The 144,179-nt window shown below is 38.6% G+C and overlaps 3 protein-coding genes across 4 annotated transcripts; 2 read left to right on the top strand and 1 right to left on the bottom strand.

The window, feature by feature from the left end:
• Positions 1–28,867: 28,867 nt before the first annotated feature.
• LOC149250466 (mitogen-activated protein kinase 3-like) lies at positions 28,868–129,782 on the bottom strand. 2 transcript variants are annotated; one of them, XM_089459101.1, is made up of 2 exons: positions 129,061–129,782; positions 28,868–29,774 (listed from the first exon to the last, which is right to left on the bottom strand). In XM_089459101.1, the coding sequence occupies exons 1-2, from the start codon at positions 129,481–129,483 to the stop codon at positions 29,088–29,090; spliced, it is 1,110 nt and encodes a 369-aa protein (XP_089315227.1). In that variant the 5' UTR covers positions 129,484–129,782; the 3' UTR covers positions 28,868–29,087. The 2 variants fall into 2 exon arrangements, with proteins under 2 accessions (XP_089315227.1, XP_089315228.1); XM_089459102.1 differs by having other exon boundaries at positions 28,868–29,771; positions 129,061–129,777.
• LOC149250467 (uncharacterized) lies at positions 76,753–114,913 on the top strand. The gene is made up of 4 exons (XM_089457557.1): positions 76,753–77,261; positions 77,418–77,633; positions 77,753–77,817; positions 114,851–114,913. The coding sequence occupies exons 1-4, from the start codon at positions 76,883–76,885 to the stop codon at positions 114,911–114,913; spliced, it is 723 nt and encodes a 240-aa protein (XP_089313683.1). The 5' UTR covers positions 76,753–76,882.
• A 7,320-nt stretch (positions 129,783–137,102) lies between the features above and the next one.
• On the top strand, positions 137,103–137,600 carry LOC149250465 (uncharacterized). Its single transcript, XM_089453659.1, has one exon. The coding sequence runs from the start codon at positions 137,103–137,105 to the stop codon at positions 137,598–137,600; it is 498 nt and encodes a 165-aa protein (XP_089309785.1).
• The last annotated feature ends 6,579 nt before the right edge of the window (positions 137,601–144,179 follow it).

The raw sequence follows: 144,179 nt of genomic DNA, 5'->3' as shown, positions 1-144,179 counted from the left end.
AGAAAATTTCTTGCCATTTCTACATGGTATTATAGCTCCAGAAGACTACATAGAAACCTTGTTCCAGATATTCTCTCAAATAAATTCTGACTTGCAAAATTTTTGGTTTAGATTCTATTTAGTGCCGGACAAAAGTATTTCAATGGATTGAGGCTTGAGTATGAATTGGAGGGCACCTCGAATTTTTGTGCTTAGAAATACAGAATGGAAGTTGTCCTGGATGACAATGGAGTATGGGAATATACACAAACTGATATTCCAAAACCAGCAACATCAGATGCACAAGCACTTTCTCAATGGAAGAAAGATAGAAAAATCCAGGAGAATTATTTTGGAGGGTGTCATAGATCATGTGGTTTCGAACTTGCATGGAAAGGAGACTCCTTTTGCAATGTGGAAAACTATCACATATTTATTCTAGAGCAGCAATGATGCTAGGAAATTGGCATTAAGAGATAAACTTAGGAGCATTTGAATACAGAAAAATGAAACCATTCCTCAATACTTTTCCATATTCACTCAAGTTCGAGATGAAATTGGAGTAGGAGAAAATGTGCCATGATTTGAACTTGTGAGTTTAGCACTTGGCCTTCCAAAATCCTGAAAAAACTATCAGGATTTTGTTAATGGAAGAGATAAGATTTTGGTCTAATTTGGTTCGGGAGGAGATCAAAAGAAACACTAGAGATGGTGTCACATCCATTGTAGATGAGGAATAATATAGTTCTATAGTTGGTAAAGCAAATATGGCCAAAGGCATGAAGGTCCAAGGCGAGGAAGAATCCAGCCAGAACCATGGCAAGAAGAAAGACCTCAATAAAATTAAATGCTTTCACTGCCGTGATTATGGACACTATGCAACCAAGTGTCCGTACAGGAAATCTAGTAATGAGTCTGCATCAAGAGTAGGAGGATATGCTCTTGCATCACAATTAGAGTTGGATTCCACCCTCATTGCTTGCATGGTAAGCACATTAAGAGGGAGTGAATGGTACCTAGACTCTGGTGCTTCGTATCATATGACAGGAAGTAAGGAGTTCTTCAGAAATTTGGAGAAGGACCTACAATTACACATAGAACTTGGAGATGATGGTAGGTATAATACCAAAGGGATTGGCACTATCACCTTTAAGAGGGAGTTGGGCTCCCATATTCACCTAAAGAATGTAATGTATGTGCCTGGTGTGAAGAAAATTTTGATTTTTGTAGTTGTACTTGAAGACAGAGGATATGATGTGATGTTCGTAGAGAGGAGGCATATCTGAAGCACGTTACTACTAGATAAGAAAAACAATTTAGTGTTAAGAGTTAAAATATCTACAAGCTAGAGGTAGATTTCGCCATACATGCAACTATACCTCCAGGAGTCAGGTGGGGCGATGTAGAGCCTTAGTCCTAGAGTTGCAAATATTTTGGCAGTGTCAATAGGAGAGTAGTAGCAGTTGCAGTATAGTCCTCACGGACCATTACCCTTGCTACAAGGGCCCACAGTATTCAGCAACAAAAGGATCAGTGTCAGTTGATGCAATCAGATCTTGAGTGAAAGTTGCAGGCTAGTAGCAATCAGAGACTTAGGAGATAGTTGAAAATCAAATACACAGATGCTTAAAAATTTTGGATGCTTCTCAGTTTCATGGTAGCAACAACAATAGTGAGAGGGATTGTTAATTGTGTTACAATACATTCCATTGGAGAAGGATTGGGGTTGTGCAAAATCATTTTCTTTCCTATAGGGAGTGTTAAAATTGTAGCAATCAAATTATCCATTTGACTTGTGCCTTAGACAAATGGAGAAATACGAATTTTCCACATTAGCGAGATGACTTGGATTGCAGTTAGCTAGAGTGACATGGCCTTATCTCCTAGTTAAATCAATAAATTCAAGTTTGTAGGCTAGAAGTAGAGTTGTGCATGGGTTGATTGCTAAAATATAGCAATCTAGTGGAGTTATTATTAGTTAAACTCAGTTATCTGAGCTCTAGTCATTAATAGAGTCAATGGGAGTTCAGTTGAGTAGTTATAATAGTTGTTAACTCACTGATGTCTCAGTTAACTGATCAATTTACTAAAAAATAGTCTTAGTCATGCATGGAATTTGAATTGCCTAGTTGAGCGGAGGAAAAAGGAATCAATGTATTTACTATTGTATACTAGAGAGTGTATACAGTTTGTATGCAGTGAGTGAGACTTTTCTCTTGGGAATTGTGCAAGCAAATAGAGACTTATCCTATTCTTTAGGAGCCAATTCCTTAGGAATTGTGCAAGGAAATAGGAATAGGAGGCCAAGATTTGGCTAAGTCTTTTGCAGAGCAATCTCGGGAAGAGGAGATCAGAATTGTAGTGCATTGTTTGCTTCATGTGTGAAGTAGTCATTGTAATTGATCAATTTTTTCCCATTTGATATAATACAAACAGAGGAGTGAGTTTTCCCAATTGGATTCCGCTGTAAAATCAATATGTTACTTGTGTTTTGATGGTTTCGTGTTATTGCATGTGTTTCTATCATGTATTTTCCTTTCCGCAGAACAGTAGAAGAAATTCTTGTCCCTTGATTTCAGTTTAATTTCATTAGCAGTAGAAAATTTCTTGCAATTTCTACATGATATCGGAGCTCTGGAAGACTACATACAAACCTTGTTCCAAATATTCTCTCAAAGAAATTTCGATTTGTAGAGTTTTGGCTGCAAATTCTCTTTAGTGCAAGAAAAATGTCTTTCAATGGATTGAGACTTGAGTACGGATTGGAGGATTGAGACTTGAATATTGTGTTATATATATATTCAAAAAAAATGTTTTAATGTTTTTTAATTCTTTTTTAATGTTTTTTTATTAATTTTTTGTGTTTTTTCAAATGTTTTTTAATTATCTTTTGTGTTTTTTCAAATGTTTTTAATTATTTTTTGTGTTTTTTTAATGTTTTTAATTTTATTTTAATATTTTATTTATTTATTTATTTATTTTAGGTTTTTTATTTTGTTTATTTTTTTATTTATTCAATCGGTATTATTTATCGAGTTGTCTTTAATGAGACTTTTTGGAAGCTTTTCGGGTGAGTTTTTCCAGTCTAATTTCTCTAAAATCCGACAGGAATTTATTGAAATCACAATCTTGATGGGTAACCCTTGCACATTGGAAGTGCCTTATGGGTTTTTCAGGGTGTTGAATCCATATATACAGTCAAAAAACTAGTTTAGATAACATAATTCAAGATTTCACCTCAAATATTTCTTCCTGATTCCAGCACCGGAAAGTCCAAAAGGTCGCACTAAAGACAACTCCATTATTTATGTGTTTTTCATTTTGTTTTTTTTTGGTTATTTTTTTTTTTATTTCTTAAATTATGATTTTTTAGAAATATTTTCTTTTTTTTAATTTATTTTTTTATATTTTTTAATTTTTTGTTGGTTTTTTTTATCTTTTATAATTATTATTTTTTTTCATTTTTTATGTTTACTTATTTTTATTTTTTTATGTATATTGTTTATATTTGATTTTTTTTGTTATGTTTTCTTATTTTTTATGTTTTAATATATTTTTTTATTTACTTATTATTTTTTGTGTTTTTTTAGTTGTTTTTTTTTCAATGTTTAAATTTTTGTTTTCTTTCGTATTTTTCATTTTTATTTATTTATTATGTTGTTCTATTTTATTTTTCTCTGCAGAGTTTGTGTTGATGATCGACTAGTAACATGATCTCATTATGTGCCAATTTGATAATTGATTTTAAAGTTTTCGTTATAATGGATTGAATCCACCCCCATAATGTGTCAATTTCATGGTTGGTCTTTATGTTTTCATTACAATGGGTCGAGTTCGCCTACACTATGTGTCAATTTGATGGTTGATTTTTAAATTTTTTTTGGAATGTATCAAATTGTCCTAGGCTAAGATTTTAAAAACGTTATACTTTTAGCATTTAAAAAAGAATTACTTTGTGTAATAACTCTTTCATTTACGTGTTCATTTTTAAAGTTTTTTTAGTCATAAAATTTTTCCATAATGCCATGGTTGAAATATGTTGAAAACTTAAGGTTTTTTATAGTCATGATCTTTGATTTTAATTCCATGGTTGAAAATTTGTCAAAATTTTAAGGTTTTTTTAAGTAATGATATTTTATCTTTAATTCCATGCCTGAAAATCATTGGATTTTTAAGGTTTTTCAAAGTCATGATATTTTATCTTTAACATTGCTGTGAAAAAATGTTGAAATTTTACCCAAGAAAATATAAATAAAAACAACAACAACATTATTCTAGCATCAATACTTATCATTTTCAGCATGTTTTTTGCACACAAAAAAATAAATAAATAATTGGTTTTCACTGTCATTTTTTTAAAATGTTGGTGCAGCATCAACACTTTTCGTTTTTTTGGTTGTTTTTCATGTTTTTTTTAGGTTTTTTGCTAGAGTTCTTGTTTTGAGGTAATAGTTCTCGTTTGATTGGTAACTTTGTTCCAGTTATTCAATATATACTTATTCATTAATGGTTATATTTAGAAAGGTTGTTTTGACTTCCATTTGATGGATATTACATCCCATAGAAGCTACTAACAAAACCAAAGACCTAATAGTAGTGTACCTGGTAGTAGAAGCAAAATTTTATTCAGAGTCTATCCCTTCCTTTTGAGAGAACCCCTTGCAACAAATCTTGCTTTATATTTGTCTATACTTCCATCAATGGCATGTTTAATCTTGTAAATCCATTTTGAGGTTACAACAAATTTGTCACTAGGTCTAGGAACAATTTCCCAATCCCATTCTTCATGACAGATTGATATTATTCTTACATTGATTTCTTCTATTCTTCTTGATGAGCGGCTACTTCAAAAGTAGTGGGTTCTACTTCAATTAACTTTTTCATGTATGTTACATATCTTGGGTATTTTTTTGGTCTTTTGCTTTCTCTAAAAGTTCATTTTGTTGCTCCATGCCCTTCGGCATCTTCAAGTGTAGCTTTTAACCAATTTGGCATCTTCTTTGTTTCGGGAATGATTATAGGTTGAATAGCAGCATTTGGTCCTTCTTCTTCTTGATTTGTAGGAGACTTGTCATGTTGCTCTGCTTCATCAAATAGTGGTACATCTTCTTCATCAGATTCAATAGGTATATCCTTGGATCTTTTGTAGGCATGATTTTTATCAAATATAACATCTCTGCTAACTTCAATTTGTCTTTCTTCTTTGATGTAGATTCTATAAGCCTTTGATGAAAGGTTATAACCAACGAATATATGTTTTATACTTGTAGAGTCTAACTTCTTTCGCTTGTCTTTTGGAACATGAATGTATGCTAGACATCCAAAGATTCGGAGATGGTCTACACATGGCTTATTCCCTGGAAATGCTTCTTCTAGTGTCATATTATCAAGGATTCTATGAGGACTTTTATTTTTTATGTATACTATTTTCATGGTTGTTGCTCCCCATAGAAATTTTGATAGGTCTTGATCAAATACCATAGTCCTTATGCATTCCTCAATGGTTATACTTTTCCTTTCTGCTACTCCATTGTGTTTGGGGTTGTAGGGAACAATGAGCTCCCTCTTAATGCATCCTTCCTTTCAATAAGCTACAAGTTCCTTTGAATTATATTCACCCCCATTGTCATATCTAAGAGTATTTATCTTTCTTTCAATGGGGTCTCAAAATTGGATCTATATTCCTTGAATTTTTCAAATACTTCATCCTTTGTCTTGAGAATATAGAGCCATGTCTTTCTGGAGTTATCATCAATGAAGGTTGCATAGTATTGGTGGCCTCCAAGAGATTTACTAAAAATGGGCCCACATACATCATAATGAATGAGGTTTAATATTCCTTAGACCTTGTGTCACTGCTTGTAAAGGGTTTCCTAGTATTCTTTCCCAGAGCACATCCCTTGCACACTCCTTAATTGTACTCCTTAATGTTGGGGATGCCCTTCACCATTTGAATTAAAGAGGATATTATCTTGTAGTGAATGTGTCCATATATTCTATGCCAAATTTCGATGGGACTAATCTCCATGTGAATGAGGGCTTGAGGATATGGTGTTATAACTCTATATAATCTTCCTTCATGAATCTCAATAACCCTAGCTTTTTCAAAACTTCCCCAAATCAAAACTTTACAATCTACAAAAGCAACTCTATCTCCTTTGTCTTCTAAACGAGAATGGAAAGTAAATTCTTTTTCAAACTTGGGAGATAGAGAATATTGTTGAGATATAGATTTCTTCCACTTTCTAGCTCCAATGATGTAGATCCAAGGCCCTTGATTGCATAGTTGTTGTTGTCTCGAAGCTCCACTACATGTGATGATGATCCCTTTGATAAAGTATGAAGTTCTCCACTTTCTCCTTCTATGTGTATTGAGGCTCCATTATCAATAATCCATGCATTTTCATCATCAAGTGTATTATAGGTGCAGCCAAGAATCCTTCACTCTTGACTCTCCTAGATAAATTGTAGATGATCTTTCCAATAAAGCTTCCTACAATTTTCAAGAGATTGAGTCCCATATTCAAATAGCTTGTCATTGAGAAAGTGATATTTTCTTCCAAGAGTTATTTTTTTCTTCAAATGATAGCCAACAAAAAGATCTTCAAATAGTCCTTCTTTCACCTTAGCTTTGATACCATGTTGAGAAATCAATGCATGTAGATATTAGGATTTGATTCTTTTTTTCTTAATAATTACATGTGTTGTGTGTTGGATTCTTTTACTTCTTAATTATATTATCTTTCATCAATAAATTACCAAATTACAAATGTATGAATATCACAAGAATAAGGGACACCATATATAGGCACTCAGCGAGGGCAAAACCCCTATATAGGGGAAAACCCAATCCAACTCTTCCACTAGTATATTCAAATCAAAATGAGATAATTCAAGACCTTTTCACCTAGACAAAGACCTCCAATCACCAAGTCAAACATTCCTTCATGTAAACAAACTCTACCAAATCCTCCAAGTGTTAGCTCCTCAAAAACTGCTTCAATCCAGAATTTTGAACCCCCAACTACAATATTTCGGACTTGCAATTACTACAGATATTTCAGCCCCTGTAACTTGCCCAAAAACCCTACAAAACTCGCATGTGTGAAAGAGAGAGATGCTCCAAACTTTGATTTTTCTTATTTCTTGAATTAGGTCTTCTTCTCCTATAGTTGACTCTCTTTTTCCATCCTCTTTCTCTTGTAGATCGAACTTGAGAGTGTGTGGTTCAAAATGAGTCGAGTTGCCTTTATTTATACCACTTCTACTGGGTCGAACAGCCCTAATCTGGGTTGAATTCATCAGTATAGGGTCGACTTTGTGAGGATGTGAGAAACGACACTTTTGACTCAAGAATAATTTTCTTTACATGATACAAATGCCCAATAAGGGTCTAATAAATGTGACAAAGACTCATTTGATTCTTGACAAAACCTAGAAGCCTTCAATGGAGGCTATGACCTAGAAAATAAATAAATAAAGCATGAAACCCATGCTTCAAAAATATTTTTCTTTTACAAAAAAAAAATTAAAAAATTAAAAAATTGACAAATTTATTTTTCTTTCTTTAAGTACACTTCCTCATAGAAAGGAAGGTACTTCTCAAATATACACCTAGAATCAGCTTCCCCTCTGATCCTGGCACAATGTCCCATGCATCATATTTTACTATGACTTGCTTCCAAACCTCCTAGTACATTATCTCTTCAATGACACTACGCATCACTACCATATCGTTCAAAAAAAACTTCAAAGGCCTACTCTCCTTAAATGTGCTCCTAGGATCCTCCACATGCTCCTAAACATCCCTCAATGTTTTTTCAAACCACCTAGGTCTCCTAAAATAATTGGAAGGAGCTCTCGGCTCTTCCCCACCTTAATATTGAGGTCATGTCCATTTTGAAACATGACTACAAATCCTCTTCCCTCCACAACTAAGATAGAGTAAGTTCTTTAGTACTAGTACATACAACATATCCTTGGCTTCCAACATTCCTCTTGACTCAAGCTAGAACGTAACAGTTCCCCCTCCCTTCACTGCAGCATACTTGGCATCATCACCAAGCTCAACATGAACCCCTAATTCTCTCTGTTATACTACTAAACTACTCATGCACTTCTATATATGGCATGATGCACCATAATCCAAGTACCAAGCACTCCTAGTGATGGTGTTGGTAGAAAGACATGAGACTGTTGAGAAGTCCTTCTCGAAATTCATTGCAAACTCGTCAAGTTATGTCTATTGATGTTGTTGTTTGTTGTGAATTCCACTTTCCATTCTTCTTCTCCAAACACTATGATGCATAGTGCCCATTCTTGTGGAAATCAACACACTTGAACTTGCTCAATTGCTTCTTTTTCCCTAGTTGTGATCATTCCTTGTTACCCTTGGAACCCTTCCCTTTTACTTTATTGGCCACACTAACCAGGGCTAGGTTATCCTCTCCATCTCCTTGCCTATTGACCTTAGACTCTTCTCGAGCCTCTTCTAGGATGCAATCATCCCAAAGCCTCTCCCAATTGGAAATTTTGTCTCGAGCGCAAACACCCTTGACAAATGGTTCCCATGGCTTGGTGAACCCATTCAGTGCCACATTGACAAGTTTTGTCTCATCTAGATTCTCCCCATTGCCTACAAGTTGATCTTGTATCTGTGTGATCCTCATGAAGTAATTATGATATCAAACATTGATATTTGGATGGTTTTGAGCCTGTTTCTCAAGATCATCTTATTATTCATGTTATCACTCCATAACAGGTCCACTAGAGCCTTAAAGATATCTTTAAATGATTGCATCTTTTCCAAGTGCACGATCCAATGATCCTTTATAGCATCCATAATCACTCTCTTGCCTCTGATGTTCTTCTTTTCATGAGTTTCCTTAAGTTTTGCATCTTTCAATATATGAACAACCTTTTTTGTAATCTCCCAAAGGTCATGCTCGTCTAAAAGCAAGGTCACCCTCCCCTTCCATGACAATAAGTTAGATGCTCCATCCAATAGGTCTTCAATCTAAGACTAGTTATTGGTATTGCTAGATCTCATAAAATTTGTCATGTGCTAAGTCCTTCTATCACCCACAAGAATAAAAAATGGCGTTGGTCTATAGAATTGCTAAGATCTCCTTATGGATCTATGTTTTGATCCTTTAGAACGCCCACAAAAAATTTATCTCCACCAAACCCTTTACTAGTACAGCCTCCCTCTCCCCCTCTAAAGAATGACCTCCACCATTTCAATGTTGATTGATCTATGCAGATCCCAAAAATTAGCCTCCCTCTTAAAGTGCAACCTCTAATACCATGTTAATTTTAATAACTCCAACTACTGGCAATTTATTACCTAGCAAATCACTTGTAAATTTATTAATTGCATATTTATTAAGTAAAAGAATTATTGGACAAAAATAAAATATAAAGATAGTGGAAACAAAACTGACTAATCTCATACACATGCATACAAAAATTATGCCCTTCAAATTATTGTCCATTAACATTAGTTTTTAGCATATAAGGGCTTCCCTTCCTGAAAATTAAATGCCCATTGAGGAAAATTACGACTAGCAAAACCTGAAATTTGTCCACCTAATAAAACCCTCAAAACCTATCATTCAATCTTGCTAGTTGATGAATCATTCTCCCTTGTTTCCCCTTGTTTTTTTTTTATAATTTACACACCTCGATGATTTCCCTTCTCCACCCAATGATTGAGATCTCACTATATCTTGTGTTCTCTAAATTTGTCTTTTCCCTTAGCCTAGCCTTCCTTTATAAGTTTGAATTATTGACCGAATCCACAACATTAATCTCACATTGAAAATAGATCTCAACTTCAATTGAAATCAACAATTGAAATTCATCTAATTCACTAATGCAAATAACCTTTGCACTTCATAATATTAACTCATTGTTTCTTATAAAAGTCAATTACTTCAATAATTCTCTTATTTATTACCAAGATTAGATGTCCCTTTGGAGAACTTATATATGTCTAGACACTTAGATATGTGTGTAAAACAACCACTAGTCATATACACAATGAAATATTAAAATATTTCGTAGACAAATACATCCATTGTAGGATAGTAAGTGTAAAGTGTATATTGTATTAAAGAATTGATGTATGATGATTACAAATGAAAATGAGGGTCCTGTAAATATAGCCAAGTAAGTACCCTTTCACTCACGGTTATGCCCTTAGGGACATATTTTTTCATTAATTGCTAACTAATTAATCATTAATATTATTTGTTTTCTTTTACACTATTTTTGTTTATTTTCATATAAATTTAGTTGGTTACATTGTCTTCCCCTTCAAAAAGTTTTGTCCTCAAAGCTTATTGATGATGGATCGGATCTCTTCTGTCGTTCAGAATATTTTTTCATTTCTGAACTTTCATCTTTGTTGATACAAGACAATATGATGTTCTGAGCGATAGACATAATTGTCATATTGAAAACGGATCAGACCATCCTAGATTAATCTTCTGGGAAATCTTTTGACCCTTGGATATGTGTGGTGAATAGTTATCGTATCACTAGATTGAGCTTATTTCAATATTCTTCGAAACATAAGTTTATTTATGTTCTGTGCGATATATATTTGTAGATATGTTAAGGTGTCTACTCTTGTAATTCAGATGTAGATAAGGAATTTCTCTTGTTTGAACTTCCTTAAACGTTTTTTGTGGCAGTTTCCTTATTTCCATCAGGCATTGTTGTTGTTGACTTAACCACTGAATCTTTGTTTGGGGTGTCCTTTGTTTGAACGACAACCTCTGAGTATGTTTTTACTTCAATAGGGTTTGGATTTGCCTGAACTGCAAGATTAGTCGTATTGATGTTTGTTTCTTTAGTTTGGACTGCTACATCTAGAAATTTTTATGCTTCCTTTGTGTTAAGTTTAGGTATGTTCTATGCTTAGAGCAATTTATTTCAATTTTCACAGTTAGCTCAATATTTTTTCCTATTAGCAATCACATTAGCATTAAAGTAAACTACAGATAGAATATAAACATAAATCGCAGATGACAAGCCAGACAAGAGGACACAAAATGTGGCGCTAGCCAAGGATAAACCCCAATGTGAGGAAACCCTTGATCAATTCTTCTTATATGTTCTTCAATAGTTCAAGGGAGAGAGAGAGAGAGAGAGAGATAGTACATTTACAACAGAGGTCAACACTTTGACTTATCTAGATAAGAGCATAGATCATCTCTAAGAAGATGATACATGAGATTAATTGAAGACATGTTGCTTAAACTGATTCTCCAAGGTGACTCCTTCACCTATCATTGTGTTGTATCTCTTCATCATGATGCACCTCACCGTGCTACACCATGTTGCACCCATCATCACAATGTTGGACCTTATGACCATGTTGTACACATCACACTGTTGCTGTTATGTACCTAGGGGGGTAATATGGGGTACCAAGGGAGGTACCCAAGGTAATAATGTAATAATGGAATGGGCCATAATAATAAATAAGGTGGTTAACCCATGTCATGTAAGGGACCACAAGTAGTTAATAATAATGTAATGGGCCCATGGTATTAGTTGATGGTATGAGGGAACCATGGTAATGATGCATGGTATTGTATGTATGAGGCCTATATAGAGGCTAGAGACTCCACATGGAGAGATATGAAGATGAAGTGAAGTATTCTTGTATGAACGAGCATATGGCTTGTGGAGTGTTCTCCTTCCTTAAGGAGTGAATGTATGGTGTTGCCCTACCTTAAGGGTTTGATCAATAAAGTATCATTTCATATTATTTCTGGGTTTATTTGCATTCTCTTATACTTTTATATCAGATCTATAATATTCTGGGTTAGATCTACAACAATTGGTATCAGAGCTACAACAATTGGTATCAAAGCTATAACAAGTGGTATCAGAGCTATAACAAGTGGTATCGCTGATTTAAAAATCAGTGGGGTTGCAAACAATTTTCAGGACAGCGAGTTTGTGGCGCAGATCTAGAAGTCCTGGTACAAGATCTGTAAAATCTAATTGCAGATCTGGATTCTTTGGGAAAAAATACCCAATTTCAAAAAAAAAAAATCAGTCGAATCGGAGTCCGGATGAGGGAGATATCGCTGAATTAAAATCAGCTCTTTTTGCAGAAATTTTGGGTGACGGCGGGAGAGTAGCAGCGCAGATCTGAAATTTCAAGCACCTGGATCAAGATTTCTACCACATGGGCAGATGCAGAGTGGTTGTTCCATTTCTAAAAATAGGTTATAATAGAGATTCTGAGCAATATTGACGGATCTGTGACCATTTCAATTTTTCACCAATATTTTTGTGATGGCGGGCCTAGATCGGAATTCGAGGGACTTATATAAATTTGACGGTTCTCACACATCAACATGGCTAGCACAAATGGAGCAGTCTTTCAGATTGAATCATATCCTAGATGATTGGACTAAGCTTATGGTGGGGACCAAGTACCTAGACAATCAACGATGGATATGGGCGGAATGGCATCAGCGTTGCAATGGACCTTTTCAGAATTGGGATGCCTTCAAAAAAGCTCTTATAGAGCGCTTTGACCGTAAATCAAATTTTGTGGATAAGCACACACAGACAGACACACAGCCTAGCAAAGATTTTATTTTTACAGGAAAGAAGGAAACCAAGGAACCAAAAGGGTTATTTTTGGCTGGTATCTCTGTATTGCAGGTTCATGGATTGATTCAGAAGGAGAAAATCATTGTGTCTATCAATCCGAGTTGCAAACAAAATCTTATAAATGTCAACTTGGCAAAGAAATTGCAAGTCCTAGCGAAACAAATTGAACATACACAGGTTGATCATGAGGATGTTCAAGTGTACAAGGATTTGAAGCTTTCTATGGATAAGTATGTGTTTCATGGTGATTTTTACGCTTCAGATATGGATAACATGGATGTTGTTTTGGGATACCCTTGGATGGAATCCGTGGGTACTATCAATATTAATGTGCAGAAGAAATTCCTGAAGCTATGGTATAAAAAGAAGAAAATTACATTACAGGATATTTCTATCCATAAACAGGTAGAGCACATGGAGGCTGAAGCAGAAGATGTTCAAGGGACTGACATATCAGATGATGAGCAGTTGATGGTTGACAATCAAACACAAACAGAGGCTGAAGCTGAACAGGTAACAGGTGCTGACACATCTAATGAGGGTTCAGTGGTTGAAGTCATATTGGAAAAGAAGACACCACAACAGGCACCACAGCAGGGTGAATTAAAGAAAAAGACACCATGGGTTAAAACTTCAACATATCATCACCCACATCACCCCGCAAGAAAACAACCAACAAGATGGCAACCAACTAGCCACAAGGACAACAACCCCAGCAAGGCACCTAGATCCACCTACTACACATCAACACAGAAGAGCTGCCACGGTCAACTTCCATCTCAAGCAAGCGAGGCACCAGCGAGATCAAGGGTTCACCTTTTTCTTGGATGGCTAGATGCACGTGCATGGTACCAGTGGACTACTCTTTTGAGTAGATCTTATTATTTATGTTCTTCCCATGTTTCGGGGACGAAACATGCTTAGGGAGGTGAATGTTATGTACCTAGGGGGGTAATATGGGGTACCAAGGGAGGTACCCAAGGTAATAATGTAATAATGGAATGGGCCATAATAATAAATAAGGTGGTTAACCCATGTCATGTAAGGGACCACAAGTAGTTAATAATAATGTAATGGGCCCATGGTATTAGTTGATGGTATGAGGGAACCATGGTAATGATGCATGGTATTGTATGTATGAGGCCTATATAGAGGCTAGAGACTCCACATGGAGAGATATGAAGATGAAGTGAAGTATTCTTGTATGAACGAGCATATGGCTTGTGGAGTGTTCTCCTTCCTTAAGGAGTGAATATATGGTGTTGCCCTACCTTAAGGGTTTGATCAATAAAGTATCATTTCATATTATTTTTGGGTTTATTTGCATTCTCTTATACTTTTATATCAGATCTATAATATTCTGGGTTAGATCTACAACAATTGCACTGTTGTCCCAGTGTTTAGCACTGTTGTACCTTGTGCCACTGTTGCACCATGTTATCACCCATGTGCTTGTTGTACCATTGTTGCTTTGTGTACTTGTTGCACCAAGTACCATATTGTTGTCCCAATGCGCTTGCAGCACTATGCTTGATGCACCTTGTTTTTGTTGTTGTCCCATGTACCATACTATTGTAGCACCATGAACTTGCTGCACTAAATACAATTGTCCCATGTACCACACCACTATGTACAGCCACCATGTACTTGATGTTGTTGTTGTCCTATTGTGCCACTGATGCACAATGTCATAGTTGTCCTAATCATTGTGTTGTCCCCACATGTTGTTGTCCTAACATGATGTTGTCCTAACATGTTGCTATCCCAACATGTTGTTGTCCCATCATTTTGATGTCCAATGAATTTGCAGCACCATGTACCCTATTGTCACATTGTTGTACCATTGTACCATTGATGTCCCATTGTGCACTATATGCCATTGACCATTGTTGTCCCATTGTTGTACCATACGCTACACCATGTTCCATTGTTGTCACATTGTTGTACCATTGTACCATTGTTGTCCCATTGTGCACTATGCTGCACTATACAACTAGATGTCATATTCAAGGTGGCTAGCTATAGTTTTATGGCCTGCGGCCTAGCACATAGAAATACCAATGTCTTCTCCTCTCAGCATTTAGGTGACAGCAATAGGCTTCCATTAAGACAACAATATATGACAATCAAAACAGCAGTTAGAGAACAACGTTAAGGATAGTTGGAGGTGGCTTCTTTACCTCAGCATTTAAGTGTGAGAGCTTTATGACAGCGATGGCATTACTTGTGTAGAACTTCTCTTCTAAGACAGTGTTTAGGTACCATTTCCATTAGGCAGCGTAGCAACTAAGATTAGGGCATCTCTCCTCCTTAGACCTGCGGCTAGGGTTTCTGCCTTCATTTCCATGGTTGCATATTTAGGGTATCTCCATAACTGCGGTTAGGGTCACCCTTGGGACAGCGTAGTAGATGAGGCCTTTCTTCCTTGACAGCGTAGTAAATGAGGGCTTTCTTCCTTGATCTAGGTCATGCGTAGAGTTGCTAGGGCATCATCTAGGACTGTGTTTAGGGCATCCTTTTAGGACAGGGTTTATCCTTTGGAGATTCTTCTTTCCACTAAAACCTAAAACAAATGGAGAAGAAGAAATCTCAAGAGAGTTGTGTGTACAAATGACTTGCAAGGCACTTGTATTTATACCAAAACGTGGAGCACAAGAGGGGGCAGTTTAGTTGCTGTCCGACCTTGACGAATTGTCCCATAACACAAATAAATTCATATCTCCATGAATACTTATCAGAATCGGATGATCTTTAGATCAATCCTACACCTCTCGATGAGAGGGATCCAAGAAAAATATCAGCTTCCATAAATAAGATGACCCACATGGAGTTTGGCCCTAGTTTCCAATTTTAACACTCCCTCTCAACTAGCGAGAGATCCACCTGCCAGACTGTACTATCTCTGCCATCAGTGCCTTGCACTGCTCTGCTCTGCTCTGCAGAGCTCTGCTCTACTAAGATTTGTTCTGCTCTACTCTGCTCTATTGAGCTCTACTCTGCTCTGCTCTGTTGAACCATGAAGAAGAAGAATTGATTGAGAATGTCTCATTCTAGATTTAAGACATCTGTGGTATATATCTTTAGACATAGTTACCAGAGAATCCACAGTAAAACTTATTTTTCGTCAACGTTTCAAATCCAAACTAGGATACATCATCAGGACTTTCTTGAATGTTGATAGAAGAAGAGCTTAATTGAGGGATTTAAATAGTTGTGAGGAGAGTGGATTTTAGGATGAGATGAATGTCGGCTTTGTTTTTAAGAATTTTAATTGCAGATTTTTAATTTTTTTTTTTAATTAAACCTTAATGATGAACTCAATAAGTATTAATAATATCAAACCTTAATAATGAACTTAATAAATAATATTAATAATTATTAAATATTGTTAATAATTTTAATAATGTGAAATAAATATTTATTTATTTATTTATTTATTATTATTATTATTATTATTATTATTATTATATATATTAGTATCTAATGAATAGTAATATTGTATTAAAATTTTAAAATTTTTCATTAATATTAATAATAGTTGATGTATTAAAATTAATTAGTAAATTGTATTAATATTAAATTTTTAATCTATTAATGTCTCATTCCATTCTCTACTGACCCGAAGTTAGTTTTATTGATCCCAGATCAATATCACAAAAGAGTGTCTCAAACCACTCATATTGATTCCAGATCAATGGATGTCATCCTAGCATAAGGAGTACGGTAGATACAACGATGCGTCCATCGATAGTACTACTATGGTCCCTAACCCCATTTCCCTTCTCAATGGCCAAATGAGAGGTACTTCCCATGAGTCCCAGACTGCATGGGTAGGATGCCTCGACAGGAGAACCATTCATCTTGTCCCTAAGTCGCCTCGGGTTATCACAGGGGAAGGTTGAGCCATTCACCCTATACACAGTGCACCATTAGGGGAGGGTGAGTCGCCCTATGGTCCCCGTGTTGCTCCAGTAGTACCCCAAGCCCCCCGTAGCTCCCAGAGCTCAATGCATGCAACATGCAGGACCCTCATAAGAAGGTCTCTCAAATACTCTAAGTCGTTCAGGAAAGTCACAGGTTTGACCTTTCCCCGAGGCTTTGACAGAATGTCTGCAACCTGTACATCAGTCTTAACGTGATAGAGCATCCTTTCTCATCGACGTACAATATCCCATATAAGGTAGTATATGATGTCTATATACTGGAGCAATCATAGAATACGGGATTCCTCAACAATCGAATCCCCCCCTTGTTGACACACAACATCACGGTGGTATCCATCATGTGTACAAACAGCTCACTGAAGAGCTCCCGCAACCAGGCAGCTTCACACGAGGTCATACTTGTATTTATGTATTCAGTCTCAGTGGTGCTCAAAGCAACCATCTTCTGCTTCCTTCTCATCCAGGATATTGCGCAGAACCCAAAGACAATCATCACTCAGAAGTGCTCTTGAGATCCTCCACACTGCGTGCCTAGTCAGCATTCTAATCATCATGCAGTTTCACATTTCTGGCAGTGTATCTCAATTCATGAGATTGTTCCCTGAAGATATCTCAGAAGATTCTTGGCACCAATCCAGTGAGGCTCAACCATATATGAGCTCATCATGCTAACCGCAAAACATATGTCCGAATGGAAGTTCACCAAGAACACCAACGCGAATGACTTTATGAAACTCAAAGGCATTTCCCAAATCTGCTCTGACATCACTACCATATAGCTTCTAAAATTTAAGATCCTCGAGGTAGTCATGGGCTTGCAGTTTACCATTGCACATCCAGAACCCAACTCCCTCTTACTTCTGCAAATGAGAGGGTCTGCACCTGTCAGAAATAGGTCATCCTCAGAAGGTGCCAGTATGAGAGGTCTATCATCCACAACCTTCGAGCAATGGTTTGGATTGGTTTCACTCCTAGTGAATCTCAGCTTCATCAGATAGCTATCAATCCTCTCATACTACGCCCGGGGCTTTTGCTTCAAGCCATAGAGGGATTTCTTCCACCTATATACATGAGATTCCCGATCATGAATCTCAAACTCCTCGGGTTGTTCCAAACTTGTGGACCTGCTACATGAGGGGAATGGTCCCCTTGTAAGATTTTCCTTCGGCACATCTCAGACATGTACCTTCATGCTCTTCTTGAATTCAGGCATCCCTGTCACCATCTCACTCACATCGGGTAGGGCCCCATAAGTAGACCATCTTGCAACTTGATACGAATTTCCAACCCTAAACCCATGAGTAAAAGCATCTTTGGAAATTTTATTTTCAAACACGTACCTTTCCATCAATGAATGCCACCCTGAAACCTTTGACTTCCATTGCTGAAATGGAAACTGGGTTCTTCTTGCAATCATGTACACAAAAGAGATCTTTGTAAATGAATCGAGTTACCCTCATTCAATTGAGGGGTAACATTCCCTACACTCTTTCCGAGATAGGTGGTATCGGCTCCAAGTATAATCCCACAATTGTTTCCATCTCTACCAAATTAGAGAGATCACCCTTCTATCCGATGAAGTGCCTTGAAGCACTACAATCAATAAGCCAGATTCCCACAGAATCTGAAGGACAGGGCCAATACAAGATATTGATTCTTTATCTTATCAGAAACAACATTTGATTCTTCATACCTGGGGTTCCTTGCTTTCTTTGAAGAGTCAGTGATTTCCTTGATGACCTGCATTACCTTTCATTCCTCCAATCATTGAAGATGTCCTTGGAATGATTGTTATCTTCATCATGATATTTGTCCCTACCATTCGGACACTCCTTTGCATAATGGCCGAACTTATTACAAACAAGCCAGCTGTATTTCTTTCCACAAATAGAACATAAACATAAATCGCAGATGACAAGCCAAGACAAGAGGACACAAGATGTGGTACTAGCCAGGGACAAACCCTTGATCAATTCTTTTTATATGTTCTTCAATAGTTCAGCAGAGAGAGAGAGATAGTACATTTACAACAGAGGTCAACACTTTGACTTATCTAGATAAGAGCATAGATCATCTCTAAGAAGATGATACATGAGATCAATTGAATACATGTTGCTTAAACTGATTCTCCAAGATGACTCCTTCACCAATCATTGTGTTGCATCTCGTCATCATGTTGCACCTCACCATGTTGCACCATGCTACACCCATCATCACAATGTTGGGCCTTATGACCATGTTGTACACATCATATTGTTGCATTGTTGTCCCAATGTCTAGCACTGTTTTACCTTGTGCCACTGCTGCACCATGTTGTCACCCATGTGCTTGTTGTGCCATTGCTGCTTTGTGTACTTGTTGCACCAAGTACCATACTTTTGTCCCAATGTGCTTGTAGCACTATGCTTGTTGCACCTTGTTGTTGTTATTGTCCCATGTACCATACTATTGCAGCTCCATGAACTTGTTGCACTAAATACAGTTGTCCCATGTACCATACCACTATGTACAGCGACCATGTACTTCTTCTTGTTGTTGTTGTCCTATTGTGCCACTGCTGCACAATGTCATAGCTATCCTAATCATTGTGTTGTCCTAACATGTTGTTGTCCCATCATTATGTTGTCCAATGAGTTTGCAGCACCATGTACCTTGTTGTCACATTGTTGTACCATTGTACCATTGTTGTCCCATTGTTGTACCATTATTGTCCCATTGATGTACCATATGTTGCACCATGTTCCATTGTTCTCACATTGTTGTACCATTGTTGTCCCATTGTGCACTATGTTGCACTATACATCCAGCTGTCATATTCAAGGTGGCTAGCTATAGTGCTATGGCCTGCGGCCTAGCACATAGCAATGCCAATGTCTTCTCCTCTCAGCATTTAGGTGACAACAATAGGCTTCCATTAAGACAACAATCTATGACAATCAAAACAGCAGTTAGAGAACAGCGTTAAGGATAGTTGGAGGTGGCTTCTTTACCTCAGCATTTAAGTGTGAGAGCTCCATGACAGCGAGGGCATTACTTGTGTAGAACTTCTCTTCTAAGACAGCATTTAGGTACCATCTCCATTAGGCAACGTAGAAATTAATATTAGGGCATCTCTCCTCCTTAGACATGCAGCTAGGGTTTCTACCTTCATTTCCATGGCTGTGTATTTAGGGCATCTCCATAACTGTGGTTAGGGTCACCCTTGGGACAGCATAGTAGATAAGGGCTTTCTTCCTTGACAGCGTAATAGATGAGGGCTTTCTTCCTTGATCTAGGTCATGCGTAGAGTTGCTAGGGCATCATCTAGGACTGTATTTAGGGAATCCTTTTAGGACAAGGTTTATCCCTTAGAGATTATTCTTTCCACTAAAACCCAAAACAAATGGAGAAGAAGAAATCTCAAGAGAGTTGTGTGTACAAATGACTTGCAAGGCACTTGTATTTATACCAAAACGTGGAGCACAAGAGGGGGCAATTTAGTTGTTGGCCGACCTTGACGAATTGTCCATAACACAAATAAATTCATATCTCCATGAATATTTATCGAAATCGGATGATCTTTAGATCAATCCTACACCTTTTGATGAAAGGGATCCAAGAAAAATATCAGCTTCCATAAATAAGATGACCCACATGGAGTTTGGCCCTAGTTTCCAATTTTAACACTTTGTGACAAGTTCTTTGAACCTATTCATCAATGACTTATTTTTGTCCTTGCATTTTTTAATCTGTTTGAGCAGAGTTTGATTATGATTTTTAAGACGTAAGCATTCCTCATTCTCTAAGTCAACTTTATTTTGGCCTTCTCACTTCTCATCTTTTAAACACTTGATTTGTTCTACTAATGTTGGGTTAAGGCTCTTTAAACGTAAATTTTCTTCTTCTTATTCTAATAAATGCTCCTTGAGTTCCTTCTTTGATGCTTTAGCTTTCTTGACTTGTTCGGGTAGTTTTTCTTGGTGATCTCTGAGACGCAAAATTTCTTTGTCTTTGCTGCAGATGACTTCTTCAAGCTCTTTTTGCTTCTTTGATATTGTTTTTCGTTATCTTGAAACATCAAGCCTGAGATATCCTTAAGGTCTTCTAATGAAGATTTTATTGATTTTGATTTACTTGTTATGTCTCGAAACATGACGATCTTCCCTTTATATGGAAACGTGAAAACTTGTTTCTCTATGTTTAACATGAATGTACCCAAATCCTTAAACTAAGGTTGATCGAGTATGATGTCAATCTTTTTATCTGTCCTTACAACATGAAATTGAGATATGTACTCATAATGACCTATTGTCACTTGTAAATCACTAATTTTATACTATTTTTGGTCAAAAATATTTTTCTTTACACCAATGCTTAGCTCTGGAATTAAAGTTGATTTGCCAAATTGATGTTGATATGTTTTTTTATCGTTGCTTGGGCTGATGGCGACATTAACTTATTTTCCTTGGATACTTCCTTTTAATGTAATTAGTCTGTGATCTGTAACTGAAAGACCATTATAGGAAAACCTTTCTTCCTTCGTCATTTTAGAATTGAGCTCCATCATTTTTTTTTCAATGATTGATCTCATTTGTTTTGTCGAGATGCCTTAGGGTATTATGTAATCGCCACCTCCTTTTTCTTCTTCTTAATATAACCCCTTCTTTTTTAAATTATATATATATATAAATTTGTTTTTTTCTGTGTTTTTTTAATTAATTGATTAAATAATAATAACAAATATTATTATTATTATTATTACTCTTTTAAATAATTAAATTAATTTAATTGTAAAAATTAAATTAATTTAGTAAAGCTTGATGGACCGATACATATGAATTTACACCGTTTGACCGGAATTAACCCGATTGACCGCACTGTTATATGCTTAGATGACGGGGTTCTATCGGGGGACGTCGGCGTGAAAACTATCTGGATTGTGTGGTGAGCATGGACAATGAAGGCTCCGGAAGGCGGTAAGCGTGGACAATGGAGACTCTGGATGGCAGTGTGATAGGAATGCGGCTGGAACAGTAATGACGACGAACAATGGTTGCCCACATGACGACGAACAATGGTTGCAGCGTGGGCAGCAACGAAATGAACAGTGAGGAATCGCACTGTGTTGTGCGACGGTGGGCCAAACAAGTTGCGGTGGTGTAGAACACGGTAGACAAAGGCAGGAAACAGTGTGGCGGTGGAGAAGCTTTGACAGCGGTGGGGCCAAAGCCTATCAGTGACTTTTGTCTAGTAATTTAGTCGTGGCGCGACCTGAGGTGGCAGGGCGGAAGCTACATAAAGGTAACACCGCAGGATGTGATTAATATTTGGAATGTTCTAAAGAGTTTGATAAACAAACGCAGAACCCAAGAATAGCCGCACAAATTCATGCACAATTCGAAGAGTGGTGATGTGCAGGAGGTAAATTCGAGGGCGACAGGGTATGAGTAGTGAGCGGTGTGATGGCAGCAGCGTCGAACGGTCCGAGCCTTGGCTGGAGAAGGTGGTAGAAAAATGATCTTGCGATGTGTGGAAATTGCGGCAACCAGGTGTTGGGGACCCAACAAGGGTCGATGCTTGTTATTGGACGCGTTACCTATGGCGGCAACGATATTTGACGACGTCGTGGTTGCAGCGACAACATAGGTAAGTTGTCTTTTTTTTTAAATAAATATATATTGTTAATTTTTTATTTTTATTTCTATAGTTTTTTTTTTCAATTTTTTTTTTCATAATAGTATTTTTTCCCTTCAAAAAAAAATTGAAGTTTTTTTCACCTTTTTTTTTTTAATATTTATTTATTTATTTCAATAATCTTTTTTTTTTTTATGGTTGATAAGTCTTTTTTTTTACTTTCGAATTATTATTTTTTTTAATGGCCAAAAGCCTAACAGCAAGTACGGGGACTTCGCTGGGGAATAATATCATACCACGTGGGTTCATATTGGGGGATATATATTGAAGGAAAAAATCACATAATATATTGGAAGATATATAGGGGATAAAGGGTTTTTATATTGGTAGGTATAAAAAATGGAGTTCAAAGTTAATGAACAAATATAAAGGGGCATAAAAATGTTAATGAAAAAATGGATACCTACAATATCTAGTGAAAGTGGGGGTTTTTTAAATCGGGAAAGTGTATTGGGTTTGTATTGGTAGAGGGTTAAATAATATTTTTCATTACGTAGTCAAATTAGGGGTATTGTTTAGTGTGCCATGAATGCACGTGATATGACAGAGGTTCATTTCGTGAAGCCCCCGTGACAGCAAGCTGGAGAAACTCCAAAACTGGTAGTGAAATGCTAGAATCACGACGGCAACATAGTTGACGACTAGGTTGATGGCCCGAGGTTGGATCAGGGGAAGCTCTGATACCAATGTAACGACCACTAGTCGTATATGCAGCGGAAATATTAAAATACTTCGTAGACAAATACATCCATCATAGGATGGCAAGTGTAAAGTGTATATTGTATTAAAGAATTGATGTATGATGATTACACATGAAAATGAGGGTCCTGTATATATAACCAGGTAAGTATCATTTCACTAACGGTTATGCCCTTAGGGACATACCTTTTCATTAATTGCTAACTAATTAATCATTAATCTTATTTGTTGTCTTTTACATTACTTTTGTTTATTTTTATATAAATTTAGTTTGTTACAACGTGGAAGTACCTATCTGATGCTACTATCATCAACATAATTGAACGAAGTTTGTGTAAGGAATTACATTCGATAAATCTCTACTGCAATCTTAAAAGATTAATCTAGAAATGTAGTGATTACAAACATGAAATAGTTTGTATATCATTAAGGACGACCTATCTTTTTGAAGAATCAAAACTTTATTTGTACGAAGAGTTTTTTATATGATTTCTCGTTAGGATTAACATGGACATCCCAATTCAGGGAGAAGTTTCTATTACAAATGTTATGGGTGTAAATTGTTTTCCAAGAATGGAGATTGATTTAGTCAATTGTCTTGGATGATCAGAGGAACCTTAATATAAAAAGCTAAACTATAGCAAGGGATAGTCCTAATCAAGAGAACTGATAGACCTATTGCCTATCACCGAAGAGGCCCAGGGTCAAGTTGGAGGGTCCGCCCATATATTTTTGAGCCTAACGCAACCGCCCACGAGTATGCTAGGTGGATTAACCAAGTTTCGAACCTAGGTGGGGCCCCAATATTGGCCAACTAATGCTTTCTATTTCAAGACATCAACCATTCACCTAGCTCGATGGGCTGATTATGTCCCTCCATAAAGATGAAAAGAAAAGAAAAAAGGCTTGGTCAAGGGACCCCTTCATGAAAGAGATGGCTATACTCCTAGAGGAAGAGAATTTTCTCCCAAGAGGAAAAGGAAAGGTTTGAGGATCCTATCATAAAGATGGAGAGGTTACAAGTTAGTGAGGGACTTGAGATACAAACTTCAAGGAATTCCAAAATCCTCAATGTCATAGGAGTAATCATTGGCTAATTAATTTGACCAAATTAGATTCTATTAACATAGGTCCAACTCTCGTTAAGTTGAGGAGTGGACTAGATGAATATCCGGTGGTAAAAGAAACCTATGTAAGGATCTGCTCTGCTCAAATTCGCTAAGGAAAATTTAAAAAAATACTTGACTAACTTGAAAGATCAATTAAATGACAATTAAGTCCCGAATAAAATGGCCAAGGAAATGTTTTCCAAAGGACTAGAAGCAAGAAGGGATGGTATACTAATGAATGCACTGCCAAACTCACTTTTAGTAAAAGAGAATGGTTTGAAGGAATGGGAAATAGTCTATGCAATAAAGGATCAGGATGGAGATTAATCTAGGATAATTTTATTTAGGAGAGAAAAACTAAATTCTTCCAGTAAGGACAATGGGAAGAAGGCAGGATTTTGCTAGATGCAGAAGACTCATTTTGGAAAAGGTTTGGGTGTTTAATCACTTTTTAGTTGATTGAGAATGCAAGCTTCAAGGATCGATAAATAGTTTGTGGAAAAGAAGATCAGGAAAATGAAAATTGAGACCAACAGACTAAATTATTCCAATAAAGTATTAGAGCGAAAATGCAAAGATGGAGAAGACTCACTTCAGAAAAGGCTAGTGTTTAATCGCTTCTTAGGTGTTCTTCCGAAAACCTTCAAGGAAGTAAAAAGAGATAATGTTGACTCGTTGGAAAACATTCTATTCCCAATCAATAATAAAATGCATAATTCCAATCCTTGTATAAATTCTGGAAGAATTTGAAAACAATTACCTTTCAATAGCGAAAGATAAAGCTCCAGCTCTGAAAGAATCCACATCAATTTCTACAACTTCGGCATTCAAGTTAAAAGGATCCTCCAGGAGCAATTAAAAACCCAATGGACATATTAACGAGAGCAGAAGCTCTACTTTATTAGCTTTCATTCTGACAAAAACCGACCCCACCAACTTGGATGGGTTCAAGCCCATTTCTTTATGGAACGTGGTTCACAAGGTTATTACTAAAGTACTTACCAACAGGCTCAAAACCCCTTGTTCTATCTCTGATCACAAAGAAGGAAGAGGACTTTGTAAAAGCTAAGTAACCCCTTGATAAAGTTATTTTGGCCCAAGCATCTTTAATTTCTCCGAGAGAATGGAAATTGTTATGTAAAAAATTAGTTAAATTAGGTTATTATTTAATTTTCAGTTAAATTAGATCAAAGGGCACGATCATATGATCATGCCCTTTCCCCAAAGGGTGTCCATGGTGATATATAAGCCAGGCACCCGCAATTGTAATATCATCATCTGTAATTTTCATCTTTTAATAAAATATTTATACATATTTTCTGCGTATCAGAAGTTTTTTTACTTCATTGGTATCAGAGCAAGTTCGTTCCTCGGGTTTTGTTGATCCGACTGTCTGTTCAAACCCGCTGACCCCCCTGCTGTCATCTCCCTCTCCAAAGAACATATCAACTAGCCGCCAATCCTGAAAAAAACTCACGCAGTTCGCACCGGCCAAACGTCAATCATCCATCGAAACCTCTGGCCATCAATCCCTATTCAAAAGTCAAACCCTCTGCAGTGATATCTGTGGGTTCCATTGTGTTGAGTCGACGGTGTAACCGTGTATTTGCTCGAAGGTGTTTTTGTGATAGGTCAAACCCTCGGTTCATTCAGCCGTGCCTGTAATTGCTGCTGTCCAGTTTTTACTGTCGTCCGACCACGTCTGCGGTAATCCGTCACAAAAAAAAAAAAAAAATCAAACTTTCAATTAACATGACGGTCCACAATAAATATAATATAATATACTTATAACATCAAATATATAACGTTTGTTTATATATAACATCAAAAATATATATATATATATATATAATACATAATTTAATTTAGTTATAAGTTTTATATATATATATAAAGTTAATTTAATTAATTAAAATCATTTTAATTAATTAAAAAGTTATATATATATATATATATATATATATATATATATATATATATATATGTGTGTGTAAATTAATTAATTAAATTTATTTTATAAATTAAAATTTATATGTATAAAATTTATTTTAGCTGTTTAAAAAAAAAAAAAAGAGGAAAAATATTTTCGCTGGAAAATAAATACACGCCCCCGCAAACCCGCTCAATGTCGACAATGACAATGGCGGATTTCCAAAAAAAATTGTTGGATGCAGAGCATAAGATAAATAGCAACCACAATGAGGTCAATAAAAGACTAAATGAATTCGAGATCAAGCTTGGGGAGCAAGCCGACAAAATCAAAAATCTTCAAGATACGACAAATCAAATAGAGATAAAGATGGAAAGTCAACATGTCCAAACAGAAGTAAACCTCAGAGATGCCTTAACAATGCTGAGACTTCTGTGTAAAAAGTCGAATTGTACACCCGAAGAGCTATTAAAAGAAAGTGAAGAGAATCAAAAACACCTCTCATCAGATTCAACAAGGTTAACAGATTCTCATGAAAAGGTTGAATCCCCAAGAAAATCAGCAACACCCCACCAAGAAGCAAGTAACACAGCCTTTACAAACAAGCAACTTTGGGATACCCTTACTAATCAACACCCCTTTCTTGCTCAACCATTAGCCACATACCAGAACAGGGCAAAGGTTGAGATGCCTAAATTCGATGGAAACGAAAAAACAATGTTGCATGGATAAATAAAGCAGAAGAATACTTTGAGATATATGACATCGCTGACGATGACGAAAAGCTCAGACATGCATCCATGAAAATGGAGGGAGAAGCATATAACTGGTATATGTGGTGGAAAAAGACAACACATGTCATTAGCTAGAGGAAATTTAAAGATGCATTCTTCAAAATATTCCAAGGTGTAAAGGAAGAAGAGTTCTTTTCAAAACTCATCAAACTACGACAAAAAGGAAGTGTGGACGAATACACTCAAGAATGGGAGACCTTAGTAACACGAGTACCTGGATTATCAGAGTCTCGTCTAATTCAGTGATACATCTCGGGACTCAAAACCCATTTACAAGCAGAACTTGAGATGCATGACATTACATCTATAGAAGTAGCAAGATGAAAAGCAAAAACAGCCGAAAAGAAATCCGAACCAATATTTTGGTCAAAAGCGGAAAAAACTTATGCAAGACGAAGGATACCCCAGTATGTGGACTCAAATAATACAAGATATGTTCCACCACACCGTCGTGAAGATGAAAAATCTAATGTGGAAATGCAAAGGATAAAAGAGGGTAAATGTAAACGTTGTGGTGAGAAATGGGACCCCAAACATAGATGTGCTAAAGGAAAAGAACCAAAGAACCTATATAATTGTGAAGCAACCAATGATTCAAACAGTGAAGATTATGACATAAAAGACACAGAAGACGCCCCAGAATTCTCACCAGAATTAGATGACAGAAGTATTCCACAAGTGTCATTATCAGCTATGACAGGTATATCACAACCTCAGACTTTAAAGTTAAAAGGACACATAAAGAAGAACAACGTAGTGGTTCTCATCGACTCTGGAAGCACACACAATTTTTTAGATGCAACCGTGGCAAAGAGACTCAATATCTTTTCATTTCCCTTACCAAACATGAAAGTGATGGTAGCTAATGGTAAGAAGATTGAAAATGTATGGAAATGCCTTAAGGTCAATTTGCAGATTCAAGACTTTAATCTAGATTCTCCATTCTTCACAGTACCGTTAGGAGGAGTAGATGTAGTCTTAGGTATCTAATGGTTACGAACTTTAGGTACTTATGCCGCCAACCATCAAGTACAATTTATAAAATTCAAATGGGGAGGTCAGAAGTACAAGCTACACGGATTCCAAGCACCAGAAAATCAAGTTGTATCATCATCTCAGATGATGAAGCTGAGTCGAAGAAGAGCACCTGCTTATGCAATACAATGTCACCAATTAGAAATGTTATCTGCAAATATGACCAGAGAAGAGTCACCAGAGATACAAGATCTGATTCGGAAGCATGAAAAAGTATTTCAAGACCTACCTATGAAGATGCCACCTAATAGAGAAATTGAGCATACAATAGAAGTCAAGGCAAGATCAGACCCCGTCAACGTCAAGCCATACCGATATTCACATCACCAAAAAACGGAAATTGAGAGATTAATCCAAGACCTTTTAAAGTGTGGGACCTTGATCATCTTGGAATATATAATCAAGTGGAAGGACTTACCGAAGAAGACGCTTCTTGGGAGAATGAAGCATTTTGTCAACAACATCCGTCATTGCGTATGCTTTGAGGACAAAGCATTCTTTCGAGAGGAAGGCAATGTTATGTAAAAAATTAGTTAAATTAGGTTATTATTTAATTTTCAGTTAAATTAGATGAAAGGGCACGATCATAAAATCATGCCCTTTCCCCAAAAGGTGTCCATGGCGATATATAAGCCAGGCACCCGCAATTGTAATATCATCATCTGTAATTTCATCTTTTAATAAAATATTTATACATATTTTCTGCGTATCAGAAGTTTTTTTACTTCAGAAATGGACTAATCTATCATCTCCAATACTTTTCTTAGCATAGATAGACTCTGTAATTTGATAAGTAAGATCGTACCTCTTTTGATAAAGTTGAGCATTTAAATATAAAACCGTTTCAGCAAGATTTGAAAATACTAAAGCATTCGTAGAAAATTGATTGCTGACTTCTTAAATTTGCAAGGAAATTTGAAATTCAGGTCTGAATTTTGCGTATCAAAGAGTATATTATTGATTTAGACAACTAGCAGTCCATCTTATTTACAATGGGAATATGATGAATAAATTACACATAAATAAGTGTGCTTTCTTACAATGAAATAACCTGTTATAAAAGACTCACTCTCTCTTCATACTTTCAGAGCATTGAAAATAAAAGTCCGCAATTCTCAGAAAATTTCCAGAGAGAAAACACAAATTGAAATTGTATACATGTACAATATTGAACAAAACTTCTCGCCCCACTTCAAGATATAATTCAAAGCCAGGCCATCTTTCTGTCTCATCTTCTCCTCCATGAAGTCATCCAACACAAGACAATGGACATTTTTACACCTATCTATGATGTATTTGCAGCTTCTGGATGATAATGTAGCATTTCGTTCCAGAACATCTCCTTCAATTCTTCTTCTTTCAGTTCTTCCTCAGGCATGTCCAAATCAAAGGGTGCTGTTGCAGAAAGCTCTAGGCTTGGATCATGAAGTCCAGAAAAGTAATGGTGCTCAAGAGCCTCTGTAACAGTGATTCTTTTGCGAGGATCAAAAGCTAGCATCTTGTCTAGTAGGCTGATGGCAGAAGGATTTGCTCGAGGATATAAACGTTGTAGAGAAGCATGGGAAGTAACAGGAAGTGATTTTATGTAGGAGCGGGCCTTCTGGCTCTCGATAAATTCTAGATCATCTTCATCTGGGCTGCCAAGTACATTGACAATCAGTTTAAGTTGGTTGATATAATCCTTACCAGGGAATATGGGCTTTCGTCCCAATAACTCTGCAAATATACAGCCTACAGACCAAATATCGATAGATGTACCATATTCCTCACAGGACAGAAGCAATTCAGGAGCCCTGTACCATCGTGTGACAACATATTCAGTCATGAACTGTCCTTTCTCACAGTTTGTTCGAGCTAAGCCAAAATCACATATCTTAAGGTCACAATTGGCATTCAATAATAGATTACTTGGCTTCAAATCTCTATGCAACACATTGGCAGAATGCAGATACTTTAGTCCTCGCAGCAACTGCTAAGAGAGTAATACAAACAGTTAGTGCAAATAGCCTCTTAAGATATAAAAACACATCACTTCCAAAACAAATTTAAGAATAAAGTAAAAACACAATATTGAAGATGCAAATCAAATCATGAAATAATGACTTACTAACAAAGTCAGATAAACAATTGCTTTGCACTTCAAAACAAATTAGAATGTGATATGATACAGTTACACCTATAACAATATGGTTAGTGATTTAATATGAATATGGTAGAGCAGACGTCTAAATGTATTTGACAGACGTCAGCATGTATTGCTACAGCCCAATCAAGTGCAACTAGACTCCATAACATACACAGCCCAAAAAAACAGAAAAAAAAGGTCTCTAAAATCTTTTCAATCTACTTCAACATTCTGTGACAATGCATGCAAGCACTTTGCAATGGGTGCAATCTCTTGCAGAACCCATCCTTACTTACCAGTATAAAAATGAAACTTCAAAAAAATCATGTTGCATCCAGCAATATGACTATTGTTGATCATCCAATGACTTTTACATGAATCTGGAGGGGTAGATACAAGAGACATCTCCTCGCAACATAGCAGTAAACAAGCTTTACGAATGGAAGGCTTGCATTAAGCCAAAAGCAACCCACAAGACTTCAGGCAAAACAAAAGAGAGATGAATTGAGGATAAAGAAAAGACAATCAGAGACGGGCATAACATTTAGGAGCAAAAAGCTACTTCCAGCAGGGAAAAACACAAGAATGCAGAAAAGTCCAATGGCAGAAACTCCAGAGTTCACCATTTCCATGGTGGCAATCGGATATTGATGTCTCTCACCTGTCTGTCAGATCATTTTTTAACAAAAGATGTAAATTCAGAGGCACTCTCAAAGTTGACAATCTTGCTATCTAGTACTAGAAGAATCAAAGACTTAACTAGCTATGTTTTTACTTTTATTGTTCAAATGCACAATGTATCAGCATAAAGAAAAATGCACCACTGATGCCCTCCCAGAAGATACACTGCACCAAAAAAAAAAAAATACAAGAAACAGCATCATAGCTATTTCTGGCTTTTTCAAACTTCACGTTCATGGTAATGACAGTAAAATCAACGACTTGACTAGAAGAATCAAAAACTTAACTAGCTATGTTTTTCCTTTTATTGTTCAAATGCACAAACTATCAGCATAAAGAAAAATGCACCACTGATGCCCTCCCAGAAGGTACACTTCAAAATTTCAGGAAAAGTAGCGTAGCTATTTCTGGCTTTTCAAAATTCACTTTTACTATAAAGACAATAAAACAATTTCATTTTTGTTACTTTGCATCCTATAGTACCCAAATTAAGCTGCTTATAGAATAGCAATGCAAATGTAAATATAAGTAAGATGAACCAAGATGCTCTCCATCTTCACTCTTTTCAGTAGACTCCAGAGATCACCAACTACATGCACATATCCACCACATCTTCAATACTGCCAAAACAAGGTGAAATCTTCCAAACCAAATTAACGTCCCAATCTTAACATTACCGTAAGTGCTGCAATGGCCTTCTTCGCCTCAGTATGAAGACAGTCATAACAGAATGATTATAATTGATCCACTTCCTAAACTATCAGCAGAGCACAGATTTCTCTTGGATTCCTCTCAAATCTCCTCATACTAAATAGCATGTGATGATAACAGAAAGTGTAGGAAGATCACATATAATGGATTTTCTCTAGTTATGTATCTTCAATGCTTAGGTAGCTCCTGTGAAACTGAATTTTTGTGTTTACTCCCAAATTTGCATCACCAGGAGAAACCATATTGTGTCACGTTTCGACATTAGCACCTGTTCAATCACTCACATGAACCAACATCTGTCGCAAAAGACTGTCTCAATGAACCAGGCTGAACGGGCAAACCATACAAGATACATACACTGAAGCATAGCTAGTAAACAAATCTATGAAACTCGTCCATTGCCTTTACTTGCTTTCATAGAATATTATATCAGTTTCTTTGTTTTTTGAACACACTTTCTATCCAAACAATGGTTAGGGGAGGAGTAACATTTATTGAAGTGGTCCATTAGAGTATTATTGATAATTGTTAAGAGATAATAGTTATCTCCATCTCAACTGGGAAGGACCAATTACAGTGCATTGTATATGGATAAAATTTCTATAATTCTGATATTTTTATTTATCTATGTTAAGAGATTTGCACGGAACTGTGATGCAATTGAGGGCATGGTGTCCCAGTGCTCACCTTTGTCATGTAAAGAGTTGCAATTTACGGTCATACAAAGAGCACTGACACCATAAAAGGTGCACTCCATCACATTGACAGAATTCATGGAGAAATGATTTAACCTTGTATTAATGGTCAGAAAACATATTTAGTATTTACAAATACAATCAGAGCTTTTAACTCGCTCCTCCCTACATGGCTTTTGGCTGACTCAATAATTCTTCCTCTCTATTCTGACATAGCTATGAATCGCTAACTCAGTTGGCTAACTCCCAGACTAGATTAGTTAACCTGCCTATCCTCCCATTACTCTCATTGTTGACTCCTCAAGATCTCTTTGGCTCTCCATATGCCTCTCTTACTCTTCAACTTCATCTTCTATTGTGACCTTTCATCTTCCTTTAGTAAATTGTTTTTCTCTATCGCATTGTCTTCTTGTTGCACTCATAAATGATAATATACAGTCATAGTCATGCTGTTCCAAGCATGCTTTCAACTCACTCCTGTTGTAAAATGTAACTAGGTTCAGTCTTCATAATGACATTGTAATTGTTATTTTGTAAATGATGAAAAGAAGAAATATGAATTTATTATTATGGTTGCTTCATAGGTTTCATGAGCAAGAGTTTTATATAGATGGCTCCCATTGAGAGCCTTAGGATTTGTCTTTAAAGTCAAAGAGTCAATGTCATGTATGAAGAGCTCTTCTTGAGCATAGGTCAAATGTATAGAAGTCTATAAAGCCCTCCAACGTCAAGCACAAGTCCTTCTCTTCATGTCGGCCTGCAAGATGAAGTAATGGCTCATGTCGGCTCACTCAAGGAGACACCCATTTGGATGCTAACATCGGCTTATTATATAGGACGAATCACTATATATATGTGGGTAGGCACTTCGCATTAGTGTATAGTACAGAATTTCGCATGTCTGAGATTTCAGTGAAGAAGTGACGGAAAAGGAGGTTCAGATCACCTCCAATTCGAATAGATATCTTGGTGAAGTCTTCAGTTTAAAGGCTACAGTTCGAAGGCTACAATTCTGTGGGAGAAAAAGGGAATTCAGATCCTTCTAAGATTCAGATCACATGGACAGTGATAATGTGACAAGTTTGGATGTCTAGTTATGAATACAAAGGGACAGCAAGTAAAATGATAAGGGAGCAACGAAGTGTAAGGGTTGAAGAGAATCTCGGATCTCTCTCATAACTCAGATCACAGAATAGAGGATGTATCCCTGAATTCGGATCACAGTGACTAGTTTAGATCAAGTCATTACATGAAGTTCGGATCTCTGCTAGGAAGAAGTCACAAGGATTCGGAGCTATCTTTGATCACATGACAGTTCATTGTCATGAGAAGAGATGATCTCAGTTTATGCTATGAAGAAGGTCGAAGTGGAAAAGAAGAATGACTGTCAAGAGGTCTTGTGTCTTGGGCTTGGAGTGGATATTAGGTCAAGGGTCTTGATCTTGGTATTCGTCAATTGGAATCTCTATAAGAAAAATTTGTGCGGGTTTTCCTCTCAAAGAGTGAGAGGTTTTGGCCTTGGCTCGTAGCCTACATGTTGTGTCTCTTGTCTATTTATGTTTATGCATTGGTTACTGTTTGATGAAGAAGCACACTAATAATCTAACAAGAAGATCATAATCTAAAGAAGTAAAAAGTATTCACAAACAGTCACTAATGAAAGAGAAATCACCTAATGCTAATGCCCTAGATTTCTCAACATGGTATCAGAGCTAAGGTGTCAAAGTCAAGAAAAGGGCAGGCAATCAAGAGACACTCAAGGATCGAATTTCAAGAAAGGCATCAAAGCAAGATTGAAGAATATCAAAGTAAAGTCGAGATCTACTTTGGAGAATCAAACCCTAGATCATAGAAGAAGGTTTACTTCAGAAGAAGTCTTGGGATTATCAATCAAGGCCAAAGCCTTATTCCTACTCAAGGCAAATAGATCTACACATCAAAGCAGCTAGAAGTATACTCCAGCAAAAGTGTTGGATCCTATAGTCATCATCAAAAGACCACAAAGACCCTCATCAAGTTATCTACAAAGCAAGGTAGCTCGAAGTACTTTAAAGTCGAAGATCACATCATCTTGGAGAAACTCAAAATCCTAGAAGCATTTCTGATCTGCACTACAAAAGAAGTCGAAGTATCTTGGAGGCAAAAATGCATTATCATCATCTTAAAAACCTATAACGCAATCTCCTTTGTTGAAGAAAGGTTTTTCAGTTGGAAGAAGATCATCCAAAAGGAGCATTAATACATCTTCTTCAACCACTATCAAAGAGATCAAGTTGAAGATTTCATCTTCACTTGTCAAGTAAGTATCTTTCATTCTATAATCAAATTTGGTAAAATGACTTCGTTTCGCAAGGAAATCAATAATCTGATTGGGTCTTCAAAAGTCCTTGCATGGAAAAGGAGGATAGACATAGTCCTCGAAGAAAGTGAAGTCATTGAACATATCTATGAAAAGGTCTCCTATGAATACATGGAAAGGGATCAAAGGGCTCAAGTGGTTCTTATGAAATCAGTAAAAGGTCCCCTCATCCCTGTTATCACTCCGTAATTTTAGAGGTTGCGGAAAAAATCACAGAGGTAACCACAGAACCACTTTGGAAACTGGGAGTTTAGCCCTTCCAGTTTCAGAGAGGGATCTCTCTTTATGATTTAGCTTTGTTTCACTGAAGGTATTAGGCTAGCTATTAAATTCAAGTTTGGGTTTTTTGTGTTGTTGTGTTGAAACTGGGAAGAAAGGGCATTGGGCAAATGGAGTCACAGGTTTGAGGTGACCAAGTACAGAGTTTACAGGTTTGGGACTGCTGGCCCTATTGTTGGGGATGATTGTTGATGACTAAGCCTCCAAATTTGTTGCGTTGTTTGCCTTGTTGTCGAAGATAAAAACAATTACTCAAGTAATTCACACAGCTTGTCCCATCTGTCTTCACTTGGGATAGAAAATTTAACTAATTTTCTATAGGTCTCATCCACATCTGTGTACTTCTAGAAAGTTGGTTTGATGATGAACAAATGTCTAAGCTCATGACTGATGAACAAGTCGAAATCTAAGGCCTCCAGGAATGCTTTCTCTGTTATATCCCCCTTTACACCTGTAAATCTTGACTTGTTTTGGGCAATATTGCATAGTTTCTCCTGGTACTTTGTCAAGCTCATGAGTTTATCTCCCATACCAATCAGTCCTGGTAGACCTTTCCTGTTCAGTACCTGCATCTTCTTATGAAATCTTTGTATGTTGGTTTCTAGATTTTGACATTTATTGTCCAGCTGTAGCATAAGGTTTCTTTTGGTGTGCATCCTCTTCACTTCTAGAATAGTCTCTGTCCTATCTTGAATTCCCAGCTGCTCTAATTCTTCTCTGTTTTTGGAATTCAAGATTTTGATAATTGTTGTTGCTTCCCCAGGTTTTTGTCCTAAGTCTATTTTGATTTGCCTTATTACCTCTTTGGACCTCTGTATTAATTCTTGTTGCTCGAAAATAATCTGTATGGAAGGCCATATTTCTGTGATGGCTTCATTGATTTCTGTCCATATGTTTTCTCTAGCTTGGGCCAGAGTTTGAGTCATAACTGATTCACTCTGCAACTGTTCAATTTTTAGATTAAGTTGATGGGTTTTCTGCAACTCTGCCACATAAGAATTATCAATTTTTAATTTATGTTCTGACAGTGTCTTGAGTTGAGCTTTTAACTTAGCAATTTCTAGTTCCTAAATGGACAGATCGTCCATGGATTTAACAAGTTCACTTGCAGAATCCGATGTTTGTGCTGGTGTTGAAGTTGATGTAGATGCTCCTAGGGTTGTGGTCACTGAAATTGGGACTGTTGTAAGTGGAACTATGGCCAACTATGTTTCCTGCTCTTTTTCTTTGAGCAATTTCTCCAGTTCTACTTCCATGTCCCGGATCTGGCTGTTTTGTTCAATCACTATTCGGAACATATCCTCTTTCTGCTTTTCCATCTCTCTGACTTCCTTAGCCTGTGGATCTTCTGTGGTAGGCAATTTTAGTTGCTTCCTCAATGTTGCTATATCAGCATCCTTTCTTTTCACAAGCTCTTCTGTTGCCTTTACATCTTTGGGATTATATCCCAGTTTGATCACCAAGTCTTCCAGTGACTTGATCTTGGTATCCTTGGCTAAGGATGAAATCCTTTCCAACTTAGTTGTGACTATGTGTTGTTTAATGATACATGCAACCTAGAAGCGGACATGGCAACATTAGTTAGTGTAGAATACATCATTTCACTGGTTTGTTTGTGCATGTCCATTTGATCTATTGGATGAATTTGCTGTGTATCAAAACTAAACACAGATTATTTATAATCTGTTGGTGTCCTTGGGGCTAGCACTTTAGCTTCAAGGAATGCAATTTGCATTTTGCCCTTTTCCGTGTCAAATGCTGAAAGGAACCTGTGTTGTGATGTAGTTGTCTGTGTCCAAAATTGTGTGTAGGTTGTGGCTTTCCAAATTGCATTCCTTTGTTTGATTGCCTTGTATTTGGCAAAAATATTAGGCTCAGCATTGTCTTGAGCCAAGTCAATTGTTTGTGGTGTTTCTGGAGGATCTTGTGAAGCAGAGGAAGATGGAGAGCCTATAAAAATGTCTTCCTGTCTTGTACCTGCTAAAATGTCTTATGATGTTGTTGAAACATGTTTACCTGTCATGACTATAGTAGTATGTCCTTCTTCATCCTGCATAAAAACTGGTGGTGGATTCTTTTTAGGCTTCTTTGTATAGATTAAGAACTGCTTGGCTTCAATTTCTGTCACTTGAGAAGACTCTTCTTCTCTGGTCCTTTTATCATGCTTATCCTAAGGGATTGGTGTCTGTGAGGTGGTTGTAGATAAAATCTGCTCCTCCGCTTCCTGCAAGGTGTTCTCCTCCCATTGATCTTTGTTCATGTATTGCTCGATCTCTAGCCGAGGAGTATGTGTGTAGGGAGTAGTCTTTTGCTCCACCCTCAACTTTGAAATTAGACCAAAAGGGTCATAAGACCAAGTAAAGCTCAACTTGAAATTTAATTGCTTCAACAACAAATCAGCTTCTTTACCAATTGTTCTGGTATTGCACACAAAAGGTCCAACCTGTGCTTTGATTTTAAATTGTGCCTTCTTCTTAGCTGCCACAAAATGTAAGTCATCCATATGTATCATTTGTCTGATGTACTCTAATGAGAACAGTCTCATGGGAACAAATTTTGGCAGCCTATAGGGTGGCAATTCACACCCATAGATTCTGATCTCGGTGTAGTTCTGGTATAAATACCAGTCACCTATCTTCACCTGGTCACTAAGATGCAAAACCTTTTGAATATCTGCTCCTATCCTAGGCTCCAAATCACTATGTAGCAAACAAATAACTGTGTACAAGAACTGATCAACATAGTCTGTGAAAGTAAACTCTGTGGAGTTTTTCCTAACTAGAGAGGTCCAATGTATGACTGATTGAGCATTACCCTGCTCATCCATCTTCTGCAAAGTAAAGGGAAACCTGTCTGCTTGATGATAAATAAACATGTAAACTAAAACAGCAGAATATTTGAAAGCTCCCTCTGTAGGAAACTTCATGAATTGATCATGCATTGCATCTGCAATAAATTCACTGTAATTAAAAATAACAAGTTTCTCACTAGTGGTAAAAATTGACAAGAAGCCAACAATGGCCTCATCAACCCACTGATCAGAGTGATAACCAAGTAGGTACGAGATGATGCTGATTATTTGCTTGGTTACCTCAAGGAACATAGAAGAGGAATATGGAGGGTTTGTTTTAGGTAATTGGGCATCTTCGGGAAGAAAGATTTCAAATATCTTAGCTCTCTATGGGAAGGTTAAATTCTTGTAGAACTCTATGAGAGAGTCTACTGACAGTGGCTTGGAAGACTCTGGAATTATTACTTGGATCATTTGAGATATGGCTTCGGTTGTGATGGTGATCAGAATTTCACCATTGCGGCTCACAATTTCTCTTTGGGAGGGTACATAGCTCACTTGACAGCAAGAGACTAGCTCAGGGAAATGATGGGTTTGTGGGAACATGAATTGGGGGAGGGTAGACTCCCATAGATTCAATTCATTGCTCTGGTCTAAGAATTTTTGCTTCAACCAACAGTGAAGTTCGAACAAGTCAAATTCACAGTTTGTCTCAACGATTTTATACTGTAGATCGACTAAGGGTAGATGATCCAAGTCAATAGGAGGGGGTAACATGGGATTTTCCTCTGGTTTCTTTCCCTTGTCCTTAGGGGTTCTACTTTTAGGAGGCATTATCGATTTTTAAAAGCAAACACAGAGGGACGACGACACTAGGATTACCTGGAACAGGAAACTAACTGCAGAATGCTGAAGTGGGGTCTCTGATAGCGATTGGATTACTGTCGTCGAACAATTTTCTGGTTACTGCGACTGCATGGAGGATTGAAAACTTGAACAGGCGGTGCAAAACAACGATAGAAAGAATTTGCAGCTTAACAGTGCTTAATAAGGTAATTTTGAAGTTACCATTTTGTTTTGCCGTTCCCGGAGCAGGTTCGTTGCAATAGGAGCGAGAGAGATTTAATTGGTGTAACGGTTTGCTTATGTGGGCGAGAGAGTCCCAGATGGCAGCTTTTCATTGGGAGTGGTAGAGTATATTTGGAAAAGTTTGATGGACGGAATTTTGGGGGAGTGGGGTCCGCGGTGGTGAGTTCGCAGACAATGAGTGGAGGGAAAGTCAGCTGAGGTGGCAAGTGATTGTTGGCGCGGGAGTAAGTGGTCAATGTCGGATGACTTTTCGGGGGGGGGATGTGAAGCATGGTGAGGGTGACACGTAGCGAATCCTTTCGGAGCCCCGCGCCCACCCCCCCCCCCCCCCCCGCGTGGGTAAAGTGGGATGGAGCTCGGGGGGGCCCGAAAGCAATCCCCCATCGTTGATCTGGGCAGGGGAGATCTTAACCGTTGATTCTTGCACAGTTGAAAATCATATGCCAATAAAACTTATTGGTCACATTCCAACTTTATTAAAACCTTTGAAACATTTATGAATAATATATGCTATTACAAGTAATTAATCACATTTAACCACATGATTAATTTATTTCAAATCAAATTAACTAATCTAAACCAAATTAATCAAATCTAGGGCGCATTTGATTTTGCAAGCCCCTTTTATTCATTTTTCTAACTTTTTTTTTTTTTTTTTGTCAATTAACTCCACTAATCTAGCTCAATCACAATTAAACTGTGTGATTGATTTATTCACTCACCTAATTAAATTTATTTTCAGCCTAATCACGTTTAAACAGTGTGATTAGACTAACTATTTCTAATTCTCCTATTTACAATGTGGCATTTAAACAAGCTGCACGCTTTATTTACAAAAATTCCTGAAGTATGCTTTCATGCAATTTTGATTTTTCTTGGTGGCATTTAGACTTGCTCACCTAGGGGGACATTTTCATTTTTTTTTCTCTTTGTTTTTCTTTTCTTTTCTTTCATTTCTTTCTTTATTCTATTTTTTTTGTCCCCTACAATTTATTTTTCTTCTCCTTTTCTATATATATATATATATATATATATATATTATTTTTTATTTTTTTATTTTTTTTTGAAATAAATTTCAAACATGAAATATTATTTACGTTTTTCAAATATAAATCATCAAGTAAAAACAACTCATCCTATGAAATATAGGACCCTAACAATCCCCATATAGCGAGACTAGAGACATCAAAGAGATATATGATAAGCTAGTAGAACTATTCTTTGAAGATGCGATAAAGAAGGTCACATCACTTAGATCTTATCTACTCAAATTGAAGGAATCAAAGGATAAAGGGTTATCTTCATAAGATCTCAATTGCAAGATCTGGGAGAGATAATCCTCATTGTTCTAATTGCACTAACTGATGAACAATGTAACAAATGTCTGAGGATAAGAAAGCTATCCCATTCAACAACTTGTGTTTTCTATGCAAGATAGAAGAAGACAGGTTGAGGACAAATGTATTCAGACATTTGTCAATAGGGAAAAAGAACATAGCTAAGATTCAATGCTATGAGCACTACAGGAAAGATTGTTCTAAGTTCAAGGGCAATAACAAGAAGAATAGAGAAGAAGTCCATTTCACCGAAGAAGTGGAGGAAGCTGGAAGAAGCAAGTCCAAGGAAGAGGAAAAGCATTAAAAGAGCTCCTGACATCACCATAAGAAACATGAAGTATGTCTGATAGCCAACTTTGAAGGATATAGCTCTTGGTGACCTCATTGAAAGATCAAAGGGGGAAGTCATCTAGGACAAGTCTCATCATACATCAGGCAAAGGGAAACATCTGTTGAATAAGGATATGCGAGATACTCGAGATCCTTTGATGGAATCCTCATCGAAGGGTTCACCGATCTAGAGTGGAAGCAAGTGTTTCATCAGGAACTCCAACTTGTGGAATTCATGGGATGATGGTATGATGACATAAGAAATGAAGCAGATCAAGGGGTTGAAGATATTGTCAATCAAGGAAGTTGTTGAAAGAAACCTAGATGACCTGAAGGTAAATGAGGTATGTATGCTTGTATTCAATACTATAATGTAATGTCGTATGGTTGCAGGTAACATGGATCACTGCTCGATCTTGAGAAGCATGATCAAAGGAAAGGATCTTCTCCTCTAAAAAGATGCAGGAAGGCATAGGTCACACCACCTGAAATCAACATAATATGTCTTAATATGAAGTATGAGGTGATTGACTACAATTAAGGAACTCTAATTAGAAGCTCTTGGGAATGAAATGAAATGTGTGTGAAAGGAAGGAAGAGATAATGAAATATGCAACCATGGTAAAGGCAATCAACATCCAGAAGACCAAGAAGATTTGACTAGGAAATCTCCCGGAAAGGTATGAAGACTCTGATGGAAGTCTGGGAAAGATGGAGACCCTTGATAATGAATATCTTTGGGAGATATGTCAACATGTATGTAGGATGATGATAACTACAGGAAGATGTCATGATGAAAGACCATCACAAAACTAATTTTGATTTAAGTGTTCATTTCTTATTTTTGAACAAGTATCTGGATGGGCTTATGCAGGGCTACCGAAGAGAAGAACTATGAATGTCTTCCATGAAGAACCTGCAGAAGGATGCAAGAACTTTCCGGAGAAAGAAAGCTTGATGAAGGTAGCATAACATGAAGCAATGCCAGATGAAGGCTGATGGATCACTTTCTGATGAAAAAAATGATGACATGACTAACTAATGGATATAAGCGATGGATGGTTTGTACCCTATGAAGAAGTCCCAAAGATGAAGACTCCATAACAAAGAAGAAATTCATGACATCGAAGAAAGGAGTTCTTCAAGCCGCTGATTGGCCCATTATCTCCACCTGAGGAGCTGTTGTAGGTCCCTAATTAAGAGGTCACCTGGAAAGTTTCTTACTTGGAAGAAACTTGAAAATTCCTAGGCCAAGAGGGAGCTTAGGTACATTCCTTATGTAGGAATGAGTAAATTGCTTTAATTGCTTTAATAGAATAGGTATGTCCTCCCTAAATGAGAGGGAGAGATAGACACATCATTCTGGTCTTCACCATCACCTGGGAAGACAGAATGAGAGGATTGGTTGATCATTTGGCATCTGATACTCTTTGAGGATGAGATAGGGTACCTGAGAGAAGCGTAGTCGTGGAGGACTGATATTCTTTGAGGGTTGGGGAGTCCAAGATAAGAATAGTCCTCATGGAACACACCCTGAGTACCCGGGTAGGGTATGTTCTGAGAGAGACAATGATGAGAGTGTCTACAAATCATTGGTTTCGTCATCATTGAGCTCAGACCTTGTGGAGAGATAAAGCTATTAGTCAAGGCCTTGCTATGTAACAATGTTGGTTGATATGATGCTAAACAAATGGGTTACCAATCCGATTTCTTAAAAGAAATTCTTCAAGATTGAGAATGACCAAGTACCATTATGAATACCTCCCTAGTTAAGAGGGAGTGTTGTAAAATGTAACTAGGTTCAGTCTTCATAATGACATTGTAATTGTGATTTTGTAAATGATGAAAAGAATAAATATGGATTTATTATTATGCTTGCTTCATGGGTTTCATGAGCACGAGTTTTACATAGATGGCTCCCATTGAGAGCCTTAGGATTTATCTTTAAATTCAAAGAGTCAGTGTCACAAAGAGTCAATGTCATGTATGAAGATCTCTTCTTGAGCATAGGTCAAATGTATAGAAGTCTATAAAGCCCTCCAACATCAAGCACAAGTCCTTCTCTTCATGTCAGCCTGCAAGATGAAGTAATGGCTCATGTCAGCTCACTCAAGGAGACACACCCATTCGGATACTAATGTCGACTTATTATATAGGACGAATCACTATGTATATGTGGGTAGGAACTTTGCCTTAGTGTATAGTACAAAATTTCGCATGTCTGAGATTTCGGTGAAGAAGTGACAAAAAAGGAGGTTCAGATCACCTCCAATTCGGATAGATATCTCGATGAAGGCTTCATTTTAAAGGCTACGGTTCGAAGACTACAATTCTGTGGGAAGAAAAGGGAATTCGGATCCCTCTAAGATTTAGACCACAGGGACAGTGATAAAGTGACAAGTTCGAATGTCTAGTTATGAATACAAAGGGACAGCAAGTAAAATGATAAGGGAGAAGCGAAGTGTAAGGGCTGAAGAGAATCTCGGATCTCTCTCAGAACTCGGATCACAAAATAGAGGATGTATCCCTGAATTCGGATCACAGTGACTAGTTTAGATCAAGTCATTACATGAAGTTTGGATCTCTGCTAGGAAGAAGTCTCAAGGATTCGGAGCTATCTTTGATGACATGACAATTCGTTGTCATGAGAAGAGATGATCTCAGTTTATGCTATGAAGAAGGTCGAAGTGGAAGAGAAGAAGAATGATTGTCAAGAGACCTTGTGTCTTGGGCTTGGAGTGGCTATTAGGTCAAGGGTCTTGGTCTTGGTATTCGTCAATTGGAATCTCTATAAGAAAAATGTGTGCGGGTTTTCCTCTCAAAGTGTGAGAGGTTTTGGCACTGGCTCATAGCCTACATGCTGTGTATCTTGCCTATTTATGTTTATGCATTAGTTATTGTCAATGTTCCACCAAGGTTCCGAGACGAGGGGGCGAGGAAGCGAGGGGGCGCGGGAGCGGCCTTTGCAAAAGCTCCCTACCATTTTTTAGGAAACGTGGGGGAGCATCAAGGTCTTAAAAATTTATAAATATAAAATATAATTTATTAATTGAGTCCACTATGACAATTTGGTTTGAATTGAAAAGCTGCAAAGCATGATCATTGATATGAATTCCTGGAGCAAGAAAGCAATGAATTTGAAAATTTACACAATCCTTCTTAGAAGAAAACTTAAACAAAGAGAGAACTGTCCTTCTTAGAAGAAAACTTAAACATAGAGAGAACTCAGAACTATAGTGGATTATGTATAATGATTTTGAGAAACTGGACTTCTAAGTTCTTGACATATTAGTTAGGCAGGCCGTAGATTTTCAACTAATAATATTAATATATGAATAGCCTATTTGGCAATGCTTCCATAGGACTAGCCCATAGGTCTGATATACCTTCACAATTTTGTTTTAAATACTGCTAACCTAGAGAAAAAGTCTAAAAGAAATCATTTTTGGAACTTGGACTAAACGGAACCTGGATGCTTTTTCCACAGGTAAAGACCATAGGCCTAATATAGTAATAGGCTGACTGTCTATTGTTTATTCAATTCCCAGGTAACCATTGCGACAGCCATAACCTTGTGCCATAGATTTTTCCATCGGCAATCTCATGCAAAAAATGATAGACACGTAAGTGGAAGTTACTTTCTTCTTTTCATGTTGTTAGACTGCTTAGTTAGTTTCCATTTTACAGATCCTGCTGGTTTCTTTCTTTGAGCGAATGTATATTTTGAACCCTTTAAGTTCTCATGGGATCAAAATTAGATGTCAGGGCAGAATTTTGAGAAATCATATAGGAAAGTAGTTGGGTGGCTGGTGGAATATTAACGTTCTGTATTTTAATCAGGTCTTATTATATCAACAATATTATATTTCAGTCAGGTCTCATCAACACAACGCATGGTAGTCAAGGAGGCAGTGTTTTAAGTTTTTACAAGTCGGATTTTTCACCCATACTTGTGGTTAATTGGTTCCTGGAAACAAAATAGTCAGATCCACTTTTCAGAACATGTGACAGTAGGCCCTTTTCCTAAACCTACTATCACCATGAACGGGGAGAGCCCATATTGAACTGATTCAAGGTCTTGGTTTTCCTAGCTTGCACTTTCAACAAATTGTATTAATTCACTGACTTTTTTTAGGTAATTTACCTTTTGTATACAATTCCTAATACAATCAATAATGATACAGGCACTGTTTATTAAAATCCGAACAGTGAAATCCAACGCTGTGAGTGGAGCGCTCAGCGAACTTGCAAAGGTTGTGAGTGTGTTGTTCATGGTTCAGGGTGCCGTTTTTATAACATGAAACAATGATTTTCCAAAACCCTAAATGTTAATAACTCTTAATTAAGATTAAGTTCAGCGTTTAGTTAATTAAACTGGTTTTAATGCATTAAAGGTGTGCCACGTCCCCCCTCGTCCACCCACGTCCCCTCTCGCCCCCCTCGTCCCCTCTCGTCCCCCCACGCCCCCCCACGTCCCCCTTTTTAGAAACGCCCCCTCAGGGAAGGGAAATGTTTCCCTGGCACGTCCCCCTGAGTTTCCTCCATTTTGGGAGCGTGGGGAAACGTCCCCTACTCGTCCCCAAGTCCTCGGAGCGCGGGGGAGCGAGGAAACTAGACCCTTGGGGGGGCGAGTCCCCGTGGAACACTGGTTATTGTTTGCTGAAGAAGAACATTAATAATCTAACACGAAGAAGATCATAATCTAAAGAAGTAAAATCATTCACAAGCAGTCACTAATGAAAGAGAAATCAAATAATGGTAATGCCTAGATTTCTCAACAACTCCCATGCTTCTGCATTGTATCTTCAACATCCTCCTTGTGAAAATTTGGATGCCCAAATTCCTGCTGCAACAACTGATTGCGTTTCTCCTATTTGTTAATTACATAACCAAATTATTTATTGTTTCCTACAGTAAACACTGAAATGAATACACTACAGCCTTCACCATTTAAATAAAGTACAAAAACAAGAAACTGTACAAGAAAGAAATACACAACACATCTACACAGTTATTTTTAGACAAATGTCCCAGGAAAAACCCAGTGTGGGAAAATCGGTGCAGCAGCTAAGGGTTTTATTATTATGCAGTAGTAATTTCTAAATACAATCTCTGGATGCCCTTCTAGCTATCTAGTACAGAGAATATCACGGACAGAGAGATAAGTGAGATTACCTCACACTATCACTGGAAATCTTGGTTGATCCAGCCACTGAAAGAATCGCCCCTGGTTACCTCTGCGCAGTGACTGCGTCAGCCTAGAGTCACACCCTCTAGGGACAGCGTTACCCCTTCAGCTGATTGATTTGTTGCCAAGGAACTTCGATTTTCACCTCTCAGTCTCACACCTCGGCTTCTGGCTTCTGCAATCGATTCCTTCAGCAAATTTCTGAATCCCCTCTTAGCTTCTGCGTGGCTCTGCGTCAGCCTCTCTGGCTCTGCACTGTCTCTACTAGATCTCTCTCTCTTCTCTGCTGAGTATTCTCCAACCAAGAAAGATTTCCCTTCGGATACTATCCCTGCCCCTCCCTGCCAAAGTTCACTATCGAAAATCTCTCCTACAGATGTTTTGCTTCAGAAAATCAAATTGATGATCTCCCCTTTGTGTGTTCTCCAAGTGCCCCTCAAGCCTCTTCTTATATCTTTCTGTTGGACAACCAATGGCCTAGATTAACTTCTAATCAATGGCTTAGATCATTTTGGCTTGATCCTCGTCTTCTTCTAGAAGTTACACCCACAGTTTAGATTAATACCTTTTAATTATTTTAATTTCCTAAGTTTAGACTCAGGGTCCCATTAAAAATAATTAATTATTTTAATAAAACTGTCTCCGGGTGGAATTTCCCAAAACGATTTCTGGGCATTGGAGAATGCATGTGTTTAAGCCTCCTTTCAAATTTTGAGCACATCCGATGCTACCAAAAATCAACACTCCCTCTTAGCAAGGAATGTGCTCTGGCAATGCACCTTGTTGAAGCATCACCCTATTTTGTAACATCTCCCTCTACGCTACTGATGTCCGACATCCTGTCCACCAACCACTGCACAAATGTTGCATCTGTACTGCTGCTGACCTTGCCACTGTCAACACTGCATCCGTACTGCAACTCCCTCTTAATTCTACATCTGTGCTGCTATTGGCCCTGCCACTGCCAACTCTGCATCCGCACTACAACCTTCTCCAACTGTTGTTGCTACTGCATCAACACTAAAAAGCATCCCAAATTATTGAACTGGTGTTCAGTATGATGCATCTCATTGTTGGAGTTCTGACTGCTGCTAGTCTCTGTGGTGGCCCTCTGAAGCCTCTGCGTTGTTGCTGACTCTGCTCTATGCCAACTGCACTGCTGTCAACTCTAGCTATGCGTTGCTCAGTCTTTGGTGCTCCTAGCCACTGCAACTATCACTCTAGCACTCCTCTGCACCAACTGGCACTGACCCATCCTGCTACTACTGATCTGGGCTCCCATAGCAAGGAATTGATCCGAGAGGTGGGCTCCTCAAGAGGCCTGCCCATTTGCAGTCCTTTCGAACTACAACTCTAAATCACCCCACCTCCCTCCTGGAGATGCTTGGGTTGTCATGGCAAACTCCTCCTCCTTGATCTTCGTGGCTACAACCTTCGAATCATGCTTCTCATCTTTGTCCTTCTTCCTGAGAGGACATTGTGTTGCGTAGTGACCGAATTCACCACATCTGAAGCATTTGATCTTCGAAACATCTTTCTTCTTCTTCCATTGCTCCTGCTACCCCTTGGATGCGAGGGCTACATTCTCTTCCTCCTCCTTGGGCTTCGACCCACTGATGTTGCTTTCATCAAGTTTACACTTGACCAAGTCTCTCCTCAGCTCCTCTTGCTTAAGAGTTGTCCACTCTCTCTGTCTCTGTCTGGCTCGATGCTGCCCTTGCTCTACAAGTCAGCTCGGCTTCTCTATTCTCTGTAATTCACTTCCCTCTTGCCTCTCAGCTTTCTGCTTCTCTCTCTCTGCCTGCTCTTACTCTCTGTCCGTTCGTGACTTAAAGCCAATCCGCTTCCTGACTGTTTGTTTCCACTTCTCGGCTCTCTGGATCTCCTGCCTCTGTCCGTTTGAATTCCCCTGCTCTGCGTCATCATCACTGTGTAACGCTTCACAGAGAGGTGGCCACCTGTTTCCTCACGAACTGAGTGTCAGTTCTCTTCGAATAGTCCTTATTTCCGTTGCTCCAAGATTGCCCGCGAAACCGATTCCTCTGCCAACTCATCGGTTATGCCAGGCCTCAAATCTTATGTGATTTGGCCTATTTCCTTGTCGAATCCAGTCATCCATCAGATCATTTCTCCGCCATTGATCTGGGGCCTCCAGATCCTACGGTCTCCGTCCATATCAGACAGGTAAGTAGCATGACTTTTACGGTCCGATGTGAGCGGTTTTTGTTGGAAGTTTGACAACGAATTATGTAAGTATGAGTAATAATTGTATTAGTTACTACTAGTTAGTTTTATACCGAAACAGCAGTTATGTAACGGAGGAGGCTTGTATAAAACTAGTGAATGCCCAAGAAATGTAATCATGGAGAATCATTGTTGATTGAATAGAGATTCCAATCCCTTGCCCCGTGGATGTTTCCTTGACACCCTGTCAAGGTTTTACCACGTAAATCCTATGTTGTTATTTGTGTGTTTGAATTCAGTTTTCCAGTTAGTTATGAGCTTTTCTTGGTCAATGTATAACTGAATGTTTATTTTCTTTCCTCATTTCCCCTATTTGAACTACAATTGGTATCAAAGCATTTAGTTTAGTTTTTTGAGTGAGCAATCTGTCATCCGTGTGAAGAGAAGAGCTGTGCGAGCAGCCTGTCATCCGCGTGAAGAGGAGTGTTGCGTGGGTTGTTATCTGCAAGGAAACCTGCATGAAGGTGTTGTTGCATATCTGCATGAAGACGAACAGAAGCAGCTCATTGCTACGTGTTAAATATTGCCGAAGGCTGAGTAGCCATGAAGACCAGAGCCGCGTGTCATCTCGTGTATTCTCTTTGGCCCCGTGAAGACCAGAGCCGCGTGTCACCTGCGCGTATTCTCTGAGGTCCGGTTTGGTTTGTAAACCGTGAGGAGTGGAGGCGTGCTGGAAAAGAACTCTCTACCCTGCATGAAGCCCATCTGCCTGCGTGAAGGTTTACTGCCTACGTGAAGGAGAGGAGGACAAACCTGCCTGCAGAATCATTGTTGGAAGACCAAAGCTGACCATTGTTGTGTGAAAGGCGCGATTGTTGCCAGTACTCCATTGCTGCGTGGTTGAGCATTGTTGCGTGAAAGAGAGAAAGGCGTGAGGAGTTGTTGCATGTGCCACAAACCCTCTGCTTGTGCGTGTATTCTCTACGTGAGGAAGGGAGGGTGTCTGTTGAATTGCGTGCTGGAGAAGACCCTCTGCCCTGCGTGCTGCCAGAGCCTAATCAGTAGATATGGATCCAGGTATTTTTAATGCTTGAGAGAAATTTCTTTTTTCTAGAAAATTTTCAAAAATTTAAAAAAAAATAAAGGGGTGGATTTATTCAAATTTTGGAGGAAAGAACTTCAAGAAAATCAAATCAGAAATTTTGTTGAAAACAAATAGGAGGAGTTGATTTATTCAAATTTGGAGAAAAAAAAAATTCCAGAAAATCTTTTTTTGTTTTCACAAAAACAAAGGGTTTGAAATGAAAGAAAGGGTTTGCAAATAAATAAAAAAATTGTTGAATGGTTATTTTTTGGGGAATTATTTTCTTTACACAAAAGTTTTTTTTAAGAAAAATATAAACCCTAGTTGAAAGACTGAAGATTGAAACCCTAGAAAAATGGCCAAGATGTCAAATGCAAAATTCAAGGTGGAGAAATTCACCGGAAAGAGCAATTTTGCTCTTTGGAAACTGAACGTTAGGGATCTGCTTGTGCAACAAGGGTTGCACAAGGCATTGGATGGGGCAACTAAGAAACCTGCAACCATGATTGATTCAGACTGAAAGGACTTGGATGCCCGAGCTCTCAATACCATCAGGTTATGCCTGGCGGATGAGGTTCTCTTCAGCATTGTTGAAGAAAGTACAGCTTCAGGATTGTGGGAAAAACTGGAAAAACTCTATATGACAAAGTCATTAACCAATAGAATTTATCTGAAAAGATAGTTGTACAGTCTTCGAATGAAAGAAGGTTCAAAAGTTGCAGAACATTTGAATGTTTTTAATACACTTATATACCAATTAACAGATATGGAAGTTAAAATTCAGGAAGAAGATAAAGCCATAACCTTGTTGTGTTCTCTACCCGAATCATGGGATCACTTCGTAACTTCAATCAGCTTGAGCACTGCTAATTCTTTGAAGTTTGAATCAATCGTGGGAGCTCTCTTGTCTGAAGAAGTATGAAGGAAATCCAGTACTGAAACAGCTGCATCAAAAGCCATGGTAGCTAGAGGACGCTCAAAGGAAAGAGGAGAAAAACCAAAGGGGGTCTTTCAGATCTAAATCGAAGGGAAAGAAGTGTAAGGCAAAATGTTGGCACTGCAATAAAATTGGATGCTTGAAGAAAGGTTGTTGGAAACGAAAAGAATCCGATAACCCGAAGAAGGAAGCGAATCAGGTCGATTCAGGCATGATAGACGAAGTTTTATCTGCTGAAGAATTATGTATGATAGATGAAACTTCACCTGAATGTAATGTCTCTCAAGGTTTAGAAAGCTGGTTGTTAGACTCTGGTGCTTCTCATCACATGTGTCCACACAGAAATTGGTTTACTTCGTATGAAAATGTAAATGGTAGTTCGGTGTTTATGGGTAATAATGTGTCATGTTAGACTGTTGGGATGGGGAATATCAGGATTAAGATGTATGATAACACAGTTAGAACATTAACTAGTGTTAGACAAGTACCTGATTTGAAGAAAAAATTGATTTCTTTGGGAGTGTTGGATTCAGATGGTTATAAGCTTACAGGTCAGGATGGCGTCTTAAAAGTCTTTAAAGGAGCCCTAGTGGTTATGAAAGCAGAAAAAGGTCGGAAATATTTACAGGTTAAAAGAAAGTACTCAGGTCAATGAAGCGGCGGTTGCGTCAGAAAAGGAAGAAGCATGTACTCGTCTATGGCATGAGCGATTAGGTCATATGAGCGAGAAAGGTCTTCAGATACTGATGAAACGTAAATCTCTTCCCGATCTGAAATCCTTAAAGTTAGATTTCTGTAAACATTGTGTGTATGTAAAATAGTGTAAACAGAGATTTAAAGTTGGAAATCATTATAGTAAAGATACTTTAGACTATATTCATTATGATCTGTGGGGACCATCCCCTGTTGTATCATATGGAGGTGCTCTATATTTTTTAACGTTTATTTATGATTCCTCCCATAAAGTTTGGGTCTTTATGCTAAAAAAGAAAGCTAATGTATTCAATGTCTTTAAACAATTTAAAGTAATGGTAGAGAAAAGAACAGGCAAATCTATTAAATGTTTAAGAACTAACAATGGTGGTGGGTTCACTTCAATTGATTTTGAACAATACTGTAAGGATGAGGGAATTATTAGACACAACATTGTTGTTTATACTCCTCAGAAAAATGGTGTTGCTGAGCGTATGAATCAAACTCTTATGGAAAGAGCCAGAAGCATGATCAGCAATGCTAACTTGCAAAAGGAGTTGTGGGCAAAAGCAGTATCTACTGCTTGCTATTTAGTTAACAGATCACCTTCAGTAGCAATTAATTGTAAAATTCCTGAAGAAGTTTAAACAGGTCAGTCTTGTGATTATTCACATTTGAGGATATTTGGTTGTGATGCTTATTCTCTTATTCCTAAAAATCAGCATTCAAAATTAGATCCAAAATCGAAATGTTATGTCTTTGTTGGGTATGACTATGCAGTGAAAGGATACAGGTTGTGGGATCCTACATTGCGGAAGATAGTCATTAGTAGAGATGTAACATTTGATGAATCTTCTCTTTTAAAATCAAATGTTGAAAGAATTGAACAGGAACAGGTATCGCCAAATCAACGAGTTCAGTTGGAGGCTAGACCTTTCGATGACAGTCAAAAGGAAGGAGAGACTTCTGGAGAAAAAGGTGTTGAAGACACAAAGGAAGTCGTTGAAGCTTCTGAACCAGTTCAAGTTTCTGAACCAGTTCAGCAACCAATCGCTCTAAGAAGGTCTACAAGGGAAAGAAAAACTCCCAAAAGGTATGAAAATTCTGCTTCATCTTTTGCTTTGATTACTGAAGATAGGGAACCTTCTTATTATCAGGAAGCAGTAGATGATACAGATAGCGAAAAATGGAAAACGGCTATGGAAGAAGAAATGGATTCCTTAGCCAAGAACAATACCTGGGATCTTGTAGAGCTTCCTAAAGGGAGAAGTGTTGTTGGATGCAAGTGGGTCTTCAAACTGAAACGGAAAGTTGATGGAAGTATCGAAAGGTATAAGGCGAGACTGGTAGCAAAAGGGTATTCTCAGGTTGAAGGTATAGACTTTCATGAGATTTTTTCTCCAATTGTAAAACTTGTTTCTATTCGTACTGTGTTGGCACTAACTGCGTTACTTAATCTTGAGTTAGAACAGTTAGATGTTAAAACAGCTTTTCTACATGGTGATTTGAATGAAGAGATATATATGGAACAGCGAGAAAGTTTTGTACAAGGTCGCAGCAGAAGATTAGTTTGCAAGCTCAGGAAATCATTGTATGGTTTGAGGCAGTCTCCCAGACAATGGTACAAGAAGTTTGATTGTGAGCCAGAACTTTATAAGAAGTGAGTATGATCATTGTGTGTACTTCAAAAGTTTCAATGGCATATTCATTATCTTAGCTTTGTATGTTGACGATATGCTTATTGCAAGCAAAAGCATGGAAGAGATCAACAGGTTAAAGGCTCAGCTCTCTAGGACGTTTGATATGAAGGATCTTGGAGCAGCAAAACATATCTTGGGCATGGAGATACATAGAGACAGGAAAAATGGTAAGCTTTGGTCATCACAGCAGAAGTATGTGGAGAAAGTACTTGAAAAGTTCTGAATGCACAATGTGAAACTTGTTAATGTTCCATTAGCTTCCCATTTTAAGCTTTCTTCAGTTTTGAGTCCTAGAACTGATGAAGAAAAGTAGTATATGTCTCATGTACCATATGCAAATGTTGTAGGCAACTTAATGTATGCAATGGTATCTACAAGACCTGACATTTCACATGCAGTTGGAGTTGTCAGTAGGTTCATGGCAAATCCAGGTGAAGAACATTTGCGAGCAATGAAATGGGTGCTTCAATATCTAAGAGGCACAAGTGACCATTGCATCATCTTTAGTGGTAGTGAAGGATCAGTCTACGGATATGTAGATGCTGATTATGCAAGTGATTTAGACAAAAGAAGATATACTACAGGTTATGTCTTTACTCTTGCAGGTGGAGCAATTAGTTGGATGTCAAAGCTTCAAGAAACAGTTGCATTGTCCACTACCGAAGCTGAATATATAGCTGCTTCAGATGCCAGTAAAGAAGCAATCTGGTTAAAGGGTCTGCTTGATGAGATTGAAAGGATGCAAGAGAAAGTAGATGTATTTTGGGACAGTCAAAGTGCTATTCACTTGGCTACAAATCCTGCTTATCACAGCAGAACCAAGCACATTGATGTAAGGTATCATTTTCTAAGACATGTAATCGATGGCGGAAAAGTAGCTCTTCAAAAGGTCCATACGCGAGAGAATTGTGCAGACATATTCACAAAGCCAGTTACAGTAGAGAAGCTGTGATGGTGTTTAGCTCCTCTTGGCTTGCAGAAAAGATGATGAATGGGCATGGGCAAGGGATTAGGAAAATTGTTGTCAAGGTGCAGTTTGTTGGAAGTTTGACAACGAATTATGTAAATATGAGTAATAATTGTATTAGTTACTACTTGTTAGTTTTATACCGAAACAACAGTTATGTAACGGAGGAGGCTTGTATAAAACTAGTGAATGCCCAAGAAACGTCATCATGAAGAATCATTGTTGATTGAATAGAGATTCCAATCCCTTGCCCTGTGGATGTTTCCTTGACACGCTATCAAGGTTTTACTACGTAAATCCTGTGTTGTTATTTGTGTGTTTGAATTCAGTTTTCCAGTTAGTTATGAGCTTCTCTTGGTCAAATGTATAGCTGAATGTTTATTTTCTTTCCTCATTTCCCCTATTCGAACTACATTATTCTCTCTCATCCATCGGGCGCGTGTCGCCCAGTGTATGGCATCGGGTGGGACTCTGTTGAACTCGCTTACCGCTTGAAGCCCTTTCGATATCCTGTTGGTTTTAGTGTGGGACCCGCCTTCTAACGGAATCGGCGATTTCCGTACGGTTTTATGCTTTTATCAGGACCGAGCGCTTAAGGGCTTTCCTTCACTGAGGAGACGCCCTACGATACGCGATTAATCGCGTACCAGAAACTACCCCTGTTTCTGGATTTGACCTCCCTTTTATCAATTTGTGCCAACACGTAGTTACCATGGGCCAACGGTATGTGTGCTTTGACCGAGGGTCCTCATTACTCTGTGCTGATCACAGATTGCCATTATTTAGAGGTTATTTATGATAAGCTCGACATCCATAAGGCTTTGAAACTTCGGCATGAGTTTTTATAGAGTTCAGGAAATTTTAAGAGTGTTTAAGGATCCGATTTGGATCACGGCCTTCCCACTGAAAAAGCTTTTGGACCAGCAAAAGTTGGTTTTCAAGCATCGATTAAGTGAGGGTATAGCTGTCTCACTTGTCCAATCTCTATCCATTTTGCACTGCTTGGATTTGAACCCTTGAGTCCAATCCTGAGGTACTCAACATCTCCTCTGCGCGTAGTTCTTACCTTTCTGTCCAGAACTGTATCTTCCTACAATTCATTAAGATATTCAGGTAACAGATCATCAATAGAAGGCAATTGACTCTGCTCTTCAAGATCTTCAATTAATGAAGGTTCAAATAGTCTCAAGCTGTCTGCATTAACGACCGAGTAGATGTGCATGTAAGCTAGTAAATCAAGGCGAAAAGCATTCTCACCAATCTTCTCAAGTATCTTAAAAGGTCCATACCTTTGGCTTTAGCTTTTTACCTTCACCTTGCATTCTGTCTTTGCTGATATACAGCCAAACTTGATCACCAACTTAGAAACTATGCCCCATCTGATGCTTGTCATGCCTTGCCTTGTATTTGGCTTGGCTCTTTTCCAGTTGTTCCTGTACTACCTGGTGAATCTCTTGGATTTGTTCAATTAACTTGGTTGCCTTGTCCACATCACTATGTCCATCAACTGCTATGTCTTTACCAAAGACAAAATCCAAGGGAGACCTTGGTGTGAAACCAAAACAGGTCTCAAAAAGAGATCTCTGTGTGGAAGAATGTTTTGCTCGGTTGTAAGCATGCTGCACATAACACAAATGTTCATCCCAAAGTTTGGGATGCTTGCTGCAATAGCCTCTGAGCAACTGGATCACTGTCTTGTTGACCACTTTTGTCTAGCCATCTATCTGTGGATGAAAGGTTGTGCTTTTCTTTAGTTTGGTGTCCATCAGTTCCCACAGACTCGACCGAAACTTCCCAACAAATTGGGAATCTCGATTAGATACAATGGAAGTGGGTAATCCAAAATGAACCCATACATGTTGAAAGAACAACTTTGCAATTTGTTCAGCTGTAATCTGTTTATTACAAGGTATCAAAATACACATTTTGCTGAACCTATCCACAACAACATATAAATAGTCATGACCTTTCCTATATTTAGGCAGTCCTTCAACAAAGTCCATGGAAACACTTTCCCAAGGATGAGAAGGAACTGCTAGTGGAGTGTACAAGCCTAGTTTTCTATTGTTGGGCTTGCTTTTAGCACACATGGTACACCCTCTTACATATCTAGAAATTGTCTCATTCATTTGCGGCCAATAACAAAATCTTTGCAGCTATGCAATCATTTTACTTACACCAAAGTGACCTGATATTAGAGAAGTGTGTGCTTCTCGAATTATCTTTACTCTTTCAGTTTGTGCAATGCATAGCTTCCCACAATGATACAAGAGTTGGTCCTTAATATGATAATCCAATTCTTCTACTCGTTTGCCTTTAAAGTTGCATATACATCTTTAAAATCTATATCTTGAGCATATTGTTCAATGTAGCTCTCATGCAATACTGAATTATGCTTAAGTATAGTAGATGCATTTATAATTGGTCTAGATAACATATCTGTAACTTTATTGTGTATGCCTTTTTTATATCTGATGACTAAATGAAATTGTTGTAGAAAACCCATCCATCTATAGTGTCTTGATTGCTGCAACTTAGTTTGGAAGTGTAGATATTGAAGTGGTTGATGATCAATATGTATAACTGTCTCTTTGCCCATTAAGTAATGTCTCCACTTTTTCACACTCCGTACTAATGCATACAATTCTTTATCATATGTGGGATAGTTAACTACTGCAGAATTAAATCTCTCAGAATGATAACATATGGGTTTACCGTGCTATATCAACACTGCTCCCATCGCATAGTCACTGGCATCCGTTCGAATCTCAAATGGTCTTTGAAGATTGAGCAGTGCTAGTATTGGCATTGTACTAATCTTTTCTTTCAAGGTGTCGAAGGCTTTCTGTTGTTTGCCTCCCCACTGAAACACCTTGTTCAATCCTGTTAAAGCATGTAAGGGAGCTGTAATTAAAGAAAAGTTAGAAATAAACTTTCTCCAATATTGTGCTGCTCCTAAGAAGCTTCTAACGTCTGTAGCAGATTTGGGTTTAGGCCAGTTTACAATGACTGCAACCTTAGAGGGATCTATCTTCAATTCACCACCCCCTACTATATGTCCCAAATAATTCAAATATGTTTTGCCAAATTCACATTTTGAGAGTTTAACATAAAGATTTTCTCCTTTCAAAACATCTAAGGTTTGCTTAACATGCTTTAAATGTTCTTCCCACGTTTTGTTGAATATCAGAATGTCATCCAAATATACAATAACAAAATCATCAAGAAAAGGTCTGAGTACATCATTCATTACTCTCATGAAAGTAGCAGGAGCATTAGTTAAGCCAAAAGGCATAACCAGCCACTCATACAGTCCCTGCTTTGTTTTGAAAGCAGTTTTCCATGCATCTTGTTCTGCAACTCTGACCTAATGATAGCCACTATGAAAGTCTAACTTGGAAAAATAAATAGCTTCCTTTAATTGATCTAATAGATCATCTATGCGAGGAAGGGGATAACGATTTTTTATCGTTATCTTATTCAGTGCTCAGTAATCAATGCACATCCTCCACGAGCCATCTTTCTTTTTCACCAAAACGATTGGAGACCCACATGGTGATGTGCTAGGTCTCATGAACCCCTTCTCGAGCAACTCCTGTACCTGCCTCTTGATTTCTACATTCTCTAAAGCGGACAACCTATACATTCCGATGTTAGGCAATGGAGCATATTGTTGCAAATTAATATCATGCACTATTTCCTTTTTGGGTGGCAGACCTTTAGGTTCTTGAAACAATATATCATATTCTGAAACAACTTTTTCTAAATCAACTTCTTGTTTAGCATCACAGCCCTCAAATATATTGGTTTTATCAGGTTTCTTTTCCTTTACAACCATCAGTAAAAATTGTTTGCATGAATTTACAATTCGTTTCATCTGCCCTGAGTTTATGAGAGTATAATTATTCTTGAGCTTATGAGCTCTTACAATATATTCGATTCCATCTTTAACGAGTAGATACTTGTTCTCAGCTCTATAGAAAATAGCTTTTCTATCATACAAGTAAGGACTTCCTCAAAAAATTCCACATATATCCAGAGGAACTATATCTAACTCAACCTCATCTACAAATGCTGACCCAGAAGAAAACTTAAGTTTACATTGTCTAGTCATTTGTAGTTGTGCTTTATCACATAACCAACCTAATGGATATGGCTTCTTGTGAGGTGTAGTCAGTAATCCCAACTTCTTTACAATTGCTTCAGAAATTAAATTTACTTGTGAGCCACTATCAAACGAAGTATTAATCTTTTGATGATTAGAAATAACTCGAATATGAAAAAGCTCATGTCTTTTCCTCTCATTTTCTTCATTATTAGTAGATTGTGCAGAATTACTAGTAGATGCTTCAGAATTTTTACCTTTTATATCGGTGGTTGCAATGGTTGTTTCATCTCCTGAGTCTGACCCAAAATCTTTCTAAATAGCTGCAGCAGTCTTCTTCTTCTTGCCCTCGAACTTCTTAGGTCTAAGCTTCGGATGCAGAATCCAGCAGTGCTCATCATCATGCCCATCCTTCTTACAGTGAGTGCATGAGGACTTGCTTTTCTGTACAGTGTTTGTCTTCCTCTCTTTCCATTTCTGTTTTCTTTTCTCCTTATTTTTGCTTGCAGTGGGTTGGGATGATCCCCCAACTTTTGGGTTCCAATTCTTACCTCTAGCTTCTAGATGCGTAGCCTGAACAGATACCTCATTTATACTAGTGGGATTAAACATGAGGATAGCGTGCCTCATGTAGCTGTGTAGACCACCTATGTACTTCAACAGAGTCTTAGGTGAGTTTAATGAAATTCCTAGAATCAAAGCTCTTTTCCTAAATTCTTAGGTGTAACCTTGTACACTTTGCCTTTTAAATTGGCGAAGAGTTTGCCAGCTCATCATGGCTTGCTGCATGTAAGCTAGTGGATAGAACTGCTTTTTGATTGCAGAAACAAATTCACTCCAGACAGAAAAAATCTTACCATGTTTCTTCATGTCAGCTTGTGTCTTGCCTTCCCACCATACCAAGGCAATGCCTCCGAGGCGTAGGCTGGCCAGCAGAATCTTACTCTTGTCTGAGTCGATACTCTGCAATAAACATCAATATGTCTGATCCAATTATCCAGCTTCTCTACATTCAACTCTCCATCATATATTGGTAAATCAAATTTAACATCTGATTTAATCAAAGATGTCTTCTTTTTATGTTCAGGGCTATTAGGAGGTGTGAGAAAGTTTTCTTCTTTCCCTTTGCCTTTAGAGTGGTCATGGAGGAGAGATTCTTCTTCTCCTTTATCTTTGGAGTGTGATGAATCTGCATCTCTACCTTTCTTAAACTCCCTATACATTTCCTCTACCATGGATCTCATGGCCAGGAAATATGAACTGCGGGTCTGATCCCAAGGGATTTTCGTCTGACATTTTCCTCTTAGAATAGACTCTTCCAATTTCCGGGTTAGTTTCAACCAACTCTCCTTCTCGTAATTTAAGCTTTGATCTAGTTAGCATTCAACAACAAAATCCAGCACAAGCTTGTCTAACCTTAACAACCTAGATCGCTCTGATACCACTTGATCTGAAATCACCCGTAAATGATCTCAGAGAATTAATGAAGGTATTACAGACTCGTGTTGGAGTGTGCCTATGTTATTTTATGCAATAGATCGATAAGATTGCGAAATACACAGACATCGAAGCAGTAAGAGAAACACAATAAGCAAACACATAAACACAAGTTTAATAAGGAGTTCACCCAATCCTCCTGGGCTACATCTCCTAGTCCAGCCTTCAATGGTGGCCTTTCTATTGTGTTTTAAAAAGCAAATTTTTTACAATAATGAGCTCAATTTGAGTCTCACTTAATAGATGATGATCAATAGGATTGTACTTGGATCCCCCAAGTCTCTAGAGTATACAGACTCCCCTTACTGAATCTTGACCTCAACTGGTCTCAGTGGTATGAGTCCAATCTGGTACTCAATACCTTATAGGTATACACAGAAGAGTTTGCTTGAACCTCTCAAGCCTTCTCTGGAGTTCACAGACTCTCGAACTCTCTCTGTCTCTGTCTGGCTCGATGCTGCCTTTGCTTTGCAGGTCAGCTCGGCTTCTCTATTCTCTGCAATTCACTTCTCTCTTGCCTCTTGGCTTTCTGCTTCTCTCTCTCTGCCTGCTCTTACTCTCTGTCCGTTCATGACTTAAAGCCAATCCGCTTCCTGACTGTTCGTTTCCGCTTCCCGGCTCTCTGGATCTCCTGCCTTTGTCCGTTTGAATTCCCCTGCTCTGCGTCATCATCACTGTGTAACGCTTCACAGAGAGGTGGCCACCTGTTTCCTCACGAACTGAGCGTCAGTTCTCTTCGAACAGTCGTTATTTCCGTTGCTCCAAGATTGCCCGTGAAACTGATTCCTCTGCCAACTCATCAATCATGCCGGACCTCAAATCTTATGTGACTCAGCCTATTTCCCCATCGAATCCGGTCATCCATCAGATCATTTCTCCGCCATTGATTTGGGGCCTCCAGATCCTACGGTCTTCGTCCATATCGGGCAAGTAAGTAGCATGACTTTTACCCGTCCGATGTGAGCGGTTTTCTCTCTCATCTGTCGGACGCGTGTCACCCAGTGTATGGCATCGGGCGGGACTCGGTCGAACCCGCTTACCGCTTGAAGCCCTTCCGATATCTTGCCGGTTTTAGTGTGGGACCCGCCTTCTGACAGAATCGGCGATTTCCGTACGGTTTTATGTTTTTCTCAGGACTGAGTGCTTAGGGGCTTTCCTTCACTGAGGGGGACACCCTACGATACACAATTAGCGCTTTAGCGCTAATCGCGTATCAAAAACTACCCCTGTTTCTGGATTTGACCTCCCGTTTATCAATTTGTGCCAACGCGCAGTTACCATAGACCAACGGTGTGCGCGCTTTGACAGAGGGTCTTCGTTGCTCCGTGCTTATCACAAATTGCTATTGTTTAGAGGTTATTTCTGATAAGCTCAACATCCATAAGGCTTTGAAACTTCGGCATGAGTTTTTACAGAGTTCAAGAAATTTTAAGAGTGTTTAAGGATCCGATTCGGATCAGCGATCATTAAGGTTCACAGTTATAGTAATATTGTCATAATAGAGTTGGCACAATACTATTGTTCTATTTGTCACTGTGTTAGTCTTACAGCTAAACACAATTGTTCATATGTCACTATACACTATTGTCAAACACTACAGTCATCATGTTTGGCACTAATAATGGTTTGCTTGTATTGTCCAACTTGTCACTGTAGGTGACATTGAGACTCTTAGAAAACTTTTAATTCATTTGTTGCCAATTGTACACCTTCAACTGTTGCATATGAATGCCACTCAATACTCAATGAAATCTCCAACAAAATACACAATTCAGGTAATCTGATCTTCTTCTGATGTTTAAGGTCGGCTTCAAATTCGTAGGTGCCTAGAGGAAGACCTACGCCGCAGGGTATATGTATATTACAAAGTTTGTCACTTCAGGGATTTAAGAATAAGACTGCTTGCTGCTATAAGGAGTGATTCCCCAAGAGATAATTATTTAAAACAATGCAACTAAAATTGTTTGAAGATTGTTCCTTCAAATTCATTCACAACAATAATTAGAAACCCTAGTGTTCAAAACGTGGAGTTTAGCAAATTAGATTAGGGTTGGCTTTAGAAGATCGCATAGGCTTGTTCTCTTTGCAGATCTTGTATCAATAAACCACAGAAAAATAAACAAGAATAAGGTTGAGGGTGCACTAATCAAGTTTCAAAAATGACGCCCTAGTTGAGGACCGAAAACTCCAATCTAATGCACAAAAGTGTAAGTCTTATTACTTGCAATGAAGATCTACCCCAAGGAATCCCACAATGATCCAAACCCTAAACCAAAAACAAAAAAACATAACTCCAGACCCAAACGAATCCCAATCACCCAAAGAAAATTGCAATAATAAAAGCAAATTTTGATTTGTCACAAGGGTCGAAGGTAATATCAAGTCTTAGTCAAGTGTGAATTAAGATTAAAGGATAAGCAAAGTAAGTCTTGTGGTTTTGCAATTTTGTGTCAAGAAACTTCGTTGGTTTTTGAGACACTAACCTAGCCGAATTTCAAAAATATGGAGCACTGTAACCTTGAGTCAATCAACAAACTAGACCCTACCCACTTCAGATTTTCAACATTCCTCAAAAAGGGTTGAAAGAATTTCAGATATTCTTCATAAGATCATTCATTAAAGTCCTTAATTTTGGAGAATGTATAAGGTCTTCTTTTATAGGTTAAGTTTTGGGCTAGGAGGGGCTTCCAAAGGTTGACATTGTAGGGAGTTTGGGATCTTCTAAGATGAACATTGAAGTTTGAACTTTAGTTAGAGTAATATCCAAGGATGGGACTTTTTGAAATTTAATTTCTTATCACTTAGGAAGGAGCTTCTAAGGGCATCAAACTCCATAAGTTAGGGAGAAATTTTAGTTTGTTGATGTTATAGATCTGATCCAAAAATATAAGATAATGCAAATATACCCAGAAACAATAAGAGAGAAATAGATAAAAATGATTCACTTTACTGATATTGAACCCTTAAGGTAGGGCAACACCATACATTCACTCCTTAAGAAAGGAGAACACTCCACAAGCCATATTGCCTGTTCATACAATAATCCTTGACATAATTCCTTCACAATATTTCTTGACGTGGAGTCTCTAGCCTCTATATAGGCCTCATACATACAATACCATGGGTCATTACCATGGTTCCCTCATACCATCAACCAATGTTACTTGGGAGCGGGTACGGAAGCGGGGAGCGGGAGCGGAAGCGGGAGCGGGAGCGACCATTTTCAGAAGCTCCCGGTTTGGGAGCGAATCCCGAAGCGATTTTTTAAAAATATATATATATTTTTTAATTTTTTAATTTTTGATACATATATGTCAACAAAAACATGTAGAATGATAAATTAGATATAAAAAACATAAAAAAGCATAGATTGAACCATATAACAACAATCATCTAGAAGTTATAATCTTCATCAACCACGTCCGCAAGTTAGTAACATAGTAACATACAACATATTGAGTCTCATGATTCATCAATCTTAAAGTTTCAAGCTTTCAAAATTCAATATATAACATTTATCATCATTGATCACCAAAGTTGTACTTGTAAGCTAAGTGTAACCATTACAACAAATAATATCTAACATGAAATGAAATGTTATAAAATGAAATGAAATGAAACAACTTTCAACTTTCATGAAGCATCATATTCATAATTCATTACTAATGAGTTATAATTGCCAACTTCAAACTTAAATTGTCATATATTGTTTAAAAAAATATCATAATAAATATGAAAGAGTCAATAGTTATAAAAGCTACTAGAAACTAGAAAAGAGAAGTAAATCTATTATCTATTTCTTATGCTTGGGCCTCTTGCCACCACGAGAAATGTCTAATTTTTTAGTCTTGTTGCAAAATCAGGATCTTTGTCATTAATATCACCCTCCAAGCATTAATATCCAGAGGTATCTTTGTCATTACCTTTGTATCTGTATAGGGATCTTTGTCATTAATATCACCCTCTAAGCATTAACATAAGATAGAAAAAGCATAGCATGTCAAGTCAAGATTTTGTTTGAGTGATGCGTACATTTTTAGAAGGGTCATGATAGAGGAGTTCGACAACCAATGTCACTAACATCAAGGTACATAGAGGGATTGGTACTCTTGATTAAATATGAGTTCCATACCCTAATACATGACAAAATTCAATGGAAACATTGCAATCCCCCAATCCTGAAATCCTGAAAAACTGATAAGTCTGCTGGATTTTGAATGAAATCTAAAATTCTACTTTCTCCATATGAAATCCAATGAGGACGAAACCACTCTCAAACATCCTGAGTCATTTCATGGTAATGTTAAAAATTTAAGTAAAAGGATGAAAATGAAAATTAAAGAAAATGTCACTTTTACTTTAAGAATTTAACATTACCATGAATAGCATATCAATACTAGGGCCTAGACTTGATCATTAAGTTGCCCCACTCAAAAACTATTTGTTTCTTTCAAAAAAAATTGCATTTCGAACATTACTACAAAAAAAAAAAATGCAAAAAAGGCAAAACGCTCCCGAAAAGGCAGGGAGCGAAATTTTTTTTAGGGAGCGCGCTCCCGACTCGCTCCCGAGTCGCTCCCGCCCGGAGCGCGGATCGGGGGCGGGAGCGAGGGGGGGGGGGGGCGCTCCCCCGCAACACTGCCATCAACTAATACCATGGGCCCATTACATTATTACTAACTACTTGTGGTCCCTTACATGATATGGGTTAACCACCTTATTTATTACTATGGTCCATCCCATTATTACATTATTACCTTGGGTACCTCCTTTGGTACCCCATATTATCCCCCCTAGGTATAACATTCCACCCCCCTTAGCATGTTTCATCCCCGAAACATGGGAAGAACACAAATAATAAGATTTACTCAAAAGAGTAGTCCACTGGTACCATACACGTGCATCTAGCCATCCAAGAGAAAGGTGAACCCTCGATCTCGCTGGTGCCTCGCTCGCTTGAGATGGAAGTTGACCATGGTAGCTCTTCTTTGTTGATGTGTAGTATCTTCGCTCCTCACTATCCGTCATACAGGGGTTGTTGTCCTTGTGGCTAATTGGTTGCCATCTTGTTGGTTGTTTTCTGGCGGGGTGATGTGGGTGATGATATGTTGAAGATATGACCCGGAAATACTATAGATCTGATATGAAAATATAAGATAATGCAAATAAACCCATAAACAATATAAAAATGATTCACTTTATTGATATCGAACCCTTAAGGTAGGGCAACACCATACATTCACTCCTTAAAGGAAGGAGAACACTCCACAAGCTATATGATTGTTCATACAATAATCCTTGACATAATTCCTTCACAATATTCCTTGACGTGGAGTCTCTAGCCTCTATATAGGCCTCATACATATAATACCATGGGTCATTACCATGGTTCCCTCATACCATCAACTGATACCATGGGCCCGTTACATTATTACTAACTACTTGTGGTCTCTTACATGATATGGGTTAACCACCTTATTTATTACTATGGCTCATCCCATTATTACATTATTACCTTGGGTACCTCCCTTGGTACCCCATATTATCCCCCTAGATATATAACATTCCACCCCCCTTAGCATGTTTCGTCCCCGAAACATGGGAAGAACATAAATAATAAGATCTACTCCAAAGAGTAGTCCATTGATACCATGCACGTGCATCTAGCCATCCAAGAGAGAGGTGTACCCTCGGTCTCGCTGGTGCCTCGCTCGCTTGAGATGGAAGTTGACCGTGGTAGCTCTTATGTGTTGATGTGTAGTAGGTGGATCTTTGCTCCTCTCTATCTATCCTGCGGGGGTTGTTGTCCGTGTGGCTAATTGGTTGCCATCTTGATGGTTGTCTTGCGGGGTGATGTGGGTGATGATATGTTGAAGTTTTAACCCACAGTGTCTTTTTCTTTAATTCACCCTGCTGTGGTGCCTGTTGTGGTGTCTTCTTTTCCAATATGACTTCAACCACTGAGCCCTCATCTGATGTACCTGTAACCTTTTCTGCTTCAACCTCTGTTTGTGTTTGATTGTCGATCATCAAAGGCTCATCACTTGATATGTCAGTCCCTGGAACATCTTCTGCTTCAGCCTCCATGTACTCGACCTGTTTATTGATGGAAATATCCTGTAATATAATTTTCTTCTTTTTATACTGGAGCTTCAGGAATTTCTTCTGCACATTAATATTGATAGTACCCGCAGATTCCATCCAAGGATATCCCAAAACAACATCCATATTATCCATCTCTGAAGTATAAAAATCACCATGCAACACATACTTATCCATAGAAATCTTCAAATCCTTATACACTAGAACATCCTCATTATCCACTTGTGTGTTTTCAATGTGTTTTGCTGGAATTTGCAATTTTTTTGCCAAATTAACATTGATGAAATTATGCTTGCAACTAGGATTTATAGAAACAATGATCTTCTCTTTCTGAATCAATCCATGAACCTGCAATAAGGAGATACCAGCAGAAAATAACCCTTTAGGTTCATTGGTTTCCTTCTTTAAAATAACATCTTTGCTAGGTTGTGTGTCTGTCTGTGTGAGCTTATCCACAAGATTAACTTTACGGTCAAAATGGTCCATAAGATCTTTTGTGAATGTGTCCCAAGTCAAGGGCCTTCGATAGTAACGTTGATGCCATTGCCACAATTGCCGTCTTTCATTGTCCAAGTACAGTTTTCCCACACTCAACTGAGTCTCATCATCCATGATGTAATTTAACCTAAAATATTTCTCCATTTGTGCTAGCCATTTGGCTGGATGAGAGCCATCAAATTTATACAAGTCCCTGAAATTCTGACCTAGGGCCACCATCACAAAAAAAATTGGCGAAAATTTGAAATGGTCACAATTCCGTCAATATTGCTCAGAATTCATATTATGACATGTTTTCGGAAATGGAACAACCATTCTGCATCGGCCCATGTGATAGAAATCCTGATCCAGACTCTAGAATTTCAGATCTGCGCTGCTACTCTCCCACCGTCACCACAATTTCTGCAAAAAAAAGAGCTGATTTTAAATCAGCGATATCTTCCTCATCCGGACTCTGATTCAACTGATTTTTTTTTTGAAATTAGGTATTTTTCACAAAGATTCCAGATCTACAATTAGATTTTGCAGATCTTGCACCAGGACGTCCAGATCTGCGCCGCAAACTCGCTGCCCTGAAAAATTGTTTGCAACCCCACTGATTTTTAGATCAGCGATATCTTCTTCATCCGAACTCCGATTCAACCGATTTTATTTTTTTAAATCGGCTATTTTTTCACAAAGATGCAATTAGATTTTGCAGATCTTGCACCAAAATGTACAGATCTGATCTGCAAACTCGCCGCCCCTGAAATCCTGCAAAAACAAATAAATAAATAAATAAATAAAAAATTCTCCACTTTTGCCCAAGAAAGTGCTCTGATACCACTTGTTATAGATATGATCCAAAAATATAAGATAATGCAAATATACCCAGAAACAATAAGAGAGAAATAGATAAAAATGATTCACTTTATTGATATCGAACCCTTAAGGTAGGGCAACACCATACATTCACTCCTTAAGGAAGGAGAACACTCCACAAGCCATATGCTTGTTCATACAATAATCCTTGACATAATTCCTTCACAATATTCCTTGACGTGGAGTCTCTAACCTCTATATAGGCCTCATACATACAATACCATGGTTCCCTCCTACCATCAACTAATACCATGGGCCCATTACATTATTACTAACTACTTGTGGTCCCTTACATGATATAGGTTAACCACCTTATTTATTACTATGGCCCATCCCATTATTACATTATTACCTTGGGTACGTCCCTTGGTACCCCATATTATCCCCCCTAGGTATATAACAGTTGAAAGGACCTATTTAGATTCTTTAATTTGATTTAAATAGAACTAGAAACTTAAATATATATACATAAATAAATAAATATATATATATATATTTTGGAGATATGAGCTCATTTTTTCATGGAGCTCAGGATCGATCGAGGAACCGTGCCATCGCCAAATGGGTGTTGCAGAGAGAGATGACCGTGGGAGACCTCACGGCTGCGGATATCGACAACAATGGCTCTGTCAGATGGATCTTCTATTGAAATGTCAAGATTTTGATGGCCTGATTTTTTTGGTGAATGTAGGCAGTGGGGATGGAATCGCAAGGACAAAACTTGCGAGAGTTTACCCCTCCATCAACAGCATCAGTTTCGATCTCCCTCATGCCAAGGTCAGTGCTCCCTACTACCAAGGGGAGGAAGCGGGGAAGCTGGATCAGGTTATTATTCCCAAGCCTGTTCCACCTGCAAAATCACATGCAGCCAAGATTGATGTCGATGAAGCCAAATCTAATCACGGAAGAAGAGATTTTTTAGATTCAGATCTACGCATTTGGAAACTTAAGGAGTGGGGTTTGGGCAAGCATAGATCTCTCAGCATCAAGAAGATCTGGTGGGGGAACTTGGTAAATAATGAAGCCCTTGCTCTTCCTGGGACTGATAGTGAATTTGAAAGAGTATATCTATGGATAGATACACAATTTTCTGTTGGATCTGGCCATGTTAACTTGAGAGTGGGCGGAAAGGTCTCTCAAAGATTGGTTGTCTCGCTTTTTCCATATCAATCTAGGGTCTGGGAGCGTGATCTGGCGAATCTATTGGAAAGATGATGAAGAGCGTGTGACTACAACCGGAGGACCGATAAGCAGCATCTTTTGCTACCATATTGCGTATGATGATACCAATTGGTGGACTCTACAGCATCTGAGAGCTAAAGGTTACGCAACATCTGGTCCCTGAACACAATGAAAGGATTTTGATCTTCGAGTCTTGGTCACAAAATACGGATTCTCCTCCCGTCATAGATCTGGAGAACCCTGCCGAGTCAATAACTCATGGAGTTTTTTCAGAACTGTGGGATTTCAGGAACTATATGGATAGGAGTTTTGGGGCTTTCGAAGACGGGGAGGCTTTCGAAGACGGGGAGGCTCTCAACTCCTTTCCCTACCAGTATTCAGAAAACTTCTCTTGGATTCCCAATCCACCCTTGAATTTACTAGTCGGGTCTAATAAGTGGATGGATCGTGGATATCAATCCTCAGATCTACTTGAAGAAGTGTCGCTTCAAATTTTTATTAAAACGTTGAGTGGGAAATCTATGTGTATGAGGGTCTAGAACTGGGATTGGTTACAAACGCTTAAGCAAAATATTCAAGAACAGATGGGTATTCCAACAAGACTCCAAAATATGATTTATGCAGGGAAAACATTGCAAGACGACTACAGGTTGCCGGACTATGGCCTTGTACGAGATTCAACCATCATCCTTAACATGAGACTTCTTGGAGGTTGTCCTAGATCTAGTTCCAAAGGTCCAGTATCTTTCAAGGATGCAGTAAAAGGGCAGACTGATCCACAAAAAATTCAGAACAATCCACCAATATTCCTAGTCCTTATATTGTGGAGCAGATAAACCAGGGGTCAGCTTTGACAATCAACCTGCCTGAGGTTAATGAGCTCTACTCTGATTTCCATGCAAGAGCAGTTATCTGCATATTTAATGGATTTTGGCCCAAATCAGAGACTTTACATCAATGGATTTTCTCTACTTGGATGGAAAATTGTGATATCCACCTATGTTCCACAGGTTTTTTTATTGTAAAGTTTGACACAACAAAAGATATGGATTATGTATTAAACGAGGGACCATGGTTTTGGGGCAATGCGGGACTATTCATGATTCCTTGGTTTCTGGGATTTGATGCAAATACCATGGTGGTCTCCAAAATGCCAGTGTGGGTCAAGTTACATAATCTACCCCTGCATTTTTGGCATCACAAAGTATTAGAAGGGATAGGGAATTCTTTGGGGAAGTTCCTCAAGGTGGATGCAAACAGCGTCTCCAAAGGCATTTTTATATTTGCCAAACTCTGTGTAGAGGTAGACCTTGATAAAGTTCTACCTGATCGTATTATTCTGATTCACAATAATCTGCAGTGGTCCCAGCCTCTTGACTATGAGAATACGACATTTCATTATCGTATGTCTTCAAACTGGCCATCTTCGAAACGCGTGCCCTCAAGCAAAAAAAGACAAGCTCAAAAGCCAAAAGGTTGACAGTTTTCAAAATTCCAGGAAGTAGAAGCAGAGGATGCAGAAATCCTAGAAAACACCTCAAACATTAATGACTAGAATTCCCAAGATACCATGCAGAAGAATGAGGTCGAGCAAAATTCATCATTAGTTCCAATGCCTTCAGTACAACAGCAGCAGATTGAGAAGATTCCATCTAAAAAGAAGCAAGTGGAACCAAGCGAATTCATGCTTTAGAAAGTTCGGATTCTGATAAAGAACTCCGTATAAATGTAAAAGAGAATCAACTGACTATTGTATCTTCCACTCCCAACTCTAGTGGTTGGCAGAAGGTGGAAAAAAGAAAGGTAGGAAAGATTAAACTAGTTCATCTCTTTGGTGAGTTTTTATTGATCTTGGATACTAGGACCTGATATTATGCATATGCTTTTTTAGCATCTACAATATGTAATTTTGTTCATTATGAATAAAATTGTGATTTTTCCTTGGGAAAAAATATTTAACATTTTGGACATCCCAAAAAACAATCATTTGAAGATTAATTATTTTTCTGAGTTAAAATATGCTTAAGATGTTGAAGGTTAAACTTAGAATGGAGTTTTGACCTTGGATCGTAGACCCTTGTACTTGACTTAGCCTTTGATTTAAGAACCAAATATTCTAATGTTATTTTAATTCCTGATGAGGGGTCATATTGCATGATCATTTGACTTGGTCAAGGAGGAGGTGCCATCTTATGGGGTTTTGACCCATTGATCTGGGTCTTCAACTTCAAACGTGAATATCTCTCAAACCAGGAGACCTCTCGGAGCATATTGCACACCACCAGAATCGGCTCGACGAGGAGAATCCATTGACAAGGATCTTCGGGTCCAAATCAAAGATTAGCTTCTTCAATAACCCTTGATAAGTGTGGGGTATGTCCTTAAGTATAGGAAACCCAAAACCTAGAACTAAGGTTTTCAACCATCCAATAGTGGAGCTTCCAACTTTGATGTAATCCAAACAACTATAAGAGTGTTCATTAATAGTTTGACATCAATTACAAGTGTTTAGTTAAATTCAAACCCCAAGGTTGACATCAATGACAACACTATCCAACAATCTCCCCCTTTTGTCATTGATGGCAACACACGTACTCCTTTTGTGATTTCTCCCCCCCTTTGACATCAATGGAAAATGGTGACTGTCCCTAACAATCTGCCTACTTCTTGTGGACCTGTAATCTGCTTTTGCTTCCTCTTGTCTTGCCAAACCGAAAGAGGTCAAGGTGGACCTATAATCTACCTGTGCTCCCCCTGAGAAGAAGCATTCCTCAGTCTTCCTACAAAGTACCTGTCAGTCTTTGAAATGCTTTCCTCAATACTTGTTGCAACAACCTGTCTCCCCTTGACATACTATGCTTCATACAAATTGTTACTACTGATTATACCTGTCAATATGGATCACTTTGCCTAACACTGAAATTGCCCATAATATTCCTTCATGTCTTCCATCTGTCAACTTGTCAATGATCGATCTTCAAATGTGCAACTACTGCTTCTTAAACACCCCCTCTGCAATATTTAGGAAGTCATCATGTTAGATTCTTCAAAATAATGTATCACTCGGCTCTTAGGCTGAATCATCCTAAACTTCAACATTTTCCATCATAGATTCATCATATCCTTCTTCTTTTACAAAACCTGAAAGCACAATTGTTGAGACTTTCTCATTTACTTGGTCTCCTTCCTTTTGCTTTCTTCTCCAAGCCTTCTTATACCTGATGTTAGGGTTGTACCTACAATCGCGAGTTATGTGCCCATAATTATGGCATTTATAACATTCAATGTTGGGCCAGAATGTTTGAGCAGATGGTATATGCTTTCTGTTGGCAAAGTTGTTTTGAAATATGTCCTGTGATTTAGAAAACCTGCTTCTAGGGTTTTGATAATGCTTTGATAATTGTACATGTCATAAGCTTTACAATCCCTAGCCATATGTCCAAAGTTAGTACATGAAAAACAATAATCATTAAACAAATTACGGATAAGATTGCAAAAATTCTAAAAAAAGGACATAAACACTTAGTTGACAACATGTGGAACAATTAGGCAAATGATGAGATCAGTCAAGGATAACATAGATCATCAACAACTCAAGGGTGTGTACAAGATTGATTGCTCATGTGGCAAGAGTTATATTGGGGAAACAGGACGATCTCTGAAAACAAGACTTAAAGAGCACGGCGTTGATATTAAGAATGGGAGATCCCGTACATCAGCCCTTGCAGAACACTCATCCAAAACCAAACATCATGTGTGTTTAGAAGACACCAAAATCATTGCAAGAGAGGATCATTATCAAAAGAGAAAAATCAGAGAGGCCATCGAAATTATGAAATTTCCTCAGAACCTCAACAGGGACAATGGGAGCGAGATTAGTGGAAATTGGCTTCCCCTGATTAGACAAATAAATCCCTCCAAATCTTTTGTAGCTTAGTATCACTGGTTTCTCCCCAAAATAAAATAAATTAGATAATTAATTAATAATTAAATTAATTAATAATAACCAATATAACAAAATAAAATTTATTCTAATGACTATGGATTATAGTAACATTAGTTTTATAAATTAACATTTGAAAATTATAAATCAATTAAATTAATTAATTAATTAAATTAATTTATTAATTAAATAAATTAAATAGGTTACTTATTTATCAATTAGATACTTAGGGTTTAATTAATTAAAAATAAAATTAACATAAAAAGAGGAAAAAATAAAAGAAAAAGAAATATAAAATCATCAAAACAAAAATTATAAATTAATTAATTAATTAATCAATTAAATTAAATTAATTAATTAATTAATTAACTAAACCAATTAAATAGTTTACTTCTCTCATTAGTCTTAATCGGTTGTATCTATTAAGAATTAATAATTTATTTATTTAAAATAATTAAAATTAGAATAATTAATTAAAACAAAAATAATTAAAACTGAAATAAATAAAATAATAATAAAATTAAATTAATATATGTAGGTTAAGTCGGCTTTCACTATTTAGGATTAATTAGGTTTATATATACGCTGGTTGGAGGATTCTTCTCTCAAAAAACGATCATTCATAATCTACCATTTTTTGGTCCTGATGATGGACCCCCTTTGGGGTTCGAAACGTAGACATGATGAATATAATATTGTGGATAATCCGGATCATACTACACCAAATTAACATACCTGGATGAGTTATCTTGTCTGGATGGTCTTTTGTATTCATTCTTCTTTGGAGGTGGTACAGTCCCTTGTTGATCCTTGTTCTTGATTGCTTCAGCATTATTCTTTGGAGCCACAACATTTTTAATTTTCTTCAGTCTTTCATCTTGATCAGTCTTTTCATCAATTTGATCTTGCGAAGTCTTGGAGCTTGTGCCTTCATCACATGGAGCTTTACCTGCTTTTTTTGCCTTCATCTTCAATTGAGTCAATTCTTTATCTTTCCTGTCAATAACCTGTAAGTGTTCCTTTTGCTAATCCTTGAACTTGTTGATTTTAGTAAGAGTTGCATCAAGTTCTTCTTTCTTTTGAGCAAGGTCTTCTTGAAACCAGCTTTTCAAGATTTGTCTTCTTCTTTCTGCTTCTTCTATTTGTAGCTTTAGAAGAGTGACATTTTATGCTTCTTTATTGAGAACTTGTATCTGTTCCTTTTGCCTTCCATTTTCCTTCCTAAGCCTGTCTATTTTTGCAACAGTTGTATCCAGTTCCCTTTTCTTTTGATCAACTTCAGATACGTACCTTTTACCAGATTCCTTTTGTTGGTTTATCAGGTCTTTCTCTTTCTTTTCTGCTTCCTGCACCTAGAGTTTCAATAGAGCAAATTCTTCTTTGAGTTCGCGATTTTCTTTTTTTGTGTTCTTCCATTCTTTGTTACTTTCTTCAAGTTCTCTTCTAAGTGACTCTTCAACTTTTCTGGCTTCTTCCAGCTACACTTTAAGGTTGTTGATGATTTCCTTTGATTCTTCATTCTTCTTATTAAGGCTTCTGACATGTCCTTTTGCTATCTTTAGTTTTGCTTCCAGAAATTTAACCTTTTCTTTTTCACCCTTAAGCTCCTTTATAACTCTGACAATTTCATTTTGAAATTTGATCTCACTCATCTCTTCATCTTCTTCTTCAGGAGCTTCCTTCCTGTTATCAGTAGTAATAGGATCTGAAATTATTTCAATACTTGGAACTTCCTTTGAACGCTTGGTGGCTTGCTTCTTTGATTTTCTGATCTCTGTATTCTGAGATCTGCCTTCCAGTTGCTAAGTTGTTATTGAAGGAACCTGCTCTAATACCAATTGTTGGAAATACTGAGAGGGGGGTGAATCAATATTTCTTTCCAATTAGTTAATTTTAACCTTCAGAGCATTAATTATCATTAGCATTAGATAAATATAAATATTCATCAACAGTAAACAACACCATTCAACAATGCACAATAATCAAGACAGTGGACATAGAGACTTTTACATGGAAAACCCCTCCAAGTCAAAAACCACCGAACGCTTCTTAATATTTGTCTTCAAAAATAACTACATCAAGTTTTCAGCTCCAACTAAAGGAGGCTCCAACTTATAGGATGCTCTAATAGCCTGTTTACCAACTGCAACTAGGAGGATGCTCCAACGCACTAGATCTCAGGGTCCAACCCAGTGAAACAGGAATCGCCGTTTAATCGGCAAAATCGCGAGTTTAAATCGGCTCGGCGGCTAAACGATCCGATCGAAAACTTTCCGAGTCAACTCGCGTTGACCGATTTTGAATCGTGGTCAACGCGAGTTTGACTCACGATTCTGAATAAATCGCCGGTTCTGCGTTTTTTTGGCGAGTCCCGCCAGTTTTTTTTTTCGGGTTTCGGATTATGGCGGGTAAAGCGTATTTCGGGTTTCGGATTAGTATCGGGGCCGAGGCATTTAGAAGTTAGAACTTTCACAGTTTCACTATCGACGCAGAGATTCGAGTCTTCGACGCCGCCGGATCGCTGAGTGGCTACGTGAGTTTCACTATCGACGCAGAGATTCGAGTCTTCGACGCCGCCGGATCGCTGAGTGGCTACGTGAGTTTCACTATCGACGCAGAGATTCGAGTCTTCGACGCCGCCGGATCGCTGAGTGGCTACGTGAGTTTCACTATCGACGCAGAGATTCGAGTCTTCGACGCCGCCGGAATGGTTACGTATGCACGGGCGGATTGCTGAACCTGCGTGAGCCCGAGCCGCCTTCAGCCTTGAAGACGAGGTAACCTGCGTGAGCCCGAGCCGCTGCATTCCTGTACAGTGGTCCATTTCATTACTAACAACTCAGTCTTTAATTCTGCTGTCATCAACAGACTTATACACCCTCTGTCTTGGCATGATCAACGTAGGTTACCGGCGGAAACCCAGTGCCTTGTTCGGAATCTTTTGTCGAGTTGAAGAAGGACTCGGCCTCTTTTCGGGATTTCTTCAAAGGTATAGAGTTGAACGGTGAACCCAATGATTAGAGATTACATTAATGATTAGAGATTACTGTCATCAAAGGAATGTCATTATTGTTATTACTAGCATATTAATGCTTCGATAGTCAGTCAATGGTAGTCAGGACTCAACTATATTGAGCCAAGTGCTTGTCTCAGGGCCATGCTATACTTGGGAGTATTAAACTATGGCTACAACATGCAGAAGCTGTTCCTTACAGATCTTCACAGAATTCCTGTTTTGATATGAATTTCCTATCTGCATGCTTCTGGACTTCAAAATGCAGCTATGTTACCTACTGATCTGTGTTAATAATTGAACCGCAAACAAGGTAATAGCTACAACAAAATAAAAAGAACATTTATGCCATAGACATACACAGTTTTTATAACTGGAAAAGAACCCTTCTGGCTAAAAGAAATCCAGGTTATATCAAGGCCATTAAAGCTTGGAGATACAAAGTTCTACGTGCAACAGATACTCCTTTCTTTCTTCCTCTGCAGATCACAAGATAGAAAATGGCTGTACAATATAACAACTCTGAAATATAGAATGGATTTCCATGCAAGGACTTGGAGATACATAATGGCTGTCAAACAACAACTATCCGGAGTCTGTTCCCACTGCTGCTGAAGTTATTAGGTTTGCATCAAGTGTCACTGTTGTCAATAGTCCTATCTCACACATGAATATCGAGAGCCATAGAACATGATGCTAATCAATTGAATATTAAGAGTCATAGATTCATAGTATCACTCTTATGTAAGCCATAGAGAATAGGTAGCGAGCCATAGATTCACTATGTGAATACAGAGTCACTGTTATGAATTTTCCCAGTAGATTCCAGTATGAAAATGTTGACCCTGTTGTCTAACAGATAATTCCTTCAATTTATTTCATAAATTAGGTGTGGGTGGACCCAATAAACCCCTGTTTCATTGATATTGACTGTGATCACTGATGATAAGCTCTGAGGTTTAGACTGTGCAGCCCTACAGAGAAAAATAAACCCCAGCACAAGTACACTAGAGAGAGAGAAATAATCCAGATTCCAAGCACAGGGTTCTGCTTTTATTTGTTTACAACTTTACTGACATCTGTCTTCATTTACTTTTTTAAATTTCTAGCATATTTTAAATTTTTGGATGATTTTTAAATTTGATTTTTTGTTGTCTTTCACAGGAGCCACAAATTAAATAGAAGCCGGACTCCAAATCTTAACAGAAGCCACAAATTAAACACAAGTTCAAAGCAACAACAATGCCGAGAGAGAAGGACTTTGCTTGGGCTTATTGTGACAGGATTCCCGGAGACCCCAGGCTCCTTTGTAAATTTTGCAAAACAAAATGTAGTGGAGGCATTTATAGATTCAAGTTCCACCTTGCACAAATAACTGGCCATGATATAGGTATTTGCGACAAGGTTGACGACAATGTCAAACACCAAGCAGCCTTGGCCCTTGAGATGTTAGAGCAGCATAATGCCAAGAAAGCAAAGCAAAATGCTGAAATAGGAACTGTTGGAGTTGAACTTGATACTTTTTCTGCCACTAGCCCCATGTCACCTCAATCTGTTGAATCCTCAATGCCATTCCCAAGTTTTCCACACATGCCTCCAAGGCCAAGTCAAACTCAAAGCCATGCGAGTCCTTCAACTCCTTCCTTCAACACTGGAGGTGGAAACATAAACACCTTTTTTGCTCCCCGCACAAAACCCCGTTCCCAACCTACCTTGGATGGCACTGGTTGGAAAAAAAATATCCATAGTCAGGCAAGGAAGGCCATTGCTAACTTTTGGTACTATTCTGACATACCTTTCCACTGTGCCAGAAGTCCTTATTGGCAAGCTATGATTGATGCAATTGCTGCTGCAGGTCCAGGGTTCAAAGCCCCTACATCAGAGAGCCTTAGGACAGATATGTTGTTAGAGAGTGTTGAAGATGTCATGCTTGTGCTAGCTGAGTTTCGTTCATCATGGGTAGAAACAGGGTGCACCATCATGAGTGATGGATGGACAGATCAAAGGAATAGAATTTTAATAAATTTCCTTGTATCTTGTCCCGCAGGCACAATGTTTCTCAAGTCAGTGGATGCTTCAGATAAGGTTAAGACTGCCCAACTTATCTGTGAAATGATGGAGGAAGTCGTTCAAGAAGTGGGAGAAGAACATGTTGTACAAATTGTCACCGATAATGCAGCGAATTATATGGCTGCTGGTAGACTTTTTGAGATGAGGCACCCCACTATTTTTTGGACCTCTTGTGCTGCCCATTGCATAGATTTAATGCTTGAGGACATTGGTAAGCTTCATTGGATACATGAGGTTGTGGAGAAGGAAAAATCCATAACCAAATACCTATACAACCACACTATTGTCCTAAACACTATGAGAATATACACTGAAGGTAAAGAAATTGTTCGACCTGCAGTGACTAGATTTGCAACAAATTTCATATCTTTGCAATCTGTGGTTGAGCAAAAGATAAATCTGAAGAGGATGTTCTTGGGACCTGAGTGGATGGGATCTGAACATTCCAAGACCCCTGAAGGCATCGAAATTGCTGCACTTGTGTTTAATGATGGCTTCTAGAAAGATGCTAAAGAGATTATTGCTGTGACGGAGTCCCTTGTTAGAGTTCTCAGGTACTTTTAGTCTTTTAACTTTTTCATTTTTTAAATTTCATTTCAAGCTTCTTTTTATTTACAATGTTTCATATTTCTTTAAATTTGAATGCTTGAACTTTCAGGATGGTTGATGGTGACAAACCCGCTATGGGTTACATTTATGAGGCGATGGATCTCGCAAAGGAGGCCATCAAAAGAAGATATGGGGATGATGAGACAAAGTATATGCCTCTTTGGGACATTATAGATGCACGTTGGGATAGGCAATTGCATTCCCCCTTACATGCTGCTGGGTACTTCTTAAACCCACAATATTTTTATGATAAGAGCAAATTTAATGAGGATGGGGAGGTTGGCAGAGGACTTATGACATGCTTGGAAAGGTGCTTCCCTGATCCAGAACAACAAAGTCGTGTCTTTTCCCAACTACAAGATTATAGGGCACCATCTAAATTGTTTGCCTATACCAGTGCTATAAGACAAAGGTCAAAGATGTTGCCAGGTACCCAGCTTGAAGGCTTCATCAATTCATTAAATTTGTTTAAACTTTATTTTGTATGTTAAATGTTTTATTAAATTTTCTTTTCTTTTTAAGTTTTTACTATTTACTAATTTGGTACTTATAGTCTTCTACTCACAAACCCTTACCACTTGCTAGGTCTTTGGTGGCAAAACTTTGGTAGTGATACGCCAGATTTGAAGAGATTTGCCATTCGAATCTTAAACCAAGCATGCAGTGCTTCAGGTTGTGAACGCAACTGGAGCATGTTTGAGAAAATACATTCTAAGAAGCGCAACCGATTGACACAAAAGCGCTTGAATGACCTTGTATTTGTCCATTACAATCTACGACTTCGCAACAAACAAATACAAGGTGAGATTCAAGAGCTTGAATTTGAAGGTTTCATAATCTAGTCCGTACTTTAAAAGTTTAAAGTTCAAACTTCAAAGTGAAATTTTAATTCACATTTCAATGTCTCATGATAATGACAGGTATTGATCATTCACCAATCGAACTTGAAGAGTTAGATTTGCAAGCTACAAATGCGGCAGAATGGGTTCAATTAGATGAGCCTCCTCTTTTCAGCCTTCATGACTTGGAGAACTTTGAGAGTCAAGCAAGCGAAGGAGTGGGAGGAATCGCTTCTAGTTCTCACTCTTAAGAGTCTTAGACTCTTAGTTGCTGATTTTTTTCTGATTAGTATGCAGTTTTTAACTTTTTTGTAAACTTTTAGAAGCATATGCTTCTAAGGACTCAAGACTCAGTGCTTTGGATCATGTGTGGACTCATAACATATATGAGATACTTATTTATTCATGATATTTTGGCCATCTATTGATATTATGCATTGTTTGGACATACCTTTACCCAATATTAATGAAAAATGGTTTTTTTAATTCAATATATGTGTATATTTTTATTTATTGAATTTGCCGATTTTTTCCCGATTTTTTCCCGATCCGATTAAAACTCTTCGCTCTTTTGCCTCGCCGATTTATTGCCGATTCCGAGTCTGGTAACATTGGTCCAACCTGACAGATGCTCCAACACCCTATGTACCAACTGCCACTGAACGAACCCTCCAACGCCCTGTGCATGCTACAACCTGCCCTAGCACCACCCTGCCGCCCTAAAATGTTCTCAGGATACAACCTGAAGGTGACTCCAATCACCTACCTTGCACCACCCTACCACCCTAATCAGCGAGTTGCCACTTGCCCTGAAGGCTCCAACCTTCAACTCACATCGGCAGACCATGTTTAACAATTTTCACACTGGATCCACCTGACCTCTGAATCAATATAAAGAAACTGTAATAAAGATTCTACTGCTCTGCTCGGTATAGATATTACTGTCTAGTCTGGCAGCTTCACTGCTCAACTCTGCTCAATCTGGCACCTGCACAAACGTACCTCAAGCAATATTCACGGTCATACCCAAACCTGCCTCTGCCAAATTAAACCACTGCTCACTCTGTACATCAGGACCATGAACAATCCTGCTTCTGCCCAAGTAGCTTCTCATGAACAAACACTGTCAATTCTCACACTCGTCAATATTCAGTACTGTCAAGATCAATTCCATGAAGATCACTGTCACTATTATATTCAAATATATTATTGTCACGTATCAAGTCACTGTCACTGTCAAGTCAAATCATCACACCACAACAAGAGTTACTATCATCAATGTTGTCAAGTCAAATGAACTTGCACTGTAGGTCACTGTTACTTGCACAACAAAGTTAACATTTCCCAAAGCTCTTAGTACATCAAGGGTTACAGTCATTTAAAGTTCTTATCAACTTCAATCATATATATCAAAGGGTAGGATCACAAGTTCACTTATAACTATAAGAGACACTGTGATATCTTACAGCACTGACATCAAAGGTTGTTGGTATATATATATGCCATGGTATTGTCACAGGTTACCACTATTACTTCTAGGTCTGTTATCATCAAGGTTCCCAGTTACAGTAATATTGTCAAAATAGAGTTGGCACAATACTACTGTTCTATTTGTCACTGTGTCAGTCTTACAGCTAAACACAATTGTTCATATGCCACTGTACACTGTTGTCAAACACTGCAGTCATCATGTTTGACACTAATAATGGTTTGCCTGTACTGTCCAACTTGTCACTGTAGGTGACATTGAGACTCTTAGAAAACTTTTAATTCATTTGCTGCCAACTATACACCTTCAACTGTTGCATATGATTGCCACTCAATACTCAGTGAAATCTCCAAAAAAATACACAGTTTAGTTAATTTGATCTCCTTTTGATGTTTAAGGTCGACTTCAGATTCGTAGGTGCCTAGAGGAAGACCTAGGCCGCAGGGTATATGTAGATTACAAAGTTTGTTACTTCCAGGATTTAAGAATAAGACTCCTTGCTGCTCTAAGGAGAGATTCGCCAAGAGACAATTATTTAAAACAATACAACTACAACTGTTTGAAGATTGTGATTCAAATTCATTCATGACAATAATTAGAAACCCTAGTGTTCATAATGTAGAGTTTAGCATATTAGATTAGGGTTGGATTTAGAAGGCCGCATAGGTTTGTTCTCTTTGCAGATCTTGTATCAATAAACCACGGAAAAATAAAGAAGAATAAGGCTGAGAGTGCAGTAATCAAGCTTCAGAAATGACGCCCTAGTTGAGGGCTGAAAACTCTAATCTAATGCACAAAAGTGTTGGCCTTCTTACCTGCAATGAAGATCTACCCCAACGAATCCCACAATGATCGAGATTCCAAACCCTGAACCATAAACAGAAACACAGAACTGCAAACCCAAACGAATCCCAATCACCCAAAGAAAATTACAATAATAAAAGGAAGCTTTGATCTGTCACTAGGGCCAAAGGTAATATCAAGTCTCTGTTGAGTGTGAATTACAGGTTCGAAAGATTAGAGGATAAGCAAAGTAAGTCATGCGATTCTGCAATTTTGTGTCAAGGAACTTTGTTGGTTTTTGAGACACTGTAGCCCTAACTCCTGAGCCAATCAACAAACTAGAACCTACCCACTTTAGATTTTCAACATTCCTCAAAAAATGTCGAAAGAATTTCAGATATTCTTCATAAGATCATTTGTTAAAGTCCTTACTTTTGGAGGACGTGTAAGGTCTTATTTTATAGGCTAAGTTTTGGGCTAGGAGGAGCTTCCAAAGGTTGACGTTGGAGGGAGTTTAGGATCTTTTAAGATGAAAGTTGAAGTTTAACTTTTAGTTAAATCCAAGGATGGGACTGTTTGAAATTTAATTTTTTATAATTTAGTTACGGGTTTCTAAGGGCATCAAACTCCATAAGTTAGGGAGACATTTTAGTTTGTTAAAAGGGCCTATTTAGATTTTAATAATCCTTAATTTAATTTAAATAGAATTAGAAACTTAAAGATATATATATATAGATAACATTTTGGAGATCCCAAAAATCAATTAGTTGAAGATTAATCATTTTTCTTAATTAAAATATCCTTAAGATCTTGAAGGTTAACCTTAGAATGGAATTTTAACCTTGGGACCATAAAACCTTGTATTTGACTTAGCCTTTGATTTAAGAACCAAATATTCTAATGTTATTTTAATTCTTGATGAGGGGTCATATGACATGATCATTTGACTTCATTAAGGAGTAGGTGCCACCTTATGAGGTTTTGACCCATTGATCAGGGTCTTCAACTTCAAACATGTGAATATCTTTCAAACAAGAAGACCTCTCGGAACATACCACATACCACCAGAATCAGCTCGACAAGGAGAATCCATTGATGAGGATCTCCAGGACAAAATCAAAGATCAGCTTCTTCAAAAACCCTCGACAAGTGTGGGATATGTCCTTAGTCTAGGAAACCCAAAACCTAGAACTAGAGTTTTCAACCATCCAACAGTGGAGCTTCCAACTTGATGTAATTCAGAGAAATATAAGAGCATTCATTAATAGTTTGACATCAATTACAGGCATTTAGTCAAAGTCAAACCCTAGGGTTGACATCAATGACAACACCATCCAACACTTTGAACAAATAGCCATCCTAGAAAAACAATCCAACTACATTGTCCTAGCCTAAAATGTCGAATTCCTACATAGTTATGCAACTTGTGCAAAATCTTTGCCATTGTCATACAAATCCAAATCCTTGAACTACTCAAATCCTATAGTCTCAATTCATCATCACTAACATCAATACTCTTATGGTCAAAGCGCCAATGACCTTGTTCTCATTCATTGTCTTGTGCTTCACTATAAACATGTATCTCTTTAAGAACTCCACCAATCTCAGGTGTGATCCATTCAACTTCACAAATGTGTTGATATCTTCGATGATGTGTACAAAACAAACTCCTTAGACAATAAGTAATGCCTCTAATTCTTGAATCTTCAGTGTCTACACAATAACATGAAATTCCAGGTCATATGTTGAATAATTCCTTCACACTTCAATCTACTTCTCAGTGATGTATCAACCTCCCTCCCTAATGCAACATCATGCCAATAGTTGTTATCCTTGCATTACAATTGACTAGTAACATTTTACCAAAATCTAGTAGTGCCAACACTGGTGTTTCCATCGTTTTCTTCTTCAATGATTCAAAACTGCATTGTGTCATCAAGCTCCATTGAAATTCTCATGCTTACAAACATTCTATGAAAGGTGCACATACACTATTGAACCATTGTTAACCCCCAAATAGTCTACCAATCTAAGGTTTAAGACCCAGCTAGATTACATCATTTTGGTTCCAGTGCAGGTGCATACAGGCCTTCATAGTGATCAAAGCCTACTAAAGAGTCTTCACCAGATTCTAAGAAATGGTTTTTTTAAGCAACTTACTTTCTTCAAATAACTAGAGATCCAAGCCCTACATATCGAAGACTTTTACAGATTCTTGAACTTTGCAAGATCACAATACAGATGACAGTAAACTACTTTCTTCAAATAACCAAAGATCCAGGCCCTACATATCGAAGATTTTTACAAATTCTTGAACTTTGAAAGATCACAATACTGATGACACTGTTCAGGGTAACATGTAAATAGTTTCACAACACTAGTAGTTTTAGTAGTTTTCTTTTCATGGCTTGCACATCAATTATGAGCATATATTTGGGTTCTTTGCAAAAAAGCAAGTCTAATGAGACTGCTTTAATTGGCATGCCAGACATAGCTCTTTTTAGCAACGCTCATTTTTAGACATGTTATAATTGGAAATAATCTCACATTTGTTAACTTATAGTATTTCTTACTTTTCAAACCTTTTTGGAGCTAGATTGCTTTTTCAAGCCTATATATATTTAGACAGTTTCTATTTGTGGCAAGTATAGGTTTCAATGTGTAATGGTGGAGTGGTCCTAGGATTTCAATAGGTGAACGATGATAAGTCAAGAATTGTGTTGAGCAGGTGGATTGTTCTCCCAATGTGAGCATGCTAGATAGTTGAAGGGTTTCCACTGTGTGAGGTTCTAAAGTTGACTAGTGCCAAAAGCCCAATCAATTTCTGAGTCCTGATGAATTGTTATTGCTTGGTTGGCTCATGTGGAAGTCCAAAACCCTAATTCACCTTGTCGATCCAAAACCCTAATTCGAATTGATTTGTTTCATGGTCATTCTCGCCATTTTTTACTTCCAAAACCACAATCCACCTTACCATCTTTGTCAAGTCCTAACCCTAACTCAATTTGCTAATCTTACCAAGCCAAGAAAAAACTAAATTGAAGTGTTATTGCTAATTTTGTCAAACAAGAAAAGCCAGTTCGATTTCTTTGAAGTATTTAGCGATTTTGCTAGTTCACGAAGAATAAAAGCCTAATTTGCTTTTTCTTATCCAATCTTTGCATGAAAAGAAAAGGCTTAATAAAAAATGGATATTTCTAAAGTTGGTATACATGAAACCCAAGTCGACTTCCCTTATTGTAATTAGCACGTGTTGAGTTATATTCCCTTTGCCTTTAATATGCACGAGAGATATTCGTAGAGAGTTTTATCCTCCAAAAGGAAGTTCACTGGAGATTAGATGGAAGCTTGTGTGTAGGTGAGAGGTGTCTTCCCGGCATATCACTTCATTGTTTAAGGAAAAACACTAGAGCTATGAAGACACGGCATGGGTTAAAGGTGGAATGGAAGTAATAGTCAATTACCAACAATATTCCACACGAAAATCAGTGTTGGGATGGGCCATTTGTAGCAGGTTTAGATCAATGTTTTAAAACTAGGCCGGTCCGAATCGGCTTCAACCTGGTTGACCGAGCCAAACCCCTGGCCGGGTCGGCTAGGTAGAAATATCAATCTAACGATCGGTCTGTTACCAAACCGACAGAGCCAGACACCGTTTCGGCCGGTTCAGTAATGGGTCGGTCGGTTCGACCAAGCCTGTCTTAAACCAGCCGAGCTAGTCCACGGGGAAAAAAGGCGGCAACTTGAACTTCAAACTCAATTTTTTTTTGGTTTTTTTTCTTAATGCCTCTACCCCTCTCCCAAGCCTATAAAAGTGACCCAACCCCCTCACATTTACTCACAACTATCTCATTGCATTTGTGTGAGCATTTGTGAGGACTTTGTGAAGAGTTGGAGTTGGTTTTTGGAGCAGTAGTGAGGAGAAGCCATGGGTTTCCCCGTCTGACTCTGATTCAGAGTCTAAGCCAGATGATCTTGCCTTGTTTAGCAATAGTGACTAGTGATGTTTTGTTGTAGAGGCCATTTAGAGCCTCCTTGGTTATGTGTTTTTGTTCTGATCTTTATATATTACATGTATTGGACAGTGCACTAGGTACCATTTTGATATAATATATATATTCATGAGCATACTTTGATCATATGTTGTCTTGTATCTATATTATAATTCTTTGAGTTTGGAAACATGAATGAAAATCTTTAAAAATATGTTTTTTCATAAAAAAAAAAATATATATATATATATGATGTATTTCTTACAACGACGAGTCATTGAAATCAACTAGGTTGAGTCGATACTGAGTCAGAGTCGGAGTCAGAGTCGACCCTTGCCCAATTCTGAATCCGAGTCGTAGTCTTAAAATTATGGTTTAGATATGTTAAGAGGTAGTTTCCTATAAAGTAAAATTGCAAACAACGGCTACAGGATTGTGAGAAACAGCATCCTTGGTTTGGCCTTCTACATATACACGCTTGAGAGGAGTCAAGAAGGTGAGTGTGCTTTATGAGTAGAATGCAGTAGTGTCAAACTCTCAACATCCTTACACCCACCAGTTCCAACTTCCAACAATCCACCTCCATCATTGTATCCTATTGGACCAATGGCAGCATGTCATGTGTTTTTACTATGATGTAACCCATGTCTCTTTAATACATTGATTTGATTCTATTATGCCTAGTTTCTGGCTTTAAGAATCACTTGGTTGGATATTGGTTTGATAGTATTGCAGTGATTTGGTTGGCTTTGATGCACTTGCTTTGATTTCTTAATCACTTAAGGTGCATATTCTTTTCAGCTAGTTCATTCTGTTCACTGTTGTAGTAGGTTTAGAAATATGATCTCAACCATCTTGATTTTTGTTAATAGTTTACCCTTGCTCTCGACTACTTACAGGCCTCTCAAGAATGTGTTTTTGTGTGCTAATTGTTACATAGATTTATTAGTTTGATGATAGCATATGACCCCTAGGGACACCCCCCTAAGACAAGAAAAGCACCAGTGCAAACAAAGAAGCATCTAGCGATGACAGGGCTAGATGGTCAATAATGATTACACAGGTCTGTTGATGTAGATTTGATTGATAACAACCCTCTAATGAACTTCCTATAAAAATTAGTAATGACATTAAAACTTCTCTCCTTTACAACATTACATGGTGTGGGCTAGTCCAAGACCATCTTCACTTTCTCAAGATCTGAGTGTCCTTGGACACAATGAAACTGAGGTACATTGGTTCCTCCTTGAGGAACTCACACTTTTCAAGTTAATGCATTATTCATCCTTCCTTAATGATTCAAACAAGAAGTTCAAATGTCACAAGTGCTCCTCTCTACTCTCACTGGAGATCAAAATATCATCAAGTAAATAATTATAAACTTACCAAAATATAGCATCAAGACTCAAAACTTTTCTCATTGGGCACATGAAGGTATTAAGCACATTGTTCAGAGCAAATAGCATAACCAACCACTCATATTTGTCTTGAATGTAGCCTTCTATCCATCTCCTTCTCTAATTCATCTGGTGATATTCACTCTTTGAGGTTAACTTTGGAAATTATATGGCGCCACTCAAATTGTCAATCAAGCCATCCATTTTTTGCAATCGAAACATGTACCTAATTATGATCTTATCCAATGCTAAAGCATTCACACACATCCCTCCACAATCCATCCTTCTTTTGTGTGATCAACATTGGAAGCACATATGGATTTATACCTTCCTTAATCAAAAATTTTGAAAACAACTCTCTAACATGTCTATTCAACCCCATGCCCCCCATCAAACTCATCCTACACACTACATTATTTGGAAAACTCACACCTAGAACCAAGTCCATCTATCCTCCTCTTTGGCAACAATCCAATTGGCAAATCAATTACATTGTAGGATATTTCTCTTACTAAAAAAGAAAGGCCCAAGGGAGCACCTGAAAAATCCTTGCAGAGAAACTAATTACAGTACCTACTAACACATCAGATGGAGAGTTTGAGGTTCAATTTGAAGAACAGCTTATGAAAACTCATGAAGAAAAGCCCTAGGAAGGGCATAAAAGAAGAAGCAAAAGAGTGAAAGGACTCAAGGCAGCGACATGTTGAAGAGTCAAAGAAAGGGGAACCTATAGCTAACGTTGTTGTATATCGCCACACCCACACCACCTGGAGAAACAACAATTATCAAGGACGCTTCATATATATATATATATATATATATATATATATATATATATATATATATATATATATATATATATATATATATATTATATTTATATTTATATTTATTTTTGCATTTATACTCAAAACAAACACCCCAAATAGGCGAAAGTGTCCAAAACAGGCGGAAGCGTCCAAAACAGGCGGAAGCGTCCAAAACAGGCGGAAGCGTCTAGGAAGCATCCAAAACAGGCGGAAGCATCCGAAAGCGTCCAAAACAGGCGAAAGCGCGCTTCGGAATTTTGGAAGCGCGCTTCCGGGGACGAATCCGCACGGGATGCGCTTCGGGCCTTGGGACCGGGGGGGGGGGGGACGCTTCCTGCAACTATGAGTGAACTTACTATTTATCAACATGGAACCATAAAGGCAACCAATATAGAGATGCACAGAGAACTAAAAGCAATAAATGACATATTAGAGTAGCACAATGACAACATGGAACCCAAGGAGCAACCAAATCAAGATCGAAGAGGAAAGACCACAATTGGACTCCATGTCTACATCTCATTAGGATAGATGGATGCTCATGCATAGTATCAATTGGCTACACTGTTTAGCCTTAGCAGGTCATATTATGTGGCTTCTTCTCATGTTTCAAGGATGCAACATGCAAAAAGAGATGGAATGTAATGTGCCTAGGGAGGATAATATGGGGTACCAATGGAGGCGCCCAAGTGGATAATGAAAGTAATGCAACCATAATCATGGAATTGGCCACTTGATATTTGGTGGTAATAAATAGACCCACTATGTTATTAGAGGAAATGATATAATAATAAAGGGCAGTTGGCATAATCCCCTAGAAACATTAGTTTTATGCTAAGGCTAGTAAGAACTAATGATGGATGAGGAGATGATAGATTACTTGGATAACCCAATGGACAACCAACCAATCTAGGCAATCCCATATTCTTGCAAGAAATCTTGTGAGAATAGAGATGATAAGCAAAAAATTGGTAGAGGAGATGGTCATTGAGTGGGGTGTAAACCTATACCACCTAACCCTTGACTATGAATGCATACCCTTTAGGTGTGCGCACTACAATAACTATGGGCATTTAGCAATAGATTGTGCATAACCATCACGGAGGAAAGTGCGGGGTCAGAAAAATCAATCAAAAATATTGGGAGTGGATCTGATGGAAATCCCTCATAATCCAAGAAGGACAAAGAATAAAGGGAACAAGAATCCTAGTGAATGTCTTTTGAATACCCCACTGAAACTAGAAGAACAACCTTTGTCCTCAAGCTAGAGCTTCTTGGACAAAAGCAAATCCTTTGAAAACCTAGTAGTTGGAACTTGGGGGCTAGAGGTAGAATCTAAAGGATTGGAGTCTATTAGTGAATTCTTGCCTAGTCTTTCAGGCATTAAAATCCAACTCCCCAACCATCACTCTTGTACCTCTAATTGAAAGACCTTTAGCAAATGATAATGTCCAAGTAGAGACATCCACATCCCCTATAGGATAGGAACAAACACATGGGTGACCTCATGAAATTCCACTTCCCCAGAATCCACAAAATACAACCTTAGAACCAAGAATAAACGAGCCCTCAACTTCCTTAGGAAGGTGGCAAAAGGTTTAGGGTTCCTTGATGAGAAAGGTCAAAAACCAAATTAAAGAGGGAAGAAGTCATACAGGTTCATGGCATAGAAACAAGCATCCTCAAAGATCAAATGTCAAATATAGTTATCATTGATAGGGGCCCTTAGAGCAAATGCACCTTGTGAGTGTCTAAAATTATCTTTCTGGCCCTAAATTATCGAGGAGTATCCAATCCCTCAAAGAAATTAACCATTAAGAAGCGAATAGAGACTTTAAAATCCTCTATTATCCTACTTCAACAAATTATCATTGATTGAGAGAAAATAACTCAAGACCTCTCAAAATTTATGAGTGGGTTGGACTTCAGTTATATTGATGATACTAGGAACATAACCAATTGGCAAAGATGCTCCTATACCCTTACAAACTCCTATAATTTTCCTGCAAGTCTAGGGATATCCCTTTTTTCTTTGGATATGGAGAAAGATACCTTTATTCTAAATGTATATAGTCCTTACTCGAATAGGGTGGAGTACTAGGATAAGTTATTCAAATTGAAATGTAATCCAAATGGCCTTATGGTGATTGTGGAAGACCTAAACTTCACTATAGGAGCCTTTAGAATATGGGGACCTACAACATAGAATAGTCTTTCAAGTTACTTTTTAAGAAAAACTTCACTTCCAAAGCGGGCTCCCAAATGGAGCATTCCAGAATCACCAAGGAGTGTGATTCTTGAACGTTCCCTTATGGGAGTGTGCTCCCCCTTAAAAAAATTCATTGCTTTCCCTTTCCATCTTAGGAAGTATTGCTCCCAGACCGCTCCCTAAGCACCACCAAAGTAATTCCATAATGCTTTTGTGCTACTCCCGAGAGCAAAAATGTCACTACCTCAATGCTCCTTAAGTACTCTCATACGATGAGGCAAATTTCGCAATTTTTTCTATTTTTGGGAACGAAGTCAAGGTTACAAATGGTTCCAAAAGGCATGGCTAGCATCTTTTATGGATTAAAACACTCACTCCATTTTGCTCTCATTCTATTTCTCATTTCACTCAACCTTGCTCGGGTTTTGAGTGAGATTCTTGCTAGTTCCTGAGGAGCAAATTTATGAGAGCTTGGAACAGAGATTAAAAGCTACGATAGTTACATTCAATCAACATTGGAGAGTTGAACAAGTAGGGTCCAAAGCCCATTCTTGCTTTTGTTCTTTTTTTTTTTTGAAGTCCATAGGTTGTAAACTAGTATATCATGCTATATTGAATACTTGAACATTCTCCTCTTACTCTTTCCCATTTCTCCTTCTCTATCATTCTATTATTGGGAGCAAGTTATTCTCAAGATTCAACAAGCATGATGGGCATGTCAATGTGGTATATCCTTTTGGTTCCATTTTTTATTATGATGGACATCGAAGAAACAATAATAGTGAGGAAGAAATAGAAATATACAACAAATACCATAGAGAGGAGGAAGAAATGGAAGGGGATGATGATGATGAAAATGATAATGATGATGCAAAAAACCCAAAGACATATCAATGCCCTTGTGGAAGTATGTGAGTCAGCTTGAGGAAGGGAATGGGGATGGAACCAAAAAACTTATATGCCCCCATTGTCACTAAACTTACACAAGTTCCTATACCTGTATGAGAAAGCATTTATGTGAGATTTTTCCATGGGATGAAGGTAAGACTATAGGAGTCAAAACCTATCAGCATGTGCTAGTCAAAGATAGAAATAAATACTAGAAGGAACAGGAGGCAACACAACAACTCCAAAAAATCAAGGGTTGAATATGAAAGTTCACAAAGAATGTCCAAAGGTCAATCCCCATCCCCCCATGATAGTGGATTTTCTTCTATGCATTTAGGGCATAGAACAATATCAAATTTCCTTGACCAAAGTTGTAGGGACGATGCGGATGCAAAAAATTTCAAGTTTCTCTTTACATGTGGTGTACCATTCAATGTTTTTCATTCACTCTATTCACATGAAATGGTGCAAGGCATCAATGGTGTCCCTAAAGGATAAAAGAGCCTCAAGTATGACAAAGCCAAAACCTTGGGACTTGGTAGGGAATGAGCCAACATCCATAGTGCTCTGGGAATTTTACAAATGCTTGGAACCATCATGAGGTATCCACTATAGTTGATGGTTGGTCAAATGTTAAAGTCAGACCATTAATAAATATTCTTGGTGTATGTGTTGATGGTGCAATATTCCTTTCATCTCATGACTACTCAAATCCTTATAATCTTGGTATTAGTATCGCAGAAGCCTTAATTGAAACCATTCACAAGATTGGACCATACAATGTCATTCAAGCCATCATTGATAATGTTACTAACTGTAAGGTAGAAAAATCAACTCTTAAGGATAGTGTTGATTTTTAATGTACCTTAGACAAGTGGTTTCCCACGGGTTAGTCTCTACCTAGGGAAAAGTGTCCAAAATAATTATTTTCCTAAGTGTGACTTTATAAAGTGAAAGTGACTTTATAAGTAGTAAAGTCAATGTTAAATTACAAAGTGAAAAGTGACTTTAGACATAAAGTACAATTTAGGTACTTTATTTAATGGGTGAGTTAAAAAATAGAAAGTGAGAATTAAATGCACATTTATTCTCATCCCTTGATCTAAATGAATCTAAGCCATTAGATCTTAGGGTTGCCCAAAATGCATTTAGGGAAACAAAAGGGGGAAAAGAAAAGAGAGACTGCGTTCATTCTTCATGAGCAAATTGGAGAAAAGAGGCTGAGAGCTGCAGAAAAGTTCTGAATGAGTGATTTCTGGGCAAAGTTGGGCATGGAAATCAAGGTTTAGAAGACAGCAGAAGGTACAGTACGAACAACATTGAATGTTGTGAGCTGCATGTCGTTTGAGAGAAGTTTTTGAAAAAAAATAAATAAATAAATCCATACAGTCCATACAACGCTACAGAAGTTTGTACAGTCGTATCCGTATAGTACATATTTTCAGTTTCAAGTGGGCACGAAAATCGAGGCAAAGTGGGCACGGTTTTCAAGAGTTTTGAGCTGAAGAGATGAGTTATAATTTGTTGTTTTGTTTTGTCTGCAAATGTATTTTTCCTGAACTTGAAAGATAAATAAATTTGAAGAGCTCCCTAACAGGTTTTCCCCGAAGAAGATTGAAGAGATTTTGCCTAGGTCTAAGTTGACAAAAATCTGTGTATATTTTTATGTGTGTCGCTGGTCTGGTTATGTCCATATTTATTTTCAGCATGTGTTGACAGTCCCATGTGTTTTAATTTGAAAATTTCATTTCCAGAATTCTATATGTTGAATGGATGTTTATGGGAAAGAGCATTTAACTGAATGGGAGTGATAAGATGAAATTAAAACCGGGTTGGGATTGTTGGAAACTTTTTTTTAGTCATCAAATTTCAACATGGTATCAGAGCTACAAGCTAAAAATTGCAGTCTGAACAGCAGACAATAGTTTGGGACAGCAAACAGTGGCTTGGACAACAAACTAAATTTTTGGACAGCAAACTGATATTTTGGGACAGCGACGTGTGCTGGAAAATTCATTTCTCCATTTTTTTGGTTTTGTAAATTTTGGACAGCAGTCATGGCCATGTTCTTAAGGATAGAGGACAAACTGGATGGGATATCCAACTATGCCGTTTGGAAGGACAGAATTCAGACAGTGTTTGAGGAGGCAGCAATTTGGGACATAGTGGCGCAAGTGGTTGTACCTCCTACTGCTGCAAATGAACTTGTTGAATTCACAAAAAATAATGCAAAGGAAAAAAGGATTTTGATGGACAATCTGAAGGATCATGTGGTTCCTCAAGTGAGAGGAAACACATATGCGTATGAGATGTGGACAGCTCTAACCACTCTCTATCAGAGTACCAATGAGAGCAAGAAGATGGTACTCAAAGAAAAATTGAAGAACATTAGGATGACAAAGGCTAAGAGTGTAGTTCATTATTTGGGCAGGGTCAAACAGGTACATGATGATTTAACTGCTATTAGTGAGACAGTTGCACCCACAGGGTTAGTCAAGATCGCTGTAGCGGGACTTCCTAAGTCTTGGGAGGTCTTTGGAGATGTTGTTACCTCTAGGGAGAATCTTCCCAATTGGGATAGATTTTGGGATGATTGTGTGCAGCATGAGATACGGAAGACTAGTAGTGGTGGGGTGAAGATAGTAGATGAGGAGGATGTAGCCTTAACAGTAGTCATGGCCATGTTCTTAACGATAGAGGACAAACTAAATGGGATATCTAACTATGCCGTTTGGAAGGACAGAATTCAGATAGTGTTTAAGGAGGCAGCAGTTTGGGACATAGTGCGGCAAGTGGTTGTACCTCCTACTGTTGCAGATGAACTTGCTAAATTCACAAAAAATAATGCAAAGGCAAAAAGGATTTTGATGGACAGTCTGAAGAATCATGTGGTTCCTCAAGTGAGAGGAAACACATATGCATATCAGATGTGGACAACTCTAACCACTCTCTATTAGAGTACCAATGAGAGCAGGAAGATGGTACTCAAAGAACAATTGAAGAACATTAGGATGACAAAGGTTGAAAGTGTAGTTCATTATCTTGGCAGGGTCAAACATGTACGTGATGATTTGACTTCTATTGGTGAAACAGTTGCACCCACAGAGTTAGTCAGGATAGTTGTAGTGGGACTTCCTAAGTCTTGGGAGGTCTTTATAGATATTGTTACCTCTAGGAAGAATCTTCCCAATTGGGATAGATTCTAGTGTAGAGCATGAGATACGGAAGACTGGCAGTGATGGGGTGAAGATAGCAGATGAAGAGGATGTAGCCTTGACAGCCAAGGGGAAGAACAAAGGGAAGGCCAAGAAAGGGGCCTCATCAGATGGGGCTAACGGAAAGAAGGAGAAGAAGAAAGATACGGATATGTCCAAGGTCAAATGTTGGACATGTTAGAAGATGGGGCACTATGCTGCTACGTGTCCTGAGAGGAAGAACAATGGGAAGAAGGGTACTGCAACTTCAGCAGAGGTGGAGCAGTTTGCTTCACAGTTTGATCAGGACTTTGCATTTATTACTTCTACATCTAGTATGAGTACATCATCCGATGTGTGGTACATAGACAGCAGGGCTTCCTGCCATATGACAAGTGCATGTGAGTTATTTTCAGAGCTTGCAGAGAGGGCACTTGATATTGAGATTGTACTAGGAGACGGTCGCACTGTGAGAGTTGTTGGCGTGGGGACCGTGACCTTTAAGAGGGAGTCTTTGCCTCCTTTGAAGATCATGGATGTTTTGTATGTTCCGGGGATGAAGAAGAACTTGATTTCAGTGTCTGCTATGGAGGAGAAGGGGTTTGACGTCACTTTCTCAGGAGGGCAAGTATTGATGCATCCCAGGGGAGCTTCCATCACTTCGGCCAAAGTGATTGGAGTCTGCTCTAGGAAACTATACAGGTTCAATTTTCAGTCGGCAAGAGCATTGGTGAGTAGCACATCTGGTAGCACTCACACCAGTACCACCAGAAGTAGAAACTTGTGCGAGTTATGGCACCAAAGGATGGTGCATATGCATCATGGAGCTTTGAGAGTACTGAGGGAGATCACTACTGGAGTTCCTGATTTCAGTGTCAAGCATTATGAGGTCTGCAGAGGGTGTGCTTTGGGCAAGTACACCAAGTTACCATTCCCAGCGAGCGACAACAGATCTACAGGTATACTAGACTTGATTCATACTGATGTTAGTGGCCGTATGTCTCATGTGTCTTTGGGTGGTTATGAGTATTATGTTATATTCATTAATGACTACTCTAGGAGGACGTGGATATATTTCCTGAAGACCAAGGGTGAGGTCTTCAGTCGCTTTAAAGATTTCAAAGCTCTTATGGAAAAGTAATCAGGTAGGAAGATTCGGGTCTTGACGTCAGACAATGGTGGTGAGTGCACCAAAGGTGGGTTTTCCGACTTCTGTGCACAGGAGGGCATTAGGAGAGAGTTCACGGTTCCTTACAACCCCTAGCAAAATGGGGTGTCTGAAAGGAAGAACAGAGCTATTGTTGGGGCTGCGAGAGCGATGATTCATGATCAAGGGTTGCCTTTGTTTTTGTGGGCTAAGGCCTACAATAATTTTGTTTATCTTCAGAACAGGAGTCCTCACAGAGTATTGGGGAATATGACTCCAGCGGAGACTTTCACTAGAGAGAAGCCTCATGTGGGAAATCTTCGTATCTTTGGATGTCTCACATATTCTTATATCCCCAAGGAGCAGAGGACGAAGTTGGAACCCATGGCAGAGAAGGGTATCTTTATGGGTTACAACGAGACTTCGAAGGCCTATTCGATCTTCATTCCTTCTAAATGGAGAGTGATGATTAGGAGGGATGTGAAGTTCGAGGAGGAGAGGGCCTATCGGAGATCACGGGAGTACGATGAGCGAGAATCACAGACTTCTCCTCAACAAGGAGGTCAGGTACAAGGAGCAGGATCTCAGGGTTTTGGATTGATTGATACAAGGGTACTTCAGTGTCAGTGACATCTGGGGCACCAATGGCAAGTTCACCGAGCACTTCTTTAGGGAGTCTACTAGTATAGAGTTCACATGGCACTTCAGCTGACACAGGCACAAGTGCTAGTACAGGTTCTTCGAGGATAGGTGTTGGTACAGGCACACCAGGGTCAATAGGCAAACCTTCAGGTTCACCAAATTGGGGGGCAGAGGATGAAGTTCCCTATGGGGAAGCTTCTTCAGGGAAGAGGAGGCCCAAGTGGCTTCAAGACACCTCGAAGGAAGCAGAGCTCGTTGGTCCTCTGAAGAGGGTGAATAGGAAGAGTGTGCCACCTGAGCGGTTTTGCTATTATACAGCCAAGGCTACCAACGTTGTTGACTTTGACCCTACTAGCTATGAGGAGTTTGCCAACCAGGAGGTATGGAGAGAGGCTATGATGGAGGAGTATGCCTCTATCATTAAGAACAATGTCTGGGAAGTGGTGCCTAGGCCTGAGGGCAAGTCAGTTGTGACTTCCAGGTGGCTCTACAAGATCAAGCATGTTGCGGATGGCAGCATTAAGAAGTTCAAGGCGAGGTTTGTGGCTAGAGGGTTCTCACAGACAGAGGGAGTTGACTATGATGAGACCTTTGCTCTCGTAGCTCGATACACTTCTATCCGGTCCCTTATTTCTATTGCTGCATAAATGGGTTGGCAGATCCATCAGATGGATGTGAAGACCACATTTCTGAATGGAGTTATAGAGGAGGAGGTGTATGTTGAGCAACCATAGGGCTTTGAGGTACTTGGGCGGGAGACCCATGTATGTCGGTTGAGGCAAGCACTCTACGGACTTAAGCAAGCTTCGAGAGCTTGGTATTCGAGGATTGATACTTGCAGCAGATGGGTTTCACGAAGAGTGATGCAGATCTGAACCTATACTACATTGTTGTAGGAGATGATCCGCTCATTCTTGTGTTGTATGCTGATGACTTGTTCATACTAGGGCAAAGAGACAGATTAGTGGTTGCAAGGAGGATCTTGCTATGGAGTTCGAGATGAAGGACATTGGGCTGATGCATTACTTTTTGGGGCTAGAGGTGTGGCAGGAGGAGGGGCATATCCTTCTGGGGCAAGGGCAGTATGTTGTGGATGTGTTGAGCAGATTTCACATGGCAGACTATAGACCCATGTCTACACCTATGATCACCAACTAGAAGAAGCTTCATGCTTCAGATTCTTTCTTGGTAGATCCCACATTGTATAGGCAGCTTATTGGTCCTTGATGTATCTAGTCAACACTAGGCCAAATATATGCTTTGCAGTGAACACACTTAGCCAGTTCATGGTTGAGCCCAAGAAGGTGCACTGGGTAGCTGCAAAGCACATTCTTCGCTACATGTAGGGGACTGCTGATTATTGTCTGGACTATAGGTGGGGAGATGGAGTGAGATTGGCAGGTTACACAGATTCAAATTGGGCAGGTTGTGCTTCTAACAGGAAAAGCACTTCAGGGTGTTGCTTCGGATTGGGTTCAGCAGTTGTGTCGTGGTTCAATCGAAAGCAAAAGTTAGTTGCTTTGAGCTCTTCTGAGGCTGAGTATATGGCTGCTAGCTAGGTTAGTTGTGAGGCCATTTGGCTTTGCAAGTTGTTGTATGGCCTATTTGATCAAGAGTTGAGACCGACGGTTATTCACTGTGATAATTAGAGTTGCATTAAACTCACGGAGAATCCAGTGTTTCATGACAGGTCAAAACACATTGACATCAGATATCATTTCATCAGGGACTATGTTCAAAAGGGGGCAGTGAAGTTGGAGTATATATCAACAGATGAGCAGGTGGCTGATGTTCTCACGAAGTCCTTGCCAAGAGGCAAGCATGTCCATTTCAAGGACAAAATGGGTGTGGTGAGAAACACTTTCCTCAGTAAGAGGGAGTGTTGATTTTTAATGTACCTTGGACAAGTGGTTTCCCATGGGTTAGTCTCTACCTAGGGAAAAGTGTCCAAAATAATTATTTTCCTAAGTGTGACTTTATAAAGTGAAAGTGACTTTATAAGTGGTAAAGTCAATGTTAAATTATAAAGTGAAAAGTGACTTTAGACATAAAGTACAATGTGGGTACTTTATTTAATGGGTGAGTTAAAAAATAGAAAGTGAGAATTAAATGCACATTTATTCTCATCCCTTTATCTAAATGAATCTAAGCCATTAGATCTTAGAGTTGCCCAAAATTCATTTAGGGAAACAAAAGGGGGAAAAGAAAAAAGGGACTGCATTCATTCTTCATGAGCAGATTGGAGAAAGGAGGCTGAGAGCTAGAGAAAAGTTCTGAAGGAGAAATTTGTTGCAACGCGCTAAAGGAGTGATTTATGGGTAAAGTTGGGCATATAAATCAAGGTTTAGAAGATAGCAAAAGGTACAGTAGAAACAGCATTGAATGTTGTGAGCTGCACATCGTTCGAGAGAAATTTTTGAAAAAAAACCCGTATAGTTTGTACAGCAGTACTGAGTCGTATTCGTACAATACATATTTTCAACTTCAAGTGGGCACGAAAATCGAGGCAAAGTGGGCACGATTTTCAAGGAGTTTTGCACTGAAGAGATAAGTTGTATTGTGCTATTTTGTTTTGTCTGCAAATGTATTTTTCCTGAACTTGAAAGACAAATAAATTCGAAGAGCTCTCTAATAGGTTTTCTCCGAAGAAGATTGAAGGGGTTTTGCTTGGATCTAAGTTGACCAAAAATCTGTGTGTATTTTGGTCAGGGTGTTTATTTCACACATTGAACCTCTTGATGCATAACATTATTAAGATAAAGAACCATGATTATGGTGGATTGGTGCATTGTAGTAGACGGAAGAAAATGATAAAATTTATAACCAATTACAGCATGGCCCACTACATCTTCCATAATCACTCTATATTGGAGCTACTAAAGATTGAAAAGACCAAATTTCCTAGCTATTACATCATCTTCAAGCACCTTTTGAAGGTAAGAGAGGCATGGGCTAATATGGTCTCAAGCAATTCATGGCAATAATTGAAAGACAGGGCTACATCCACATCTAATAGACATGAATTTTAGGAGGTGGAGGATACAATGCTTGATGCTCAGTTTTTGGCAACAAGTTAGGTATGTTCTACAGTTCAACAAGCCCATTTATAGTATGATTCAATTTCCATATATAGAGAAGCCAATGATTGGGGAGGTGTATGAGCAAATGGATAGCATGCTAGGCCAAATCAAAAACAATTTTGAGCCCAGAGATGCAATCTTGTATGATCAAGTCCATAAGCATGTGGTGAAAAGGTGGAATACTCTAAATGTTCCACTCCATGTCCAAGCATATGTCCTTACACCAAATTATTATTCTCCATCTTGGTTATGTAACCAACAACTACGAGTGGGGTTAGGAGAAAACCACATATTGATCCAGAGGTACAAGATAGTATATGCTTGCATTAGACAAATTAGTTCTTGATGAAGGAGAGTGTGCTCAAGTTCGAAGCCAATTGAACAAATGTATTAGTGAACATGTTGTCCTTGGTAACTTTTGTGCAACTCAAGATTGAAATAGGCTAAGTCATTTTGAATGGTGGAACATGTATTGCTCATCTACCACAGATATGCATAAATTGGCAGTGAGGATGCTTTCACAGGTTGTTAGCACTTCCTCTACAGAGAGGTGTTGGAGCACCTATAGCTTCATCCACAACATTAAGAGAAACAACTTGAATGTAGACTAGGCAGAAAGCTTGGTTGATGTTGACTACAATTTGAGATTGTCCCATTATTGTGATGAAGTGGAGAATGAAAAAACATAGGTGACTTGGGACAACAATCCATAAGTGGCTGATTTGAAGGATGGAGCCATAGTTTTAGAGTGTTTGGAAGCTGAACTAATCATATTCATGGAGCAAACAAGCCATCCCCATCCACTAGCAAGTTTCTAAAACCAAGAATTTGTCCTTTATCTTCACAGCATCCAACATTATGGGGGGGGCACTATTGGTTATGTCCCATGAACACTTCCACCTATTCCTACTCCTGTTCTTCATAGATTTCAAGAAAAGAAACTAGAAGTTTCTCATGGCAAGAGGAAATATTAGTGGATATTAAATCTCTTTTTTCCCTGTTTAGTAGTAGTCTCTAGAACTTGTATGTCTTTATTTCGACTTATTTTGTAAACATTATATGGCAATTTCAATTTTAACTTTGAAGTTGGCACCTACCTTTGAACTATGGATTGAATCTTACAACTCTTTGTTCATGAATACGACACTCTATTTGATTTCATGGTTGATGTTATCTATTACAATTTGTTGATGACAAATTTTATATGTTGAAACTTGAAGGTTGATGTTGTGGTTGATGATTGATCATTTGATGACAATGTTATAACTACTAGATGATTGATTCTATATGTGTAATAAATGGTTGGCACTTTAATGGTCATCACTAATCTAATAGTTAAATCTATGTTTTCATGTCTTCTACAATTGATTCAGTATCCTGCATGTTTTTTTAATATATGCATCAAAATATATTAAAATATGTATTATATAAAAAATGCTCCCGAAACACTTCACTCGTGAAAGATTATTTAAAATTGCACTTACCGTTCCCCATTCCCAACAACAATGTGCTAGGCATTGAACTTTCAAAGTGAACCCCCACCAAGATGAATAAGAGAATAGAGGATGACAAAATTGCCAAGAGGCTTGACTAGTTCTTAATCTCTAGAGGTTGTCTAGATGAAGTCACTCGAGTAAAATAGTTGGTCACCTCGACAGGCAAGTCCAACCATAATCTAGTTGTACTAGAAGTAGCTCCTAGTCAGGGAAAAATATTGCCAACCCTTTCAAAATAAATCTAGAATACTTGAAGATGGAGAAGTATTTAAACAAGATTAAAGATTGTCAAAAACCTTGTGATGCAACCTTAAGAGGGTCTGCACCTATTCAATTTGAACAACATTAGAAAGAGGCAAAGGGTATAGCAACTGAATGGGCAGGGGATACAAACCAAAAAAATCGCAGACTCCTCAATGAAGTGGAAGAAAGTATGTAGACTCTTTATAACAGTGAAGGATTTGACTATTTGAAAGAGGCTCTAAAGATGGAAGAGAAGATCTTGGAAGAAAAAAAATGAGGAACATGTGGTTGGAGAAAGAGAAAGGATGGAGGATTTAGAGTAGGGTCATTTGGCTACAATAAGGTGATGAAAATACCAAGTTCTTTCATAAATATGTAAACAATAGGAAAAGCATTAACTTTATTTGGAGAACTAACAAATGGGAATGATAACCAGGCAACAAATTTTAACATGATTTTTTATCAGAAAGAGTATTTGTATTATATAATTTTGTGCCTGGTTTGCAGCGAATACATCAGGCATTATAGAGCTAATTCATCAAAATTTTCCAATCGTTTTCTCCTTTCCAATAGGAATATATGATTTTTCCATAGGAGAATATATTTGAGCAACAAAAAGAGGGGTTTTGTAGGTGTATACATTACAAATCTGCTCCAACAAAACACAAAATTTACAACACGACGCTACAATAGGGAATTATAGCAGGCCTTATTTGGACATTAATCTTTAATTCACATATCCTCAATTTACACCCCTTGTTACAATTCCAGGAGAGAACCTTCATTACTTACTGCTTGCATGAGTTGCTCCTTGCTAAGGGGCAGAGTTTCCTCTTTTTCTAGTGTTTCTATATCCTTTGAGTTTTGGATCTAGAATTGACCAAGTGACCATTTCCTTATATTTTTTCGTTTTCTCCAATTTCACCTGTTTGTTAATCTTTCTACCTGCCTTTCGTTGGAGCCTCTCTAGTTCTTTTTCCATCTCAATCTTCGATTTCTCGTTTGCTAAACTTGGAAAAGACGATCCCATCTTGGTGTTTTTAGGGGATAGGAATTCTTCTTCCTCCGTAGAAGACTCTACTATCTGTTGTGTTGGTGTTGGAGCTCCTGCTAACGGCGGCATATTTTCATCAATTCTTTCTAGATTTTGATCTCATACCGATTTTTTATCTTTCTCTTGCACGAAGGGATTATTTTGTGGAATTTCCCCTTCTTCATTCACCATATTTAATGCCTCATAGTTGTTACGATTCTTTTTCTTCCCTTTGTTGATTTCTTCTCCGCTTCCAAGATTGGTTTTTTGGGGGAGGTTATCCCTTTCCCTTTATTCACAGTCTGATCCAATTGCCTTGTCTTATTGTTTTGTTGTTTTACTAAGCCTCTTCTCCTTTTTTGTTGTTGCCATTGTTCTCCTTCCTCCCCTTGTTTTTGTTTCTCCTCCTGTTTCTTTTTGCAGCTTCTTGCAAAGTGACCATATTCATGGCATACTTTGCATTAGAATGGAAGTTGATCGTAGTCTACCTCTTGGATATGGGATCAACTATTTGAATTGATACTTATGGCTAGTGGGAGTCCCTTATCCAAATCCACTTCCATGCAGATCCTAGCACAAGAGAAAAGCCCCTCTTTTGTCATGGCATGATCAATATACTTGCCAATGGCATTCCCAATACTTTTGAAAGTGGTACCATTCCAACAATGCAATGGCAAAAAGGGGAGTTTCACCCATACTAGGACTACATATGGAACATCACTTTCCAGGTTAAAATTTGGACTCCACTGATCCAGATATAACCCTTGAGACCCCATGAAATAAGGCCCACTTTTGAAGATCAAGTTCTCGATCTACCTTGTTTTCGAAGAAGTAAAAAACCTTTTTCCACAGAAAGTCGAAGAGACGGAACCCTTGATCATGTGTTTCCAATTACTTTCCACCCACAACCTCACAGAATGCAGAGAGGGCCAAATCCCCATGAACTGGCCAACTAGGTCGCACTCGGCCAGTTGCAGAGCTCAATTTCTTGACTGAGGTTCAAATACCTCCACATTTGGGGTTTCCTCCAATTTCTTGACAAAACAAGAAGGCTTTGCCTTATGAAACCTCGGCCCATTCGCAACCAATGAGTTAAAGGCATCTATATCAAGAGCAGGCGGAGGAGGGCAAGGGCACAGACCCCCCCGAACTAGTCATTAAGCTGATGAAAACACCAGGGTGTCAAAAACCCACAGAGTCGCGGAGCCTGAGTTATTTTCAACAAATCTTAAGATACTGAAGATGAGGAAATCAAGTATTTCCCAACCCTTTTTAGAGAGGACTCCCTGGCTACAATTACTAAAGTAATCAAGCTTTCCAACTCTTTTCCCAGTTTTATCAATCAAGAGGACAACTAGAACTAATGAAAGAAGCAAGGAATGATGAATTGTAACAAACTTTGTGAAGCTTCCAAGGGGATAGAAGTCCAAGGCTAGATGGCCTCCACATGGAATTCTTTTTAAGATGCCATGAATTCATAGAAGAATATTTAAGGAGGGCGTTGAAGGCCGCCAAAACCAGTGGAAAAATGCTTGGGACCTATAACACTAACTTTATCGCCTTAATACCTAAAGAATATAATACTAGATCTTTTGAAAATTTTAGGCCAATATCCTTAGGCAATTGTATCTACAAAATTATTTCAAAAGGTATTGCCAAAAGACTAAAAATGGTATTATCAAAACAAGTCTCTAGAGAGCAGTTTGGGTTTTTAGAGAGAAGACAAATCCATGAGACAGGTGTGATAGCACAAGAAAGCTTACACTTGATGAAGATCAAAAATCAAAGATCACTAGTAATCAAAGTGGACCTTTCCAAAGTTTAAGATAGGGTAAGTTGGCTCTACCTAAGACTTTGCTACCAGGAGAGAGAAATACCCCCTCAAGTTGTGCTCGTGGATGGTTCGCAGAGGCATCTTGGCTCCTTCATTCGATGACCATCTCAACAGAGTGCCTTCCTCCATTTAGTCTCCCCCTTGACAAACCAACATATCTCGACCGACTCAGTAGGTAAGAAATCAGGGCATCAAAGTGGATATCTACAAATTATACATTTAGGTCACTTGGACATCCCCGCTTGGTACAAATTGTACATTCAAGTCACTTGGACATCCCCCTCGATGAACCTTGGCTCAAAGCTATCCTACCTAGAGCACTTTTTGGAGCTACAAGATGGCCTCATTGTCTAACCCCCTTATACTCACAAGCACTGGATGCACTCGCTTAGGATCCCACTGAAGCAGCTTCGAGTTGGTGCCTATCAACTTTGGGTGGAGATGGATCACCATATACCACGATCCGATAAGGTCTGCTAGTTGTGCCACCTACAAGAGTCGGAGACCGAGATACACCTCACTTTTCGATGCCCCATATACTATGAGATCAAAGGATCATATCATTGCCTATATAGAGAGTCGAGAGGCTCCCTTTCCAATTTTTTATGCTACAAGAACTAGAGATGCCTAGCACTTTTCATCAAGGAGATTTTCCGCAACAAATCCTAGATATTGCATGCCATACCCCGTCCAGGGACAAACAGGAGGCCCACCTCCTACTTTCAAGTGGTCTCGTCAGATCGTAGCAACAAGCAACAAGCCGAGTCTCATAATGCCCTCGACTGTGAGACCGCATATATCTCTTTTGCCCCCTCTGTCGAGTATATCATTGAGGTATATCAATCCACACATCTACCGAGGACCGATGATACCAATTCCAAGTGGATACAGAGTCAACGCCATTCTGCTCATCCACATACTTCAATATCCCGGAGGGGTAGTTGGAGATCTATTCAGGGTTTCTTCCCTTCGGCCTCAGATGTTAGGAGTATCCCTAACTCCTACATCCCCCCAGGATCGCACAAGTATGCCCACCTTCGATAACTCTAGTAGACTCCGTAAGCGAGCCAAAGATTAGCTCGCCATCAAATCTCGGCAACCTTGATATCATTGGACTCACGGCCTTGTTACTTACACTAGGAGAATCCCTTATTGTAGATCTTGTTTCTTCCCTATGTTAGCTCTATCTATATGTGTGTACTTCTTTTTAGCACTATATGTGTGTATTTATTTTTTTTAGCACTCTTTGCATTTCCTCGAAGTTGCATTTGCACTCCCACTTTGTATTCATACTGGATGTACTTTTCAATCCCTTTGACCCACTTTTGTGGTCATTCATTGGACATTAATAAAATTATATTATCTTATCTTATTAATTAAGATGTGGTTTGGGTGATGAACTACATTACCTCTGTGTTCTTTTCCATCTTAATCAATGAGGCTACATCCATATTTTTCAAACCAAGCAAGTGTCTTAGACAAGGACACCCAACTTCCCCTCTCCCTTCATTCTAATAGATTAAGGATTGAGTAGGTTAATAATAGAGGCTTCAAAAAATGGTAGTTCCAAAGGGATATGCATTAGTCCAACATGTAATATAACACGTCTCTTGTTAGTGGATGATATTTTGATTTTCTATAGAGATACTTGAAGGATTGTTGAGAAATTCAAAATATGTTGAAGTTATTTTGTAAAGTTATAGGTATGATTATAAATCTTGACAAATCCACTATATCCATGTGAGATATAACTGAGCAAGAACAAGGATATTTCTTCCATTTACTTCCCTACTAGGCAATTGATTTATACCAAGCTATAAAGCATCTGGGAATCCATCTAAAACCTAACCTATATAAAATAGGTGATTGGCAATTGTTGATTTGCAACGTGGAAGAGAGAATAAACACCTAGAGCAATCAATGTGAAATTTCCACAAATGCAACAACTGGAGTTTAATCTTCTAACTATTAGCAGTTTATTTGTTTATAGCAAATAACGATTAAATCATTGATGCATTCTTCACAATAAAAACGTTGCAAAATTATAAAACTGGAACTGAGAAATAGATGCACACACAATAAAATTATGAAACCGTTATTTTGGACTAAACATCCCCATAAAAAACCCCGATGGGAGAACTGGTGCAGCAAATGAGGGTTTATTTCATTCTGCAGCAATTTGAGAATAATTACTAGTTGCCAACCAACAAACCTCTAGAAATATATTGATCTCAACTGGCTAAATAAATTGGAGATCCAAGATCTCCCTCTACAATTCAAACTAGCTTTGTCCCAGTAACTCACATTCCTTGGCAATTCACACTACCAAATTGGGAACGTGCATTGTTGCTCAAAATCCACAAGCACAGCCCCGAATTTGTCTCTAACTGAGACGTCCTACTTCCCTCTACCTCTGGAAAGAATTCACTTTGCCTCCTGGAACTAGATCCAGCCTCCGAAAACTGAACAAACACTCTTCTGGCAACTTGAACTGGGGTTTTTAGCTTTTCGCACTAGCTATAGAGGCCCTCTCTACAGATAGTTCGGCCTCCCTTCTCTTGTCTCTTTGGCACTGGAAAATCACAACGAATCTCTCCAAAATCCTGCTACTCTAAATCTTTGTGCATTCTCTCTCTGATGCTCTTCCCTGGCTCAATCTGCACCCTCACTTAAAACTGCAAACTAGGGAATTCGATCTGCCTTACTCTCTTGTTATTCGATGTGTCTTCTCCAAGCCCCATCGACTTGTTCTTATAATCTCTCACTATAGCATCAACGGCCAAGATCTAATCATGATTGATGGCTCAAGGTCATTTTACACTCCATCAAATTACTTTTTCTAGAAGTCTATAGGGACAAATCAATTTCCTCAATTAGTACCCATTATTTAATCAACTTTCCTAAGTTAGACTTAGGAACTTTTTAATTATTGATCAATTAATTTAATTGAGTGGTTTCCAAGTGTTTTCTCTCGAAACCTTTTCTGGGTTTTGGAGTCCTCGTGTTCCTTAGCCTCTCTAACACCTTAGAGACTAGAACACTTGTCTGATGCTACCATATCCATCAAAAACTAACAATCAATGGCTCTCTAAAGGGGGTAGACTAGTACTTCATAAAGCAATAGTGGAAGCAATACTAGTATAGTATATTTCATTGGCTTGTGTTCCAAAATTTAATGTTGGAGATAATTAGGAAATGTGCTACAAATTTATCTAGTTGGGATACCCAAAAAAGAAGGTACTTGTATTGGCATCATGGAAAAAATTGGTTGTTCCATAAGCAAGTGGAGTATGTTGAGAAATCTATAGGGCAATGATTAGAGTGATTTCTCTTTTCCTGATAACTGCTTGTGATGTCTTTTTACTTTTTCTTACTTATTAACTTCTTATTATTATGTTTGTATATCATCAAATAGCTAAAAAAACAAGAAGAACAATAGTACACAAGAACACAGAATGTAGGCTGCAAGCCATAGCCAAAACCTCTCCACTTGAGAGGAAAGCACGCAAATCTCTTCTCTTCTTCTAGATTCTTCAATTGATGAATTCCAAGACCTCTAGACCAAGATCAATACCCTCTAAGACCAAGTCGAACCCTTCTGGATGATGTGCTTCCTTTGTCCAAGTCAAACCCATTCAAATCTCTTCCAGTGGCACAACTTCAACCTCCAGCTTCAAAATTCCAGCCTCTACTGCAGGCCTGAAATTTCCAACCCTCCCTACAGCAGTTGTTATCACACGTGTGAGCTTATTTTGGCCTCCCAAGACTTCTTCAGACCTTCGTTTGGCTTTCTCTTCCTTCTAGTGTTTGACGATGGCCTAATGTGACCTTTGTTGGCCTTCTTTCTTTTCCTTCTTCAAGGTCAAACTTGCAAAAGAAAAACCCTAGACCAGCAATAAAAACCCTAGCCTTCCTTCGCAAGTGTGAAAGAGAAATAGCCCAAAAACAAGTTTTCTTCATTGCTTTCTTCTTCTTCCTCCTTTGCTTAAATGAGTGAGTGATGAATGTGTTCCAAGGAGATCGAGTTTCCTCCTTTATATAGGCTTCTCAAGGTGGACGTAGCTCCTCAAATTAGGCCGACTTGGTCTTGAAGGGTATTTTGACACTTTTAATGACAAAAATCATTTTCTTTACAAGTTATAATGTGCCCGATGGGGTCTTTAACTTATGACAATGACTCTTTTGACTTCTTGACATAAGACAAACCCTAGAACCACTCAATGGATGCTTGACCTATAAAATAAAAGACCTTGAGCATGAAACCCATGCTCCAAAAATGATAATAATAATTTTTCTTTCATTTTACAATATACAATAACCAAAAGTACATTTCATATTTACGAAGATCGAACCTAGTTACACATTTTTCAACACTCCCTCTTAACTAGGGAGGTATTCATAAATGGTACATGGACATAGACAATATGAAGAGATCTCATAAGAAGAGTCAAATTGGTAACCCATTTGTTTAGCATCATATCAACCAGCATTTGTCATATAGCAAGGCCTTGACTAACAGTGCTATCTCTCCACAAGAAGAGTGCACAGTGTTGGCGAGACCAATGGTGTATAAACACCATCATCATTGTCTCTCAAAGTACATACCCCACCCGGGTGTTCACAGAGTATGTCCTTCCTTGGACTATTCTTATCTTGGATGCCTTACCTCATCCTCAAAGAGTATTGGATGCCAAATGCTTACCCAATCCTCCATTTTATCTTCCCAAGTGAAGACAAGAATGATGTGCCTATCTCTCCCTCTCAACCAGGGAGGATATATCAACCAAACCAAGCTTGTCTCTCAAATACACAAGCTTCTTATTAGGAAGAGATTTTGTCAATATGTCAACTACTTGCTCATCGGTGGAGATATATTGTAGCTGCAGCACACCATCTTGTACTAGCTTCTGAATGTAGTGATACTTGTTATTGATATGCTTTGTCTTTCCATGAAACATTGGGTCTTCAAACAATCGTATACAACTGGTGTTATCACAATGTATCACTGTAGGGTCCATTGGTCCTTCAAATAAGTCGGACAACAACTTCCTTAACCAGACAACTTCTCTGCTTACTTCACATGCTGCAATATACTCAACCTCAACACTACTCAAAGCAACCGTATCTTGCTTTCTGCTCATCCATGAGATCATGGAGGATCCCAAACTAAAACATCCTCCTATAGTGCTCCTTCCATCCTGCTCACTACCTCCCCAGTTGGAATCTATATATCCAATCAAGTGGACATCATTCCTCCTATCATATTTTAGGCAGTAGTGGATTGTTCCTTGCAAATATCTCAGTATATGTTTTGCTGCTATCCAATGATCATGCTTCGGCTCCACTTGGAATTAACTGAGAACATTTACTACAAAACATATGTTTGGTCGTGTATTCACCAAGTACATCAGTGAGCTAATCAATTGTCTATACCTGGTAGGATCCACAGGGCTCGATTCGGAACTCCTTAGTCTTTTCAAGTTTGTGATCATCGAGGTTGTCGTTGGTTTGCAATCCATCATATCAAACCTTTTCAACATCTTGATCACATACTTTCCTTGACCTAGATAGATCTCATCAAGTCCTTGCCAGACTTCCAATCCCAAATAGTAGTGCATCATCCCTAGATCCTTCACGTCAAATTCTACTGCTAGTTGCTTCTTACATTCTTCAATTCGACCTTCCACACCTGTCAAAAGGAGGTCATCCACATACAGAAGAATGATTACCGGCTCTCCCTTCACAACCTTAATATAAAGGTTTGGATCAGCATAACTCTTTGTGAATCATGCCCTTGGTGCTTGCTTGAGGCCATGCAATGGCTTCTTTAATCTGCAAACATATGCCTCTCTATCTTTAACTTCAAATCCCAAGGGTTGCTCTATATAGACTTTCTCATCAATTGTGACATTCAAGAATGCAGTCTTGACATCCATATGGTGGATGTTCCATCCCATAGATGTTGCTAAAGAGACCAACAAATGTATAGTTGTATACCTTGTTGTTGGAGCAAATGTTTCTTCATCATCAATGCCTTCCTGTTGAGAGAAGCCGCTAGCCACAAATCTTGCCTTATTTTATCAATACTTCCATCTACTGCATGTTTAATCTTGTAGAGCCACTTGGAAGTTACCACATATTTGTCTTCAAGCCTAGGTACTATCTCCCAAACTCCATTTTTCATTATCAATTGATACTCTTCATTCATGGCACCCTTCCATTCTTGGTGTGTGACATCTTCTTCAAAGGTGGATGGGTCTACTTCTATCAATTTCATCATATAGGATACATACCCGAAATATCGTTTGGGCTTCTTGCTTTCCTTGAATGTGCCTTGAACTACTCCATGACCTTCTGCATCAAGTAGTGTAGACTTCAATCAGTTAGGTTTCTTTCTAGTTTCGGGGATTACCACAGGTTGTATAGGTTCCCTGGGACCTTCGTCTTTATGATTTGATTCTTCTTCCTCCCTAGTGACTTCATCTCCAAATACCGAAAGTTCTTCATCATCAGAGACCATAGGACGATCCTTTAATTTCTTGAATGCAATACTTACGTCAAATATCACATCTCAACTGACTTCTATTTGGTGTCCTTCCTTTACGTAAATCCTATAGGCCTTAGAAGAGTTATTGTAGCCAACAAATGTTCCCTTCATACTTGATGGATCCAACTTCTTTCTCTTGTCCTTAGGTATATGAATATAGACAGGACAACCAAAAATTCAGAGATGATCCACAGTTGGTTTCTTCCCAATGAATACTTCTTTGGGAGTCTTGTTATCTAGTGACCAGTGGGAACTTCAATTTTGTATGTATACAGTTGTCTTCATAGCTTCACCCCACAGAAATTTCAATAAATCTTGATCATGTAGCATAGCTTTTACACTTTCTTCAATGGATCAATTCTTTCGTTTTGCAACTGCATTTTGTTCGGGATTATATGGGACTATTAGATCCCTCTTAGTCTCAGACTCCTTACAAAAGGCTATAATTTCCTTGGATGTGTATTCTCCTCCATTATCAAATCTTAATATCTTAATTCTTCTTTCTATAAGGTTCTCTACTTCAACTTTGAATTCTTGAAATTTGGTAAATACTTCATCTTTGGATTTCATTAAGTAAACCCAAGTTTCCCTTGAATAGTCATCTATAAATGTGACATAATATAGATGACCACCTAGTGATTTAGGAGTCATAGAACCACAGACATCAGAATGAATAAGATCCAAGATTTCTTTTAACCTTGAAGCACTACTTCCAAATGGTCTCTTGGCGTTCTTACCCAATGCACATCCCTTGCACACTCCTTCGTGATCTTCTTTTAGTTCGGGATTCCATCTACTATTGAATTTAGGGTTGGAAAGATTTTGAAATGGAGATGACTAAATATTCTATGCCAAAGTTCACATGGGCTGATTTCAATGTGAACTAAAGCTTGAGCAAGGGGAGTTAGCAACCTGTAAAGTCTTCCTTCATGAATCCCAATCATTCTAGCATTTTCTATGCTTGAGTTTTTACCCCATACTACAACTTTTCCACAAATGAAAGCCACTCTATCACCTTTATCTTCTAGGCTTTAAATGGAAAGTAAATACTTATGCAAGCCTAGAACAAGTAGGATGTTGTTGAGATGAATATTTCCTCCATTCTCCAGCTCTAGTGAGGTTGATCCAACTCCTCTCACAGGATAGCCCTTATTATCACCAAGCTCTACGGAGTAAGAGGACTTTCCTTTTGACAGAGTTTTTAGTTGCTTGTGATGGCTAGTCATATGTCTTGATGCTCCACTATTGATCACCCAAATGCTTTCATCTTGAAATGTGCCAGTGAGTGCTGAGAAGAGTCCTTCGTCCTTTGTCTTGATCACTTCCTTCTTTGGAGTGAATAGAAGATTCCATACTTCTTTGAAGCTCTTCTTAAGATGGCTTGCTACCTTTGAACACTTCTTTAGAAACTTCTTTAGAGTAGTAAATATCTTCATAATGCCCTTGGCCAACCTTAGCTCTGAAACCATGTTGAGAAATCTATAGGGCAATGATTAGAGTGATTTCTCTTTTCCTGCTAACTTCTTGTGATGTCTTTTTACTTTTTCTTACTTATTCCTTCTTTACTTATTATTATGTTTGTATATCATCAAATAGCTACAAAAACAAGAAGAACAATAGTACACAAGAACACAGAATGTAGGTTGCAAGCCAGAGCCAAAACCTCTCCACTTATGAGGAAAACGCGCAAATCTCTTCTCTTCTTATAGATTCTTCAATTGACGAATTCCAAGACCTCTAGACCAAGATCAATACCCTCCTAGACCAAGACCAAGTCCAACCCTTCTGGATGATGTGCTTGCTTTGTCCAAGTCAAACCCAGTCAAATCTCTTCTAGTAGCACGACTTCGACTTCTAACTTCAGAATTTCAGCCTCTACTAGAGGTCTAAAATTTTCAACGCTCCCTGCAGCAGCAGTTGCCACACATGTGAGCTTATTCTGGCGTCCCAAGGCTTCTTCAAACCTTCGCTTGGCTTTCTCTTCCTTTTGGTGCTTAATGATGGCCTAATGTGACCTTTGTTGACCTTCTTTCTCTTCCTTCTTCAAGATTGAACCTGCAAAAGAAAAACCCTAGACCAACAATAGAAACCCTAGCCTTCCTTCGCACGTGTGAGAGAGAAATAGCCCAAAAAAAAGTTTTTCTTCATCCTCTTCCTTCTTCGTTGCCTTCTTCTTCTTCCTCCTTCGCTTAAATAAGTGAGTGATGAATGTGTTCCAAGGAGGTCGAGTTTCCTCCTTTATATAGGCTTCTTAAGGTGGACGTAGCTCCTAAAAATAGTTTGACTTCTCAACTACCAAGCCGACTTGGTATTGAAGGGTATTTTGACACTTTTAGTGACAAAAATAATTTTCTTAACAAGTTACAATGTGCCCGATTGGGTTTTCAACTTATGACAATGACTCTTTTGACTTCTTGACTTAGGAAAAACCCTAGAAGCAATCAATGGGTTCTTGACCTATAAAATAAAAGACCTTAAGCATGAAATCCATGCTCAAAAAATAATAATAATAACTTTTCTTTCATTTTACAATATACAAGAATCAAAAGTACATTTCATATTTATGAAGACCGAACCTAGTTACACATTTTTCAACAGAGTATGCGGTCAAAATATCCCTTTCTCTTCTCCAAGTCTCTGGCTACAACAAATGTGTGGAGGTTATTGCTATCAGAAAATCAGAAAGACAGAAAGATTTTTTTTATATTGACAATTACTTGTGATATTCTTTTATTCTTATTATCTTTCTTTTCGTTCTTCTTTATTTTCTTTTCATCAAGCAATGATCAAATCAAAAGCATGAAGATCAATGACACCAAAAGTAGGCACTCAGTCGTGGCTAAAACCCTATGAAGGGGAAAAGCTAGTCAAACTCTTCCACTAGTAGATTCAAATCAAACTGAGACGGACCAAGACCTTGACTAGACCAAAATACCTTCCTCACTCCACCAAGTCAGCCTTCCGGGATAATTATAAAACTTCAATAGTCTTCTTCAAGTCAAACAGCTTCAACTCAATAGCTACACAGAATTTTGGCCCTCTATTTCCCAGATTTTTGGCCCCCTGCAATTCTGAAATTTTCGGCCCTTCTGCAACCCAGAAACTTCACACGTGTGGCAGTAGAGAGAAAATTCGTCTTATTTTGTTTGACAAGTGTCTCCTTCTCCTTCACTAGGGTTTTCTCCTTCTTCTTAGGTATTTTGCTCTCCTTTTTCTCCTTTAACAACTACATATCAAACTTGCTTGTCTTGTGTAGCAAATGAGGTCGAGTCGTTGCCTTTATATAGTGGTTTTTGTCTCCATTTGAGGCCGACTTGTCCTTAATGAGGCCGACTTGGCGAAGGAGGTCTATTTGACTCTATTTACATCAATAATAATTTTCTTTCTTGACAAATAAAGCCTAAGAATGGTCTATTATATGATGACATGGACTAAGACACTTGACATAAACCCTAGAAACCTACAATGGAGGCTTTGACCTAGAAATAACATAAATAAAGCATGAAACACATGCTAATAAATAATTTTTCTTTTATAATAAAAAATATTTTTCGTTCTTTTGACAAATATAATGCATCTTGACTCAAATACAATTATGAAGACCAACAGTAGTTACACTTAAACACTCCCTCTTAACTAGAAAGGTATTCATAATTACATATATACTAAGGTACATGGAAGATCTCAAAACGATATGCCCTATGAAGAGTCACAACACATGCAGTGCTACAGATTGGATACTTGACCAAGGTATCCAATCAGGTTGGGACTAAGGTGTGTTCCAAGCTTCAGCGACTCTAGGTACCATCAGGCTTCCACTTTAACACTAACCCAGGGATTTAGGTGCATATCCAAGGTCAAAGCTCCAAGTCCAACGCCACCCTCCCTACTTCGAGATCTAGACATCATCGCAAGCCAGCTAGATGTCCTCCCAAGCGCCTTGTCGCCCCAAGAAGCTTCATCTCTCCCTATAAACTAAATCAAGTATGTCCATCAGTTCCAACATGCTTCAAAATGTTCAACCCTTTTATGGAGAGATTAGCCTATACAATCACAATCCCAATTAGCAATAAACTTTCAAATATATATACAAGTTAATGCAAACCTCTAGGATCTTCAAATATATTAATGCTTCTTAGGTCATCATTGTATTATCCAACACATCTTCGTTGGAAGCTTTCTTCTTTAACTTCTTATAGTAGTGCCAAACTCAGCCTCAGTACTACTCAACACAACCATGTCTTTGTTTGCAACTTCATGAATCAAGAACGTCCATCTACAGTACTTTCATTCTTAGGTCTTATTGGTTCTTTCAAGGTATTCACTATAACTATCATTATATGCCCTCCCACTTAACTTGGGAGATATACCCTTTCTTTCATCCAAGCTCCCTCTAAAATTAGGGAGATCAACAGCCTCATTCTTATATCATCGGAGAAACTTCAACCTTTCAAAGCTTCATTTCTTCAGGAACATCATTCTTTCTTATGGCAACAAGGTCATCTATTCATCTTTTATATCTTTCTTACAACTTCCATTATCCATTATGCTCGTCATTATCTTCAATTATGAAATATCTTCAACATCTTGAATATTATGTACTTGTAAATATTCAATAGCAAGTACAACCAAATACAAATATATAAAAGCATGAAGCCAACTATATTTAAATTATGTCATGCAATGGAAGCATAAAAATAATCAAGCTTTAGACATCAAATACCTAAACCTAGTTAGGTTTACAATCAAAAAGGGTTACATCCTTTATATCCTAGACTTCACTAATTTTGTCAGGGTTTTGTCACAAACCCTAGATTCTATCATCAAGACTTAAAGTCTTAGATATCAGTAATTAAATCAAGTTAACAATCCAATCATAGCATTTAACATTGAGCTCTAGAATTTCATGATAAATACTACTAGGGTTTTGTGGCAAACCCTGGAATTCATCAACAAAAGAATATCAATAATCAGGTTAGTATTCTAGCATTTCATATCTAGGGTTTCATTATTATTCCCTAGAAACTTATATCAATCTCTTACTAGGGTTTTCATCAAACCCTAGATACAAACATCAAATTCCAAAATTAGATATATAATAGTTCTGGCCAGGTTAGGGTTTCAATCATACAGAAGTACATACACCTAGGGTTTCATTCCTAGTACTTTATATTGACTATAGCAAGGGTTTTGTCGTAAACCTTAATTTATTGAACCCTAAAATCTAGGGTTTCTAAACATCAACAACAAACCCTAAAAAGGCTAGGGTTTTAACATAACATTACCAAAACCCTAAACATCAAGAGAGTATGATTTCATCATGAGATCTAAACATTATCAACAAACCTGAAGTAGACTAGGGTTTTATCATTAATATACTCTAAGCATCAAGAGGCTAGGATTTTATAGAGAACCCTAAAGGTTAGGGCTTCATCAACATGAACAAATTGACAAGAGATAGTATGATAAGGGTAGATTCAATCTAGAGATTAATCACCCTAACAAGAATCTTTATGATTCAAAACCCTAGACATAAGAGAGTTAGTACTATAAAGCAAATTTTAAATGAATAATAATCATACCTTCTTATGTGAAGAAGATCTGCAACGAGTTAAATCAAATCAGACATACCATGAGTTGTTCTTTAACAAACCTTGTAGAGTTTCTTTAGCAACAAGCTTACTTTTCAAGATAAAAGTCTTTCCTTCAAGTTTCCTCCATAACCTTTGTGTAATATGTAAGCTTTCCTACCAAAGAAAAATACAAAGAAAGGATTATGAGTATGCAATACAAACAAATCTTGATATGTGGAAGAAAACAAATATGAAAGAGCAAACAAAGAACAATATAATTATCTTTTGGTAAAATGGTGAAGGCTCCCTCTTAATCCAATCTTTCTGAGGGATACCTACAATTTATTAAAAACATTTCAAAAAATTCTAACAAGACAGATTAATTAGATCTATGGTCTCTAGAAATCAAAAATCTAAAACAATAGTAGAAGGATATGTAAGGGATAATGTCCCTAAAAGAATTAATAGTATAAGTCTTTAACTTCGGACTCTCTCTTACTCTACCTACCTACTATGTGCAACCAGGCATAATACCTAAGCGTCAACCTTTCGCACTTAAGCAATATCTATGTTTCCGCCTGTTTCATATCTATATGCAAATCATCTAGTAGCAGAACCTATTTCAGTAGCATCAAAGGCATAGTCATAGGTAGGAGCAATACTATAAGCATTCGTTGAATCGTTCGAAACAGATTCTCCCAAAAGCTTTTTCCATATGTTAATACACCATAAAATAGGTAGGGTATAGCCTTGTTCTTCTTAGGTGGAGCTTCATCTGCAACTATTGCATGTTCTCTTTCTCTTTTCTTATTCTTGTTCCTAGGATTTTCTAGACATTGATTCTTCTAATGTCCCATCTTATGAAAATGATAGCATTCTACTTTAGATAGGTCAATCTTCTTCTTTGGTCCTTTAAACTTCTTGTTTCCTCTCTTTTTCTTGTAGTGAGCAGAATATGCCTTTGAAGTGTTGTCCTCATCTTCTTCTTTCTTATTACTTGCTAATCAGATGTGGGCTTCTTCTTCATTGCATGCATTCCACATTTCTTCGAAGGGTGGAGTTTCTTTTCAACTGCTAATCCCTGATGCAAAATAGCTCCATGATTTTGGTAGACCTAGTAGAGCAGCAATCACAAGTTCTTTGTCTGGAATGATCTCATCAATGGCTTGGATCTCATCTCTTATTTGGGAGATCCTTACAAAATATGAAGATACAGTGTCATATTTTGTCATCTTCATTATTCTTACTTCATTCTTGAGACTAACAACTTGTCTAATGTTCTTGATAGTGAATAATTTGGAGAGAGCTTCATACATCCCTTTTGCAGTTTCTATATGGGATATATAGGGAATTAGATTGTCCTTCACTCCATCTACAATAAGATTCATAGCCAAGATCTCTGTCTCCTTGTATTTTTCCTTTCCTACATCATCTGTGAGTTCCTTCACCTTTCCATGAACAAAATCCAATACTTTGTGTTTTACAAGGATGAAATCCAACCTCTTCTTCCATGCTCTACAGTTGGTGACTCCTTCTAGCTTGTTTTTTGTCTTCATTGAAGTTGCCATATATTTTCTTAGATGTGGATTCTTCCCCTTAATAAGCCTCCTTCTTATGATCTTGTCCTGAATTCTGTCCTTTTGATCCTTCCTTCTTTCAATAGATCTTCAAGTTGCCTTTTTCTCTTCTTTTACCTTTAGCTCTAATACCATGTTAGAAAATCAAAAAGGCAAAAAGATTTTCTTATATTGACAATTACTTGTGATATTCTTTTATTTTTATTGTCTTTCTTTATGTTCTTTATCTTCTTTTCATCAAGCAACCATCAAATCAAAAGCATGAAGATCAATGACACCAGAAGTAGGCACTCAGCCAGGGCTAAATCCCTTATGAAGGGGAAAACTCAGTCAAAATCTTCCACTAGTAGATTCAAATCAAATTGAAATAGACCAAGACCTTCGACTAGACCAAAAGATTGTCCTCACTCCACCAAGTTAGCCTTCCAGGATGATTATCAAACTTCAATAGTATTCTTCAAGTCAAATAGCTTCAACTCAGCAACTATACAAAATTTTCACCCTCTAGTTCCCAGATTTTCGGCCCCCTTGCAATTCTGAAATTTTCGGCCCTTATGCAAGCCAGAAACTTCACACATGTGGCAGTAGAGAGAGAAAATTTGGGTTCTTTTGTTTGACAAGTGTCTCCTCCTTTGTTAGGATTTTCTCCTTCTTAGGTATTTCACTCTCCTTTTTCTCCTTTAACAACTGCATATCAAACTTGCTTGTCTTGTGTACCAAATGAGGTCGAGTTGTTGCCTTTATATAGTGGTTTTTATCTCCATTTAAGGCCAACTTGTCCTTAATGAGGCCAGCTTGGTGGAGGAGGTTTATTTGACTCAATTTACATCAAAAATAATTTTCTTTCTTGACAGATAAAGCCCAAGAAGGGTCTATTATATGATGACATGAACTAGGAATCTTGACATAAACCCTAGATGCCTACAATGGAGGCTTTGACCTAGAAATAAAATAAATAAAGCATGAAACCCATGCTAATAAATAATTTTTCTTTTATAATAAATTTTATTTTTCTTTCTTTTGACAAATATAATACATCTTGACTCAAATACAATTATGAAGACCGACACTCGTTACATTCTTCAACAATTACAAGAGAACGGGGTTGTGGGTCCAAGTAATTAGAGCCAAGTACATTGCCCCATCTATAGTAGAGGATTGGGTAAGGAACCTAGAAAAACAAATACATAATGCCTCAATCATTTGGAAAGTTTTGAATTCACCCTTTCATTTGGTACGCAATTGTTTGATTTGGAAAATGGGCAAAGGTGATAAAGTTAAAATTGGTCTTGACCCTGGGATAAGCAACAAGGGACTGCACAGATTACCTCCTCAGTTGATCCAATACCTTAGAAATAAAGAATTTTAGACTCTCAGACAAACTGTGAATTAGGAGAGATCTAAAAACTAGCAACAATGGGGTACTTGGGATAAGATTGGTTTAGGAGAAGATTTTGTTGAAGCTTGGAAGGTTTATATAGATGTTTTAAAAGACGACAATGTTAAAATAAGAGGAGATAATTATCAACTATTATGGTGCCTCAACCCCACTAGAACATATGTGCTTAAATAGCCACAGAGCACTTGTTGAGGAAGGATTGGTGAGATAGCGATTTGGTGATGGAGAACAATCTAGAAATTAATGTATCCCCTGAAAAATAAATTTTGATGTAGTTAATATTAAACAATAAGGCTCCTACATGGAAGGTACTTTAGAAAAAGATTTCAATGGCCCGGGTTGGTGCAACCTATGTCAACAAGCAAATGAAACCATAGAACACTTACTTGTGAACAATCCATTTACAAAGAAGGTTTGGAAAGAAGTGGAAAGCATGATAGGGCTAAAAAATGTTTGGGAAGAAGTAGACATAGAAGAATCTTTCAAATCATGGTATTCAAAGAAAGACAGAAAGAAGATTAGAGCCCTCCCACTCAACATAGTTTGGGGAGTATGGCTTGCTAGTTATTTAAAGCTATTTGAAGGAAAGGAGATTCTTCCTCTCACATTTGCAATCCAATCTCTAAATATCCTAAATGCTTATCCACAAGTGAGGAAAAAAAAGATATGAGAGTTGAAAGAAGAGGTAATAGGCAAGGCTAGCCCTTGGGCATAGCTTGATGGTGCCTCACAAGGAAGTCCTACCACACGAGGTGCAGAAGGAATCATATATTTTTCTCTTAATCATTGTATATCCTTCAAAGATAGAATAGATCAAGAATTTGTTAATTTTTCTTACCTTGGCAAACCAGCCAGCGATTAGTTCCGCGCAGATATACTTCTACTACATAAAGCACCAGATAGGGTATTAACCAAATAATTCAGCAGAAAGCAAATTTACCAATCTCAATCACAAAAATGACACAGATTCTACCCAATCATAGTTCTACATTAAACTTACGAAATTACATGGGCATCCTTCTTGGGAAAATGGCCAACCTGAGGAATTACATACAAGACTGGATTTGATCCAGCTGATCAAACCCTACTTAGCTAAGATGGATCTCCTTATTGCCCCTTCCTCGAACCCAACACACTCACTAAATCTGATCCAGTTGATCAAACCCTACTCAGTTAATCTGGATCTCCTTGTTGCCGCTTCCTCGAACCCAACACACTCACTGAGATGCCTCTCTCAATCTTGCACTATTGCATGGTGTCTTCTCCTTCTCCCTAACCTTGCTTTTATAACTTTACATTGGGCTAAATCCCTAACCCTAATGTCCAAAGTGATTGACGACTAAGATTAGATCTCGCCTCACTTAAGATCAAGGTTTGAGATTAAAACATAATCACTAAAGTAATTTACTTTACTTTTCCTAAGTTTACTTTAGCTCCATAAGCCAACATAATACTTATGTGCTTTTCTTAAGTCCAACTTAGGCTAAGCTACAAAAACACCTTTCTTTCTCTAGAGCAAGCATTCTAAGGAGACTGTGGGCAACTTCTACATGCCTAAACACTTAGGCTTGTGCAGAGGTAATTGCCTAGGCTACAAACATCAACTCTCCCTCTTAGCGAGGAGCGTACTTCTGTCACCTAGAACTGAGTTTGATCCCCGAACTAGATCTATTGCCTTAGTTGCTCCCTCTAAACTGAAAGCCCTCCCTGCCATTTGGTTTGGAAACATCCTCGAAATCTTGTTGTCCTTGGCCTAGTTCCTAGAAGTCTCATGCTCCTGAACATCTTGTAAGGTCATCTCATACTAAGAGACCACCTTGACAGACTTGGGGGAATTTATTGACTATTCCTTCCCTCCTGAACTTGAAGCATGACTCCCTCTGAGTTGCTTAACCTTTGGAGCTATCTACTCCTTGTACTCTGTCATTGATCTGCTTGTGGCCCCTGCGCTAAGTCCTTCTAGCACCCACAAGAAACATATTGGTTTATAGATCTGCAAAGATAGTTCCTCATGAATCTGTCTTGATCCTTTGAGACATCCACTAAATCTACTGCCATACCCTTAACTGGTACAGTCCAATGTTACAGGAACTATCCCGCCCCCCAATTTTGTGGGCGGATTCGCATCCCATGCAGATCTGCGGACGAAGCACGAGCAGAACTATGGTTTTGCTAGAAAATCACACTTCCTAGACATTCGGAACCATGATAGTTCTAAACCACAATTCTGTAGGCCTGAACTACGGTTCTGCCACAGCTCGGAGGGAATTTTTTTTGGAATTTTCGAACTCCTATGTGAGGAACAATGCATCCCAAACACTCCCAAGGTGCTCCCTTGATGCTTCCTAGATGCTCCCTAATGGTAATGTTAAATTATTAAAGTAAAGGTGACATTCTCCTTTATCTTTCATTTTCATATTTTTACTGAAATTTTTAGCATTACCATGAAATGACTCAAGATGTTTGAGGGTGGTTCCAACCTCATAGAACTTCATATGGAGAAAATAGAATTTCATATCCCATTCAAAATTCAACAGACTTAACAATTTTCAAGATTTCGAGATCAATGGGATTGTGGTATTTCATTAGATTATCATGTATGAGGGTATGTGATTGGCATTTAATCAAGAGCACCAAGCCCCATATGTAACCCGATATTGGTGGTGTTGATTGTTGAACTCCTTTGTCACAGCCTTAGCAAAAATGCACCCTTCACTCAAGTTAAAATCATTGATCAAGCATATTAAGCCTTTTATTATTTATACCATATTATAAGGCTTGGATTAGGCAGTTTGATCAAATTGGGCAATGTTGACTAATATCCCTAGAGAATCGAAGTAGAGGCAAAGGCTAGACAAGAGGAGAGGAATCTAGATTCTAGATGGTTGATGCTCGAATAATTAATCATTAATGTACTATGGATGCCATTTCTATCTTGATTTGTGTACAATATGCATGCTTTGATATATTCTGCAACTAATTTGGCACTCTAGATGTTTTTTTGAATATAAATGCAATGATATAATATACATACATACATACATATATATATATATATATAATAGATGCTTTCGGGACGCTTCGCGTCCAAAGATTTTTGGAAAAATAATGCTTCTGACACTACGCTTCCAAAAAGCATCCCTGCTTCGTGCAACATTTGTATAGTCTCCCTCTCTCCTTCTGAGCACTGACCTCCGCCAATCCTACTAGTACTATCCTTCGTAGTACGTACCATGCTCTGTCAGCCACTACCAACTCATGCCTATTGCAGTAGATCCCCTGCCCAACAACTTTTGTTGGCCACTACATCCTGCAATTACTCGATCATGCCCAGCGTGGCACTCTGCCCACAACATGATCCTTTGTGTTGTCTCCATAGCACTCTTGGCACAATTCTCTGCAGCCCTATCAACTCTACCATAGCGCCCTGTCGACCCCAGTAGCTGACTCCACTCAGCCCGCACAACCCTACGCTCTGCTCGTCAACTACTCCACTACCATTGAACATGTCGCAGTTACTGTCCACCTTGTCCATGCTCAATTCAGACTTTCTTTCCAGCTGCAGCATTGTCTTGTTACCATGTGGCAATTCTGCTCCTTGTCTAGGCACTTGACGTTTCCTTGTCGCAGATGCACCCGCCTAACCTCTCGCACTCCACCTCTGACCCCAACCACTTTGTGTTGCTTGACCCTCATCCTCATCTACTATTGTGCATTGTTGGGTCGCCTTCTATACTCAAAGCACATGCAAATCATGTGCAACAAGCACTGAAGGGCATATCCCACTACCCAAACCCTAATGAGCAAGTTAGGATTTTTGTGCTTGCTAGTCATTTTTCTTACTTTACTTCTCAACATTACTCTTCCCTCTCTACGTTATCCTCCTCACCTGCATTATTCTCCATAGATTATTTTCATGCACTTTAATATCCTAAGTATTTCTCCCATTTTTCTCTGACATGCCTCCCGATAACACATGGCAATATCTCTAGATGGCATCTAGAAGGTATTGGTTGGACACAGATGATCGAGCAGTGACTTGGCATGATGACTGGGCATTGAGGTGGTGACCAAAGGTTTACAGTTACACTACATACAAGCTACACGAGGATCCATGGCACTTTCAATTTTCTATTTCATACACAAATAATATTGGGAGCTTATTTCCTTATAAATTGTTACAAGTGCCCTCCCACAATGCATGTGGGATATGTAGGGCAGATTTATAAATCAACTTATAAATGAAAGGCCAAGATTCACATGGAGAAGATCAACGACTATTGAGTCACTAACTTACGGAGGCCATAGCTTGAGTTCCCAATGTCCAAATTGGGTAAATGAGAGCTTGTTGGAAAGCTAGAGATGTGAAGAACGCCATGGAGATTGTTTCCATGGCCGAAATGGAATCTATCATGCCTAAAAAATTAAATGACAATCATAACCATTCCTGACTAGTTAGCAAATTACTTTAAAAAATGACTAATTTAAAAGAATTTTTGAATGTTTAAAGAGGGGCCTTTTTGGGGAACAAATATTAAAATTTATATTTTCCAAAAGCACTTAATTGAATTAGCACAAAGGGGAAAAACCCTAACCATAAATCAATTCCAAGAATATGAAGAGGAAATGTGAAGAACATTCATAAAGAGAGAGAGAAATCCCTTCCAACATAGTCAGTGAAGTAACCTCCTAACTGAGTCCTACGATATATTATTCTCCGTTAGTAATCATCCAACCTTTCATTTCAAAGTGATTTTGAATGACAAGAGCCAATTTCTAATTGTTTTCCTCTTTCTCTTCCAAGTCTTTTTATTTACATGGTCCATGGAAGCTCAATTAAGTTCATTTTGAACAAATGCATTTTAATTTTTTGAACATTATGAACTCTTTTTAAATATTTGTATTTGAGGTTCCACAGACAACTCTCAGGAGTCCATTGCTAGTGTGATCTTTTGACTTAGTTTTGAACTTAAGATTGCATGTGTGTAACTACTTTCATCCCTATGAGTTTAAGTGGAAATATCATGTTAAATTCTCTGCAAATATGGTCCATTTCTTTTCATCTTGCTCAATGACATGATCCTTGGAAAAAAATGAGCTCTTCACAGAGTGTTAGGGTTTTCTTATCCTGCAGAGTTTCGCCAAGCGTCACCACCGTTCATGAGCTTGTTACGAGCGTCGAAGGAGGTTCAAGGAATGGGGAAGATGAGATCACTTCTCTTCATGGCAATGGAAGTTGATCGTTTCTAGTTTTGCTTGCAACGAAATGGTCGCTCCCCCGTTGTCCTACGCCTATGTCCCATGAGGGCACCTGATGATTTGGCTCTGTGGTAGACTCCTACGACAAGGATCACTATGAAAATGGGGTCAAGGATCAACAATTCAACAAGCACCTCCAAGTTTGCATCATTGGCAGTAGCATGGCAAGTAAGGACAGGTTGTGGCAAGCCAAAACTTCATGACTATTGCTCGAATTCATTTTTCCTTCTCTTATCGGCGGGCCATGCCAAGTTGGGTTCACGGATTGTGGCAGCGCAGATGTCTGAGCACAAGGGTGCCCCATTTTCTCAAAGAGAACACATTTGCTCTCCTAGTTCCAATCTGATGGGAAGAAAGGGAAAGTCGAATCTGGAAATATTCTAGATCTTCATCAAAAATATTAATGGGGGACCCTTCCTGTTTTGGACTGGGGCCTTTGAGAAGGTAAAATAACTGAAGAGGTGCATTAAAAACAGGTTGGGCATACCTTCAAATTCACAGTACCTGCTTTTTGAAGGGAAGTTTCCAGAGGGATTTTCTCAGATAAAAAACTACAGCATATTAAGGAACTCAACCATTATCATGAACCTAAGGATGTGAGGAGGAGCTCTGGGTTCCAAAATGCCTAGTGGATATGCCTCTTAAAAGGACGTAGTGCAAGGGAAGGTCTCCAGTTCAGCGGATCAGTCCCAATACATCCCAGGACCCTACATTGTAAAACAAATGAAACAAGTGTATGCCATGGAGGTTAATCTCCCAAAGGTAAACTCTCTCTTTTCTACTCTTCAATCTAAGGTCGTGATTTGTAGGTTTAATGGCTTTTGGCCTAAAACTAATGCTTTACACCAGTGGGTCTTTTCTTCCTATACCACCAACTATGACATCTATTGATGTTCCAAAGGAATTTTTATAGTCCAATTTGATTCTCAGGAAGACCTGGCGAAAGTTTTAAATGATGGCCCTTGATTTTGGGGAAGCGTTGGGCTCTTCATCACCCCATGGTTTCCAAATTTTGATGCCATAAAAATGGTGGTCTCCACAATGCCGGTTTGGGTGTGGCTTCTAAATATCCTCCTCCCTTCCTCGCACCACAAGGTTCTAGAAAATAATGGTGATACCTTGGGAAAATTCAAAAAAATGGACCGTGAAAGAACAGGGAAAAGTCTATTTACTTTCACCAAAATTTCTGTAGAAATAGACCTCATCAAAGGTCTATCGGATCACATCCAACTGAGACATAAAAAACGTTCAGCGGACCCAAATGTTAGAATATGAGAATACGACATTCAGATGTCGAACATGTTTCCAAGCAGGACAATTGTAGAACACATGTCCGCAGGCAAAAAAGATTCCAAAAAAGAAGGGGTAGGCACACAAATCAAAAGGTTAGCAGACCTTTGATCCCCAACTCTCAAAGAAGAAACCATGGAGGATCCTCGAAAACAAGCAAAAGGGAAAGCACGAGACCATAATGGAATCATATCCCATGAGCAAAATAACATTGAAATACAAGAGATCCAGGCATCAAATCAGCAGAAAAACAAGACTCCTTCAGAAAATGGGGCAAGGGGCACAAAAAGAGCTCATGTTTTTGAACATTCGGACTCAAGCAAAGAATCTCCTCCAAAGACTGTGAGTAGCGAATTGGCAGTAGTTCTTGTTGCTCCAAGCATAGGAGGATGGCAGAAAGTGAAAAAAAAGAAGGGCAGGAAAGAGAAATTATGTGATTACTATCGCACTTAGCTTCATATGTTCATATGTGTTTTTTTATTTGCTTTTCTTTCTTTAGCTCATAAGCAGTGAAGTTTAGCTCATTGTGCCACCTTTTTGGATCTAGGCAAATCTTGTTGAATACACATTTAAGTGTATATGACATGTGTGTTTTACTCATTGCTATGCTCGAAGGCAATCTTCTCACAACGTTTACTCTTAAAAAGTCTTATGATGTGAATATCATTGTTGATACCATTTCCATGAGAAGAGTCTTTTTACTTTTCACATGCAAACCCTGTTGATAAAATCTTTTCCTGTCATATCTATTCCCTTATCTTTACATGAAAAGGATGATGTGCTTTACAAGCAAATCTACTAGATGAAAACTTTATTGGAAGATTTGTTGGGGTTCGCTCTTTAGCACTCACCCACTGCATTCATTTGAAGACCATAAAAGAATCTTCCATCAATCAAGAGAGGAGTACCAGCTTTGTAAAAACGAGGAGAGTTTTTATTGCTCCCCACAAAATTTTCTCTCAATGTTACTCATTTTCCCTTGTCAGAAAAAGTGATCAACACCTATATACTTCCAAATTTGCCCTATCAATCAAGCCCTCATCTGAGTTACCACTTCATTATCAATTACAATTTGAGACATGCCCACTCATGTCACTTACTTGCCAAGGTCCAATACCTCCCCATTAGGTCAATTCCTTCTCCCCAACAATGCACCAATTCATTAGTCACAAGGTTGACATCCTATATGATTGCCACCTTGCGCTGATATGACACCATGACCTCATAACCTTTTTGGAACCAAAATAAAATATAAAATTATGGGTGTTTCTATCATGATAAATTCAACTTCTGTCATTTTCACCATGATAATATTCTCCATGCTACCTCCATCAATGATAACTTCTTGTTAGTAAGTGTACCTCCGACAGTCTTCCTCAGAAGCAGATCCCGGCACCTGTTTAGCAGCACTATATTGTGTCCTATAGAAGCTAGAAAGGGTGCATCACAATTCTCAATGAGGTGCATCATTCTTGATTTACAAAGCGAGAGAGCGCCTGCATGCATGTGCCTGCCAGCTAACCTTAGATAACACATGCCACTACCAGCTACCCTTAGAGGTATGTGCCACCAGTTAAAGATTAAGTTTGGTTTTATTTTTCAAGTCACAATAACAATAATTTCAGTTTATTTGATTTTATTTATTTATTTAGTAAATTTTATTTCTGGGTTTCAGTCACATGCTTGTCAACCCTATAGTATGCCCTTTCTTATAACCATAAGAGAAAGGGCAGAGATACAGATTCATTCATTGAGGTTTGAATATAGAAGCTAGCAGTTTAGGGGTATTTTCCTGTAGCAGATTTTTTTCTTGTACAGAATTAATAAAAACAGTGACAGGTTTTGACAGTCATCTACTGAATTATGTTCTTTGTTTTCTCCAACACGTGTTTAGAGATTCTAGAATTTATTACAGAGCTGTTTTGATAGATTTTTAGTTCTGCTGTTTTTAGTTCCCAGTAGGAATTGTATTACAGTGCAGAATCTGTTTACCATGAGTTGGAATATTTCTGCACATCTAGCTTTGCACTTTGTTTTTAAGATGTTCTTCCTCAGTGGTCAATCTTGCTCTGGAGCCTTTTGTTGCTTTGTTGGCACAAACAAACCTCTGTGCATCATCAAATCCTCACCTTATTCCATTGCTGAAATTGTTCTCCTTCATACGAACTCTTTTTGTATGCCAATATGCTCCTTTGTTCATTTATGCACGGTTCTTTGGTTGGACACTCAAAAGACTTGTGTTCTTATGTTCCACAAGTGTAACAATAAACCTATTCCTATAATCACCATACCCTCTTCCTCGACCTCTAAAGTGTCTACAACCTCTACCTCTACCTTACTCTATAACGGCATTCTCCTTTGACATCTATGCCTTCTCACTCATGAACACCATCCACCTTCTGCCTGGAATTATGCGCTTTACCTCTGTGAGCAGCACCTTGTCCTCAACCACATTGCATGCTAATTTCTCATCTACCTTTAGCACCAACTAATATATCTCCTCTACTAAAGTCAGCTTAGGTAAATTTATCTCAGCTTATATCACAAAGCAAAGTGCACTCACATACCATGAGACGTGGTCTTGCTCATCCTCGTGTCCAACTCAAATCAATATTTTGTAAAACTATTTTGCATACTCTTGTATATTGTGTCCTTCTACCTTCAGGTTATGTAATTGCTTGAACAACGTTTGCTTTTTACCAAAAGTAAGAATTTCTCTTGCAATTTCGTGACCATGTTGTGCCAGCTCCTTGTCTTCTGTTTACCCTTCCAAATTCACTCGTGATGCACAAAAGCCCACCAAATGGCAACCTGTCCCTTCAACTTCATAATGGTGAATTTCATCATTTAGGATTTTTCCATCTTTTATAACTCGAATTGTTTTCCCAATTCACTGAGCCCATCTAGCAACTCTTCTATTTTCAAGATTCCACCATAGAAAAAAACTTCAACCTTTGTTTGTTTTTACTCTTTTAAAAAGCTCACAACTAGCCCTCCATGACAACCTTCTTCCACTTCCTTTTCTTCCTCTTCTTCTAGTTCTCAGTCACTTTCTTCACCTTCTATGGATTGCTGTCAGCTCCTTAATGCTTCTCCTTAGAATTCCCTGTTTTTTGTCATTCTACCACCTTTTCCCACCATTTTTTCTCCCAAACAACCTTTGCTGCCTTGTGTGAGCACTTCCGCTCTCTCTGTCTCTCTCTCTAAAAAAGCTTCAACCTTCCTCTAATACCAAATGACACAGTCAGGAGGTGTTCCAATGCTCACTTTTGTTCTGTAGCAACCTGCAATTTTACAATCATATAGAGACAGCCCTAACATTTATGGGCTCTATTGTACTAATGATTGGAATTCAATGATATATAATCAAGAGCTCTCAGCTTTCTCTCTCCTCCCCACTTGATACTCACGTGACTCACTAACTCTTGCTCTTTATTCTAACATAGCAACAACTAGCTAGCTCCTTCATTAGATCGGCTAACCTCTAATGCCCATCTACTTATTTATTCTCATGGTTGACTCTCTCTATTTGTTTGACTCTTCAGCTTCGTCTTTTGCCGCAACCTTTCATCTTCCTTCTGTGCATTCTATCTCTATCACATTGTTATGTGTCCCATTGTCTTCTGGTTGCAATCATCCTGCACCTTCATCGCTGCATTGTTTTTGTTTTGTGTTATATATTTGTAGCGCTGCTTGTTGATGTCATCCTTCACAGACTCCACCTTTGACTATTGTGCACTTATTTCCTTTGCGTCAAAACAGTATACTGCACCATATGATGTCCGTGCTGATACATACTATTGTGCTTATGCTTTTCCACCTGCACTTTCCTCTACCTCGCTTTCCTGTCACAGGCCACCCACGGCCATACTTAGACTTTTCAATGTTCATGGCTGCTACCTACATCAAAATGCCTATTCAAAAGATTATTCGGTAAATGAATCCCAACATTTATATATATCTGATGCTACAGAATAAGCTATCAAGATTAGCATGTCTCCTGCTAAATAGTACAGATGCCTTTGCCCAGCAGGAAAAAAAAATGGTTTAATCAGGATTATTACTGTCTTAATACTGATCATCTATTACAACAATACACATGATATGTACAAATGCCCATCCGATCCAAAACAAAATCCTAATGTCAATCATCTATTAGAAACCAAATAGTCTGTGTTATTTACAGATGCCTTAGACCAACACCAAAACAAATAGTAGCTTAACATTCACATGATACATGCAAATATATGATTCCATACTCCATCTTAGTATCAATCGTTATTTACTATCAAATACGGTTTGAACACTTTGTAAAGTTGAAAAACAAAAAATCCACTGCTGCCCTACCAGCAGCTTACAGGTAGTCGGAACATTTCTGGGATGTACCTGTTGCATCCATGAGGCGTAAAGATGAACCAAAAAGGGGAAGTTAGCAAGTACATAATAGCAGATAATTAATGCTTTACTATGACCCAATTCAGATACATACAAAAAATTTATCGTGTCCCATTCTGGTCATCTGTCCCTAAATGTTTGTTGAAAGTTACAGTGATCTTTGTCGGTCAATGACATGAACCAGTTTCACTACAGTAGCATGGGTAGCATACCTCAGAACCAAGATCGCATGTAGAACACAGAAAGCATCACTAAAACATATGTTCTTGTGGATGTAAGGGAAGGGCATAAAACCACAGGTTTCCTAGAAAAGGACAATATAGTCTTCTTAAATTGAAGAGAAAAACACAAAGGAACCAAATTGAGGCAACCACCCACTGAAGAAGCACACTGTTACATCACTGAACATTAGTTCGAAAGCTGATGAAAATATTTGTTCAGTGATTCAACAGTGGCCCATTAAATTTGACATCCCTACCAGAAACCTTACTCCTAGAATGACAACAGAAACCAGCCCCAACAAGACTCCACGCATTAAGGAAAACCTCTTTAACACCTTTACCCAAATACTGATCCAAAGAAATCAACTTTGGGCCACATCCTCACCCCTAAACAATAAGATCCATTTTTGTGCATGTGGCCATCATTATGGAACCGAAAAAGACATTGGAGACTAAATATCCGAACATCAATATGTTGTTCACATGCAGCACTCTTCTCATTGCCAGATCCAATCAACTGGGTAAATCAAAATACCCAGCAAGTTGTCTAAATCAGATATGAATCCCCATCACTCCACTGGGGCAAACAAATTTCAGGGGAGTCTCACTGATTTCTGCTTCCTCCCAACATCCAGGTGGTCACTCCCCATGGACTCATCAAGTGAATAGACAGTTAAATTTTATACCCGATGCATACCAGGGCCTAATCAACTCAGGAGCTCATGCAACCATAATTTTGTGGGTTTGTGTTCTTCTACATCTATTATGTATGAAGCCCCTATATGTATGACATATACACCCTTACAAAAGCACAATCCCACAAGCAGCAATTGACACAAAATCCAATCTGTACAAAGGGGCAAACACAGATAGTTTTCCTTCTTTTCTCTACCTGATAGATGAAGTACTTGCAATGATCATCAGTGAGGACCTGAGAAGACTTGATGATCTGGTGTAGGTCAGTGTCCATAAGTTCATAGACCAGATAAACATCATTGAAATTAGTCCTAGTAACAGGGGTCATGATATCCTTCAAGGCAATTATATTATCATGGGCGAACAGCCTGAGAAGCTTGATTTCCCTGAGCGTCCTCCTCGCATCGGTCTGGTTCTCGAATGCATTGATGATCTTCTTAATGGCAATTTTCTCGTTGGTCTCTGCGTTTCTGGCCGAGCAAACAATTCCATAGGCGCCCTTCCCAATAGGTTTGATGGGAATATACTTGGCGTCTAACTCGAATGTGTTGCGCCACATCGAATAGTAGTGTTTCCCCTCCACAAAAACTCCGTTAGGCGGATTCACCCTGGTGGCCATCCTTCCGAATCAGAAACAAATAATCGAAAATTTCAAATTGCAGACCGAGCAGATGGATCGATACTCGACGTGCATATGCCTAAAACTGGAACCGAGGGTCTAATTACTCGATGTGTGTGTCGAGTATAAGGGCTGTGCACGGGAGGATGCTGCAGTAGCAGCAGCAGCAGGGCAGAGAAGTGGGTACTACGGAAAAGATGTATATACAATGTGTATGTGTTAGTTAAGATGTGCATGGAGGGAGACATGAAATGAGGAGGCAGGGATGCAACGGTTTCGGGGAAGATGGATAGGCAGAATGCATGATGGATGAATGGATGGATACGTTGTGTGTGCTTGTTGGCAGTAAATCTAATCATTATCTATTTGCTTCACATTTACATTCAGGCGTTCCTCTTTTTTTTACTTTAATCAGTCTAGTGGATCCTTCCTGAGCATTATTGCAATTCCTAGGGAGTCTATTCTTTCTCAATTTAGTTCGAAAAGAAGTTGCTTGGAACGAAATCCAAGAACATAGATATGCCATTGTAATAAAGATTAGGTTAGAAATTAAATTAGATTATTGATGTGGAAGGAAATCCAGTAACATAAATATTTCAATATAGTAAGTTAGAAATTAAATTAGATTATTGATGTGGAAGGAAATCTAGTAACATAGATATTTCAATATAATAATTTTATATTTATTATATTTTATAGTTAATAATTACAAGTTAAAGATGTAATTTGATTTTAAAATTAGTTTAGATCCATTTTAACTCTGGATTTATTAAGTGCTGAGAGGAATCAAATTTCTCAAGATGCAAATTTTTTACATTCAAAACCTCGAGAAATTTGATCTTTCTCGGCGCTGGATAGATTCGAGGTTAAGATGGATCTAGGTTGGTTTCAATCGTGTGCCATTATACAAAATTTGTTGAACATCTAATTATTTTGATCATTTTAAATATGCTAAATATGTTTAAGATTAATTTGGTCAATTTAATTTTAACTTTGTTTAGTTACCTCATTTGTTGAGATGAGAGAAACTGTTTTTTTTCAGAGAGAAAAAAGCATAATTTGTATTATATTGAGCTGTATAAACAGTTCCAGATGGTACATATCTTGCAAAATACATAAACCATAAGCCAGAGGAAAGTTCTTCTGAGCAGATATCACAAAAATAGACTCAGAAAGAAACCCAAAATACAAAAAAAAAAAAAAAAAAAAAAAAAAAAACCTCAACACTGTTAGTAACTTGAATGATGAAAAATGATGAAACAAAAATTTTAAGTGCAAAGTGACAATGTAACAATGTTGAATAATAGAAAATGTGAATAATAAGAATATAGTCAATTACAAACAATCTTCATTGCGATCAATCTGAAACTATTTTCTTCTACTATTCTTATTGTCACACCTATTAGTTATTTTCTATTACTGTGTTTGAATGCAAAGTGATTAACAATGTTGAATGATGGAAAATGGGAATAATAAGAATGTAGCCAATTACAAATAGTTTACAGTTTCAAGAAGAAGACATTTCGGGTACATGAATATTTTATTTAGGATGAAAATTCAAGTATTGTATTTATGGTTGAATTATTGTAACACATAAGTCAATTCACGTCATGAATAATGTTTATGTGCTTACACTGAGAGAGTGTGTGTATGTTTTGGGGGTGAAATAGAGATATAGATGGAGGGGGGAAGAGAGGCGAAGATAGGGAGGGAGGCAGAGATATAGATATGGAGAGAGAAGTGTTAAAGAGAGAGGAAGTGGAAAAGGGAGGTAGAGAGAGAGATACAAATATGGAGAGAGTGTGTGTATGTTTGGGGGGTGAGATAGAGAGATAAAGAAGGAGAGACAATGGGAGATAGAGATATAGATTGAGGGGGCAAATATGTGCTTACACCGAAATCAATGCACATTATTAATCTAATTACTTTGAAAATAATGTACATCATACATCTAGTTGCATCAAATCAGAAATCAACATCTACATTGAAATCAATGCATTTAGTGCAAACAATCAAATAAGAGTAGAAATCAACATCTACACTAAAATCAACGCATCTAGTGTAAGGTATTAGATAGGATTAGAAATTGACATCTACACTAAAATCAATGCATCTAGTGCAAGCGATCAAATATGATTAAAAATCAATATTTACACTAAAACCAATGCATCTAGTGGAAGCAATCAAATAGGAGTAGAAAGTGACATCTATATTGAAATCAATGCATCTAGTGTAAGTTATTAAATAGGATTAGAAATCAACATCTACACTGAAATCAATGCATCTATTGTAAGCGATCAAATAGGATTAGAAATCAACAACTACACTGAAATCAATACATCTATTTTAGTGAAAAACTGCGACTTTTTAGATCTAACTTTTATGTCTCTATTTGTCTTTGTGTGTATCTTTCTTCTTTCTTCTTCCCTCTCTCTCAAACTTCCATTTTGTGTCTATCTCCCTCCCTTTATCCTTCTCTGTCTCCCCCTCCCGCTCTCCTTCCTCTCTCTCTCTCTCCACCTGTCCCTCTCTTTCTCTGTCTTTCTCTTATTCCCTCTTCCCTCTGCCATCTATATACATGCCTCCCTCCATCTCTCCTTATTTGTGTCTCTATCTTAGCCACCTAAACACATGTCATGCTCTCCCTTTCTCTCTCTCTCTCCTCCATATATATCTCTATCTCCCCTTGTCTCTCCTTCTCACCCCCAAAACATACTCTCTCTCTCTCTCTCTCTCTCTCTCTCTCTCCCCCTCTCCCCTCCATATATATCTCTATCTCCCCTTGTCTCTCCTTCTCACTCCCAAAACATACTCTCTCTCTCTCTCTCACCATCTCTCTATCTCTCCCTTGTCACTCCCTCTCCCTCTCCACCTTTCTCTCTCTATGTCTTTCTTCCCCTTCCAACTCCATCTCTCTCCCCCCCCCCCCCCTCCCTCTCAAGTCCTCTCTATCTGCAATGTCCTCCTCCCACATCTACCCAAGCAACCGTCCAGCCGGGGTAAACATGCAAAGACATGCCACCATGATATGATTCGACCTCCTAAGTCACATTAAGGAAGTGGAATCAACAAAAACACACCATACAGACATCCAACATCATCAACAGAACCTTCAGAGGACAAGACAACCACTCAGACAACATGTCCCTGGGTCTCATTGTTGTTTTAGGTCTCTTGGGCCATAGTTTCTCTCATGTTATGGGAAAGGGAGCGGCTAGCAACCTAAAGTCGCTCTCACGGGCCTACCTTCCAGCGATTGTGGACCAGAATTGTCAGTGTTGTGCCAGGGACCCCAGTATTTAAGCCACTTTTTCACGCTCAGAGCCCAGGTCATTGCCCATAAGCGATCCATCTCTATAACATGGAAATTATGGTACTACAGCAAATACTTGTCCAAGGCCTTGATTGGACCCCTACAAACCATGACAGGCATTTCGTCAAACATATTGCAAATGTGTAATTTATAGGTGTAATTCATAGTTCTGAACATAAGGGTATCATACTTAGCTAAGAATCGCTAAGAACCATTGATGCCTCAATGCATCAATTGCCATTCCATCCATTAGGTCATAGATACATTGATCATTCAATTATAAGTAAAAACATGATGAGAGCCACACATGGTTGTTGTCATAAAACACATACATAACCAGCATAATAGCAGCATAAAATACTTATGAAAGTACAGTCATATAGACCACATATAATCCATCAAAATGCTCGTAGAAATACTAGGAGAAATAACCTTTCATAAATGATGCAAAATCCAAACCCAGGATGGGACTTCCACGTTCCACCCGACCGTAGAATGGCTGAGCCAAATCTCTCTTCATCTATTCACCCCTGTACCATATTCCAAGCATGAATGTGGGATCTCATAGAACACATCAATCAAAACTCATCCAAGGCTTCCAGAGGCCATCCACCTCAACCCATCAAACAGTGGTTCCATCTGATAGTCGGACATCACAAAACCATCATTAGATTGGTCTCCATCCAAGGCTTCCAGAGCGTTTGTCCAACCAAGGTTTCCAAAACTAGTAACTCAACCCACAACTTATATAGGGATTCCATAGAATTTGCCAACCAAGGCTTCTAGGACTAGTAACTCAACCCAGCAAGGGCTTCCAAAGCATTTGTCCAACCAAGGCTTCCAGAGCATTTGTTCAACCAGGGCTTCTAGGACTAATAACTCAACCCAAGCTAAGGAAACATGAGAACCAACTAGAAACAAACAATGAAAGTAAACCCACAATCACCATGGCTATACAGGAAATGGCAAGGCTAGGCAATCCATTGTCAATCCAGGAAATCCTCCATGTCAATGACAGATCACAACCAAGAAACCACATGCATATGCCATGCATGTCCAAACTAGTGAAGAAATCATACATGCAACTCGGTAGCTGCAACAAAATATGATGTAGCTACTAATCTCGATACCTCCTTGCGCTTTCCTACCTTTCCTTTTCTTTCTCGCTCCAAGAATCCAAGTATGCCACACCCTTCAAGAGTGCTCCAAGAAAACTCTAAGTATCCAAGAGTATAAGAGAGAGAATAATGAGAGAGAGCTCTAACACTAAACTGACAAAAGGTTACCAACTAATCCTCAGAAGCCTTTTTATGAATGAGGCCTCTATTTTCTTCATTTTCCATTATTTTCCTTCATTTTCCTCTTCACATGCAACTTGTCACCTTTTACCTCCCTTTTCTCCTAATTTCCATTATTTTCGTAAATAAATGTGCGAAAAATGCCATTTTGCCTTTCCAAAGCCTTAGTCATTTCCTTTGCCAGTTTCCTTAGTCGTAAACAACCAAATGAACACCCCCTAGGATGTCTTGCCCAACATTCAACTTGGAATAAGTGTCCCATCATCCATGGTTATGGTTTTTTTTTAACCTTTATTACATGGAATTTTCACCAAAGTTGTTATAATATCTTCCTTCCTCTCTCCCCCTTTCTCTCCCACGTCCCTTTGTCTATGTAGCACCCTCATCCCACATCTACCCAAGTAACCGGCCAACCAGGGTAAATATGTGACAAGAGGCCATTATAATGGGATTCAACCTCATAGGTGACCTTAAGGAAGTGGAATCGAAGGAAACACACCACATAGACCTTCCACATCAACAACAGAACTCCTAGGAGCCATCCCAACCACTCAGGTAACCAGCCCCTGAGACCAACTGAAGTTTTAATGCATCAAACCCCTGGACGCTCCCTTGATATGGACAAGGGTGCATCTGGGAGGCTCTAGATGCTCACACAGCAAGGCATGCGTGCATTTGGGACTTTTCTCCTCAAACATGTGTCTACAACTCCGAGATTTGTGCCACTTTTTCAGGCCCAAAGCCTAGGTCACTGCCCATAACTCAATGGCAGGTTCATAAATGAATTTACACAACTTAACAATGATACATTTGAAAAAAAATTAACAAGGTCTAGAATAGACCCTTACTAGCCATGAGAAACACTTCATCAAACATGTCACAAATATGTAATCTACAGGTTTAAACAAGATATCTTCGCATAGGGGTATCATACTTATTTGAGAATCGCTAAGAAGCATTGTTTCCTTATATCATTAACTGCATTATCATCTATTAGGTCATAGATACATTGCTCATTCATTTAAAAATCAAAACATGAGGAGAGCCATACATCATCACTGTCATAATACATGCTTATAACTAGCATAATAACAACAGAAATATCAAGAATACATCAACCATAGAATCCACATATAAACTAGTACATTTACACATAATATACCCAGAGGTTTTTTTTTAGGCGGCTCTGGCGATCTGAAACTCCCGCGCGCGCCTGCCTTCGCCCTCCAGGTCCTGCCTGGCTGGGCTCTGCTCCTCACCTCCTCCTGTGTTTCGTTCCTCCCACGGGCACCTGCCTTCGGGGCCCCCCTCCTCCCCTCCGCTTTGCTTCCTCTTTGACCTAGCGGGCCTGCAATGGCAGGGCCCGCCCCTCCTCCCCCAGTCTCTGAGAACCAAGAAGAAATCTTCGCCTCTCTTTTCTCTGAACCTTCAGATGATAGACCTCGTCCCTCAGTAACAAAGTTTATAAAAAAACTGGATGAAATCCCTGAGGTCAATCTTCCTCCTGCCTTGCCAAGGAAATCTGCAATAGCACTGGCAGAAAGAGGCCTTGTAGGCCAGTTCACCGGGCTCTGGCCCTCCCCAAGATCAGTCCAAAAATGGGTCGAGCGCAACTGGAGTGCAATGATTCAAGGAAAGATCACCATCAGATTCTGCGGACGTGGATATTACACATTCCTCTTTGAATCGAAAGAAGACAAGAACCTCATCTTCCGCAATGGACCTTATTTCATGGATACAAGAGGCCTTTATCTGAACAGATGGACCCCAGACTTCAACCCGGAAATGGATATGCCAAACGCGGTCCCAGTTTGGGTCTGTCTCCCTCACCTGCCGCTTCACTGCTGGGGGGACAAATCAGTCAAAGCAATAGGAAATGCAGTCGGAAAATACATCGACAGATCTGAACCAAGGGAGAACATGCATGCATGCGCAAGGATCTGCGTGGAAGTAGACCTAGGGAAAGGACTGCCAGAAGCTATAAAGATAAAGGTGGACCAATGGATGCACATTCAGCAGCTGGACTACGAGCAGCTCCCCTTCAAATGCAAGGTATGTCACGAGTATGGCCATTTTGCAAATAGATGCACTAAGTTAAAAGCTAATGAAGTAGAGAATATCGAGGAAAATGCAGAGGGCTCATGGGAACATGTCAAAAGGAAAAAGCCTTCTTCCACTCAGGGAAACACTCACAAACCCCCCCCGGAATCTAGCCTTCCCCCCCGCCCCCCCCCATCAAACTCAGCTTTCCCCTCTTCCTCCAATCCTTTCGAATCTTTGTCTGCCGAAGAACCTTCTTCTCCCCCTCCCTCCCCTCGGGCAGCTTCTCCCCGCTCGAACCCTCCCCCTTCCCCCCCTCCCACCATCGAAAGAATTCTCACCAGAAACAAAGCAAAAGAAGCCAATCAGCCCACCGACCCCCCGAGGAAAGTGGGCCGAAAGACAAACAAGGAACTCAGAGATGAAACAGCTGCAAAGGAAATGGCAACGGGAACACAGCAACCTATGGACTCATACCTAGGCAAGCTAAAAGGGAGTGGAGAAAAGGTAAAGGAGAAGTCTGGATCCCACCCAACAAATGGTAAATAATGATCTTGGTCTCTTGGAATTGCAGGGGGATGGGCTCTTCCTTAAAGTGGAAAGCAATAAAGGATTTGTTAAATCAGGAACACCCAGATCTTCTCCTTATCCAGGAGACCAAAATCACTGAACAGGACTTTCAACATCAAATACAGCACTTCAAAAATTTCACAGGTCTATCTATAGGCTCAGACGGAGCATCAGGAGGGATAGGAACAATATGGAACAAGAATAACTGGGAAATTATCAACTCACACCTCTGCACTTGGTGGATAAGAACAGATATGAAAAACAAAGGCACCCAGGAAGTTTTCCACATCTACAACATATATGCCCCAAATCATTACAGGGATAAAGTCAGCTGCTGGAATACCATAGATGCAGATCTCCTTTCTATCCAAAACAGTAGAATAATCATCGGGGGCGACATGAATGTCATAAGAAATGTGCAAGAAAAATTTGGGGGAAATTTTCATGCAGACACCTCTCGGGATAAGCTAGAATCCATCATTCAGTCATACAATCTGCTCGACACTCCTTTGTCAAACGGCAAATATACATGGAACAATAAAAGATCAGGCTCTCATAATATTAAGGAGAGACTGGACAGGTTTTTAATTCAGGAAGGAATAGCAGAGAACTATCAGTCCATTAAGAGTTACTTAATCCACGCCTCAGCATCGGACCATAAGCCAGTGATCCTCAACTTGGTCAAAGACCGCAATCTGGGGCCACTCCCCTTCAAATACAATAAAATTTGGGACCTTCAAGAAGATTTTCGTGCCCTCATACAAAATCAGTGGGAAAAGGAAGTAATCGGATCGCCTCATTTTGTCTGGGAAACAAAACTAAAACACCTCCGTGTTGTCATTAAGCAATGGGCAAAGGAAGCGGCGATCGCTGAAAGGAAAAAAAAACAGACTTGATCACAAAGATGGAGCGGTGGCATAAAGACAAAGAGTCCATCCAATATTCAGAAGAAGATTTAGAGCTGGAAAAAAATCTTTACAGGGAACTCTATCGACAAAATCGAGTAGAGGAGGAGGAACAAAGATTGAAATCTCGTTGCCTATGGCTGAAAGTCGGTGACAAGAATACCTCATTTTTCCACAATAACATTAAACTCAGGAGAGCTGGCAATCAAATCGACAAAATTGAGGTCGATGGGAAAGAGGTGAAGGACCAAGAAGAAATCAAAGATGCAGCCTACAATCACTTCAAGGCCCTCCTCTCTGCAGCACCTCAGCAAATGGATAGCGCAGACTTTCTCAGTAAAATAGAGTGTAAATTATCAGAGGAACATAACCAAGAGCTGGACCAAGACATCACTGAAGAGGAAATTCGCGCAGCAACATTCAGCATGCAGCAAGATAAGGCTCCGGGTCCGGACGGATACACGGTTGCCTTCTATAGACAACACTGGGAAACAATCAAAAAAGATTTTGTCCGGATGATAAAGAATGTCTTCAGAAATCATAAGCTGGGAGAGAACACCAAATCTTCACACATTGCCCTGATCCCCAAGGAAGCAAACCCCCTCTCGTTTGACAGGTTTCGCCCCATTTCTTTATGCAATGTCTCTTATAAGATTATAACAAAAATCCTTGCAAATAGACTCAAAAAAGTCCTTCCTCTTTTAATATCTGAAAATCAAGGGGGTTTCGTTCCAAGCAGGCAAATAACAGATAATGTCATCCTCATACAAGAAGCCATCCACAGCAGTAACAACAGAGGGGAACGAGGAATGATAATCAAACTGGACATGGCCAATGCCTTCGACCGTGTGGACCACTCCTTCCTAACAGCAGCTCTAAAAAAATTTGGGATCTCAAGCAACTTCATTAGCATAATCAATGGGTGCATCTCCAACCCTTGGACTGCACCTTTGATTAATGGCCGACCCAACAAATATTTCAGAAGTTCTAGAGGGCTGAGACAAGGCTGCCCCCTTTCCCCATTTCTCTACATTATCATGGCTGAGACTCTGAGCACCCATCTTGATCACCTTCGCAGCAACAAAGAGATCCCGGGAATCTGTATAGAAAGAGGGATAAAAGAGATAAATCATTCGCTTTTCGCGGATGACACTCTTTTAATTGGTGGAGCCTCCAGCTTAATGGCAAGGAGATTCAAAAGAGTTTTGGATGCTTTTCTCTCAGCTTCTGGGGGTAAACTGAACAATAGAAAATGCAGGATATACACATGGAATGTCCCTCCCCAAATTCAACAAAGAATATCTCTGATTTTGGACATTCCAGCACAAAGGAATTGGAGCTCTTTCCCCTACTTAGGACTGCCTCTGGCTAAGGATTCTGTTAAGTCTGAAGTCTGGACAAAACATATAGAAAAGATGAGAGGCCTCCTTCAGGGCTGGGGAGCTTCTTGGCTCAACTTAGCCGGTAGAACAATTCTTATTAAGGCTGTCCTCTCAGCTCTTCCAATCTACCAGTACGCAGTCATTATGGCTCCGGTCAGCATTCATAAACACATGGAACTCATCATGAGAAGTTTCCTCTGGCAGGGAGGAAAGCAGGAGACCAAGAAATTCAGTCTAGTAAAGTGGGATCAGGTAACCCTCCCTTATGAAAAAGGGGGCCTCTCCATTAAACTCCCAAATCTCTCAAATCAAGCTCTGGGGCTCAAACTGATTTGGAAAATTCTCTCAAACAAAGGATCATGGTGGGTAGAGGCCATAAAACGGAAATATCTCAGAGGTCCGAATTCTAACATCCTCACTGAAGCAATTGTAGACAGGCCTTGCACACCAATGTGGAGACTGATCAAAAAAGTCCTGCCTCACTTTAAAGAAAATGTATCCAAACTCCCAGGAAATGGAAAGGACACCAAGATTTGGTTGGACCGCATCATGGGTTCAAAACCGAGAAACCTTCTACAAGGCCTTCGACCCCTGCAGGATTGGATGGAAGCACGAAAGCTAACATCCCTGTTTGACATCTCTTTATGGAACCACAATAGATGGCTAGACTGGAAGGATATTCAAACACCCCCCGTCCTCAAGGATCAATGGATCAACCTCAAGCTTTCTCTCTCTGGCTCTGCTCCAACAAATATGAGGACTGAAGATAGATATATCTGGGACCCCTGTGGAGGGAATTTCACAGTGAAAGAAGGATACAAAACTCTGCAAAACTTATCTCCCTCAGCAAAGTGGAATCTGCACACAGTGGCTTGGAAGTCAGAGTGCCTCCCCAAAGTGAAATATTTCAATTGGACACTCCTCAAGGGGAAAATCCTTACAGCTGAGAACTTAAGGAAAAGAGGAATTCAGGGCCCTTCAATTTGTTGCTTCTGTCGAGCAGAGGAGGAGTCTATCCAACACACCTTCTTAAACTGCCCCTTAGCACATCGCTGCTGGAAACAGTTGATAAGTCCCATGGAATCTCGAGAAAGCCTTGATCAGATTCCCAACCTTCAGAAAAACTGGAGGAACAGCTACCCCTACACCAGGAAAGGTAAGCACAATCTCATCCGAGTGTGGAAATGCATCCCTGCCACCCTTTGCTGGCACCTCTGGCTAGCAAGAAACAACTATGTTTTTAACAACAAAGAGCCAAACATGGCTAGTATTCTGGCAAAGACAATAGCCAGCATCTCTGAATCCATCAGTGCAAATTACATAGCTCCTCCAGACCAAACGAGCTGGCTCCAAGAAGAGAGAGACTGGTATAGCAAATTTAGTCTCAATCACAATCAAAATCAGCCTTCTCAGGCATCAATTAACAAAGCAAGGCCAAATTGGAAACTCAGAGGATCCAAGGAAGAGGTCCAACAGTGGATTTTAAATCAGAAGCGCCCAGTTCTTCTCTTCGACGGTGCTTCGAAGAACAACCCGGGAAAAGCCGGAGCAGGGGGCATCATCAAAGATCAAAACGGGAAAAGCATTCTCAGTTATGAATGGGGCCTGGGGAACGCTTCCAACAATGCAGCTGAAGCATACAGCCTTTTCCTAGGGACCTCTCTTCTGCTTAGATTGGGAATCAGGAATGCACTAATTTTGGGGGACTCGGCTATTATTATTGCTGCTATGGTTTCAGGCAGAGATTTTATTAAGGAAGGCCTCAACAACATCAAGATCAGGATTCACGACAACCTCAGACACCTGGGAGACCCAACCTTCCTTCACATTCTAAGAGAAAACAACGCAGATGCAGATCACCTAGCAACTAAGGCTGTCAGCAGACAGCAAGGACAAGTGCGTGAGAATGAAAAGATTTATGACAAGGCAATCCCTTAGCAGATTCAGCCGCCATTCAGACAATCTGTCCAGCGCCCTCAGAACTCGTCCTCTCCTCAGTCAATCTGGTAGCCAATCTCTCCTCGATCTCCACCACGCACTCTCTTCCATGCTTTCCTCATTCTACACCTCCGTTATCAGCGCAAAGCATCTCTATTTCACGCGTGCCTCTCTCCATTCGAATGCTGGTAAACGTCCCCTCCTCCCCCTCACCGACTGCAGCAGGGATATGGTTCAGGATACGCATTCAGATTTCCCCAATAAAAATAATCTGACCTCTCATCATGACAGGCCTCCCTCTCCTCTTTATATCCATCTTCCCTCTCCAGACCGTCCCAGCATTTCTCTGTGCAATCTGAATCAGTTGTGGATCGAAGTGGGTTTTGATAGGAATAGAATCGCCCTCAGCAGCAGAAGCCAACTGAGCGCTTGTCTCACCAAGCGCTTGTTGCTTCATTACCGGGATCAGTCATTCAACATCAAGCGAGGCCGACAGCAAAGCATCCGTGCAGAGATAGCTCCTTCTTCAGCTCTCAGGTATAAACCGCATCACTCATCGTATCTCTGTTATCTAACTCCTTCTTTTTTAGAAATGGCAGAGCCATCTGAGAACAGAAAGCAGAAAGAAGCCCAGAAGGGCCAAGAAAAGAAGGAGACCCCGCTGGACCGCGTTCTGGGAAATGACACCTGCACCCTCTGCAAAGAACACTGCTTTATGATTGCCCGGTTCGTTAAACACCACAAGGAGCTCGAAGATGACTTTCATGCAGACAGCAGGTCCAAGAGGAAGAAACTCGAGAAACAGAAGGCAGAAATAGAGAAACTCAAGGAAAGATGCCAACACCTGGAGGAGGCCATTACCTACATAAAGTCCATCGCGCAAAGCATGCAAGCAGAAGCATCTACCAAGGCCAGCAAAAAGGAGCCCCAGGTGGAAGACTCGGTTAACCAGTTCTGGTAAACAGTCATATGTCAAGCAAATTTTGTCTTCTGGCCGGCCTCTTCGTTAGGCAATACAGCCGTTACCTATTTCAACTCATTTTCACTAAGCTTAACTCTCAGAAGTCAAGGACTGCGAGCCTATTTTGGACTTCTTCCCTCTCTCTCTTTTCATCTTATGTAACAGCTCCTGCTTACAGCAGTTTTTTATAATACAAGAGTAGACGATCCTGTTAAAAAAAAAATATACCCAAGAAAGAACCTCTTATTAATGAATGCAAAAGCCAACCCGGATGGGACTACCACGTTCCACCCGACCATATATTAGCTGAGCGAAGTCTCGGTTCTCCATGTCAATGACAGATTACAACCAAGAAACCACATGCATATGCCATGCATGTCCAAACTAGTGAAGAAATCATACATGCAACTCGGTACCTGCAAGAAAATATGATGTAGCTACTAATCTCAATACCTCCTTGCGCTTTCCTACCTTTCATTTTCTTTCTCGCTCCAAGAATCCAATTATGCCACACCCTTCAAGAGTGCTCCAAGAAAACTCTAAGTATCCAAGAGTATAAGAGAGAGAATAATGAGAGAGAGCTCTAACACTAAACTGACAAAAGGTTACCAACCAATCCTCAGAAGCCTTTTTATGAATGAGGCCTCTATTTTCTTCATTTTCCATTATTTTCCTTCATTTTCCTCTTCACATGCAACTTGTCACCTTTTACCTTCCTTTTCTCCTAATTTCCATTATTTTCATAAATAAATGTGCGAAAAATGCCATTTTGACTTTCCAAAACCTTAGTCATTTCCTTTGCCAATTTCCTTAGTCGTAAACAACCAAATAAACACCCCCTAGGATGTCTTGCCCAACATTCAACTTGGAATAAGTGTCCCATCATTCATGGTTATGGTTTTTTTTAACTTTTATTACATGGAATTTTCACCAAAGTTGTTATAATATCTTCCTTCCTCTCTCCCCCTTTCTCTCCCACGTCCCTTTGTCTATGTAGCACCCTCATCCCACATCTACCGAAGTAACCAGCCAACCAGGGTAAATATGCGACAAGAGGCCATTATAATGGGATTCAACCTCATAGGTGACCTTAAGGAAGTGGAATCGAAGGAAACACACCACACAGACCTTCCACATCAACAACAGAACTCTTAGGAGCCATCCCAACCACTCAGGTAACCAGCCCCTGAGACCAACTGAAGTTTTAATGCATCAAACCCCTGGACGCTCCCTTGATATGGACAAGGGTGCATCTGGGAGGCTCTAGATGCTCACACAGCAAGGCATGCGTGCGTTTGGGGACTTTTCTCCTCAAACATGTGCCTACAACTCCGAGATTTGTGCCACTTTTTCAGGCCCAAAGCCTAGGTCACTGCCCATAACTCAATGGCAGGTTCATAAATGAATTTACCCAACTGAACAATGATACATTTGAAAAAAAATTAACAAGGTCTAGACTAGACCCTTACTAGCCATGAGAAACACTTCATCAAACATGTCACAAATATGTAATCTACAGGTTTAAACAAGATATCTGAGCATATGGGTATCATACTTATTTGAGAATTGCTAAGAAGCATTGTTTCCTTATATCATTAACTGCATTATCATCTATTAGGTCATAGATACATTGCTCATTCATTTACAAATCAAAACATGAGGAGAGCCATACATCATCACTGTCATAATACATGCTTATAACTAGCATAATAACAACAGAAATATCAAGAATACATCAACCATAGAATCCACATATAAACTAGTACATTTACACATAATATACCAAGGAAAGAAACTATTATTAATGAATGCAAAAGCCAACCCAGATGGGACTACCACGTTCCACCCGACCATATATTAGTTGAGCGAAGTCTCTCTTCAGCCAATCACACCCATGCCATATTCCAAGCATGAATGTGGGACTAAAAAAAAAGAACCAACCAGGGCATCCTGAGGCTAAACCATGTCACCCTCATCAATAGAAACCATGCTTTATCGCAATCCACACCAGATCACTAGGTCAACATAATAAACATGTAATAACAAGCTTTATCGCGATCTCCACCAAATCCTGGGCCAAAAAAAGCATGGATGCCACCGGATTTCTCCACCTACATCGTGAGGAATTTTCATGTCTCCTAGTCTCAAGCTTTACTGCAATCCACATTGGATCACTAGGCCCTAAACCGAGACTCCACCCTCTAGGCTTTACCCTATATCTCGGCGTTCACCGACAAGGATTCATAGGCTTAATCAAGATCAACCACCTATAGGATTTATCATATATAC

This window comes from Pinus tabuliformis, chromosome 7 (assembly GCF_031772625.1).
Source record: "Pinus tabuliformis cultivar Carrire ecotype Pingquan chromosome 7, CPIR1, whole genome shotgun sequence".
Lineage (NCBI taxonomy): Eukaryota > Viridiplantae > Streptophyta > Pinopsida > Pinales > Pinaceae > Pinus > Pinus tabuliformis.
This window is presented reverse-complemented; position numbering and strand designations above follow the sequence as displayed.

Bases quoted from the DNA above. Each gene is read 5' to 3' on its own strand.
- LOC149250467 (XM_089457557.1), top strand. From the start codon at position 76,883: ATGGTTGATGGTGACAAACCCGCTATGGGTTACATTTATGAGGCGATG. The intron at 77,262-77,417 runs GTACCCAGCTTG...ACCACTTGCTAG, and splicing joins AAGGTCAAAGATGTTGCCAG to GTCTTTGGTGGCAAAACTTT. The intron at 77,818-114,850 runs GTTCAATTAGAT...TCTTGTTCCTAG, and splicing joins CTACAAATGCGGCAGAATGG to GATTTTCTAGACATTGATTC.
- LOC149250466 (XM_089459101.1), bottom strand. From the start codon at position 129,483: ATGGCCACCAGGGTGAATCCGCCTAACGGAGTTTTTGTGGAGGGGAAA. The intron at 29,775-129,060 runs GTAGAGAAAAGA...TTACTCTCTTAG, and splicing joins GCAAGTACTTCATCTATCAG to CAGTTGCTGCGAGGACTAAA.
- LOC149250465 (XM_089453659.1), top strand. From the start codon at position 137,103: ATGAATGTCATAAGAAATGTGCAAGAAAAATTTGGGGGAAATTTTCAT.